At 41.7% G+C, this 144179-nt stretch overlaps 3 protein-coding genes and 1 long non-coding RNA gene across 7 annotated transcripts; 2 read left to right on the top strand and 2 right to left on the bottom strand.

Moving 5' to 3' along the window:
• Nucleotides 1-13063: 13063 nt before the first annotated feature.
• On the bottom strand, nucleotides 13064-13563 carry LOC121175410. The gene is made up of 3 exons (XR_005892705.1): nucleotides 13433-13563; nucleotides 13278-13353; nucleotides 13064-13196 (listed from the first exon to the last, which is right to left on the bottom strand). It is a non-coding gene; the product is annotated as an uncharacterized LOC121175410 (long non-coding RNA).
• Nucleotides 13564-37224: 23661 nt separating this feature from the next.
• rab3gap1 (RAB3 GTPase activating protein subunit 1) lies at nucleotides 37225-65022 on the top strand. Of its 3 annotated transcripts, none has more exons than XM_041067013.1 (25): nucleotides 37225-37311; nucleotides 37443-37498; nucleotides 39926-40004; nucleotides 40103-40235; nucleotides 40386-40464; nucleotides 41099-41218; nucleotides 41668-41833; nucleotides 42616-42715; nucleotides 43565-43646; nucleotides 43835-43903; nucleotides 44251-44324; nucleotides 45733-45819; nucleotides 46109-46281; nucleotides 47461-47568; nucleotides 47826-47998; nucleotides 48215-48269; nucleotides 49386-49733; nucleotides 54347-54484; nucleotides 54785-55012; nucleotides 55220-55316; nucleotides 57526-57629; nucleotides 58453-58568; nucleotides 59021-59123; nucleotides 60366-60389; nucleotides 63901-65022. In XM_041067013.1, the coding sequence occupies exons 1-25, from the start codon at nucleotides 37294-37296 to the stop codon at nucleotides 64132-64134; spliced, it is 2964 nt and encodes a 987-aa protein (XP_040922947.1). In that variant the 5' UTR covers nucleotides 37225-37293; the 3' UTR covers nucleotides 64135-65022. The 3 variants fall into 3 exon arrangements, with proteins under 3 accessions (XP_040922947.1, XP_040922946.1, XP_040922948.1); XM_041067012.1 differs by having other exon boundaries at nucleotides 45733-45825; XM_041067014.1 differs by lacking the exon at nucleotides 60366-60389 and having other exon boundaries at nucleotides 45733-45825.
• Nucleotides 65023-67339: 2317 nt separating this feature from the next.
• acbd4 (acyl-CoA binding domain containing 4) lies at nucleotides 67340-81707 on the bottom strand. Of its 2 annotated transcripts, XM_041029439.1 has the most exons (11): nucleotides 81531-81707; nucleotides 80392-80502; nucleotides 77884-78004; nucleotides 75238-75322; nucleotides 74754-74874; nucleotides 73560-73718; nucleotides 71147-71244; nucleotides 70804-70990; nucleotides 70472-70683; nucleotides 69635-69694; nucleotides 67340-68458 (listed from the first exon to the last, which is right to left on the bottom strand). In XM_041029439.1, the coding sequence occupies exons 2-11, from the start codon at nucleotides 80480-80482 to the stop codon at nucleotides 68330-68332; spliced, it is 1263 nt and encodes a 420-aa protein (XP_040885373.1). In that variant the 5' UTR covers nucleotides 80483-80502; nucleotides 81531-81707; the 3' UTR covers nucleotides 67340-68329. The 2 variants fall into 2 exon arrangements, with proteins under 2 accessions (XP_040885373.1, XP_040885374.1); XM_041029440.1 differs by lacking the exon at nucleotides 80392-80502.
• Nucleotides 81708-84217: 2510 nt separating this feature from the next.
• LOC121175547 (1-phosphatidylinositol 4,5-bisphosphate phosphodiesterase delta-3-A-like) lies at nucleotides 84218-122641 on the top strand. The gene is made up of 16 exons (XM_041029339.1): nucleotides 84218-84497; nucleotides 93513-93568; nucleotides 93676-93787; nucleotides 102775-103003; nucleotides 104111-104240; nucleotides 104439-104664; nucleotides 108596-108797; nucleotides 115460-115604; nucleotides 115862-116014; nucleotides 116803-116946; nucleotides 117130-117283; nucleotides 117440-117556; nucleotides 119396-119574; nucleotides 119919-120054; nucleotides 120705-120854; nucleotides 120968-122641. Exons 1-16 carry the CDS (start codon nucleotides 84422-84424, stop codon nucleotides 121126-121128), a joined length of 2370 nt encoding a protein of 789 aa, XP_040885273.1. The 5' UTR covers nucleotides 84218-84421; the 3' UTR covers nucleotides 121129-122641.
• Nucleotides 122642-144179: the final 21538 nt, after the last annotated feature.

Raw genomic sequence — 144179 nt, 5'->3', positions numbered from 1 at the left:
CGCTCTGGAAACCACTGACTGTCCTGCTCTGTATGAACCACATGGTGACGACCTGGATGGACTAACTGACTGTGTTTCTGAGTACATCAAATTCTGCACGGACAACTCCATCCCCACCAAGAAGGTGCGCTGTTACCCTAACAATAAACCATGGGTGACAAGTGACCTGAAGGCCCTTCTGAATGATAAGAAGAGGGCCTTCATGGCTGGGGACCGCACTGAGCTCAGGAGAGTCCAGAAGGAACTGAAACACAGTCTGAAGGAGAGTAAGGACACCTACAGGAGGAAGCTGAAGGAGAGACTGGAGAGGAACCAAACCAGGGACGTGTGGAGTGGAATGAGAGCGATCACTGGTTTCCAGAGGAAAGGAAGATGTGTAGCTGAAGGGAATGTGGACCGAGCTAATGAGTTAAACCAGTTTTTCAACAGGTTTGATTCTAGCTCCCCCTCCCCCAACTATGCCCCCACTTCTCCTCTGAGTGATCAGTGGACTTCTTCACACCTCCCAGGGCCCCTAACACCTCCGCCATCTTCCTCCCCCTCCCCTCTCCAAACAGACCCAACCATCTCCCCCTCCCCCCAGATAGGACTAACTATCTCATCCAGCCAGGTGAGGACACAGTTGGAGAGGCTCAACCAGGGAAAGGCTGCTGGACCTGACGGCATCAGCCCACGGGTGCTGAGGAATTGCTCCAGCCAGCTGTGTGGAGTACTGCAGCACCTGTTCAATCAGAGTCTTCACCTGCAGAGGATTCCATTGCTGTGGAAAACATCCTGCCTGGTCCCGGTGCCAAAGAAGAACCACCCTGTGGCACCGAATGACTACAGGCCTATTGCACTGACCTCTCATGTTATGAAGGTCATGGAGCGGCTGGTGCTGTCACACCTCAGACCCCTGGTGAGCCCATACCAAGACCCACTGCAGTTTGCATATCAGCCCAAGGTGGGAGTTGATGATGCAATAATATACCTGCTGCAGAGGGCTTACTCTTCCCTGGACAGACTGAACACCACAGTACGGGTCATGTTCTTTGACTTCTCTTCTGCATTCAACACCATCCAGCCGAGACTGTTGAGTGCCAAATTAGAGAAGATGCAGGTGGAGGCTCCCCTTGTCTCATGGATTGAGGACTACCTGACAGGTCGACCACAGTTTGTGAGGCTGCAGAGCTGCGTGTCTGACCTCCTGACGAGCAACACGGGGGCTCCTCAAGGAACTGTGCTGTCTCCCTTTCTATTCACCACCTACACGGCTGACTTCCAGTACTCTTCTGAGTTATGTCACCTCCAGAAGTACTCGGATGACACAGCCATAGTCGGGTGTGTGGAGAGAGGACGGGAGGATGAGTACAGGGGCCTTGTGGAGAGTTTTGTCAGGTGGTGTGGGGAGAATCACCTGCAGCTGAACGTGGCCAAGACAAAGGAGATGGTGGTGGACTTCAGTAGGAGTCAGTCCCCGCCCTCTCCTGTCTGTATTAGTGGGAAAGAGGTAGGAATAGTGACTTCCTATAAGTTCCTTGGTGTTCACCTGGACAACAAACTGGAGTGGTCCACAGGAAGACCATGAGTAGACTTTACTTCCTGAGGAGACTCAGGTCCTTCAGTGTTTGCAGCAGGATGCTCCACATGTTCTACCAGTCTGTAATGGTGAGCACCATCTTCTTTGCTGTGGTGTGCTGGGGTGCTGGCATTAAAGCAAATGATGCCAACAGACTGGATAAACTCATTAAAAAGGCGGGGTCTGTTGTTGGCTTTAAACTTGCCAACCTGGAGGAGGTGGCGAGGGACAGAATGCTGTCAAAGCTGAGGACAATCATGGACAGTCCCTCCCACCCACTCCATGAAACTGTGAACAATCTGGGAAGCAGCTTCAGCAACAGACTTCTGCTACCACGGTGCTCTAAGGAACGGTACAGGAAGTCATTCCTGCCATCAGCCATCAGACACTATAACACATCTGTGTCTGTGCTCACAAACCTGGACACAAACCTGGACTAATGCATCATCTAGGGTGCGCAGTTACATTAACTGTACACATTGGCATGAGCCCATGGGGCCCTGAAGACCTGTGCCCTCCAGCTGTGTGGAGTTTTTCATTATGTCTTCAACATGAGTCTCAGTCTTCAGAGGGTCCCAATGCTGTGGAAGATGTCATGCCTTGTCCCTGTACCAAAGCGACCTCAGGAATTACAGGCCTGTTGCACTGACGTCACACATCATGAAGACTCTGGAGAGACTCATCCTGGAGCAGCTCTGGCCTATGGTCCAACCACTATTGGACCCCCTTCAATTCACCACATGACGCTCAGTGAAAAGTAGAAACTGTTTCAATACATCACAGGCAGACTGACCACCTGTCTTAGACAATTTCATTTAAACTGCACTGCCTTCTTTTAGATGTTTGACTTTTACCAGAACAATGGAACCCACTATATACAGATTAAGAACTTAAAAACTGAAAATCAAAGCTTGATAAACCTCGAGAACAACTGTACTAAAGCGACGGCTTAGCTTCATTAACAACAAAAAGATTCAAGTTTTATTATTCAAGCTGTAAAACCACATAGAAGAGAACCCCCAACTCCCCTAACCCCCAACTCACTGCAGCAGCCAAACAGACACACCTGTGCAGAACTGATGCAGCTGTGATGGGGAATGGATGGTGAAGATATTCGATTCAATTCAATTCAATTTTATTTATATAGAGCCAGAGATACCTGCAGAAAGGTACAGAAAAAGAGAGACCAGAGAGAAACAAACACAGGACTATGGGACAGAGAGGACACAGAGTTAATGACATGTAATAAAGGCTAATAAATTTGAGAGTGGGTCTGAGGAGAGAAAGAGAGAGAAGAAGAAGTGCTCAGTAGATCATGGGTTGTCCCCCAGCAGCCTAGGCTTATAGCAGCATAACTAGGGGATGATTCAGTTGCCTGAGCCAGCCCTACTAAGGGCTATATCCTTAACTGTAACAGTGTCTATAGAGATAATTGTGACTAACTATAAGTTTAATAAATAACTAGGACTGTAACTACAACTAATTATAAGCTTTGTCAAACAAGAAGGTTTTAAGCTTAGTTTTAAAATTAGAAACTCAAAGCCAAACTGAGACCAAGCTTTTATATTGTTGTACTTCAGTAGATTTCTCTGTGGTTGTATTTTCAAAATCTTATTTCTGTCATCTGTGAGAAGAGCTGGAAACAGATTGTCCTGTAACGTTCTGCCAGTCTCTGGTCGTTCTAAATGCCATTCTTCTTTCACGATCGCCAAACTGTGTGACCCGTTTAATATGTCATTCAAATATCAACTTTATTCATCAGTTTAATTCACATCAATATTTATTATTCAAGCTGTAAAACCACATAGAAGAGAAAAAGGTAAAATGACAAGTCCCCTAACCCCCAACTCACTGCAGCAGCCAAACAGACACACCTGTGCAGAGCTGATGTAGCTGTGATGGGGAATGGATGTTGAAGATATAGTAGCTCCCAGACATCATGCATATGGCAGACACAAAGGAGGGGATGTTGTCCTGTACAATGTTTCCATCCACTCTCAGCAGGAACCATGAACTGCCTTGAAGAACAGCAGAATCAGTGTGTGTGCAGGTTTATGAAAGAGAAATGTAAATGGAAAGGAAAGCCCAATTTAAACGCAATTCTAGTCAGTTCCAGTCAAATGGACTGTCATGCCAAGTTCATCAATCAAAAACAGCCACTCTCCCAGGGTTACATTTTCTATTCTCTGGATTTGTATCAGTTTGCTGAGTCATCGTCCTCAGTTTTCCTTTCTTTTCCTCCTTGCTCTCTGGGGTCCCTCCAAGGGACAGGGATTTTAAATCCCAGTTAATGCACCCATAGGTGTCCTGGATTGCTGCTGTGAGTGGCCCAATCACGTCTCCCTCTATTATGTCTTGATGGGATTTTGATATGATATTTAGCCACCATCTTTTCGGCAACTTCAGTAGAGTCCCTTTTACTTACTATTTGCTCCATGTCAATCATCTCTGGAATTGTCATCAGTTTTCAAGATTGAAGAAGTAATTAGACTTTTAGCCAAGTAACAGTACATATACAGATAAGAGGAACCTCTACTTTGAGTATAGAATTGAGTCAGGATTTACACTTCTGTACTTAAAGGAAAGTCACTGTCATATCTTTCAAATTGTATTTTATCTTACTGAACAAGTGAAGCCAGTTTGGAAGTGCCTTAAAGTGCAATACCACTGTGGGCAGCCATTTCACAGTAGCATTTCATGGTACCTGGCGGTGAACCCCGCCTCTCGCCCAACATCTGCTATGGGATAGGCATAGAAATGAATGGATGGCAAACCTCTATCAGTGTATTCTTGTATGATTACAATAATGTGGTTGTTGCTATTGTTAAAATTCATACCAGATATGCACCATAAAAATCATAAACAAACTTATAGCAAGAGCAATAAATACTTTTCTCAACTCAATAAGATCATCAGGAAGGCCAGCCATGTTGTGGGGGAGGAACTGGACTCTCTGAACACAGTGTTGGAGAGGAGAATATTGTCCAAAGTTAGGACAATATTGGACTCTCCTTCACACCCTCTCCACCATGTGCTGATCAGTTACAGAAGCTCGTTCAGCAACAGACTTATTGTTCCACGCTGCACAACAGAGCGACACAGGAAATCATTCCTGCCTGTCGCAATCAAACTTTATAACTCTGGACTGTAAGGATCACGGACTCATGTATACTGTGTATACTTCATTTTTAAACTATCAACCACAAACCTCATGTACATATCTGCAAATATTAAAATATTAAGATGTCTTATTTTTTCTATTTTTTCTATTATTTGTATATATTGTTCTGTTTGATTTTGGAGTTATTGCAATATTTTTACTTGATTTTCATTATACTATACTTTTATTCTTATTTGGCTTTTTCACTTCACTTATTTATTCTAGAATTTTTTTTCTCTTACCACACACTATGTGCAATTTTTCCTTTTCATTTTCAACTGGGAGTTAAGTAACAGTAAGAATTTCCCTACGGGGATCAATAAAGTTATTCTGATTCTGATTCTGATTCTGAAAAGCTTTTTAAAATTACTTAAAAAAAATAAAGAAATACAGCTGTGGATTTGGAGATGCTTACACTGTTTAATGTGTAGCATGTAACTTCAGCTACTGTGACATTACAAGGTAGCTCCTCATATGTGTAATATTTGCTAAATGTGGACAAGAATGCATTTAGCTCCTAAGATTACTATTTTAACACTTAGCTATGATGTTTACCTCGATTATAGATGCTAACTTTGTTAACATTTTCTCACAGCACAGCTGAGAGTGTGGCGCTGTCAGGTTGCCAGTATAGGTGAGCATGTCTAGCATCATCAGGTTCTCAGTCAGCAGGGGCAGGCTGGGGTTGAAATTCAGCCTGGGAGCTTGGTTTGGAGAGGCCTTTTATCCGATCGCACGACGGTCGCAAGTGGAACTGTGATTTTAACATGAATACTTATTACTAATACTAATATAAAAACAATCTAATGATATACATATACAGTCAGTAGAGTGTACTACAGTAAGCTACATATGCTCACACATACTATGCATATTCAAACACTATGTTTATTTAAAAATTAATACTAGTGTGTGTGTGTACATCTTGTACTGCTGCTATATCTGCATGAAAAGAACATCAGTAATGACAAAAATTAGCAATAACTCATTGACATTGGAAAGTGTCTAATTCAGAAAGCCACTGACATAACTGCAAGAGTGGATAGGCTTATTGTTCTGTGTGACTGGAGTTGGAGCGTCAACATATGACATCTTAATATAATTCTATGCAAAGACCTATTGCCAACCCACTCCTGCACACTGCACCTGTCACTGTTTTTTGGTGGTTCCTGCTCCACTTTCCTCCTTCTCCTCCTCCTCCTCCTATATTTATGTACAAACAAAGCGGGAATACAGGATATATAGCCTATATATTCAGATATGATCTTTTTAACTTTGAATACATACTCCCCTGAAATATGTTTTCTTTTACATTAAAGAAATTTGTGTGTTTCTTTTGGTCAGCCACTATGGATTTTATTTTTAATTGATAAAGTAGATTAGTGATTTATGCATGTATGGTGTATCATTGCTAATAGGCTACCTTTAATGTTCTGTGTGTCCTAAACACATCAAGTCTGGGATGATAGGATCATGTAGGCAGTGCTTGCTAACCTGCTGTGGCCATGCTGATCAGTTCTGCCATGGAAAAGCTCTGTCAATTTAATTCAATTCAATTCAATTCAATTTTATTTATATAGCGCCTTCCACAATCAAAATTGTCTCAAAGCGCTTTACAGAGACCCAGAGCCTGACCCCAGAGCAAGCACTTAAGGCGACAGTGGCAAGGAAAACTCCCTTTTAACAGGAAGAAACCTTGAGCAGAACCTGGCTCAGATGGGGGACCCTCCTGCCGATGGCCGGGCTGGGTGAAAGGAGGAAAAGGAGAAAGATAGGACAGCTAGGAATGGAGGAGAGGGGGAGAAAGACATGCAGCATAATACAGACAATGTGGGTCAGTATTTACATTACAGTTAGTGAACAGTTATTGGATAATGTGTGCTCAGCAGATTAGAATTATGAAACAGAGCACGGAGGCAAAAAGCTGTCATGACTGGTAATTATTTACATTACAGTTTGCAAAGAATATTAATCAAATATTTATCTGTAGCAGAACGGAACATTAAACATGTTAGAAATAGATCATTGTGAACAATAAACAGCAGCAGGTGGGTGGAGCCAGGACCATAGGACATGCAGCTCTGGAGCCAGAGGTACCTGCAGAAAGGTACAGAGAAAGAGAGACCAGAGAGAAACAAACACAGGACTACGGGACAGAGAGGACACAGAGTTAATGACATGTAATAAAGGCTAATAAATTTGAGAGTGGGTCTGAGGAGAGAAAGAGAAAGAAGAAGAAGTGCGCAGTAAATCATGGGATGTCCCCCAGCAGCCTAGGCCTATAGCAGCATAACTAGGGGATGATTCAGTTGCCTGAGCCAGCCCTACTAAGGGCTATATCCTTAACTGTAACAGTGTCTATAGAGATAATTGTGACTAACTATAAGTTTAATAAATAACTAGGACTGTAACTACAACTAATTATAAGCTTTATCAAACAAGAAGGTTTTAAGCTTCGTTTTAAAATTAGAGAGGGTGTCTGCTTCCCGAACCCAAACTGGCAGTTGGTTCCATAGGAGAGGGGCCTGATAGCTAAAGGCTCGGCCTCCCATTCTACTTTTAGAGATTTTGGGAACCATAAGCAAACCTGCATTCTGGGAACAAAGCAATCTGTTAGGATGATATGGTACTATCAGCTCTTTGAGATATGAAGGAGCCTGGCCATTGAGGGCCTTATATGTAAGGAGAAGGATTTTAAAATCAATTCTGGATTTTACAGGAAGCCAATGAAGAGAAGTTAGTACAGGAGTAATATGATCTCTCTTGCTAATTCCAGTCAGTACTCTCAAAATTTTTCAGCTCCACCCATTTCTTTTTCTCGCAGCAAAACATCAGTGGGGTGTGGAGGAGACCATCTCGGGCTTCAAAACAACAACCCAGGCTGAGGGGGCCTGCAGTGGGTGAACGACTTGAACCAGCACTTCCAGTCGGTTTGACCAGCCACCCACTACTCCCCCCACGCAGCTGCCCCACACCTCGTCAACTGGACAATGCCCCACACCTGCAGCCCTTCACACCTCCAGCTCAACTGGACAATTCACACCTCACTATTTCCCCACCGCCCCATGGACTCAGTAACCCCCCCCAGCCCACCCCTGTCCTTCACACCTGCCCAGGTGAGGAGAGAGCTGAGGAGGATCAAAGCACAAAAGGCAGCTGGACCAGACGGCATCAGCTCCAGGCTTCTGAAATCCTGTGCAGAGGAACTGTGCCCTGGTAGGCGTTTTATACCATGCCCTGGTAGGCGTAATTGGATAAACACATTCACAGGTGTTACAGATATAGATTTATAAACATAAATGACTAATATGCAAATATGATTATTAGATTTAACAAAAAACATTTAAAATAACCTGCGTGCGGTAATCTAATCCCCAACCACCATAAATGTATTTACAATAAATATATACATAAGGAAATTTTCAGACTCCCCCTTTCTTGCCCTGCCACTTGGTCGCACCTGGAACATTATTAACCCGGTCCGTTGCCCAGGGGACTCTTTTCCGTGGCACACCCCGGGGCAAACACAAAACAGGCAAAAGGTGAGTGTTAACCATAACGTGAACAATCTGTTAGGCAGTTTAACTCTTTCCACTCTTCTTTACATAAATCCTAATATAAGTTTCACAACTTTGCCGGTCAATTTCCGTCAATTCTGGACAGTCCGCTGCCGACGGAGACTAACGGACCTCCTCTCATTTACAGACGGAGCCGAGTGACCACCACGGCATCCGACAGAGGCCGACTCCTCACATATAATAACTACATTATGCAACCAATATTGCCGTTACCCCTTGAAACTTGTATGTGCGAATGTTATGTGCTAAATATATAATAAAAGTGCCTTTCGCTGTTACTATACATTGTCCAGTTATTTATAAACAATATTAAATCCCACCATGTATAATATTTACAATAATATTTACAAAACCATGACCCGACAGTCAAAGGTAACAAAGTCCTTCATTACACTGCTGCACCGTGCTGACTCATCTGGAGAAGCCTGGCAGCGCTGTGAGGAATCTATTCTTTGATTTCTCCAGCGCATTCAACACCATTCAGCCAGTGCTTCTGAGGGACAAGCTGGTGCAGTCTGGAGTGGACTCACAACTGGCAGAGTGGGTCCTGGGCTACCTCACAAACAGGCCCCAGTTTGTGAGAGCTCGGGACTGTGTGCCTGACCCCCTGACCTGCAGTGTGGGTGTTCCTCAGGGCACGGTGCTTGCGCCCTTCCTCTTCACCCTCTACACTGCAGACTTCAGACACAACATGGACGGCTGTGTCCTGCTCAAGTTCTCTGACGACTCTGCTATCGTCGGCCTGATCAGCGATGACGATGATGCAGAGTACAGAGGAGTGACGCAGGACTTTGTGGACTGGTGTCGGCCAAACCACCTCCTCAACGCAGGGAAGACCAAGGAGATGGTGATGGATTTCCGCAGACACCCCTTCACTAGTGAACATCCAGGGAATGGACATTGAAAGCGTGGACTCTTACAAGTACCTGGGTGTTCACCTAAACCACAAACTGGACTGGACTAACAACACAGTCCTGGGCTGTCCTCTGTCAGACTCTATAATGAGCATTGTTAACAACAAACCTGATTACAATTCCATGCAACTATCAGTGTAATATCTATGTGCAATAACTCAATTATTAGTGTGCAATATTTATTGTGTATGAAAGTCACTCAACTCAACAACCTCCATCTCATATTTATTTATGTGTGTATGTATGTATGTATGTATGTATATTTTATCTTTTACATCAGCTATTTTCTTAGTTTAGTATCTTTATTAGTTATTCTACTGTTGGAATAGTGTTTATATAATCTTGTTCTGGCCATATTGGTCTTACTTACATTTTACTAACTAATAAAGTTAGTAAAATAATAAAAAGGACTAATAAAGGATTTTCTTATCTTCATTCTTTTTGCCATATTTCTGGTTTCTTTCTTAATTTACCCTGCTCGTCCTTCTTTTCTTTTGACAGTTTGATGACTGACTGAGCAGCTGAGCCAATCACATTTCAGTAGAAACAAGGATCAGCTCAAATTAGGAGGGGCCACTCGCATCCGCTCCTGATATGTAAAATATTAGTTTGACCCAGTCCAGCAGTGCGGAATCATCCCGGTCTAACGCTAAGTTCGACTCTGTGCCACCTGCGGCTGCGAGGACAGGCTGCTGCGGTACACTGATGCTGCATTTTATGGGGTAAAAAAAAATGTTCCAACCACCGGCCGGGAACAGAGCGGCCGTTCGGGAAACCTCCCGATGTGGCCATCCCACCCCTGTCAGTCAGACTCACAACCCCATTCCTACCCAGTTCCACCCTCTTTGGCAGACATGGTCACCTCTGGCTCCAAAAACCAAGATGGCAGCAGTCAAATTGCCATACTTCAGGCTTCAAAATGGCAGTTCATAAACCAATAGGTGATGTTACAATGGGTTTCCACTTCCATAGCCTCCATGAGACTAAGAGTTTAGTGAGCTAATGAGCCAATCAGGGTCAGAATTCTGGGTCCACTTCTACCCTAGTTAAAGGGAGTTTTTCCTTGCCACTGTCGCCTTAAGTGCTTGCTCTGGGGTCAGGCTCTGGGTCTCTGTAAAGCGCTTTGAGACATTTTTGATTGTGGAAGGCGCTATATAAATAAAATTGAATTGAAATTGAATTGAATTACTGGTTGCAATGGTCACTGAGCCCCCTGGACCAGAATGTAAATACACAGACTAAGTGCTCTGTATCCCCAGCAGACAACAGCATATGAGCCAAAGCTTGAAGATACTGATGTATTCTATACGTCTCTACTGTTTTGATTTAGGAGCTGTCACAATTTAACAACTCCCATCATCTCTGTTCTTGACAAGAGTGTCAGTGTTCGGTTTAACATGGCAGTCAATGGGAGCTTTGGTCAGGACTCTTTGTGCTTGGAGGGGATTTACTTCAGAAACATAAGTCATTTCACAATGAGGGTAACACTGGGTGAGAAAGGACAATTTTTTATAAATCAAAGTTTTCCTTGGCTCCAAAAATGGGTGAGTTTGATCATTTTCCTGACAGCTTCCAAATTTTTCCCCATGGTTACTCTGTGAAATCACCCAAATCACTACCAAACCTCACAATATCTCATTCACACAGCATGAACATAATTAACTGTGTAATAATAATAGTAAAACATGAAGTTCTCGAAAAACAAAAATGGAACAGTGCAAATATGATTGTTTTAATGAAGGGGTGAGGCAGGATTATTATTAATAATAATTTACTTATTGATCAAGATGGATCAGCAGACATGGGGAGAACATGCAGATGTATTCATCTTCTTTCCACTGTATAAAATGACTGAGGCTTATCCGTAAGCTCCAAACCCAGCCCAAGCTCTCTAAGAAGACGAGAAAGAACTCCTCAAAAACCTACACACAGAAGGAGTCCTGGAGGGCCCATTCTGGATCACTCCAGCCAGGGGTGGTGCCTAAGTGTCTCCAGGGTGGCTCGCGCTTCTGGGCTCTTGACCAGACAGCTCAGCATAAAACCCTGGCAGTCTGACAGAAAGTGGAATCATTTTTACACAAACACTGTACTCTGTGTGTGTGTGCTTGGCTGTGTGTTTTTATGACTTACCAAAGGAAAGATCATCACTGATGTTGGGGTCTCTATGGATGACCTCAGTTCTATCTCTGAAAGGGAGACATTTATGCAGCAGTGCAAACACTACTACACCGAGCTGCCAAACTGTAGTGGGTTCAGCCCTGTACCACCCACGCTGGAATAATTCAGGGGTAATGTACTGATAGGTGCCTATAATCCACACCAACACACAGAGACAAGAAGATGGTGAGGGACTGAGGTAGAGGAGAGATACAAAGATACTGCTTTGGCTTGAAGAACAGGACTATAAGAAAGAGAGTGTACCTAGTACAGTACTGTATCTTCCCTCTGACAGAAACGTGCCACAGCCAAAATCAATAAGCCGGACACGTGGAACATCAGAGCTGGTTTCGATGAGAATGTTGTCCAGCTTAATGTCCCTGTGGAATACACCTTTGGAGTGGACCTCAATGAGAGCATCCACCAGCTGTTTGGCAATGTTCTGAGGGAGAGGTAAAGAGCCATGTAGACTGTGAGACATGGTGGGTGTGGACACAGACAGAGGTTGTATATTGCATTTTGCACTAGGTCAGGAGGACCTCCCGGCTGACACAGGGTATTTCACACACTGAACACATATACCATCATCTACTTACCCTAGCCTCGTATTCCTGCAGGCAAGATCCTTTAGTGTTGATGTAATCTATCAGATCCAAGCAAGGGACTGGTCTCTCTAGGTCGTCTAGATCGTACCAGTCCAGCAAGGCCACAACTGCACTGGTCTCTCCTGGTGCTGGTTTGACTTTGAGCAGCAGTGCCACTTCCAGAGGGATCAGGCAATCCTTTCCATCAAGAGTCTTTAGACATGGAGTGACAAAGAGAAAAGAAATAATAAAACCTTTGTCTATACACATGCAGAAAAGTAAAGACATGCATATGTGGCGGGAGCGGAGGCTTAAGAAAAAAAAGGTATTGCGACAACGCGACCTGGGGAATTTCACCCCAGGAAATAACTAAGCTATACTGCGTGCTACAGGTTCTTTAATACCAATTGGGCCAGAGACAGTGTAAGGAGGGTTTAAAAGAAACTGACTTTATTTAACACAAGTAATTAACACAACTGAAATATCAAAAAGAAAACTACAAGTCAGACACTAAGGCGTAGCCACCGTAAAAACTAACACTTGGGCCTAGAGGTGCAAATAGGGCGAGGGCTTACCATGGCGGCAAAGAAAATCAAAAAAAAGGAAGGTCCATAAAATAGTCACCCGTGACACTGCACACCAACCAAAAAAAAAAAAAAAAAAAAAAAGAATCGTGAAGAACACCACCACCAGGGATCAACTGCCGCCTCAGGCCCTTGGCACCTGTTTAAAAGAAAGGAGAGTTAAAACAGGCCAAGTGCTCAGCACATAGCGCTGACTAAATAAAATTTAAAAAAAAAGAAACAATTTCAAATAAACCCAAAAAACAAAGAAAACAAAATACAACAAAATACGATATACAAAATACAACAAAACCAAGAGCTACAAACTAAATAACTCCAGGCAACTAATGTAAGAAAAGAAACAGAGAAATAATGGTTTAAAATATTGTGTAGGTCTCGGTGGAGTAGACGGCTCAGGACTCGCTGACGACCAGCACAGCGCCGAGCAGGACCGCACAATAAGAACGGCAGTGTGCAAAGAGCAGCAGTACAACACAAAACAGAACAGAGTAAAGCAGAACAGCAGTGCCTCCTAGGAGTGGCATAATAATAATAATAACAATAGTCGGGTTATTCCTTTAAGGAATAACCGAAACCATACATACCGCTCTCGCTTGGGCGTACGGCGCGATTACGCGAGGAATTAAAGGGCTTGGACCTCAAAGGCCACGGCTCGACCACGCTGCAGCACAAAATGTATATTACCAGCTGACCTGAAGCCAAGCCACATACACACAAAGGCAGACAGACAATGGCGACTTACCGAACAGGCACGCGAACGGACCCGGAAGCAATCCAGCGGCACAATCCGTCTCCCACAGTGCCAGCAACCAGGTGCGCTACGTACACAAACCCATATTAAAATACGCTCATTACGCATGCCAATCAGAGGAGAGATAGCGGTGCATCCTACCCTACCTGAATGCGTAGAAACAGGTGCCTCGACGGCTGCCACAAACAACAACTATTGCGTCCGATTGAACGAAGACACAGCCACGCCAAACAAAACGCTCTGCCACGCCAGGCCACAGCCACCACGGGGGATGAGCAGAACGGGAGGAGCAACCGAGGCATGGGCACACCTGCACATATGTAGGGGCGCAACGCGCCTCCCACGACTCCATGTGCCAACAGTTGGCATAGTGCCATGCAGTGGCAGGGAGGGAGAAGGTCCTTCGGCTACACATATGTTTGTACTCGGTATAAAAAAAATCAAGAAATGTTAAACATGGCAAGCATTCAAATGATGTCCAAACATGTTGTCATTAGGATGAAGAACAAATCATTTACCATTGCTGTGCCCATAACGTCAAACGATGTGTTTTATGGCCACCTACCGGACAGAAAAAGATTTCGTTAGTTTGTACTACTAAAAGAGTGGCTACATGAATCTGTGTGCATGTGTGCTTGTGTGTGTATGTGCACGTGTAAATGCCCATTCGTACCTGGAAAGGGGATGTTTAATAGAGAGATGAGCAGACGCGCTCTTTCCTCTGCTCACAACTATAGCAGTTTTTTTAATACAAGCTTTCGTACAACACAGCAGTACAAACAAATATGTCAACCATAAAACTCTGTGCTACATCGCGACTAGCGTAGCGGTTAGCATCGCAGTTAGCATCACGATTAGCATTTCTACAAACTTCCACTCAACAGCAAACACGACAGTTCACTCACAAAAACACTTTCACAACTAATACTACACATTAACAGAACACATTCATTCGTCAGTGAGTCCTTATTTACCATTCGTACCTGGAAAGGGGATGTTTAATAGAGAGATGAGCAGACGCGCTCTTTCCTCTGCTCACAACTATAGCAGTTTAAGAGAGGGACCGATGCGCCCGCTCACCAAGCTCTGCAGCTCTAGACTCCCCCTGCTGGAGACCCACGACTACTACTACTTACTTATATTTTAACCAAAGAAATAAAGAAAACATACTACTGTGCTTCAACATACTAGAACTGATATTAACCTAAAAATGTGAAACATGGACGAACAGAACTAACAACAAATCAGAATATGAACCTAAAACTGAACCTATTTTATCCTTCACACATGCGTGTCTTACAGGCAGATTGTCATCCCTGCGGTAGCCTGCACAGACTGACCCAAAGCCTCCTGCACCCAGCAGTTGCTCCTCCTTATATTTGGTCTCAAATGCACCTGGAGAAACCAAGTACAAACACAGACAATTTGATTATACCTGTTCACAGCTTCTACTGACTACACTGAGAAACTAACCTCGAATTGAATCTAACTTTGACCATCGAGACATTTGGGACACACTTCATTTTTCAACTATTTCAATCTCATCTAACCTCTGCTGTGACAGGGGGCAGTGTTTACTGATGAAGAGGTACCAGGTTTGTTACTGGAATCTGTGGTTGGGTGGCTGGTGCCCTCAGAGGAGGTGGTGGTCTTTCGGCTCCTCTTTCTGCTCCTCTTCCTGGGTTCTTCCTCTCTCTCCTCAGACTTCCTCTTTCTGCTCTTTCTCCCTTCAGCCTCAACAGGTGTGGAAGGAGGCATCCACACCGGCTGAAGCTGAGGGACTTGAAGGACCAGCAGAAGGACTTGGTGTCCCTCTGCTTCTCTTCCTTGGTACCTCTGTGTTCTCATCAAAGGTGGACTTTCTCTTGCTGTTCTTCCACCCCTCAGGTTCAACAGGTGTAGGACTTGGTGTCCCTCTGCTTCTCTTCCTTGGTACCTCTATGCTCTCATTAAAGATGGACTTCCTCTTGCTGCTCTTCCTCCCCTCAGGTTCAACAGGTGTAGATGCTGCTGCATCCACATCGACGGAAGCTGAGGGACTTGAAGGACCATCAGAAGGACTCGGTGTCCCTGTGCTTCTCTTCCTTGGTACCTCTTGTGATGTTCTTATTCTTATAAATAAAACATCGAGAAGTATTCTTTTTGTGCTAGCATCAGCCAGCAATGTTTACTTCAAGCATACACTCCAGAACACTTCTTCTGTGTAACCATATACCGTTTACCAGTGCTCTAATGTTCAATCGCCCCCTATGGGTAGCTCATTGATAGCACTTATAATTACATCCACCTTCCAAACAGGTAAGTATAACAATAACCACAACTTTTAAGTACTGCCACTTTGTAAATCTTAACAGTCTTGATTAACATTTTACATGTCATCTATAGTGCAACAAACTATGTTCCTTAACACTTAACTTTCTCTGCAACACAATATATATATAATACATTGAAAATAAAATGAATTTGAGCTCATAGTTTAAATGTCTGACCAAATCAAATGAAGCTCATCTACTCAAACGTTTACAGCTCTTCACAGCTGATACAGCTCAAACAGTCACTAACACATTATAGAACAGCAGTTTTAGCCCCAGTGAACAGTTCATTCTTGTTCTATGAGCCTCTCAGGAGGTTTCCTTGGTCTGGTAGACCTTCTCAGTGTCTCAGGTATTGGGGAAGGTGAAGGAGGCTTGCTGTGGTGCCCATCTGGTGTGACATCCTCTTGTTCAGATTCAGTCTCCTCAGCCTGATATTCAATGTCTTGAGTTTTTAAAAGACTCCTCCTGTTTCTTCTTAACACTTGTCCATTCTCTGTCTTGACAACAAATGACCTGGGTCCTACTTCACTGAGAACTGTCGCTTTCCTGTCCCAGGAATCAGGGCCCTCAATCCTCACAACATCCTTTTCCTGGATAGGTTCCAGATGCCTTGCTGTCTTGTCATAGTTCATTTTCTGTCTGTGTTTGAATTGAATTGAATTAAATGGCTCGGACCGGAGTCAAGGGATCAGGCCAAAAGAATTAGAGTCATACACAGCCACAACTCACATGTAGGGCTAAACATGATCTGGCAAAGACTAGAGGAGACTTATGGAACCCCAGAAGCAGTTGAACATTCACTTTTGAAGAGGAGTGAAGAATTCCCAAAAATCTCAAATAGAGGCAATGTGAAAGAGCTTGGCGATCTCTTACTTGAACTAGAATATGCAAAATCAGGAGGACACCTGCCTGGATTAGCGTATCTTGATACATCACAGGGAGTGAATCCTATTGTAGAAAAACTCCCATTCGGTCTCCAGGAAAAGTGGATTACACAAGGGTCAAAGTACAAAGAAGAAAACCATGTGTCCTTCCCACCTTTCACTTTCTTCTCACAGTTTGTTCGCTGTCAAGCCAAAGCCAGGAATGATCCTAGCTTCGTGATATCCCAAGCGAACTACATGGGTCCAGCCAAATCAGAAAGACCCACAAAATACAGCAACAAAGTACCAGTGTCTGTGAGAAAGACTGGAGTGTCTGAAATGATAGTAGCTGCTACAGGACCTGTTGAAAAAGGGGTTATTAATACAGACCAACAGTGTCCTCTGCACAACAAGCCTCATTCACTGAGAAAATGTCGTACCTTCCACAGTACGCCTATGGAAAAATGCTAAACTTATCTTAAAGAAAAGAACATCTGCTTCAGGTGCTGTGGCTCAACTAAACATAGAGCTAAAGACTGTGACAAGGAAATTGTCAAGAATGTGGCAGCAAAACTCACACATCAGCTCTACATCCTGGTGTAGCACCTTGGGCTTCAGAAGCTCCAGCAAAGCAAGGTGAGGAGGAAGAGCCACATGAGACTCCTTCTCAAACTTCTCCTGCAATAACATCAAAGTGCACAGAGGTTTGTGGGGGAAACGCCAATGCCAAATCCTGCTGCAAAATATGTTTGGTTAAAGTTTATCCTGTAGATCAGCCAGAAAAAGCTATTCAGATATATGCAGCGTTAGATGACCAGAGCAATCGTTCACTAGCACGCTCTGAATTCTTCAACCAGTTCAACATCTATGAAAATGTGTCTCCTTACACATTAAATACATGCTCTAGTGTCATGGAAACTTCAGAAAGGAGAGCAACAAACTTTGTTGTTGAATCTTACGATGGGAAGACTAAGCTCAAACTGCCAACTCTCATTGAGTGTGAAATGATTCCAGACGATAGAGCTGAAATTCCCACACCTGAAATAGCTCACTATTTCCCTCATCTGAAAGCAGTGGCGGATAAGACACCACCACTCAATGAAGATGCTCAAATTCTCATCCTGCTGGGTAGAGGCATTTTGCGAGTACAGAAAATAAGGCAACAGTATAACGGTGACCACGATGACCCCTATGCACAACGTCTTGACCCAAGGTGGGTCATTGTAGGTGACATTTGTCTGGACAGATCCCACAAACCATCCAGTGTCAGAGCGTACAAGACACACGCACTGCTGAATGGTTGAACATCCATGTTAAGTCCATGTTCTAACAAAATTCAAGTGAAAGAGACAATACAAAAAACACTCACCCACCAAGTATTATGGAGAGTAAGTAAGTAAGGAGACAGAGAGTCTTGGAGCTACAGTATTCGACAGGACTCCCAATGATGAAAGGACAGCTCTGTCAGTCAATGATCAAACCTTCCTATACATTATGGACAGAGAGGTTTTCATGAGTGATGAAAACAGCTGGGTAGTGTTGCTACCATTCTGCAAACCCTGCCGCCATCTTTCTAATAACAGGGAACTGGCCATGCGACGACTCCTATCCCTCCGACAAACACTCGACAGGCACCCAGGCATGAAGGAACATTTCTTGGAGTTCATGGAAAGTCTGTGAATGTTCTCATTCATCCAGGTCATAGTTCTCTCTTTGAAAATTGAATCGAAGGCAACTGGACTTATGTTTGTCTGGGAAGACGTTTCGCCTCTTATCCAAGGGGCTTTATCAGTTCATATGCATCGGTCTATCTAGATGCGAAACGTCTTCCCAGACAAACATAAGTCCAGTTGCCTTCGATTCAATTTTCAAAGAGAGTTCATGGAAAAGGTACTTGAGAATGATCAGGCAGAACCTGCACCAGAATTGGAGGAACATCAGGAGAGGTGGCACTACCCCTATTTGGAGTCTACCATCCCCAAAAACCAAAGCAAATTAGGGTGGTTTTTGACTCAAGCGCCAAACATGATGGTGTCTCTTTGAATGACGTTCTGCTCAGCGGGCCAGACTTGAACAATACCCTATTGGGTGTCCTAATGTGGTCGTCATTCCCGAAGACCATCATGATTATTTGCGCTTCCTTTGGTACAAGGATAACAAATTAAATAATGAGATCATGGAATACAGGATGAAGGTGCACATATTTGGCAACAGCCCCTCACACTCAGTTGCCATTTACGGTTTGAGAAGAGCTGCACAAGAACACCAGGATAAATACGGTACAGACAGCAAGGTGTTCATCATGAAAAACTTCTATGTGGATGACAGACTGATGTCAGTTCCTGCAGAAAAGGAAGCTACTGACCTTCTGGAAAGGAATCAAAAAATGCTTGCAGCATCCAACATAAGACTCCACAAGATTGCCTCCAAGAGCAGTAAAGTCATGAAAGCGTTTTCACCAGATGACCTTGCCAAAGAACTAAAAGATCTCAACCTTGAGGCAGACCCCCTTCCACTTCAACAGAGTCTTGGGCTGATATGGAATCTGGAGAATGACAGCTTCGGTTTCCAAGTATCCCATGAGGAGAAACCTTTCACAAAAAGGGGCATCCTATCAACAGTTCAGAGCCTCTATGATCCACTTGGCTTCGTGGCTCCCATCACAGTTCAGGGGAAAGTTCTGGTCAGCCTCCTTTTTTGTCTTATATGTTAGCTATCTGTCCAGCTTTACAAAGCTGACAATGTACTGCGAAGGCAGAATAACAAATGTAGGCTGTTTGAGTAGATTTGAAAACTCTGTCTTTTGAGACAGACATTCATTCATTCATCTTCTATACTGCTTGATCCGTCAGGGTCGGGGGGAGCTGGAGCCTATCCCAGCTGACTATGGTCGCAGGGCTGACACACAAAGACATACAACCACACACTCACACCTAGGGGCAACATGTACATCAACCTAATGTACATGTGCAAACCAGAGTACCCAGAGAACCCACGCAGACACAGGGAGAACATGCAAACTCCACCCAGATTGGTGTTCGAACCTGGAACCCTCTTGCTGTGAGGGTGCCGCCCTCTTTAGAGACACTGAGTGTACAAACCCATTTATGAGGAGGTTCGCACAGGGCCACACCTGCTGGTCACTTTTTGTAACTACTCTTATCATGCTTGTTGGTTCTATGCTTTTGACCTTTGTAATTCCTGAGAATAGTCTACATTGAATTATTCCCTGGGTGAAACCCCCTCCGAGTGCATTAAGAAAAGAACAGCAAACAAAAACTAAAACCTGACACATATTCAGTCAAAGCATATTCAACAAGATGGGTGGTATAGAATTTATCTTAAAATGTGATTGCAATGTCACCAAATAGCCTCTTAAGCTTACTAAATATCAGCAGGTTTTACTATTTTACCATCACAACTTCACACCTCATAATACACCATTAGCAAACAAGAGATATATACTTCACAAAAGAAAATCTGGATGGATAGGAATATTTGGTGTATCATGGACGTATTAGATGGACTGAAGGAATTGAAATCTCTTCTCAGTGCCATACGCTATACATTCCTTATCCTATCTCAGTCCCTCATCTCTTCTCCCTGTGGTGACAGGTTTTGAGCAGTGTGTTAGGAATTTGTTTATGTTTTACCTATCTATGCCTAATCTATCTGTGTGGTGTGTTCTCTATCTGTGTGGTCTATACTATGGGGATTTCTATTGGTATTTGCCTATCCAACACCAGTTGTTGTTTTGAGTGCCACTCTGTCTTATACTGCTGAACCACAGGGGTGTTATCTTTCAGTTTGTATATGTAACCTTAGAAAAAGGGAATAACTTGGAAAGTTTTTTTAAAAAACAATCATAAGAAACCCAGACACCATTATAAACAACCTATGACCGAAATGTGATTGGCATAAGAAACTTGTGACCCACATGGGACAAGATGGGACACCACTAGAAACCAGACCTGTAAAATACCTGATAAAAAATTTGATGAGAAATTGCTGACACAAGTAAAAACAAGTTGACCACGACCAGGGAAATAGAAAAGGACATGCCCAATCATTCCTAAACACGCCCAGACATGTCCCACAGAACAGGTGCAGCCCATCATATAAAACGTGGTGAAAATCTGGTAAAGTTCAGTTGTTCCCGCAGGACTGCCTTTGAACTCTGTATTGGAAGAATAAAGCATACTGGACTCAACCTCTCTGATCTCCTGTATTTCCTGTATTCATTTCAGAATTAGAATAAATTTTTTTTAATTAATCTTATTAATCCCCGTATGGAAATTCTTTTGTTATGTACACACTCCTAAATGAAAATGAAGAAGAAAATTGCACAGAGCAAGATTTAGATATACATAAAATCCAATATCAAACAGAAAATATAATAAAATAGAAAATAGAAAAACATAAAGACATCTTCTTATTTGCATTATATACATGAGGTATGTGGTTTAACTGTTTAAAAATGATATATACACAGTATACATGAGTCTTTTTTTTTTTTAGAGTTCTGAATTATATATCTTGATTGTGACAGGCAGGAATGATTTCCTGTGTTGCTCTATTGTGCAGCGTGGAACAATGAGTCTGTTGCTGAATGAGCTTCTGCGACTGATCAGCACATGGTGGAGAGGGTGTGAAGGAGAGTCCACTATTGTCCTAACTTTGGACAACATTCTTCTCTCCAACACTGTATTCAGTGAGTCCAGTTCCTCTTCCACAACATGACTGGCCCTCTTGATGATCTTATTGAGTCTGTTAGTGTCCTTTACCCTCAGACTGCTGCCCCAGCAGGCAACAGCATACAGGATGGCACTGGCCATGACAGACTCATAGAACATCCACAGCATCGTCCGGCAGATGTTAAAGGACCTTAGCCGCCTCAGAAAATAGAGACGGCTCTGGCCCTTTTTGTACACACTGTCCACGTTTTTGGACCAGTCCAGTTTGCAATCTAGGTACACCCCCAGGTACCTGTACTTCTCCACCATGTCCACATTGACCCCTTGAATGGCAACAGGGGTCACCGTAGCCTTGGTCCTCCTCAAGTCCACCACCAGTTCCTTTGTCTTTGTCACATTGAGCTGCAGTTTCTCCTGCTCCATGTGACAAAGTTGTCCACCACAGTCCTTTACTCACTCTCATCACCACCTGAAATACATCCTACTACTGCAGAGTCGTCAGAAAACTTCTGAAGGTGGCAGGTCTCTGTGCAGTATCTGAAATCAGTGGTGTAGAGAGTGAAGAGGAAGGGAGAGAGGACGGTCCCCTGTGGAGCCCCGGTGTTGCTGATCACTCTGTCTGACATACAGCACTGCAAGCGCACGTACTGTGGTCTGCCAATCAGGTAGTCCACAGTCCAGGACACCAGTGGGGCAGCCATCTGCATCGTTGTCAGCTTCTCACCCAGTAGAGTCGGCCTGATGGTGCCAAACACACTGGAGAAGTCAAAAAACATGACCCTCACAGTGCTCGCTGGTTTGTCCAGGTGGGTGTAGACTTGATTGAGCAGGTAGATGATGGCGTCGTCCACTCCAAGACGGGGCTGGTAGGCAAATTGAAGGGGGTCCAACAGTGGTTGGACCATAGGCCGGAGCTGCTCCAGGATGAGTCTCTCCGCGGTGTTGATGTGGCTCGTTCAGGCTGGATGAATGAACCCCGTCAAGGGCCAGTTGAAGCTGGGTTCAGGTCCGGCTGAGTCCCCACACCTTAATCTTATCTCTCTTAAGCTTTCGTCTTCTCAAAAAATTCTAAGTGTTCAAATCTTCTTCGGAGAAAAATGCACAGAGTCAATCAGGTGCCGGATATCAGAGAGGTTGAGTCTAGAAAAGCTTTATTCTACAAACACATAGTCTACAAGCATGAGAAGTCCTGCAGGAGCATCTGAATTTCCCCAAGTGTACATCAGCTTTTATACGGCAGGCTGCACCTGTTTTGAAGGACATGGCTGAGCGTATTTTGACGTTTGGGCATGTCCAATTCCATTTTCATTGATCGAGCTCAGCCAGTTTTTATTGGAGTCAGGAGTTATCACATCTACTTTTGTCTCTTCAAATACACTCCAGGGCGGATTTTTACAGGTGTCCTGAGGATGAGGCAGCAAGATGGCGCCCCCCGAGGCGAACGTGTTTGCTCGCGTCGCTCTCGAATGCCGTTTTTTTGTTGTTTTTAGCGTGCTTTTTTTACTTTCTGTACTGCACAGATGCCATGCAGGGTTTGCATACAACAGACAGGCATTACTTGACATTGCAAACTCGCACAGTTTCGAGTTTAGCGGATTTATACCACCAGATCTGCAACTCATTGTGCGACCCCATGACCACCACCACCACCACCACCACCACGAAGGCCCCGGCGCGCCGGCCTCTTGTGACCTAGCTGACCCGAGGAGAGTGCTACGGAGACGGCGCCGCAAGAGAGGCAAGAGGGGAGGGCTCCACGCTAGACTGAAAGCCCGAGCAACCCGACCACCGCTACCCAGCCTCCTGCTAGCTAACGTGCGGTCTCTGGAGAACAAACTGGACGAGCTAAGAGCCAGGACTACATCACAGCGGGAAATAAGAGAATGCTGCGCTCTGATTTTCACCGAAACCTGGCTTTCAGAGAACGTCCCAGATTCCGCTGTTCAGCTACAGACTCACTCCATTCACCGAGGAGACCGGACAGCAGCCTCCGGTAAGGCGAAAGGGGGGGGCGTGTGTGTGTTTATCAACAACACGTGGTGTGAAGATGTACGGACTGTTCACCGGCACTGTTCGCCTGATGTGGAGTTTTTGATGCTTAAGTGCCGTCCCTACTATCTACCAAGGGAGTTTACATCTGTGTTTTTGGCCGCGATCTACATCCCTCCGAGAGCCAACTCTGCAGCGGCACTCGGCAAGCTCCACGACGTCATCAGCGCACTAGAGACGGCTCACCCTGACGCTGTCTTTATTGCTGCGGGAGACTTTAATCAGTGCAATTTACGGACTGTATTTCCCAAATACCACCAGCATATAGACATTCCCACCCGTGACAAGAACACTTTGGATCATGTTTACACCAACATAAAGGGTGCATACAGGGCCGCACCCCGCCCCCACTTCGGACACTCGGACCACATCTCTTTGTTCCTGTACCCGGCCTACAGACAAAGACTCAAACAATCGAATCCAGTCACCAAACAGGTTCAGCTCTGGACACCTGAGACTGAGGGCACATTGCAGGACTGTTTTACTGCTACAGACTGGGATGTGTTCAAAGCTGCAGCCACTCTGGAGGACTCTTCTGTCAGTGTACAGGATTATGCTGACTATGTGACTGGGTACATTAGCACTTGTGTGGAGAACATCGTGCCCACCATCCAAGTCAGGAAGTTTCCTAACCAGAAGCCCTGGATAAACAGTCAGGTACGTCACATGCTGCGTGCTCGCTCCACTGCATTTACATCTGGCAATGAGGCTGAGTACAAAGCTGCAAAGTACGGACTGAGAAAGGCCATCACAGCTGCCAAGAGGCAGTACAGAGAGAAGCTGGATGGCTTCTATTCCACTGCCGACTCTGGGCGCATGTGGCAGGGCTTGCAGCACATCACGGACTACAGAAGCAGCACCAGTACCATCAGTGCCACAGACAGCCTGCCTGATGACCTCAATACATTCTACACCCGCTTTGAGACCTCCACCGCCCACACAGAGAGGAGGCCCACAGACTCTCAGACCACTACACCCCCCTCACCCCCACCAGTCGTCTCATCAGCCCAGGTACACAAAGCCCTGAGGAGGATCAACCCCCGCAAGGCGGCAGGACCAGACAACATTCCTGGACGAGCCCTCAGAGCATGTGCCAACGAGCTGACAGACGTTCTCACCTCCATATTCAATCTCTCCCTCAGCCAGAGAACTGTTCCCTCCTGCTTCAAGACCACTACCATTGTCCCCCTCCCCAAGAAGAGCCCCCCCACCTGCCTGAATGACTACAGGCCAGTAGCACTCACTCCAATCATTATGAAGTGCTTTGAGAGAGTGGTGCTGCCCCACATTCAGAGCAGCATCCCGGCCACACTGGACCCCCTGCAGTACGCCTACCGGTCCAACAGGTCCACCTCAGATGCTATCGCCGCAGCACTGCACATCTCCCTCTCACACCTGGAGAATAAGGACTCCTACATCAGGATGCTCTTTATTGACTACAGTTCCGCATTCAACACGGTCATTCCCCACAAGCTCACACACAAACTGTTCTCCCTTGGACTACACCCCTTCATCTGTGACTGGCTCCTGGACTTTCTGACTGGCAGGCCTCAGTCTGTCAGAATAGGGAAAAAGACTTCAGCCAGCATCATCACAAACATCGGCACACCACAGGGCTGTGTCCTCAGTCCCATCCTCTACACCCTGTTCACCCACGACTGTGTGGCCTCTCACAAGGACAACATCATCCTGAAGTTTGCGGACGACACCGCCGTGATAGGACGCATCACTGGCGGGAACGAGGCAGCCTACAGGAGGGAGGTGGCCACTCTGGTGACATGGTGTGAGGACAACAACCTCACCCTCAACACAGACAAGACCAAGGAGATGATAGTGGACATGAGGAAGGAGAGGAGCCCTCATCAGCCACTACTTATCCGGGGTCTGGAAGTGGAGAGGGTGAGCAGCTTTAAATACTTGGGGGTCCACCTCAGCCACGACCTCACCTGGACACTCAACACCACACAGCTGGTGAAGAAAGCTCAGCAGCGGCTGTACTTCCTGAGGAGGCTGAGGAAGTTTGGCATGTCACCAAAGATCCTCAGGAACTTCTACAGCTGCGTTGTTGAGTCCATCTTGACCAGCTGCATCACTGTGTGGTACGGCAGCTCCACTGCCATGGACCGCAAACGCCTGCAGAGAGTGGTGAAGACTGCGTCTAAGATCACCAGGACTCCCCTGCCCTCTCTGCAGAGCATCTACCAGCGCAGAGTCCACAGGAGAGCTGCCTCCATCATCAAGGACCCCACCCACCCACAACAAGGTCTGTTCACTCTCCTCCCTTCAGGCCGGAGGTACAGGAGTGTGAAGTGCAGGACCACCAGACTTAAAAACTCTTTCTTCCCGTCTGCCATCAGACTCCTCAACAGCTGACAGGAGTCTGTAACAACAGGCTGCAACTTTTGCACATACTGACTGTTATTATTTATTACTGTTCTGCACCTTAATAACTGCACACATACTGCACTGTTCACATAACAGTTCTTTTGCACAGTCTTCACTCTCAGCTGAATTTGCACAACAGCTGATTTGTATATATCAGTACAGTTTATATTTTGTGTAACTTTTTTTTCACTTATGCTCTTATTAATATTTTGTAAATACTATTATCTATTTTATTTACTTACAACGTTTTGTATGGCATTCTGGGTGAAGAGCAAAGTAAGAATTTCATTGTACAGGGAAACCTGTTTCCTTACTGTGCAAATGACAATAAACCCTTTGAATCTTGAATCTTGAATCTTGAATCTACTCCACACTGATGCCACCTGTTAACCCGGCTTTGACCCTAAGTCGTTATCTAATGGTGTCAGGGAGTTTCCTTGTTCATTTTTTAAAAATTGTCCAAGCCAATCTCATCTCAGTTTTACTCCTGCAACTTTTAATAATAGTTCCTTCAAGGTTCAGTAGTGCTAGACAAAGAGTGATACACAAACTGCAGGTGTCAGACCTGGCAGGGAGTGATACACAGACAGCTGGTGTCTGACCTGGTAAACATCCTGCGGAAATCCCCGTAAATCCCCATATTTCAGTGCACACACAGTGAAACAAAGTATAGATAGGTAAAGCATAGACAAGTTTGCAACAAACAACTTAAGACCCTGTCACCACAGTGTCTTCGGTACAGGAACAAGGCATGGCGTCTTCCACAGCATGGGGACCTTCTGAAGACTGAGACTCATGTTGAAGACGTAATGAAAAACTCCACATAGTTGGGGGGCACAGGTCTTCAGGACCCTTGGGCTCACGCCATCCGGGCCTGCCAACTTGCCTGCATGGAGTCTGTTCAGCTGTTTTCTCACCTGGTCAGCAGTGAAGCTCAGTGTGGAGGTGTCAGGTAGGGGAGGGGTGTATGTGCTTCTCTGTTGAGTGCAGTCAGGGGAGTCAGAGGAGGAGGTGAGAGTGAGGTCTTCATATGGAGATGAGGGAGAGCAAGAAGAGGAGGGGGGGGGGGGTTTCTTGGCTGGTAACCAGTGATGGTCCTCATGCCACTCCACATCTCTCTCATGTTGTTATGCTGAACCACCTCTTCTTGTCGTTCAGAATGGCTTTGATGTCCCTTGTTACCCACAGCTTGTTGTTGGGGTAACAACTGACTGTCCTGGCTGGGACAATGGTGTCCACACAGAAGTTTATGTATCCTGTGATGCACTCAGTGAGCCCATCAATATCGTGGGGCTCACAAAGTGCCTGCCAGTCTGTCACCCAGGGCTGGACTGGGACAAAAAAAACGGCCCTTACTCCTTAAATGAAAATAAAAACATGAAAATAAAAACAGCTTTATAGCCTGTGTTTAGCAAGTCAATATGCTACATATAAAAAAACAAGGAAAAAAAAGACCTTTACATACTACATACATAAAACAACCTTTAGATACTGAGGAAAACAGAGAAATGGATATTGTGGATATTGGTTGAGTGAAATTAAAGCATTACAAAGATTACTAACTGGCAAAACATGGGAAAGGCAGATAAATAGGCACATAAAAGTATTGTGCATTTAGTTGGTGAATCATGGTTTATGACACCTGAATATATATGTAAAAATAATCCCAAGAAGAAATTACATCCTAAAAGAATGACAGACATATAAACAATGAAATTGCCATTAAATGTTCATTAAAAAAAAAAAATCAGATTGATCTCTACTCACTTACCCAGAAACCAAATGCCTGTCAATCTCGTGAACAATGCTGAATGAGGATGAGGATCCTGAAATGGAACCTTAAAAATAGTAAGCAACAGAAAAGGATACAATGAGTGTTGATGAAAAAAATAACTACAAATGTGTTTATTTCAAACAAAACAATTAAATGAATTTTCATACTTTTGCTTACTATTGCTTACTTTGTGAAAACGAACAGTCAACAAAACCTGAGAGACAGAGGCTTCCTAAACGGAAGAAAGAGGAATCCATTAAAGGGAGATGTTTTTTGAGTCCCATGATAAATTTTATGTCATTTTGAACATTTCACTGAATAATATAATTGGTGTTAATATTAAAAATATCCTCTCACCTTAGTATAGTAGGAGCTTCTGTAGGAGTTGACTTTTCTCTGCAACTCTGTCAATGACGGTGTCTGTGTCCAAACCCAAAAACGGCGAATATCCAAAAACGCAGTTCATGCCTGTCCATCACCTAAAAGTCCCAGTATTATCCTAACATTACTACCTGCTTACCTGCTGTGTCTGTGCTACACTTCCCCGGTCACTCTGTCCCTCGGGTTCCCAGTCAACAGTCTCTGGCTGCTCCTCTCCCTGGAGGCTACAGCAGCCCCTCCAGAGAATATGTCTGTTATTTTAGCACATTTTGCAGCGTCTATAGCAAGATTATTTCATCTTTTAGCCCGCAACTTCTCCGCACCTCCTTTCTTCCGCTTCTCCATGTTTCCACACTCAACACTATGAAACTGGCGGGGATCAGTGCAGAGAAAGGGGTGAGGCCGCTCTCGTAAACTACTATATCCTGATTGGTTTAGTCCACTGTCTATACTGAAGATGGACCAATGGGCCACCCCCTCTAAATTGCATCGACATTAACATGGTTGAAGTCACCCGAGATAGCAATGAATGCACTCAGGTCCTGAGTCTGTAACCGGGCTATAGCAGAGTGAATGATATCACACGCACAGTTCGGGTTTGCAGAGGGGAAAACATAAACTGCCACCATGATCACATGAGAAAACTCTCTGGGCAGATAATATGGACAAAGTCCGATAGCACACAGTTCAACATCCGGGCCGCAGATGCGCTCCTTCACAGTGATGTGAGTGGGATTACACCACCAATTATTCACCAGAATGGCAAGCCCTCCCCCTTTGCGCTTACCGCACCTGACGCAGTCTCTGTCGGCACGGACCGTGTGGAAGCCCCTGATGGTAGTTGTAGATGCCAAAATAAGAGTGATTTATTTTATGTATTTCTTCTTGTTTTGTTAGGCTATATTCCATGTGCTTAAATGCAAATTGTGGATTTATGTTATAAGTTTCAAGGTGGTCTCCCGCCCCGTTTGTCTATGGGTGGAGCCAAAGTTATTCAGGTCAAGTGAGGCGCACAGGTGCGCCTAGTGAGTTAGTTCGAAGGCTGTGTGGTGCCTCGCCGAAAAAGTTTTTGACCGTGTAGTTTGACCGTTTAGTTTCGAAAGTGTAGTTTGATCAATTTTTGTTATCATAATGAGTTTTGAAATGGACATTGTATAAGAAGGAACAAAGATTAAACTGAAAGAATGAAGTCGACGCTGACTATGGGATTCTTTTAATCAGATATGTATATGGACGCGCGTCAAACAAGCCTGACTCACACAGCCTAAGTGGCTTCTTTTATTTTTATTTTTTTTTTGGAGAATATGATGCCGCTATAGTAGTGTTGTCACCAGGAACATCCTGGTGCAGCCATGTCTCCGTGAAGCACATCAAACTACACTCACGATACTCCCTCTGACTCTGGGCCAGCGCCATCAGCTCGTCCATCTTATTTGCGAGGGACCTCACGTTCCCCATGATGATAGAGGGGAGACACGGCTTAAAACTTCTCCTTTGTTGTTTCAGAGCCGACTTGAGGTCTATCAGCTGTTCCCTGGTGTAAACAATGCGGGTCGAGTGGAGTTGCCTGCTACCGTAACAGGCTGCACACATAGTGACGCATGCTCACTGATATATACTTTGATTATTTGATTGACTCTGTGTAATTTCTTTGAAGAAGAACTGAAAACTTAGAATCCTACAAGAAGACAAAAACCTAAGTGTACACGAGAGCAAGGTGTGGTGACTCGGCCGGACCTGGACTCTGCTTCAACTGGCCCTTGGCGGGGTCCACAGCAGGGTCCACAGCAGTGCCTGAGATATCCACATCATCCCCACACCTTTTATGAATGGAATTCACTTTTATGATCCACTTAGTCTTGTGGAAATCATATTTTTTAACATTCTTCACCAACTGTATCCAAACTGAGAACAAAGTTCCAAAACAAAAGAAATTCACTACAAAGTCATCAATGATTTTCACCCGTCCAGTAAATTTTGAAGATTAAGATTTGGCTTTGAGAGCAATTCTGTAATGTTTTCTGTATAGATAATACTGAAAAAACAAGAACATCTCTTTGTTTCACACTCTTCGTCTAGTTGTTCTGGAAACAATTCATGAAATGGTTAAGTAGCAGAACCATGGCAATGCCTGTGTGCATTGCATGTCCTGGGACAGGGACGGTGGCTGATGTCTCCGTTCCTGTGATTGGTCACTTTCAACACCCCACAGCAGGGCTGGACTGGGACAAAAAAACGGCCCTGGCATTTTTGGCTTAGACCGGCATCTCATAATTAGCGGTGCACAACGGACTAATTTATGTACGTGTTCCCCGAAACATATTTACTATTGTTACGTCTTGGCCTAGGGGAAGCCATGGCGCAACATTTAAAGGAAAAATCCCAGCTCCCAAAAACCACCAGCAAACTCGCAGTAACTACACATTCAATGGTTTATTTAAAATGCATCTTGCACACAAGGTCAGGAGCACGTTGGCTGACAGTCCACCTGGAAGTGGAGAGAGTTAGAGCCCCCAGTAAATGACAGCTTCAAATATTTGGAATAGATTTCAGAAATGTTATAACACTCTTCTCTCTCCTCAACATCTACCTCAACAGCCTGGCTTGACTAGACAGGAAATAGACAGATTATTACAATTTATTAAGTGATAAATAGAAAACCTAAAAAAACAAAAATAAAAATATTTGGAACTACCTGGAAAAACTGTGCAACTATCTCAACCACCAAAACATTTAGTATCTTTAGGTTACATTTTTATTTTACATTCATACATTATACATTCTGAAAAATCTTATACTAACTGCAGTGATACTGTAGAAAAAAAAACTCGCACGGAACAAAAACAAAACACAATTTAAGGCAACTGCTGCGACAGGAAATAACATTATTCACTGCTCACCATTCTCATGTAATTCTACACGATTCATGTAGGTCATCTGTTTTGGCCTCAAAACTGCAAATTTCGCCGAAAGGCTCTAACTCTCTCCACTTCCAGGTGGACTGTCAGCCAACGTGCTCCTGACCTTGTGTGCAAGATGCATTTTAAATAAACCATTGAATGTGTAGTTACTGCGAGTTTGCTGGTGGTTTTTGGGAGCTGGGATTTTTCCTTTAAATGTTGCGCCATGGCTTCCCCTAGGCCAAGACGTAACAATAGTTACGTTCACCTTCAACCTGGGCTGCAGAGGACGTGGAGGCTACAGCAGCCTCTCAAGAGAATATGTCTGTTATTTTAGCACATTTTGCAGCGCCAATAGCAAGATTTTTAAAAATCTTTTAGCCCGCAAGCTCTCCGCACCTCCTTTCGTCTGCTTCTCCATGTTTCCACGCTCAACACTATGAAAGTGGCGGGGATCAGAGCAGAGAAAGGGGTGGGGCCGCTCGCGTAAGCTACTATATCCTGATGTATCCTGTAGGTTTAGTCCACTGTCTGTATTGAAAATGGACCAATGGGCCACCCCTCTAAATTGTGGGCCGGTCTCTAAGTTCAAAACAAAACAAAACAACAGCATCGGCCCCTAGGACTGTCGGCCCACCGGGAAAATGCCGGTATGCCCGATTACCAGTCCAGGCCTGCCCCACAGTCTCCAGCCTGGAGAGAGTCCAGGCTTTTAGTAGTGCCACCTTAGTAGCTATGGCGAGTGGACATCCATTTAGTCAGAATGCATATCCACAATAACATGCTCACTAGTAAAAACTGTATTTGTGATAGCCCATGGCACAGTAAAGGTGTTGTTTGTATACAAAGTTCTTATTTTGTTAATTTTCAAATAAATAATTTTTTAACTACTTTGGAAGAAATTAAACATTGCATTATTACACATGTAGAAGTTGTGTTTATATATTATATGTCCAACCAAACTTGTTTGTGGATGTTACCACCCCAAGTTGGGGTGGACTCAATTTCTTCAGTATTTAAATTTTATATTGCCAGATATAGAAGCTTAAATATAGCTCCAAGGAAAGCCTTGGCCAAAGTAACAAACTGATTAGAAATCTAATCACAATATCAAATAAACTACCGCAAAAGAAGGCAGGGAGTAGTGGATAAGAATAAGAGCTGAGGCATAGAGCCTCAAGATATTTTATCAGTTAAATGTTCACATATGGGGAATGTGACAATGTTTCAGTGCATCTTTGTAATGAAATCATTACAAAAACAAAATAAAAGCAAACACAAAGTCTGAAATTTGGAGGAGATTTTGAAAATACTGAATTATATGTGTGAAATGAACTGAAGTATACTCAAACTGATCATGTCCTTTGTGAAGAGATAGATTTTGATTGTAATAATAATAATAACTATGGCTGTGCCAGACGTGCGCAAAATTACAGATTGTGCAACAAAAGACTGGAAATTACAGATGCAACAACCATATTCCTGCTGCCGATGCCACAGGTAACTAACAAATGAAACTGAGTAACAAGTAACAGTCAGCCAGATAAACATCCCTGATCCATATTACTGATCACACAGAAGTCCAGAAATTTGATGATTTATTTACTGCAAATCACGCTCTCACACACGCGCAGTAAAAGCCATGGAAACAGTGATGTGATATATTAAAGCTGCAAAACACTGAAACTGCTTACGTCAGGACGTGCAGGTGTACACAATCCAGGGCCTGTTCCTCTAAGTGGAGGACTTTCTTGCTCCGGCTGTGTTGTCAGTCCAAAGTTTCTAACCTTTGTGAACAATCATCTTTGTAGGAGATATTTTGCCAGTTTGTTTATTCATTTAGATTATTGTTGATTAAAATTTGTTTATTTTTTGGGTTATATTTTCGGTATCATTTAGAATGTTTAAATTTGTTATTGATTCATTTATTTTATTTAACATAGATTTGGGATTTATTGTTGCTAGGGGCACCTAGGTTATATAGGTAAGGAAGTAGGTCAGTGGCCCGAATGCACCTGGGTGGGCCTATGGTTTTTTTTTACCACAGTGGACAGCAAACATCAGTGTTGGGATTTCCACAGAATCCCAAATGACTCTCACTCACATGTGAAAGACTTGAGGTAGGAAGACTCATCACTTGAGACTGTGACAGACTCTGCCTCACTCATCTTAAAAGTTGCTTTCCACTGGACATTTTTAGTTGTGATGAAGACTGATGAGCGAAACCTTCAGCTCTGGCTGCTTCTGTGACCTTGTCGTTACCTTTGTCCTATAAACTGCAACATCCTCCCTGCACTCAGCAGAAATAGCCGACCCTTATCTCTCAGAGCACTCTGTCTGAAAAAACCTCATGACGAGTGAAGAGACTACTAATTCAAAGCATCCTGTTTCATGGATTATGAGGATTAAGGTAAATTTGGCAAAAACCTGACTAGTATTCTGTAGTTATTGGAAAATGCACTCAATGTCATTACCATACAGAAGTTTTATTTTCAATTCAATATAGCAGACAATTGATCACTAATTGATAAGGCACATTACACACATTTTCAATTACACTAACTGTAGTTAACTGCTCTGAACTCTGTCAAATCTTCAGTATATATAGTCTGTCTGTCTGTCTGTCTGCCTAAGACATAGTACACTTAAAATACTGAGAAGTTTTAAAAAGAATTAGGTGGCTAATATAGTCACACAGTCACTTTCAGTATGTAATATTTCACATGGTGATCTTAAAAGGCATATTGCACATGGTAGAGAAATATTTCACATGGTGAATGTAAAGACATATTGCACATGGTGATAACAGGTGTATATTTGTCGTTAGACTGTTCCTCTCCCATAGATCTAGCTGAATTGACTTCAATAGTTTCTAAATCTAAATCATCAACATGTCTTTTGGATCCTATCCCGACCAGACTTCTTAAAGATGTGTTGCCTTTGATTGGCACTCACATATTAGATCAGATAAATCTCTCGTTGGTTACAGGATATGTCCCACAGGCTTTTAAGGTTGCAGTTATCAAACCTTTACTTAAAAAGCCTTCTCTGGACTCTGACATTTTGGCAAACTATAGACCTATATCCAATCTCCCCTTTAATTCTAAAATTCTTGAAAAGGCTGTTGCAACTCAGTTGTGCGACCATCTACATAGGAACGGTTTGTTTGAAGTTTTTCAGGATTTAGAGTTCATCATAGCACAGAGACAGCACTGGTGAAAGTTACCAACGACCTTCTTATAGCATCAGATAATGGACTCGTCTCTATACTTGTCCTGCTAGATCTTCGTGCTGCATTTGACACCATTGATCATAATATCCTATTGGATAGATTGGAACATGTTATTGGGATTAAAGGAACAGCACTAGGCTGGTTTAAATCATATCTATCAGATAGATACCAGTTTGTTCATGTTAATGATGATCCCTCCATATATACCAGAGTAAGTCATGGAGTTCCACAGGGTTCTGTGCTTGGACCGATACTGTTCACCTTAAACATGCTTCCCCTAGGCAATATTATCAGGAAGCATGGAATAAATTTCCATTGCTATGCGGATGATACCCAGCTATATTTATCTATGAAACCAGACGAAACAGATCAGTTAACCATACTTCAGGCATGTCTTAAAGACATAAAGGCCTGGATGACCTGTAACTTTCTTCTTCTGAATTCAGACAAAACTGAGGTTATTTTGTTTGGTCCCAAACACCTCAGAAACAGTTTATCTAATCATATAGTTACTCTGGATGGCATTAATTTAGCCTCCAGTACGACTGTGAGGAACCTTGGAGTTATTTTTGATCAGGATCTGTCCTTTAACTCACATATAAAACAAGTCTCTAGGACCGCCTTCTTTCACCTGCGCAATATCAGTAAGATTAGGAACATTCTGTCGCAGAGTGATGCTGAAAAATTAGTCCATGCTTTTGTTAGTTCTAGGCTGGACTACTGTAATTCCCTATTATCAGGATGTCCAGTTCCTAACAGATTGCTTCGTTCCCAGAATGCAGGTTTGCTTATGGTTCCCAAAATCTCTAAAAGTAGAATGGGAGGCCGAGCCTTTAGCTATCAGGCCCCTCTCCTATGGAACCAACTGCCAGTTTGGGTTCGGGAAGCAGACACCCTCTCTAATTTTAAAACGAAGCTTAAAACCTTCTTGTTTGATAAAGCTTATAATTAGTTGTAGTTACAGTCCTAGTTATTAAACTTATAGTTAGTCACAATTATCTCTATAGACACTGTTACAGTTAAGGATATAGCCCTTAGTAGGGCTGGCTCAGGCAACTGAATCATCCCCTAGTTATGCTGCTATAGGCCTAGGCTGCTGGGGGACATCCCATGATTTACTGCGCACTTCTTCTTCTTTCTCTTTCTCTCCTCAGACCCACTCTCAAATTTATTAGCCTTTATTACATGTCATTAACTCTGTGTCCTCTCTGTCCCATAGTCCTGTGTTTGTTTCTCTCTGGTCTCTCTTTCTCTGTACCTTACTGCAGGTACCTCTGGCTCCGGAGCTGCATGTCCTATGGTCCTGGCTCCACCCACCTGCTGCTGTTTATTGTTTACAATGATCTATTTCTAACATGTTTAATGTTCCGTTCTGCTACAGATAAATATTTGATTAATATTCTTTGCAAACTGTAATGTAAATAATTACCAGTCATGACAGCTTTTTGCCTCCGTGCTCTGTTTCATAATTCTAATCTGCTGAGCACACATTATCCAATAACTGTTCACTAACTGTAATGTAAATACTGACCCACATTGTCTGTATTATGCTGCATGTCTTTCTCCCCCTCTCCTCCATTCCTAGCTGTCCTATCTTCCTCCTTTTCCTCCTTTCACCCAGCCCAGCCATCGGCAGGAGGGTCCCCCATCTGAGCCAGGTTCTGCTCAAGGTTTCTTCCTGTTAAAAGGGAGTTTTCCTTGCCACTGTCGCCTTAAGTGCTTGCTCTGGGGTCAGGCTCTGGGTCTCTGTAAAGCGCTTTGAGACAATTTTGATTGTGGAAGGCGCTATATAAATAAAATTGAATTGAATTGAATTGAATTGAATTATATTTCACAGTGGTATTGCAAATTATTTTAGACAGGGTTTATTGCACATGTTTTTCTTGTTTCTTATCCCTAAACTGTTCAAACTCCTCGTCCATCATTGGACATTCCTTTGGTCTGTTGGCACTCCTTTGTTTCTTTTTTTGACACCATCTTATTAGTTATTAGTTCCACGCTGCACAACAGAGCGACACAGGAAATCATTCCTGCCTGTCACAATCAAACTTTATAACTCTGGAGTGTAAGAATCACGGACTCATGTATACTGTGTATACCTCATTTTTAAACCATCAACCACAAACCTCATGTACATATCTGCAAATATTAAAATATTAAGATATTTTATTTTTTCTATTTTTTATATTATTTGTATATATTGTTCTGTTTGATTTTGGAGTTATTGCAATATTTTACTTGATTTTCATTATACTATACTTTTATTCTTATTTTATTTGTTTTTCACTTCACTTATTTATTCTAGAATTTTTTTTCTCTTACCACACACTATGTGCAATTTTCCTCTTCGTTTTCAACTGGGAGTTAAGTAACAGTAAGAATTTCCCTACGGGGATCAATAAAGTTATTCTGATTCTGATTCTGATTACTGTTTACCTCTTTGTCCCTCTGTCTCTCTGCCTCGTGTGATGCTGTGGGCTCTGCTGTAGCACATGGATCCTACACTGTAAAAAAAAGAGTTGTTTCACAGAATGTAGTCTTTTTTGCTTTTCCTACATTAAGTGTAAATGCTGTAAAAACATTTTTGTAATTTACTTTTTTCTTATTTAAATGTTCACCATAAAATAAAGGTTGTAATCTTAAAATTTATATAAATTATAGCTTTTTAAACAGGATTGTTCAATTGCTTAATTGTCTTGAATGTTCAATTAATTTACAGTGAATTCTCTGGATAAATTATTTGTTGAAGAGAAGTTAATGTCTGATGAGGTCAATCTGACTGAAATGTTTTACAATTTACAATCATGAGAAATATTTGTATGGATAATTTTTAGAATAAAAGACAGCACATCGTTTAGTTTCAATTTTCAATTATCAATTATCATCACAAAGTCTCTTCATGTTTTTCTGAGCGGCAGGGATGGATTAAGAGTAAAATATCCACACCGTCAGGAAATCCGTCCGGATTAAAGAATCTTTGTGCTATTAGTGAAGCTATAATATTTATTATGTAGTTATTTAATGAGACAAATTCTCCCTCAATTTATTTTAAAACCAATAAACGGAGTGAACACACACACGCACAAACTCATGTGTTCACTTAGTTTACTAAAACAAGAGTGAAAGCCTCAAACAGCTAAACAGTTCGACTATTTTATAAAATATCTGTTGCTCTTTATTATTTGTGACTTTATTGTAAACTCTTTATGTGGGTAAAGTATTGTCCGTGGTGGAATAATATGTAAAGACCGGCAGAGGAACGATGGTTTTAACAGGTTTTGAACAGTAGGGGGCATCGATACGCCACGCAGTGTCTAAACTACCGGAAACAGGAAAAAGAGAGAAGCTGCAGGACGTGGACGAAGAAGAGGAAGAAGAAGAAGAAGTAAAGCAGCAATAACAACAGGAGTTAGCATGGCTGCTGACAGTGACGTGAGTTTCTTTCATTTATGTGTTTTGCCAAATAATTCGGTGCAGGAGGGCAGCGTAGTTGTATTAGCTCTAATCTCATAACAGCAGAACTGAATTTATGTTGACCCTGAGCCTGTGTCTGTCTCCTGCAGCCCGAGTCAGAGGTGTTTGAGATCACCGATTTCACCACAGCGTCAGAGTGGGAAAGGTAGGCGAGCTTATCATCACTCTCTAGCCTACTACACACTATGTTCAAATTATTATTACGAATTAGCATTACGGCTGCCATCATGAGACACGCACATACACACAAAGTAAACTTATCTTGCCATTTATGGTAAATTTCTGGTCATTACAAACGTCACATTATTCACATTAAGTCGTCACTTTATTCTGTGTAATCACATAAAACCAGTTAAAACACGTTCGCTATTGTCAGAACAAATGACAGAGCTGTTATAACAAGAAACGTGTAGTGTTGCAGCTATTTTAGGTGGCTGAGGTCTGGCCCCGGGAGTAAGTGGGGTATAAAAAATTGTACTGTGATGTGGAGGAAAAAGTACAATATTTCCTTTTGTGGAGTAGAAGTATAAAGTACTATAAAAAAGGAAATACTCAAGTAAAGTACCTCAAAAGTGTGCAGTAGCAGTCTTAAGGTGATTGATATGGATAAACAGTGGGAATGATGGGATACTTAAATACACATTCAGTTAACAGCTTCCCTCTCATAGATAAATACCAATGCCCGGTATCCCCTGTCTGTCAGCGATGTAGACTTGCTTATCCCTCCAGAGCACACATTGTACTTCTCTGAGGCTATATAGGCTAATTTATGTTTCAGCATATGTAGCAAACTCGATGAAATATCGAGTACTTATTACCAACCCCTGCTTGGACTGGAAACACTGCTTGTATTGTTTTGTTTTCCACAGGTATGATTTTTACATAAAGATTTGAATCTGGACACAATCTTATTTGTAATATCTATAAGTAGTTCTGCATCATTCATCTAACTGCAGTCGCAGTGTCAGCCTGGCTCGACCATGACAACCTACTCTGGGAATTTCCCTTGAGGATGAATAAAGTATCTATCTATCTATCTATCTACTCTCTGCTCATTCTCTCCACACCCATAATAGAGAGATGACCAATCTGTCTGTGTTTAGATAGATAGATAACTTTATTAATCCCAGAGGGAAATTAGTTAGGCAGTGAATCGTTTGCGCTACATGGTCACATGACTGTCTGGCGTAGAGAGCAGTTAGAAATGGATGCATGTGACCACGCTGACACTGATGTGCAGCAACACAGCAAATATGTATCAGCACCTTAAATGGTACCAATATAAGTATGATGAATGAATGACAGTGAAAGCCAAGCCGAGTAAAGAGGTGAAAGAAAACCAGCCTGAGACAAAGAAAACAAAGCACTATTACAAATGTGTCTGAGTGTTATGCCATATGATAAGACCGCAAAGAGATGTAAAAGAGACACACTCTTTGAAAAGATACATTCTCTCAGAATCCTTTAAATTCTATTTGGCAAACTCCAAGCAGGCTGTCACGTGCCTTTTGCTCAAAGTGGCTTCTGTCTATCCACTGTATCTTCCTAGTGTTGGATGGCCAACACTAGGAGTCCTGCTGGTCCCAAACTTCTTCCATTTCACAATTATTGAAGACGCTGTGCTCCTGAGAGCACTCAGAGCTTTAGAAATGTTCCAGTCAAGTCCATTAGCCACAGTGGACTCCTCCTTCCTCCCTGATGTCTGTCTGGTTACCTAAATATGTCACCTATGAAAAACCTCTTTCTGCCTTGGTTGGTGTAAATGTGTTTGAGAAGTGATAGGTGAGGAGAGTACCTCAAAAACAGAGGATGAACATGTCACTAATTGAATCTGAAGATTCACCTATCATCAGTTACTGTAGCATTATAGCTGTCCACTGTACTGAAAATATTAAACATTCAGGTGTTTGAAGGGTGATGATGGTTGGCTGCAATATTTTGCATGAGATTTAGACAAAGATTGTTGTACTGTTGTGAGAAAATGAACCTCATATTTGAGACATTGAATTCAAATGTATAAGAACAATTAAAGTCAGATGATTCAGTGATGCTTTGGTACATTGGATTTTCATGAATTTGCGCCATATATATTTTTTTTTAAGTTAAAAAAAAAATGGCAAACCAAGTCTAAAATTTTATTCCAGATTCAACAGATAGTTAATCTACGGACAGTTTGTTTCTCATTTAGTAGAATGGGACATTGGTATGCCTCACATTTCTCAGTTATGTTCTAAAACGGTGTTGAATTGGAGTGAAACACGCTGGTACAGAGGATTCTTGCCCACAAGAGCATGAGGTGTCGGTTTACAGTGTAATAAAAATGACAGTGGCAAATCTTCACATTTGAGAAGCTAGAACCAGAGAATGTTTTTTTTTTGGCTTGATAAATGGCTTAAATGAGTAATTGATTATTTAAAATTCTGGTTCATTTTCTGACAGTCTGTTAAAGGGTTTCATGTCCATGTAGCTCCTGTCCAGTGTCCATCCTTAACAGAAGTCAGTTATCAGTATATGCCATGATAAGACACTGTAGATGTCCAACCAATCTCAGTCTCATTTTATCCTCTTAAAGGTTTGTGTCCAGAGTGGAGGAAGTGCTAAACGACTGGAAGCTGATTGGGAACTCTACTGGAAGGCTGTCCGTGGAGAAGGTATTCTGCTAAATTAAGCCTGAAGTATATAGCTGAATAACACCAGTGAGCTGTGAGCTGTGTGCTGCACTGTCATGATGTTACTTAATTGAACACAGGGTGAATACACCAGTGGCACCTGGAAGGAGAAATCTCAGGATATCAATTTTGCTGACTTTAAGTTCTTCTTAACTCACTACTCCCTGAAAGAAGAAAGTGACAAGGATGATGGGAAGGACAAGCTTGAGGAAGGTAATGGCCATGACTGAATGCACCATAATATTTAGATGTTTTAGCATTTGCATTGTAACTAAATGAATTTAGAGTGCACACAGAGAGCTGAATTCATCTCTCCAGCAATTAGTATTTGACACAATTCTTGTTTGCTTCTTCTCTGTCCAGATGCCTTCCCTTTGGCAATGAAGGACCTTTTGTGTATGAACAATGATTTCCCCCCACGAGCCCACTGCCTGGTCAGATGGTGAGTTCAGACCTTCATTACAGGTTTTATGTAAAGAGAAACCAGGTTACTCAGGCCCTGTTCAAACTTGGCATTAACATGCAGGTGATCCGTACAGGTGTGGGTGCGTCGAGACGCATTGAGGATGCATTTGAGATCCAATCACTCAGACTGTTTTCAGAGATGGTCTGGGCCGCATGTGGCCACATTCTTTTAGGAGTGTGAAAGAAATTGTGTCCTGGGTCACACGGAAAGACCGCCTACTCCACTGACACCCTCTCTAGCAGATATATACGTACTCATTTGTAAACAATAAAGGTTGTGCAACTCATGTAAACTGGCTTTGTCCATGAATTTGAGATTTATTATGAGTGCATCAAACAGCTTGGACAATTTATGTTGCCAGGAACATGTCAAGTAATAGACCTAGTCTATTTTCTTTTGATTGGGGAAGTGCACAGCTGTCTCCCGCTTAAAAACAACAAAGTAGTTGGTCTTTGCAAATGGAAATGATGATCAAGGGCCACTTATGGAGATGCATTTTAGTGGCAAGTGTGAACAGACGGACTTAGAGCTGTTCACTTGTGATGGGATCACCAGAGAAAAATATGATGCTGATGTGTGTGTTCTACTGTAATTGTGTCTGTGGTCACAGGTATGGTATTCGAGAGTTTGTGGTCATCAGCCCTGGAGCCAACTGCGAGGCCGTTATTAGTGAGTCCAAATGCAACCTGCTCCTCAGCTCCATCTCCATTTCTCTGGCCAGCAGTGGCTGGTGAGTCCCTTTCATTCAAGACAGTGGATAGTTTTCCCATATCACTCTTATTTCAGAAATATTACGACATAAACATCATGACGTTATGACAAAATCCAATATATTTAGAATTTTGTCAACCAGCTCTTAGGTTGGGAAGATTTAAATTCAACACAGTAGCTACAAAAATTATACTATTGAGCAGTCTTGGACTGCAGACTGGTCTGGTCCTTTGGCAGAAATCACATTGTCATGAATTTTAAGAGTTTAAATGTGATTTTTTGCATCATTTTCTAAGTCCAGAATCAACATGCACATTCTCTACGATTCACTTGGTGCCCTGTGTAGCTTCAGAGCAGTGACCTGATTGGGAGAACCTGCAGGTAGATAGGAGCAGTATCCAAGAGATAGAGCCAATATGCTGAAGTTTTTATTGTAATTCTTTTTTCTCTTTGTTTACCTGCATTCAGCCAGGTGCCCATGTTCGTTCAGATCCAGCAGAAGTGGAGACGGATCTATGCTGGAGAGTGCCAAGGGCCAGGTGTGCGCACTGACTTTGAGATGGTCCACCTCCGCAAGGTGCCAAGTCAGTACAACCACCTGTCCGGACTGCTCGACATCTTCAAGTCTAAGATAGTAAGTCCTATGGAGCAAGACACTAGAAAAAATGATTTAGCGGAACAAGTTGTCAACCTGTCTCTTCTCTTTAATGACTATCCTTTTTGAAAAGTCATTAAATTACATTTTAAAAAGTTTGTTTGTTTTAAAAAGTACATTTTCCCTTGTTTTTACTGGTGCCTTGTTGTAAGTAACGCATTGGCGGTAATGCACCTGAAAGCTGTTTGCCAACTGCCATTAAACAATAAAAGAAGAAAAACACGTTACTACCTGGCGTTGTGGGATTGGATGCTACTGTACAAACATGAGAAACAGGCAAAGCCAAACACTACTATAGCCGTCAAACATTTGTGGAACTCTTTAAAATTTTAAAGAGTAAAATACTAAAAAACAAAACAAAACAATAAAAATGAGGTGCAGTGCAATCTCTGCCAGGTAAAGCTGACACATCATGAGTCTACCACAGCTATGCAGCCTTGCAAATTTTGTGACAGATGTTGAAATGTCCATCCCTACTATCAAGGGTCTTAAAAATATCCAGGTTAAGCTGATCAATGTGGGCCAGAAGTGCAAAGTGGCAGGTCTTGGCAGGTCTCAATCTCTGATTGAGTCTGTTTGTCCATTGTAGTTTATCTCCTGGAACAATTTGGTCAAAAATTGAGAAACAGGCGCACAGAGTAATGTGTCCTCTTCAACAAAACCTTCTTTTGCCAAGCACAAATAGTACAGACAGCTGAATGCAGAGAGCATGCTGACCACACAACAGCTTATTTTTGTCTGTTTTTTTTTTCCCTCCTCAGGGTTGTTCTCTGTCCCCTCTACCTCCAGTCAACATTGCGATCCGTTTTACCTACATTCTCCAGGACTGGCAGCAGCATTCATGGCCACAGCAGCCTCCAGGTATGCACCTACAGAACAGAGGATGAGGTGCGCACATGCTATCAAAGAATCTCATTGATTGCATACTGTTCACAGTGAGGCTATCATGGTATCAAACTACTATACAAGTACAATAATACAATGTTGTGGCTAGAAATATAATAGTAGGTGTGGGCCTGACTAGGACCGTCACAGTGGGTGACTCGAAATATTTACCAGCTTGAACACAGGTGCAAAGTACAATCTTGCTTTTGGGGGCGCTATGGAGCCCTCTGGCCAGTTTGACCTGTGCCAATTTTGGTGAGTTTTCGAGCTTCCCAGGCTCCTCAAAAATCTATATCAGGACCCTCATAGTCTCTAAAAAAAGGTTCCTGGAGGGGACTGTTCCAGCCTTGGCACTATTTGGTGATCAGGCCCAAGTAATAATAATAATAATAACAATAACAATAATAATAATAATCCCTCGGATTACAATAGAGCCTTCACCACTTAGTGATCTAGCCCTAATAAGACAATAGGGTTCTGCCTCTTCAGGGCTTGAGCCCTAATTGTATTAAATGGACAGGATTTCCACAGACATTACATTTTATTGAGAGTGACCTGATGTGTACTGTATTATGGTGTACTGCTGTAACATACTGCTGGTAACAAGACCTCCACCATTGCAAGTCCTTTCATTTTCAGGCTGCACACAGCACAGTATTCCCTCCTTCATAAGCTGTTTGATTTGTGTCACAGTTCTTTCAGATGCTTCACGGCTGAAATACTCAATAGATTTACTGTGCAGTGCAGATTATTTTTTTCTTTGTGTGTTTTTATTTTATTTTTGTATTTTTATTTATTTCTTTATGTCTTCTTGCTTTTTGGCAGACTTTGACACAATCCTTGGAGGTGAGGTGGGAGGGGTGGAGTTCGGGAAGCTTCCTTTTGGAGCCTGTGAGGAGCCAATCAGGTAGATTTTTCCCAGCTGGGTTGTGGCATGTGGATAGATTTGGTTTCTTTATGCTTTTGTTTACCTTTTGATGTGTTCACATAATAAACAAATCACCAACCAAAAAAAAGCAGACCAACATACTGTTACACAAGAAATCTTTCTCTTTGCAAAACAAAATAATTTATTTTGTTTTTTGGCTGCTCTAGTGAACTTCATCTTGCAGCCACTTGGCCTCACCTGACAGAAGGCATAGTTGTGGATAATGAAGTCTACAGGTAATAGTGTCCTGGATTCTCTGTCTGGACTGTGTCAAACTCCCACTGCAACAACATGCTGTTTTCATGCTGTTCTTGGAGAATGTTTTTTTCTTTCTGTTCTACCAGTCAGAATGCCATGGTCTTTGGTGTGCTAGCTCTATTGGTTTGACAGTAAAAAAAAAATTAACAGTGAACAAAACAATGAATGTTGCTTTGAGCTTATTTTTAACTGAATAAAATGAATGCCATTTGTGATTTTAGTTGGACAGTTTTATCTTAGGTGCTTTATTAATCTTGACAGAAATGTGAACCAGAAACAGGTGATGTGATTTAACCAAATGTGCTGTGTTTGTGTGACCCGGCAGCGACCTCGACCCTCTCCAAGCTCCTCACTGGACGGTCCGAGTCAGGACGGCCGAAAACCCTCAGTGTTTACTGGGTAAGATGAATCCCTTGGTGCCCAGGAGGCATCTTCAAACTCCATTTCTGCACCTATGAAAAGTGAAAAAATAAGGCAATGAGATTTTTCACCTGTTTCCAATACAAATTATTTTCTTTCAAGAATTCTCTTAAACGCAAGTCTTCCTCTGTTGAAGCAACTGCAGCGATGTGCCACTCCCTGTCTCTGAGCAAGAGTAAGAGTAAAAGACTTTCCAAAAAGGTTGGAAAAAAATTGTAAAAGAAATTCACTAGTATTGGTAACTGGCTGGTATGTAAATAACTACAGTAATTTAATAAAAAAAATAAAGAATAATGATAATATAATTTTGTACTAAAATGACTGTAAATTTGAAGATCTAACTCTGAAGACTGCAGAAGCCTCATATTAGCTTTATTTTGAAAGCCCATAATGTCCTCTATAGGCAGGAGGAATGATGACAGCAAGCAAAACACTGTCAGATTGCCCCATTAAGCTTAGCAGTTAATACCTCTAAGTCACTTGGGTCTTTTCCAGAGCAACATCAGCCAGTTCTAAAATAGACTTTTTGATTTTTATTAGGGCTGGTGAAAAAAATCGATTATTGATTAATCGTGATTATATTATGGACGATTATGAGTCGATTATTACATTTCCAAAGATTGATTTTTTTTTTTTGGTAATACACAGCAGTGACTCTCCAGTTACTGGCTGTCATTCAGCATTTAACCGCAAGGTGGAGCTGTTGACTAACAGTCATAACAAAACACCCTGTAACTATGCTAGCGAGACGAGAGGCGTATGATATGGACGAAGAAAAAGCATTAACCGACATTCAGCTAATCCATCCAGCTCCATCTGGGCTAAAAGCGAGCATGTGGATGCATTTTGGTTTTCATGGCAGGAGTTCGAACCCCAGTCTGGGCTCTTCTGTGCGGAGTTTGCATGTTCTCCCTATGCATTCTCCCTGTGCCTGCTTGGATTTTCTCCGGGCACTCCGGCTTCCTCCCACAATCCCAAAAACAAACACATTAGAAACTTTATATTCCATTGGTAATCGAATTGAGACCTAAATAATCATAATTGAGTTGAATCAGGAATTTGGACTAATTAACCACCCCTAGTTTTTATGAAAACTGCCGCTGCAGGGTGGACTATAGCCTCAGTTCATGAGTTCTGAGACCTTTTCGTGTGGCGTTTGCCTGTTCTTCCCATGCCTGTGTGGATTTTCCATGCACAGGTTTCTCCCAGTCCAAAGACATGCAGGTTAACTGGTGACTCTAAATTTCCTGTAGGTGTGAATGTGAAGTTGTATGTCTTGTGCATCTGTGGTAGCATTGCTTTTTGCAAGACAAAATCAGTCATTTCCAGTTTAATCAGCATATAAGATCTCAGAAGGATTTTTAGCCATTCTCTTCTTCCCATGCAGGTGACTTGCTGACAGAGTTCTTTAAGCTCTGCTGTAGGAAGGAGTCTACTGAAGAGATTCTGGGAAGACGATTGGCTGAAGATGAGGGTAAAGGTCAGGTTATTGGCTGTACTGTTAAACACTGGAGCGGATGGCATAGTTTCTCACTGTAACGTCATGAAGTGCACCGTATTGTAAAACACGGAGACTGCTTTCTCTTTTACTGGTGTTTGTGAAGTGTTTGTATAGAACCTCCTGTTCCTCATCTCCTCAAATTTAATGCTGCTGTTCCCTCAGAGATCCAATATACAAATACAGAATTTATGCAGTATAAATATTAGATAGTAATTGCTTAATTGATTGCGATTGTAAATAATTGCTGTTTTTCCACCCTCAGAAAATAGTGACATCAGCTCCGCTTTATCCAAGCTGACCGAGCCAGCCGCAACGGTCCCCATCTCCAAACTGTCTGTCTCCAATATGATGCACAGCGCCCGGAAGCACATCCGACGCCACCGACGCATCGACGAGTCACCACTGAACACCGACATACTCAATTCTGTCCTTCTGGTAAGGGTTATTCGTGTTTTATATGGGTATTATTATGACATAATCACAACACTACAGAAACTACAGATGAATAAACATTCTTTGCTAACAGAAAAAAAAGGTGCCTGTAAAATAAGTGAGAAAACTAACTGAAATTCCAGAGTACAAGAAAGTACAGATTCAGTTTGACACTAGTGAATCTTATGTTTTCCTCTGTCGCTAAACAGTGAGGATATAAACAAGTACAGGTAAGTATATTTCAGCAAACTTCATGATAGACAGTTGGACATTTGGATTGGATTTGTGGCATTTGTAAATTGACTTTATTGGTAATAAATTGGTTTTTAGGTAGCAAAATGAAATAGCAGAGCCCCACTGAGCATAGGCAGCAGTCACCACTCTTGCTTGAGAGCAGGTCCTGCAAGCGGTGGAGATTTCTGCCTATAAAAGTAATGGGGAGAGCACTGAGACCTGCACTGATCACCACCCTATGTCAGATTCTGCCACTATGACAGCAGCAAGCCCTGCCTATGTGTATTAGAGCCCAACCTGTCCTGACCAAATCAGACCCCAGCCAATAGAATCAAGTCCCGTAGCCGTATCAGATCTCACCCTGTGAACAAATCAGACCACACTTGTGACAGCAGCAAGCCGGTCTGAGAGCAAGCAGTCACAACAGTACCTTTAACAATACAGCTCCAGAAGCTGATGAACCTGCAGAGAGCGACAGCAAAAGAGAAGAGAGACGAGAAAGTACAAAACTACGGGAAAGGGAAGAATCCGAGTTAGTAAAATGTATTAATGGGATATGAATGAGAACGGACGGAGAGCGTAACAAATTGAGGAGTAGAACTTGGTGCATCATGGGAAGGAGTGCGGCAGTCTATACTACTACTATAGTACCATAAATGGGATGGTTCAAGGCAAAGCCTGAGCCAGCCCTAACAACAAGATTTATCAAAAAGGAAAGTGCATGTGCTGACTTTGAAACCAATTTTCTCCTGGGACAATAAGGACAGACTCCTTTATGCCAAGTGTCAGTTAAACACAAAGGCTGGGTTCGGCCGGGTTAGACAAACATTTGATATGAATGATGGGTAAGAGATTTGGACATTGATGGGCTGGGTTACATGTAAATGTGTAATTGAATTGCACCTTTATATTTAGTGTTTATTTATTTTTCATATTTGTCTGTCTCAGTATCTCTTCCCAGACGCAGCTGTGGAGAAGTCATCAGAGAACAGCAAGAGTAAAACTGCACAGGCAAACTCCTGCGGGAAAGCTGACCAAGATAAAAGCTCTGACTATGTAAGTTTGCCTTTTTCCCACTGATGGTTTAAGCGAAATTTCAACCAAGTGATATCTGAGGTTTCAGTCAAGTCAGGGTTTCTAGAATCTAGGTTGTAACATGCACTTTCAAACAGAACTATTAGAAACTGCAAATGCAGGAAAATAGCATTTCACACAATACAACAATACAGTTGATTCCTGTTCTGAATGTAACTTTCCCGTACACTAATATGTTGTTATGCATTGCTCTCCCTGCTTTCTGTCTGCGTGTCCAGAACCTTTTCCTCCATTTAAAGTCGGCACCCAGCGACAGTCTGACCTACCGGCTGGCACTGTGTGTGTGTCTGGTGAACTACAACCACGGTGGGCTGCGGGCTGTCGCCCATCTCTGGCAGGAGTTTGTCCTAGAGTTGCGCTACCGCTGGGAAAACAACTACCTCATTTATGGGTGAGTGCAACACACACCTCTTGGGTTAAGGGAGGCATTGCACCTTATATTTGTTTGAACATTTTGAGATCTGCAACTAAAAGAACATATTCACAACCACCTTGTACCTTGTCCTACATTTTGGGGATTATTTTTGCAAGCCTGTGTACTAGTTAAAGCAGTTCAAGAATTGTTCAGTCACATTCACATCTTCACCTTCTGCTTTCTGATCTGCAGACTGGCCGGTGGAGCTCCTGATCTTCGTTGTTGTCTTTTGCATCAGAAGCTCCAGGTAGACATTTATGTCAAGTGCACACAGTATGTTTGAGCCATGAAGACAAATCAAATGATTTGAGAATTCACAGGACAAATGAATCAGCGGGTACGGCTCCTATTGATGGGGCGACATGAGGCCAGGAGAGAATACAAGCGTAGTTAAGACCAGAGTTTACTTTTTCAGCCACTGATTTTATGGAGTTGTTAACGATGTATTTTATGTATTCATAATGTCAGAGAAATGAAGCAGGCAGAGCCCAGTGGCAGCTCTAGACCAGGCGTCACCCTATGCAAGATTTCAAACTCCCATCAGTGGGTCCATGATATGCACAGTTACTTCAGAATATATCAGTTAGGGTTACATTTAATTAGTTGAAAAACAGGTTTCATATCAGGTTTGTCATGTCAGGGGATATTTACATTGCACAATCATGTTCAGTGTGGCCACTCACACACACTGAGGTTGTTAATTATCTCACTGTACAAACTTGAATCTGTGTGGAACAAAAGGTACCAAAGCACAGGAAGCCAATGAATCATTCGATCCAGTTGTGTAGAAGGAGTTTTAAGTTTTCATGACAACTGAAGTGATGAATAAATGAATGTCCTTCAAAGCATTTTACGGAAGTTGATGTAATTTAAGGTTAATAAGTTAATTTCATGGAAGTTAAATGAGAATCCCAATTTAACTCCCTTTTGTGGGTGGTATTTATTTACTTATTTATTTTTCTGAGACATTGTTTTACACTTTCAGACATTACAATTTGCGATCTCATAAATGTAACTGATGGAACAATGTATCAGTGGTGCAGAGACGAGGGTCTCTTCCATTCCCAAGACTTCAGTTACGAAATAAGTTTTAAGTTAAGTAAATTTTAATATCCATCCATAATATACGTGATGCAGTCTGTGGGAGAACTAAGTGCACTATTTATTCATAACATGAAACTTTTCAGCTTATGGCTGTTTTTATCAGTGGCACTGTTCCCGCTTGCGCTTTCAATAATGGTCGTGTCTTGTCTGAATGAAGCCCTATGAACATTGTCTGAATGACTACAAGCCTTCATTTTAACAGATGAAGACAACTATGTTCAGTATTCGATGACTGAAAAGTGCTTACCTTCTTGCTTAGATGCTGAACTGCTGCATCGAGAGGAAGAAGGCCAGAGACGACGCTCGCAAGGCCCTGGATGGAAGCAGAGAGAGGGAGCAGAGGGTGTCTGGTGGTGGCCAGAACAGCTGTCCCGCACCAGAGTCAACCACCTCGACAAGGGAGGTGTCTCCGGGGAAGTCCTGGGACTCTTGGAGTGATAGTGAGGACGAGTTCTTTGAGTGCCTGAGTGACCAGGGGGAGGTGGAAGCTCCACACACTGAGGGAGAAAAGGATGGCGGTAAAAGCAAAGCAGAGGGCAGGCTGCACCCCAATAACAACATGACTCTGCTCAACTCTGCAGAGCCTCTCTATGTTCCTGTCACACAGGTCAGGATCTTTCTGTGTCTGTCTCTGTCACACATATTCACATACGTTTGTGATCTCTCGTACAGTAGCACCAATTATTTCAGTATTGTACATTATATAATGGAGATGGTGATAAAGAAGTAAGAGGGCCTGTTTGTTTTAGGAATAGTTTTTCACTTTCTATCACTGGAGTAAAATTAACCTTAGTTATTGTCTCACCTTGTTCTGTAGTTTTTAATAGATAGATAGATCGATTCAATTCAATTCAATTCAATTCAATTTTATTTATATAGCGCCTTCCACAATCAAAATTGTCTCAAAGCGCTTTACAAAGACCCAGAGCCTGACCCCAGAGCAAGCACTTAAGGCGACAGTGGCAAGGAAAACTCCCTTTTAACAGGAAGAAACCTTGAGCAGAACCTGGCTCAGATGGGGGACCCTCCTGCCGATGGCCGGGCTGGGTGAAAGGAGGAAAAGGAGGAAGATAGGACAGCTAGGAATGGAGGAGAGGGGGAGAAAGACATGCAGCATAATACAGACAATGTGGGTCAGTATTTACATTACAGTTAGTGAACAGTTATTGGATAATGTGTGCTCAGCAGATTAGAATTATGAAACAGAGCACGGAGGCAAAAAGCTGCCATGACTGGTAATTATTTACATTACAGTTTGCAAAGAATATTAATCAAATATTTATCTGTAGCAGAACGGAACATTAAACATGTTAGAAATAGATCATTGTAAACAATAAACAGCAGCAGGTGGGTGGAGCCAGGACCATAGGACATGCAGCTCCGGAGCCAGAGGTACCTGCAGTAAGGTACAGAGAAAGAGAGACCAGAGAGAAACAAACACAGGACTACGGGACAGAGAGGACACAGAGTTAATGACATGTAATAAAGGCTAATAAATTTGAGAGTGGGTCTGAGGAGAGAAAGAAAAAGAAGAAGAAGTGCGCAGTAAATCATGGGATGTCCCCCAGCAGCCTAGGCCTATAGCAGCATAACTAGGGGATGATTCAGTTGCCTGAGCCAGCCCTACTAAGGGCTATATCCTTAACTGTAACAGTGTCTATAGAGATAATTGTGACTAACTATAAGTTTAATAAATAACTAGGACTGTAACTACAACTAATTATAAGCTTTATCAAACAAGAAGGTTTTAAGCTTCGTTTTAAAATTAGAGAGGGTGTCTGCTTCCCGAACCCAAACTGGCAGTTGGTTCCATAGGAGAGGGGCCTGATAGCTAAAGGCTCGGCCTCCCATTCTACTTTTAGAGATTTTGGGAACCATAAGCAAACCTGCATTCTGGGAACGAAGCAATCTGTTAGGATGATATGGTACTATCAGCTCTTTGAGATATGAAGGAGCCTGGCCATTGAGGGCCTTATATGTAAGGAGAAGGATTTTAAAATCAATTCTGGATTTTACAGGAAGCCAATGAAGAGAAGTTAGTACAGGAGTAATGTGATCTCTCTTGCTAATTCCAGTCAGTACTCTCGCTGCAGCATTTTGGATCAGCTGGATGCTTTTTAGATAGTTAACTGGACATCCTGATAATAGGGAATTACAGTAGTCCAGCCTAGAAGTAACAAAAGCATGGACTAATTTTTCAGCATCACTCTGCGACAGAATGTTCCTAATCTTACTGATATTGCGCAGGTGAAAGAAGGCGGTCCTAGAGACTTGTTTTATATGTGAGTTAAAGGACAGATCCTGATCAAAAATAACTCCAAGGTTCCTCACAGTCGTACTGGAGGCTAAATTAATGCCATCCAGAGTAACTATATGATTAGATAAACTGTTTCTGAGGTGTTTGGGACCAAACAAAATAACCTCAGTTTTGTCTGAATTCAGAAGAAGAAAGTTACAGGTCATCCAGGCCTTTATGTCTTTAAGACATGCCTGAAGTATGGTTAACTGATCTGTTTCGTCTGGTTTCATAGATAAATATAGCTGGGTATCATCCGCATAGCAATGGAAATTTATTCCATGCTTCCTGATAATATTGCCTAGGGGAAGCATGTATAAGGTGAACAGTATCGGTCCAAGCACAGAACCCTGTGGAACTCCATGACTTACTCTGGTATATATGGAGGGATCATCATTAACATGGACAAACTGGTATCTATCTGATAGATATGATTTAAACCAGCCTAGTGCTGTTCCTTTAATCCCAATAACATGTTCCAATCTATCCAATAGGATATTATGATCAATGGTGTCAAATGCAGCACTAAGATCTAGCAGGACAAGTATAGAGACGAGTCCATTATCTGATGCTATAAGAAGGTCGTTGGTAACTTTCACCAGTGCTGTCTCTGTGCTATGATGAACTCTAAATCCTGACTGGAAAACTTCAAACAAACCGTTCCTATGTAGATGGTCGCACAACTGAGTTGCAACAGCCTTTTCAAGAATTTTAGAATTAAAGGGGAGATTGGATATAGGTCTATAGTTTGCCAAAATGTCAGAGTCCAGAGAAGGCTTTTTAAGTAAAGGTTTGATAACTGCAACCTTAAAAGCCTGTGGGACATATCCTGTAACCAACGAGAGATTTATCTGATCTAATATGTGAGTGCCAATCAAAGGCAACACATCTTTAAGAAGTCTGGTCGGGATAGGATCCAAAAGACATGTTGATGATTTAGATTTAGAAACTATTGAAGTCAATTCAGCTAGATCTATGGGAGAGAAACAGTCTAACGACAAATCAGGACTGGCAGACATTTCTAAAGATGCTGTTCTAGACATACCTACATCATTAACAGTTGTAGGCAGGATGAGATGGATTCTGTCTCTAATGTCTACTATTTTGTTGCTAAAGAAGCTCATAAAGTCATTACTAGTGAGAGCTAGAGGGATGGATGGTACAACAGAGCTATGGCTCTTTGTCAGCCTGGCTACAGTGCTGAAAAGAAACCTAGGGTTGTTCTTGTTTTCCTCTATTAATGATGAGTAATAGGCAGTTCTTGCCTTACGAAGGGCTTTTTAATACGTTATAAAGCTGTCTTTCCAGGCTAGGCGGAATTCCTCTAAATTAGTGGATAACCATTTCCTTTCCAGCTTTCGTGATATCTGCTTTAAAGTACGTATTTGTGAATTGTACCATGGAGCTAGCTTCCTCTGATTACTGACCTTCTTTTTCAAAGGGGCAACAGAGTCAAGGGTTGAACGCAATGAAGCAGCAGTATTATCAACTAGATAGTCTATATCTGCTGGAGTAACGTTTAGGCCATTGCCCTCTGTAAAACTGGCACATGGCAGCGGAGATAATAAAGATGGAATAGCTTCCTTATATTTGACAACAGCATTATCAGACAGAAATCTACAGTAGTTAATTTTTTTCTCAGATGCTGTGCAGTTCATTATTGTAAATTCAAATGTTACTAAAGAATGATCAGATAAAACAGGGTTCTGAGGGAATACTGTCAAATATTCAGCTTCTATGCCATAGGTTAGTACAAGATCAAGGGTGTGATTAAAACAGTGAGTTGGTTTGTTAACATTTTGTAAAAAGCCAATTGAGTCTAGTACTGAATAGAAGGCAGTCTTAAGGCTGTCATTGTGGGTATCGACATGAATATTAAAGTCGCCCACTATAATTACTCTATCCGTACTAAGCACTAAATCAGATAAAAATTCAGTGAATTCAGACAAAAACTCTGAGTAAGCAGCAGGTGGACGATACACCACAGCAAATAGTACTGGTTTTTCTGTCTTCCAATTTGGATGTGAGAGGCTGAGGATAAGGCTTTCAAATGTACTATATTTCGGCTTAGGTCTAGGATTAATTAATAAACTTGAGTGGTAGATTGCTGCCACTCCCCCTCCTCGGCCTGTGCCTCGAGGAATGTGATAATTAATATGACTAGCAGGGGTTGACTCATTTAGACTGACATACTCTTCCTCCTGCAGCCAGGTTTCAGTCAGACAGAATAAATCAATCTGCTGATCCATTATCAAATCATTCACTAACAGAGATTTAGACAAGAGAGATCTAATGTTTAATAGCCCACATCTGATTGTGGTGTTTTTAGGTTCAGATGCTTTTGTAGTATAAATTTTTTTGAGGTTTTTATGAGTAACACCTCTTGCATTTTTTAGATATTCGATAGATAGATAACTTTCAATAAAATTCAATTCAGTGCTGAGTCAGTTGTTGGCTGGTGCCAACAACTGACTCAGCCTTTTTCATGAGTTTATTTAGTCTGTTTGCATCCTTTGCTCTAAAATTCCTGCTCCCCAACACACCATCGCAAAGAAGATGGCACTGGCCACTACCGACTGGTAGAACATGTGGAGCATTTTGTTGCTGGCTACTATCTACTGGCTTTCAGCAATCTCAGACAAATCAAGTGGGTATCTTCCAAAGTTGCAGTCTTTTTTGTTTTTTGTTTTTTAGACAAAATGTCCTCTTTGTATTAGGATCTCTCTGCTGTGGCTCGCCAACGAAGCATTGTCTGTGGAAGTGCAAAGAATTTTGCTTAATAAGTGTGTAATGCCGGAGGATTCCCACTTCATTTGTCTATCCCAGTTCTTCTGCAGCCAGTATGGACAAGAAGAAGAATTACACCAACCAGTACCTTTTCAGAGTTCATATGAACATGTCTGTATTGTGTGTTGGATTTTCAGGATCCTGCTCCCATGACGGAGGATCTCTTAGAGGAGCAGTCAGAAGTACTGGCCAAACTGGGCACATCAGCTGAAGGTACCCACCTCCGTGCCCGGATGCAGAGTGCCTGTTTGCTTTCTGACATGGAGTCCTTTAAGGTGAGGCCGGCAAACACATACTCGCCACACATACATTTTACTGTCTGCCTGAGTTTCCTGAGCACTCAAATTTTTTTTACAGTAGTATTTGCAAGGTTAGAGTTTCAATTCCCTGCTCCTCTTGTCCTCCTGTAGAAGTGGAGGGACAAGTGTCTGCGAAATGAATCAAAATGTGGGACCCTGTCTAAATACTATGGGACCAGTTGTTACAGATATCAAAATAAAGCGTGCATTAAAGTATTTCAGATGAATAAAACTGAATACAAACTAGAAGAAAACAATTTTCCTGTTCCTCCACAGGCAGCTAATCCAGGCTGTGTTCTGGAGGACTTTGTGCGCTGGTATTCACCAAGGGATTACGTAGAGGACGAGGTGGTCGACGAGAAGGGTAACAAGGTGGTGAAAGGCAAGCTCAGTGCAAGGATGATGATCCCAGGCAACATGTGGGTGGAGGCCTGGGAAACAGCCAGGGTTATACCGGCACGCCGCCAGAAAAGACTTTTTGACGACACGAAGGAGGCGGAGAAGGTAATTTTCTGTAGAGGTGGACAATACACCTGCAACTGACATCTCAAGTCACTGACTAAGTTTATCCACCCAGCTTACCCTGGATGTATCTTGTTCAAGTATCTTGCTGAGAGCCTGTGCAGACATGACATGTGGGAAAGCAGCTAGAAGTAAACAGAAGGTAGATGTGTGGAGGAAACTAAACCTGGGTTTTGACTGTCCTTTTAGGTTCTGCACTACTTGGCAGTGCAGAAACCTGCAGACCTGGCCCGCCATCTCCTGCCATGTATAGTACATGCTGCTATACTGAAGCTGAAGGAAGAAGGTGAGTCAGAAGTTAGAAATCATAGGAGAAAAAAAAGATGTTCCTTTCTATTTCAGATCGTCTCACAATCACCATGATTACGCAGTTTCGTCTGTCTGTGAACAGGAAGCTTTTAGAAGCTGTTTCAGCACAGCTTTTCATGGTGAAGATGCTTCAAAATGTCAGTGAATATAAACAGACATTCCCATGGCTCCTAAAATTCTAAAGACTTGAATGAATGCATGAATGCAATGAATTTGCATTTGTCAATGCAAATGACAAAGTTAAAACAATGTGACAGTGCCACCTGTGGCAATGAACCTACAGAGAATTATCACCAGAATTTGTTTCTCCCTCAGCGTTACGGAGCTTTATAGTGAGTTTCAGATCATTGTTTAGCTTTCCACTGTGTAACGTTACTGCTCTGTCACATGGCTCTAGGGACGACAGTGACAGTGTCTGCTGTTGTAGCCCATCTCCCTCAAGGTTGGACAGGGTGTGCACCCTGACTCACCAGTTAGTGAGATTTGTTATGTTGTTGAGAGATCTTTCTTTGAATAATTGTTGTTTAGAATACTAGTCTTCCTATTGTTTCATAAAACTACTGAGTTTGAGCAGCATTATAAACAACATTTAACTCAAACCATACTTAAATGAATTCACAGACTGAGATTTGTGAAGGTCTCCCATCAACACGAGAAATGTAAATGTCCACAGTTTGTGCTCTGAAATGGCTGAGATGAAATGACCAGTGTTTATTTTGAGCTTATTGATGGTTAATTAGTTTGCAGTGATGAGAATTTTAATAACTATGCAAATGATCAACTTAAGATGCAATTTAAAGTACATTTATTACAACAAAAATAAACATTTCAGTTGCCTTTTCAGTTGATATAGTGAACTTTTTACCAAACAGTTGCTTATGTCTATATTTAGCAGTTTTAGGAGTTATGTTTCTTGGCAGTTAGGAGCAGTTTAGGAGTTATGTTTCTTGGCAGTGGTTAAATCTAAGCCAAAAAATTCCCTCTCCCTTTCCATTTTTCTCTGTTTCTGGTCTCTACCAATTCCTGAGTGAAATATTTGGCTCCTCAGCTGCTAAACGCTCTGCTGTGTTCACCAGCTGGTATGAGTAGGTAGTGTATTTTGGATTTCTAGAGCTTTTCAACGGAAAACCTGCTGTGTCTGAAATTGATACTATGAGAGTGATGAGAATGAAGCACAACTGTTTAACAGTGTCAGACAGCTAAACGAGCTGAAACCGTTGAAACTACCATAAGTGAAGCATAGGGGGAGCTGCAGATTCAAGTGAAAATTCTCTATAGGTTCATTGCTACGAGCGAGCCCTCTTTCACATTGTCATGTTATTTGTTTTGATGCATTGTTATTATAAAAATGTTCATAAAAGCTTGTTTAAATTGTAAGAAGAACCCCAGTATACTTATGAGGTTAGGTTTTGTGTTAGACTAAAAAGTAAACTTAGGGTAAACTTAGGGCTACTGTAATGTTTATGAAAGTGTTTAGGAAATATTACACAGGTATGTCAGTAGTTAGTATATTAAAAAAAAAATCTACACGTGCGGCGTACAAATGCAGCCCCTGCATGTAAAAATTCAAAGATAACCTCAAGATGTTCCAAGTCCAATTTATTGCTCTGTCAAGAAGTAGAAGTATAATCCAAGTAATAATAAATAAAAGTAATCTAAAGCTATAATGTCCCGAAGTGTGCAAAAAAATGTATAGCTGCATATCACAAGTTCATTTTTATTATTAATTTAATTCCCAAAGTTGATCTCTAGTACATGAATTAAACATGGATTTAGAGAATTCTTCTTTCTTTGTAGCTTGAACATGGTGTACTAACAGTGTACTTAGACATAATTGTTTTTTGCTTTTGTTTGCTTTGGTTTTGTTCCGTTATGAATCAGTTGTTTGCCTCGTGACATGAGACAAAATTCAAAGAAATCTGCCAGTCTGATCCAGTGTAATTTAATAAAGGTGAAGGAAATGTGGAAAATGTATGACTTTAATTCGGGGAAAGGAATAGTGTATGTGGGGCAGCAGGACTGGGAATTATATAGTAATTAATTATCTTACGTAGTATAGTATATTTTGTTGAAACAATATTTTAGGGTAGGTTATAACACATGGGGGGCTCATTGTAGATTCTCCCAACTTTAATCACTCACCTGCTCTTCTCTCCTGTCTCCTCTTGACCAACTCTCTCTAACAGAGTCAGTAGAAGACATTCCATCTGTTAAAAAAAGCATCCAGCAGGCTACAGCTCAAGCCAGCAAGCTGCTGCACCCTCACAACCACGACTACAAGAAGTTAGAGGTCAGTGACAGGCTGGGCTGGAAATGAACTCCAGACCCCAGAAGACCAAGCTGCTTGCGACTATTACGATGAGACACCTGACAAGTCTCTCACCTTGTGTTCAGTCAATCTGCAACCAGTACTGTGTGCATAGTCAAAGCATAAGCCATGTGTTAGCTTTAATACTAAGAGTAGCACTTTTTTCTCTCAAAAGGACTTGCAATGGTTATTGTGATAATACAGTTCATCACCTGCTGAGCCAAAATTTTGCCCAATAACTAGTCCCCAAAGCAGGCAGAGAGCACTGGAAACAAAAGCAGAACTCATGACAGTGGCTACACGTTTACAGTAGTCACAGGTCATCAAGTTTCTGCAGTGGAAACAAGGCTCAAAAGAAAAGTAAATGGATTGCATTTATATTGCACTTTTCTAGCCTTATTGACCACTCAAAGTGCTTTACACTACAAGTCACATTCATACAGCACTTTACTAACACACACTCATCCCCTGATGATACATCGGGGTAAATTTGGATTTCAGTAAGGCAGGGCAAGGTATTGAAGGAGCGTGTGTGCCACTATCTGCCTGTGAAAATGAACAGATCAAAGCTGTCTAATCATAAAGATCATGAAGTCAAACAGTGTTCAAACACTATTCAATCATCACCATGAGAGCCCCTAGGAGAGGCTGGAGGAAGTGGGGCATTTTTTTGAGTGGTCCAAAAAAATAAAATAATCCTTACACATACGGATTTTTCTGGACTTGTTAATATGGTGGAGTTGAAGCACACGTCAGGTGAACTTGCTCCACTTCCTGTGTATGTGTGTCCTATCTCTGCCTGTAGGATTTCATTAACCAGTTGACGGCCATGGAAACAGTCGTCACCCGGGCTCGCTCGCTCAAGGCCAAGTTTGCCATTAGCGAGGGTGAGAAAGGAGAGGACGCAGGCGAACTAGAGAAGTAAGTGACAATAAAACAGTGATAGTTTTATTGAGCAGCACTACGTTAAAGGAACTAAGCACTGGTATGTAGTTTGGTAGAAAAGTCTGTTCATTTGTTTGAGGAAGGATGATCTGAGTCAACGAATTCTCCCTTTAAAAACACATACATCAACATTAGGTCTTAAGTGGAGGAGGAGGCAGAGCCTGGGTTGGTGGAGGGAACTGCATGGATCTGCATGAAAATGATTGTATGTTACTAGCCAGTTAAGCTGCACAGCTTTAAACGAAACACCCGATGCCAGTCAGCTAATGCAATAACTATAATTCTCTGTCTGTAAGCTGAATCAGTCCATTGAAAACAGGGTGCTGTTCTCACCACATAGCTGCCCCAGTGCCACTGGAGACTTTTAGTGCAGTCAGTAAAATGTCATCATATTAAAATGAATCATATCTGATGTTTGATGTCTCTAGGTTTGTGAGCTCCTTGCTGGAAGAACCAGAAGTTGTAGTGATCGGAGCTGGCCAGGGGCCGGCTGGCAGCATCATCCACAGGCTGTTTATCAACGCTCAGAGGGTAAATAGCCTCACTCTCTCTCTCCTGCTCCCTATGATACCGCTCACCAGGAGTAGTTATCTCATGATATAGTTGTAGTAGCTTAGTGGATCTTACCATGAGAAAAGACCAGGTGTTGTATTTGACTATATGTTTTTCAAATAGGCAAGTTTCCTTTTAAGCTTGGAAATATAAGCAAAATTTGACACTAGTGATACATATATGTTGCTTCAGCTGATCTCAGCTTCATGGCTGAGATCTTTCTGTCAGCCAGTGTTTTGGTGGCATCCCACCCCTGACACACCAGAAGGCCTCTTTTTTTGCGGAGCACCGTGCTGCTGCGTGCGTCTGGTTTCCTGCAGCCAACTTGAAGTACAAACCCATTTCCAATTTTTGTCACTGTCAGCTTGATTTTATAAAACTTCTAGAACAGCTTCATTCAAATTTAAGCCTGCACATTGTTTCCATTTTAGCATCTCAGCTTAGAGGAACTGATGTGTAGTTACAACCTTGTATTATGTTGCACATAGCCACTCTCCATTTTCACATGCCCCATGATGCTGTGGAGCCCTCTAAGCTTTACTGATGCTCAGCATCAGTGTCCAAGTTCAAGTTAAATGCATAAATATATATAGAATTAACAATAAGTATGAGATCCTGAAAACAGATTCTAACATTCTATTTATCCCGTTTTTGCTTTTCGCTTGTGGAAATGCTGACACAAACGAGTATGGAGCAAACTGACAAAAGTCTTAATTCAAGGTCCAGTGATTATCTTTTCTCTTTTTACTGAGGTTTCAAGCACATCTTGTGTGCTTCCTCAGCAGAATCCACTTTCAGATTACAGCTTCCAAGGTCAAGAATGAATTTGAATGAGCACAGTGTCACCATTTTATATGTTGACTTTAGAGCCAGAACCATTTGCATTTACGTTATTGATTGCTTGGAGAATTTGGGATGCTTTTGCTTTGGGAACAAAGTTGTCTATTTATTCTGATTATTGATTTCATTTCATTCTGATTCTTGGTAAATTTTTTATAGACTAAATATATTGGAGGCCAAACCCTCCTTTACAGTCATAACACAGAAAACAGAGGGGAAACAAGTCCTCCCTGAGTTGTGATATTGTGATAACAGCTGGCAGCTTATTGAACTGAGCTGCTCACTAGAATTACAGTATATGTGCTTTTTGTTTTTTTGTTGTACATTTCCTCCACTGTACTGTCTTTTTTGTTGTCTCTCCCCCCTGCTGCTCGTGTCAAGCTGGCTGACTTCACCAGTGACGAGGTAACCACAAGCAATGAGACATTTCCTCCCAGCTACCAGTTATACCCCGTCCCTGCACAGTTCCTCAGTGACATTCCAACAATGAACACACATAGATAAGAACACACAGATAGACTTGGATAAATGGGCTCCAGGAGTCTGTGTGCCCTACAAGGAACCATTTGTATTAATTTATTAAAGACTAATTCACTTCTTGTACTAATTTATGTCTCCTATTTTGGGTTAGTGACGCATCTCATGTGCACTCTTCATATTTACTTTGCTGTGATTGTGTGTTCCTGTCTCACAGTCAGTGTCAGTCTAATGTCTAATGTGATCTCTGCAGTCTATGGTCTGTTTTCAGTTTTAGTTAGTTACTTATTCCTGTTATTTATAATAGCTATAGTTACCTTCAGTAATCAATATTTTAACATGAACAATGGAGCAGATGACTGTGATTCAAAAGATGACGAGGCCCCAGAGAATTATCACAGACTTTGCTCCTCTGCTTAGCTTTGTGGAGCATTTTAGCCTCTTTTACCTTATTGTTTTGTCTTTAATCCCCTTTCATCAAGCTCATTTTCAGCAACAGCACGCAGCTGCTTTCAGTGAAGAAGCCTTGTGCTGAATTCTGCTGTAAGCAAAAGTTAGCAACTAGATGAAAAAGAAAGTGTGAAATCTAAAGAAAGAAATATTTTTAGTTAGGAGTTACTGGAGACAAACAGAGCTGAAAGAAGAGAGAAAGCAAACACGGCTCTAAATGAATGCTAATGTTGCTCTAATGTGTCTACTGGATGTGTAAAGACAATGAAAACATGTTTGCTGCAACAACTTCATGAGGTTAGAATATGGCAGGGCTGTGTTCCACAGCTTATTCTGTGCCACCCTAATGTTAAAACAAAGAAATCACTCTAAAGACATACCTGTTCGCAAGACAACATAGAAAATATACAAGCATTAAATAAGTTTTGTACTGGACTCAGAGTTTTGGACCATACTTTTTATAGCATATAAACATACATACAGTACTTGCTAAAGTACTGTCTATAAAGATATAGACAGTATAAAACACATAGTTACTCATACAACCAATCCTTTAATCCTCCATGAGTCTATCACCTCCAGTTCATTTGCAAACACACAACACATTCTCCTCCAAAGCAAGTGATTCCATAGGTCATTCTTAACCACACACAAATCTCTCTCTAACATATCTTAACAGAAGTGTCTGTGTTGTATCTTCATTTCCTCTCATATTTCTCTGATGCTTTGAAAGCAGAATATTTTTGGTGACATGGAGGTTTGCACTAAATATTGTACCTGTGGTCATCATTTTAGTCTTATTGCCCCTGTTTTGCATGTAGACAAGTTTGATTCCCCTGTAGCTCTAGCTTAGCTGCTCAGTGTCTTGGCACTCCTCATGAACACATCCATTCCACAATAAATATACATGATGCACATAGAACCAAATTGCTCAAAGTCATTACATGTTTTCCCTCCCTTCACTGTCCTATACAGTCCTCTTTCCTCTCTCTTTCCTCCTGTGGAGGAGCCTGGACAGGGGGAAGGGTTTGTTCCTTAGTTACAGTAGAATTCAGTGAGAGTTTGAAGTAGCCACTGAGTGTTTTACTTGCTCTAATCATTTTTTTTCTTTGTGTTTGTGCATGTAAACATCATATCCAGGTTACAGGAACTTGGTTAAAATCTGTGTTTTATTGCACATTGGGTTTTACTTTCATAGTTGTGACCTGTGAGCTGTGGTCATGAGAATCCACTGATGGCCAGAGCTATGAAGACTAAACTCATGTCGTAATAAACCACAGTTTCCTACTTGCTGCTCAAATGGTTCTGTAGCTGGGTTAATGTCATGCTACAGAATCCAGGTTTCTGATCACTGTCTGCAAAGTGGCATCTTTGTCTTGTACATGAAAGAAACAGCAGGTTGATAAGTTTAAGTTAAAGTTTATTACTTTTTCAGCTGTGACCCCCTGGGGAGCTTGGGTGGTTCGGTGACTTGCTCAGGGGCACCTCAGCTATGGTTGCAGAGGGTGTGGGGGGGGTGCGTCTCCTTCACCACCACCCATATCCACCACACTCTTTACTGCGTCACGGCTACTCCCCGAAACAACATATCAAGGATTCACACATCACATAAGTTGTTTTTCAAGCCTTCACAGGTCCTACATTTTTTGACTCAGTATTAAATGAACAATTGGAAAACCTACCTGAGTCTGATATGCATAAATTAATGTACAAAAGAGGGTTAGGGTTAGAAAAGAGACGCAATCCCATGTGACCCAAAGGCCTGTCAGACCTGATCTGAATAAACCTGAAGATGATTAGAGTCAGGGGCAGCACAGTGTGTCAGACTGTCACCTCACAACAGAAAGGTTCTAGGTCTGAACCTGCCAGTCGACTGTGGCTCTTGCATGTTCTCCCCATACCAGCGTGGGTCTTCTCTGTGTGCTCTAGTTCAACTCCCCCAGTCCAGAGTCATGCAGGTTAGGTAAAGTTGCAGCTCAAACCTGTAGTGAATGTGAGTATCACTAGTCGTCTGTCTTCTATGCATCTGCTACAATCCCCTCAGGTAGTAGACATATTGACTCTGGGCCAGAATAGACTGAAAACAGTTTGTCAAAGCCTGAGTCCTGAATCTAGTCCTTAAAACCAGCAGCCAAGGGGGGCCCATGAAAATCTCTATGTGACACCAGTAATGTGAAAGGTACTTGTTTGTGTAGAATTACTGGTGAAGGCTAAACTGCAGCACCGAGTTTTCTCCACAGCTGTTACGAGAAACCAGGTTGGAGTTGAAGACAAGCACACATCAGGCAGTAATGAGAAACCTGGATAAAGCTCTTATCGCGTATACAGAAGAATACTGTAAATACACACATGAATCAGTTGCCTGTGAACGCTGAATTCCAAATATGACCAAAAATAAGATGTCACAGTACAGCACATCTAGTGTGCATGTAAGTCCGCTTTTCTGCTTCCTGGAAGGATCACTTTAGGAAATCAACGTTATGTAAACCCTGTACCGTGGTGGAATGGACTAGTATAATTAAGCAGCATGGTGCACCAGTTAGACTCTTACACTATGGGGTTTCATTGTAATATTTTTTGTTTATTGATTTGAAGATATTTAAACATTTTTCACCAAGGCCCCAAAAAGAAGTCAAAGTTCACAAATGTTAAACGTCTGAAAACAGCTGTATAAAAACAAATTGGCAAAAAAAGATCTAAATGAATAATAATAAGAGGATGAAGAGGTTTATTTGCATCCTTTCCAAGAGTGAGCTGTTGGGATAGATAGAAAGCGAAGCAAGTTGCACACAAAACAATGTTGTTTCACAGACACAAAACATTTCACATATATACATTGGTAATCCCTAGTAGAACATATATCAATTGAAGTAAATGATCAGAAAATTGGTGCATAGCTGGTGCATCAGGCTGCAGTTTTTCAAACCACACAGAACCTCTTCATCATCTCTAGTCCACCTTTTTAACTTCCCTTTCTGTCCACCCTCAGGCCGCCCTCCTGTCGCCACTGGACGAAGACTCGCGGCACGACAGGAAGTCGACTGGTGGAAGCAACAAAGTGCCCGACTTCCCTTCTCCGGCAGGCCGGGAGATTCTCTTGCGTACTTGTGTACCTCGGCCGGCGCCTTACTCCAAAGCCCTGCCTCAGCGGCTCTTCTGTGTGTTGATGAGGGAGGAGTTCAGGCTGGCAGGGGCCTTCTCTTCAGACACTTCCTTCTTCTAGGATTAAATACCTGTACCCAGTGTTTCATCTGAAACCAAGTTCCATTTTGCTTATTACAATTTTACAGTGTGGAACGCCACCCTGTGTCAGATCAGACACAGGGTGGCATATTTAAAGGATTCGTTTGTCACTCAATTTGTGGACAGAAATGCTTGTTCAAAACTAGCAGGTGTTTTTATTCAGGCATGACAAACATGAGATGGCTACATATCTACAGCCAGGACACTAATTAGCTTTGCTATCATTTGGTCACTTCATTTAAAAAATAAATAAATAAAAATACGCTAAAAACTCAACACTCAGGTAACAGGCCAACTTATATCCTATGTAGTGCATGCTGCTTAAATGTCACTATATACAGCTGCAAATATCAAGCATTTTTATGTGGAGGGGTTTAAATGAAAGTAGATGAATGGGAAGCTTAAAACTGAGGTTAAAAGATGGAGGTGCTGAAATTTGGAGGGATGATCATGTTCTTAGCCTCACCCCCAGTCATGTCAGCCACATGGTTTCCTTCTTCTGGTGCCCTTGATAGAAACTTCATTGTAATCTCCCTTTGACTGACATCACAACACACACTTTTCATCCTTGTGTTAAGGTGAACAGTGTAAGTTCACTGATGATTCCTGAAACAAGAGAGCATGTTGCTCATGAAAGCTCGCTGATCATACACAAGTGCAATCATACATCTTGCTCTGAAGTACAGTTACATAATATTGCAGCAGATGTGCAGTGTGATCACATTCATTTCAGAAGGAAAACTGTTGCCATGTTAACCTGTGGCAAATGGTTTGCGTTAGACTGATGTAACAGGTGATGGGAGTCATCTGTGTACAGTACATGTTGGATGTTGGTCCAAATTGTAAAATAAACTGTTCTCCTGTCTCAGTCAGAGCTTCTGTCTTGGTATCTCTGCATTAGCAAACACTGTTGACACTTGAGTAGGTGAGAGGCCAGTGAAGGATTATGCTGGACTGCCCACTCCAGTTTGAGTCAGTCATGTCTGAAAGATCATTTCCTTTTGTTCTTTCTTTTTTTGTGTGAATTAATACAAGACTGAATAATAGGATGATCTTTTTTGTCACACTGCTCAGCCTCCAGCTCTCTAATGTGTTGCTAGACCGCAACGCATAAAATCCATCAGGGGCACTAAATGCGGAGCTGTCTCATTATTGCTGAGCTGAGCCAAATAATCTGCTTCACCACAAAGACCTACACTACACAAGTCTCCCACTCTGCATCACATCGATCCAGACCTCCAACTAAACTGGTATTCACTCTTCACCAGCACCAGTGTCTGTGGGGATGTTCCTGTGTGGCTTATTGTGATGATTGCTCCTCATGCATCTCTTCAACTTTTCCACTTGTGCATAATACATCAAATAATTGAACTCAATAATAACTGTCTCTCAATTAGTCTGTCCTGACTGAAATTGTCACTGGTAGACAAGTAAGGAAGCACTGACATGTGACTTGTTGGTTTGTGGTTTGGTGTTTGTGTTTATGTCCACACATCAGCAATGTTAAATGTGTGTAAAACCACTAAACTGAAATGCAGATGGTGGCTCTTCTTTTGTCTCTATGCATCTGAGATACTAAGTGAGACTTCACTCTATCTGTGCTGGTAAGCTGTCTTTGTTGTAACTGTTCAAACGAGCAGATCATCAACCAGTCAAGTCTACAACAATTCACAGAGTCACATCCCACCTGGGGTTTGTTCCAGAGAATAGGTTTAGATTGTTGTCTCAGAGTTAACAAAAACAGAAATTGAGATCTACATAAATAATGACTGCAGCACTCTGAACCTGTGTGAACACAGCTAACCCTGAGTGTTTCCCCTGCTCACGTGGAGCCTGAAGGAACGGGACATGGTTAACCTTGGTTAAGAGCAGTGCTCTGTTTTGCCTACTGACACCTGCTGGACCTTAAAAATCCCTACAGGCAACCTAGTTGACAGACTGAACTGACACTGATTTAATGACCTAGTATATACAATAATATAATTTAAGTAATTGTATTTTATATTGTATTATTTCATATCTTCATTTAAATTTAAAATATATTTGATATTTTTAGATACAGACAATAAATAATGTGAATATGTATCATAATGTGAAAATCTAAGTGAACGTGATTTTTTTTTTTTTTTTTTACAAATTTTTATTAAAAAAAACGTTTCCAACGTTTTGAAATTGAGACTCTTACGCTTTTTTGATACGTCTTCAGCTGTAGAAAACACCCGCGCTCACACGGCACAGATGAGGCTCCGATATGAGATCAAAATGGTCCCACACGGCGGAAACCTTTCTTTTGGCTCGAGGCTGCAACTCTTGATGGATTTGGCGATGAACCGCAAAAGATCAGAAATTCTTTTGGCAGATGCATCCCGTTGACATATGCGCTTCCTTTCCCTTATAAACAGAGTTTGGCGCGTCAGTGTCAGTTCGAAACAGTTCGTGTATCGGTCACGTGACTTTCTTAAAGCGATACGCGCACCGACACGGGGTTTTGATCTACGAGCTCGACGCATGCGCCGACGCATCGGTGTTGCTGGACCCATCACTACCAAACAGCAAAAACAGGATTCCAAGAGCATGAGGGAAGGAAAAGGATTCTCTGGTCTGATGAGACAAAAACTGAATCCTTTGAACAGAACTCCAAATACAATATCTGACTAACACCAGGCACTACTCACCTGGCTAATACCATCACTGTGGGGAAGTATGGTGGTGGCAGCATATTGCTATGGGGGTTCCTCAGAGCCACCTTTCAGCACAACAATGACCTGAAGCAAACAGCCAGGACAATGCTGGAGTGGCTTCAGGACAAGTCTCTGACTGTCCCTGAGTGAACCAGCCAGAGACCAGACTTAAACCCCAGAGAACATCTGTGGAGAGACCTAAAGATGGCAGTTCACAGGCATTAGTCACTGTCATTTTGAGTTATTCAGTGTAGTGAGTGATGGGGAAAAGGGATCACATTCTCTTAATAAAGTGTGCAAACAATGAAGGCGTCTGAATACTTAATGTAACCACCGTAGTTCTGTCCTGAGGCTCTCCATGTGATTTGTGTGTTGGTGGGGTGGTGGCAGGTTTACTGCTGTGAAACTAACAGGACTTCATGTTAAAATCCTCAATTGATGCCACAACTCTGAGACAGTACAGCCTTCTAGTAAACAGATTTTTCATATGAGATCATGCTTCAGCTTCATACATGAAATCAGTTCTTTATAATTGAACGTTTTCAATTACACTTGTCATCTCAGTGTATTTTACTAATTGTTTATCAGTTACAGCAGATAACAGAACAAACTGATTCTGTAAACAGACATACTGGATGCAGAAAGTGAGATACAGAAGCTACACACTTAAATGTCGATCAGATGTAATAATGTACAAGCAGTCAAAGAGATGGAGGCACCTGAGCAATGGAAACACATTATTTCAATGAAAGACTTGGATGTAGGCAAAAGGAGACACTGACAAACAACCTGAGCCCAGAACTCAAAGATTACAATGAAATGACAAGTATAGAGTCTCCTCAGCCAGTTCAGAGCAGCTCCTCAGCACTTTCAGTCTGCTCCTATGACATTTACTGTTCAGTGTAATATTGTGGTTAATAGACATTTCAGAGACAGTCACATTATTGCAACTACATGAAATCTGTAGATTGACTTCTTCCATTTTAAAGCAGATACTGATATTTTTCTGATAATATTCAGTATATTCCAAAGAAATTGAGTTTGTGTCAACAAACCAGAAGAAAGGGAATAAAGTGAATGCACATTAGGTACCAACTACTTGGAGAATAAAATAATATAATCCAAGCTGTTAATTCAGGCTCCCCATAATCAGTATAATCACTTCTCCAGGTGTGATGAAGACAATATCATGTTGAGTAGCTGACTGCTCCTGCCCAACACAAGCCAGCAGATGAATCCACTTGAGTAGTTTAAAGATTCATTTGCTGTAACGAGTGTGAAGATTTCAGGACTCTGCAGTGTACAATACAGCCAGATACATCTGTCTCCAAACAGACACTAAGACCACAATATTCCCTCCGTCCCCCTAGTGCACAGACTGAGGGTGGAGAGTGCCTTCTCATAAATTCATATTAGAATCAATCCTTAGGAATGTAACTTCTTGCACCGATGGATTACTTTGGCTGATTGGTTGGGAGTCTTCATTGGCTCATTTCACGAAGACATGCGACTTCTCCTTTGGGCTTTTCTCAACAGGTAGACCAGACCCTGAGCAACAAACGGCCACACCAGGAAGAGGAAGACGGTCTGACCTGACACGTCAAATGGCCACCACCTCTCCTCCTGAGGGAAAGATCAGTCAGCTCATTACTTAACACTGAAGAACCAGGGATGAACCACTTCGCTGCCAAATAACTGCATATCGCACACTTGTTTGAGTCAACATGAAGAATCTAGTATACCAGTGGGCCACAGTTCAGTCACTATAAATGACACCTCTCATACTACACTTAGTTATCTGATTGACTGCTAATATTAAAATATTGGTTAGTGCAGCTTTAACTACTACTTACACAGATGAGTAGGGAGGTCAGTTTTATTCCAAACTTAAAAAAACATTAGTGATGTAAATAGATCTCAAAACTGGTCATAAAGACCATTTTTAATTGTGGGACACTGTCAGACAACCTGTAAAAAATTCAGCAAATTAGTCGAGTAATCCTCAGCAAACACTGGCTAAGACAAGTAATCCTGACTCAATGTTTCACTTTCTAGCCATTTCCAGAACTTTTAAACACATCTCACAGCATTGGTGATGAGCTCATGGAAAGCTAAAATGAACAACGCCAAAAACTCAACAACAAAAAAAAAATATTGGAAGTAGACCTGAAGGATGGTATGAACAGGGTACAAGCCACCTGCACAATATGCACCCAGAGGTTTTACCCGTACATATACACACACACACACATATATATGTATGCAACAGCTTCCAAATGCAAATGCCACACCTGGAATCAGCTCCAGACCTTTTAACTGCTTAACTGATGACAGGTTAACGACGGAAGAGCCCATGCAGCGTTCTGAATCAATTGACCAATTACTTCTGGTCCCTTGAAAAAGAGGAGGCTACATATTAAAGAGTTGTAATTCCTAAACCGTTCCTCCCATTTGGATGTGAATACTCTCAAATTACAATTGAGAGTTTGCACTTTAAGCCTATATTGATTATATAACTGTATCATGAATATGTTTTTGTAAACAACTAAAATAACGAAACTTCTGTCACTGTCCAAATATTTCCTAACTCTGTGTGTGTGTGTGTGTGTGTGTGTGTGTATATATATATATATTTTTTTTTTTTTTTTTAAAAAGGGTATATAAGTTTTTTTAAGTGCGCAATGAACAGTGTGGGAGTTACTGGCCAGATCCCTAACTGGGGGGTTGGTTAGGGGTCCAATTCACCTTGTGCTTGGACCCCTAACTAGGAGACTTGAGTTGAGATGTAGCTTCTCTCACCTGTTGATGCGACGCTGTGGCTGCACACTGCAGACAGGTTCTCCACTCTGAACCCTGAGCCTGTCAAACAGAAAACAGCAATGAGCTCTGAGGGCAGCTTCAAGAGAAAGTCTGGTGATGTTCTAGATTTTTCTTCTTGTCAGCATATCCCACGTACAGACCCAAACCAGCACTGGATGCACCAGATGTGGATTAATCCACCACTGAAAACAGTCCCCAGTAAATGCACTGTTTCCTCCTGTTTGACTAATGTTTGCTAAAACCGTCAGTTGTTTTTTTAAAGATGTACGTCTATAGTAGGAGCCAATGAACTTGGAGCTGAGATCCACAGACAGGGCAGGGATGTCATAAATGTTGAGAGACGGACTAACAGTGCTGGTTTGGTTCTTTTACTGGGAGTTGTTGACAAGTAGAAACATACTGAATAATGTTCACCTACTTCTAACAGGCATTTTTGACATTTTCAATCTGCTGTTTCACCTCTGCACTCCTCTGCTCTGACATTCAGTAAAACAGTAAAAATAAAATGAATTTCAGCCTCAGTGTCCAATTAATGTATCTGCAGGAGGATGACAGGGTTGCCTATCAATTCATTTTCTGTTACGTAGGCTGTAGCTGCTCCAAGCTGAACTAGCTAACATTAACGTGAGATTGATTTTTGAGAGTGTGATTTGAGAGTGATTTTTTCTTCATTTTTATATTTGAAGCTTAACAACAAAATCCATTTATTCTGCTGCGCTGACCTTATTGAATTTCTGTGACGACATCAACATGAACATTAAATAACCGTTTATTATTCTTGGTGAAAATGAACAGTTTTGCTCAGCAAAGAATTACATGTGTGGCAGCGAGCCTCTCCACCACCTCCAGCCTGTCCATCACACTCCTCATGTCCTCTCTGAGCCTCCATAGGGCTACGATGATCTGCTGCTGTAGCTGAGTGTCATGGAGCCTTTCTTCCCCACCCTCTGAGCCGTCCCCTCCTCCTCGTCCAGCCCCGCTACCACCACCCGGGGTCCCCCATCTTGGACTGCCCTGAGGAACACCACCTATGGACCACAATATAGTCCTGATTTATGGGATGAGTGTCATATACAGCAGGAATAACAAATGTGTGAAGCAAAGCACTGCAGAAAGTTGCATTTTAAGTATTGGTGGTAGCAGCGTACGTTCTCTCCAGTTGTGGTAGGAACCATCCCGCCCACTGTCTTGCCTCCTGCTAATGGGACCCTGACCCTTCCCATCCTCAGCTCCCTCTCCACCTCTACCTGCTCCGGCCTGTCGAGTGTCCAGGTGGAGAGATGACTCCATAGACACATGCCCATTCTGAAAACCGTTGGACTTGACTACTGGAATCTGCAAACAGAAATCACAAAAAATGCATATACTGAAACTTTCCATTCACCCTTTTCATTCTTTGCTTTTAGTTTCATGTTCCAGGTTACTAGAATATTTACCCTACCGTGTCTGACATACTGCAAAAGAGTTCTCAAGGATGTGAGTGAGTCGTACCTTGATGTTACCAAGTTGCTCCACTGAATCCACTGAGTCACAGAAGATCTCACTCTCTGAGTCACTGGTCAACACCAAACCCTCAGACACTCCAGAGTCTGCAGCAACACAAGCATTTTGAATATGTGTGAAAAAAAGTTTTTTTTATGTTTATTCATACATGCATTAGATAGATTTTACAATGTGATCTGACTGGAGACAAATATGTAAAATAAATATTATTTGTGGATGATATTATTATTCTAGGAACTGTACATTTATGAAATAATGTTGTAGTTCACATGGCCTGTGTCAGAATAAATTATTGTGGCTTCAGGAATACTGCTGGTACGACGTACAAGATATGTTCAAATTTGAGTAGAGGAGCATCTGTTAATTGAGATTTGCGCCAAAATGAGATAAGTGGTTCGGACTTCAGAGTCGTCCTGCAGTCATCCTTAACAGCCCACTCCCACAGGTACTGTCTATGCATTATGTCAGAAATAATCTGACTCACCTCTTGTGAGTGGCATTCCTAAAGCATCATAGATACCACAGCTATCATTTAGTGTTCTATAATGGTCATCACATTTATCTTCTCTCTGTTCAATATATGTGGAAATATTGTAACTAAATCTCAGATATATGAGAGAAGTTGTAATGACTAAGTATGTAAATCCACACAGGAGAGACAGGCTGTATAACAAACTTTATCTTTTCTAAAAGTCAGCTGCTTGTAATCCCCCACCACATCATTTATGATACATAAATCTCACTTTGTTTCTACAGCAGCTTCAGATCCCTTCACTCTAATGTGTGGTAGATTTAACTGGACATGGATAAAACTGCCACTTTTGTGCATCAGTCTACTCTCAGTAATCCATAATGATAACTTGAAAACATGTTTTCAGAAATGTTAGCAAATACATGAAAAAAAACTAAAATCTCTCATTTATAAAGGTATTGAGAGCCTTAATTCAGTACTTTGTAGAAGCCTCTTTCACAGCAGTTACTGCTCTGAGTCTCTACAAGCTTTGCACGCCTGGATGTGGGCAGTTTATCTCATTCTTCCTGGCAGATCCTCTCAAGATCCATCAGGTTGGATGGGAAGCATCTGTGAACTGCCATCTTCAGGTCTTTCCACAGATGTTCTCTGGGGTTTTTCATCTGGGTTTTGGCTGAATCACTCAAGGACAGTCAGGGACTGTCACCCCAGTCTCAGGTCTCTTCTGTGGAGGAGGAGGTTTTCTTTAAGGACCTCTCTGTATTTGGCTGCATGCATTCTTCCCTTAGTTCTGACCAGTTTTACCTGTCCCTCGCTCTGAGAAGCACCCCATAGGATAATGCTGCCACCAACATGCTTCTCCATAGTGATGGTATTAGCCAGGTGATGAGCAGTTCCTGGGATTTGTAAAAAATACAGTGTTTGGAGTTCTGCTCAAAGGGTTTATAGAGGCCTAATGATGGAGTGCTGCTAAAATGGTCGTCCTTCCAGCAGGTTCTCCCATCTCTGCAGAGGACCTCTGAAGCTCTGTTACGGTGAGGTTCTCGGTCACCTTAATGACTGAGGCCCTTGTTGCCCAGTTACGCAGTTTGGCTGGACAGTCAACTCTTATTAACTATACTGATCTACTGAATACCTCACTACAGAGGTGTACAGAGAGTTCTTTGTCCTGCACCTGACCACAATTTGGAGTGCCACAGCAAAGGCTTTGAGTACGTTTGTAAATGAGAGACCTCAGTTTTTGATTTTGATACAACATAATTAAGAGTGTAAAAAGTGAAGGGACCTGAATACTTTCTGGAGCCACTGTAAGTGCACCTCTGTGAAACAGTGTACACCGAGCACTGTACTGTACTTTAGGGGAGCAAGTGTTGGCACCCTGCATTGCAAGTCACAAAATTATACCTGAAAAGGGGCCCCTTTTCAATGGTGACAGGGCAACATGCCTTTGATAAAGAAGTGGATAAACAGAGAATACATCTGAAACAAGCCAACACAACCTCAAGTGTATAATTCCCAACAAATTCCAACAGCACTGAATAAAGTGGAAAAGTTACTCTGCTATTGACCATATGTATCAAATAAAGTCTGTCCTGACTAAAACACTGTTTTTGTCAGACAACATCACAATTATAAAACTATGATGTTATCTGAGGCCCAGCAGCATGAAAATGGTAGGGAGGAAGGAACAGGAAGGATGGTTAATTTAGGAGCCATGCTTTATTCACTACTTCACAACTAGGTAAATGAGAACAACTGTATGGTGAATTAGGCTGAATTAAAACAGTGTTGATGACTGTTAAAAAAAACAACCTGGAAACACCTGTGTGGGTGCAAAGGAAAATGACACTGTAAAATTTAGACAGCTTAGAGTACACCTGGTCTCAGACCAGAAAAGAGGTGTGAAAAGGAGCTACACTCATTAAATACCATTTGGGATGGTGTTGGCAGTGAGGTCTATAACTTCAGCCAGGCTAAGCTCCTGATCTGGATCCTCTGGAAGAGAAGAATCTTCTTCAGGGTGATCCTGCTCCTCATCCTCACTCTTCATCTCTGCTGACCTGGCAGCTTGCTCAGTGCCTTTAAGACCTACAGTAACAGACAAACACTCTTCTCGTATCCTTGTATTTACATCTTGATATGTTAAACAACATAGCACATAGGACATAGCACTTTTTGTTTGAACCCACCAATTTTTCGAGTGAGCAAACATGTGGCAGATAGGTGCTTTTGTTGTTCCTCAGGTGTTGCCTTTTAGATTGACTGTTAAAACATTAAACAGCTCTGAATGTCTGCTATCTGAGTTATTGCACAACACAGGCCATAGCCAATACAACAATTTGTTGCAAGTTGACATTCTGAACTGTTGCTCATATTCATCTTTTAATGTTAAACCCGAACATCTTCAGTTTACCACAAAAGCAAAGGAACTGGCCTTGCCGCTCCAATAGCTTCTGGGTGGGGGGGCTAACAGCTGACACTGGCTAACAGTGTCAGCTCAGACTGCTCAAATTGCATTTTACTGTCTACCATCATAGTTTGTATGTATCACTATTTTTAAAGCTGCATTAAGTGAATGTTGACCACTTGTTGGAAGTGGTACAATCTGAAAAAAAATACCAATATGTCAGACACATTGTCACTCTGTAAAAGCTAACATAATTTTTCATGTGGAGTGGTTTTTGTCTTGTATTCCCTCTCTTTTAGCTCTGTTTTTAGTCTCTACCAACTTAACAATAATCTCTGTCTCTTTAGCTGCTGAGCAGGTAATGGACAGTGTCTTTCTATAGCTTTTCTCTGAAAACAGCTGCTGCGACTGGAAATTATGCTATGAGAGCGGTGAGGGTGCACTAGAACAGTAAACAGTAAAGTCAGGACAGATAAACAACAAGCTGAAGCTCACTATAAAGCTACATAAAGCTGAGCACAGCCGCAGATTCAACCAATAATTCACAGGTTCATCATTCGTTTTCACATTGTTTCATTTCATACACTGTTAGTTTAAAAAAAATCTGTGGTAATTACTGTAAGCGTCTAACAGAAAGCAAACAAACACATGCGCACCCACCAGCTGCAAGGTTAGTGCTGGTTAGAGGCCGAACCTCAGGGCTCGGGGTCACTGACCTTCTCTAAGTGCAAGCAGTGACCCTGGAGGCCGCGGCATATCATCAATCACCAGGTAGAGAGGCTCGAAATGGTGGAAGAGCGAGGCTGTCTTCTCATTCATGGGCATGGTGTCAATGACCTACAGATCAGTGCAAACCTTTATTGATCACTGCCAATTACAATCCATGTCCCTGTGTTCATTTGGCCAGGCTCCATGCTGTTGAGAGACGTTTGTCTTGTTTTGTTCAATACTCATATTCACAATGTTTATGTAAACTGATCATAAGAGAGCAAAGAAACCAACAGGAACCTGGCCTAAATAAATTGGCATGTATCTCTAAAAGGTGCCTAATAATCAAATGTGGGCTATTCGTTCATTTATATATTTGTATTATATTTATTTACCTTCCAGTGACTATTTTTTTTCTGCAGCCTGGAGATGTAGTCTTGCCAGAAATACTTGGAATACTGACCTGAAATATGAAATAAACCTGTGATGTACCTCATGAGCTACTTTCTTCATCTCATCCACATATGCTGCCATGGCACTCTCACTGCTCATCTCCCCCAGACTGCTCCAGGCATCCCTAACACATTGACAAGTACAACCAGTCAAGCAAAGGTCTGCCATTACACAGCAATAATAACATAATTAGACCACACTACTTCAGATGTCACTTGTTGAGGAAAATCAGCTTGCTGAACAGAGATTTCATTCAAACTGGCACTTTGCTGTTCTTCCAAGTCTATTCATGTTATTCATGATGTCATGATTTTAATTTGAGGGTGAAAACAAATAAATGTTCTTACCAAGATTAAATTACACAAAAACCCATGAAAGTAAAGGTAAAGACATTTATAACACAGCAAATAATAGTGCAGTGTATGTACCAAAATGTGTAGTTAATTCAGTACATCATTATTCATTAGAAAACCTTTAGGTTTGTCTCCAGTCACTCATGTTACTATTACAAATCAGGCTCTTCTACATCTAAACTTGAACTAAATGCAACCTGAAGCAGACTCTGTTAGGTCTTTCCAGAGGGTGAATAATAATAAACGAATGCACCTGGGGTCTGATCTGCAGTGTAGCAGTGAGCGTTTCCTCTCTTAAGATTAAGATCATTTAAAACACTGAGAGACACACTGCTGGCATATGCTTCCAAACTGGCACTGAGTCATTGTCAGCGTAAGTTCATGCCCTGGACATCCATCCCTGTATCACACACAGAGACGTTTGCCAGCAGTCTTTGCTGCAAACATTCAATAAAAGCTTTCTATGATGCTGGCATGGTGACCCGACAAAACATTGTGAGATTAGCTCAGACTGGACCATGGAAGCAAAGTTTAAAATCCATACAGAGAGAAAAATACACTACTCACAATAAGTTAGGGATATTGTGAGAGACTCAGTGGATGTCATACATATGGTGTTTGTTTCACTTCAGAGATTTTTGGGATAGGGAGGCAATTGTATTGGGGTGATAGACACACCTCATTTTGTGTTTTCCACGTAATGGTCTCACTCTGTACAGTGTGCCTTACATATTGGGGCCAATACCAAAAAATACTAAAAGACAACCCTTTTCAATGTGGCATCAATTTCAACATTCTGTGGGTATAAAAAGCTGGTATTGTCAGTAAGTCATTCCAAGTTCATCATTCAAACATCCATGAACACACGACGTCACTTAACGGATGAGCAGCGCCACCTGGCCATAGCACGTCTTCGGGTCGGCGGCAGGCAGTCAGATGTTGCTTGTGAACTTGGTGTGTCTCAAAGTGTCATCAGCAGACTTGCATCAAGACACAGAACTACGGGCAGAGTTCGTGACAGACCCAGGAGTGGAGCCCCATGAGTGACAGACTGCAACGATGACCAGTACCTAAGGACCTATGCACTCAGACATCGTTATGCAACTGCCACACAGCTGCAGGCCCGTTTACGAGATGTGAGAAGTACAAGGGTTTCCAGACAAACCATTCGCAACCGACTCCACTGCTTTGGCTAGAATGCCAGACGACCGTTGCAGGTGACTCCACTGACACCAAGACACCGCCATGAACGTTTGCAGTGGTCTTGTGCCCGCTGCAAGCATTCACCGCCGTGAATGTTTGCAGTGGGCACAAGACCATGTGACCTGGACAATGCAACAGTGGTCTACCGTCCTGTTCACTGATGAGTGTCGGGTCACCACAGAAATGATGGTCATCAGCGTTGCTGGAGAAGGCGAGGTGAGCAATACGCCAAGGTCAACATGGTCCCCAGGGTTTGCTTTGGTGGAGGAGGTGCAACAGTCTGGGCAGGCATCACCAGTCAGCACAAAACAGATTTGGTTATTGTAGATGGCTCAGTCACTGCACGTTCTTACCTCAGAGACATCATAGAACCCATCATCATCCCCCAACTCCGCCAGCACACCCCAAACTTTCTGTTCATGGATGATAATGCTCCACCACATCGTGCCAGAATTGTCACAGCTCGACTTCAGGAAGTCGGAGTGCCTCATATGGTATGGCCAGCAATGTCTCCTGACCTGAACCCCAAAGAGCACGTCTGGGACCAGCTGAAGCAGAGACTGGATGATCGTACCCCACCCCCACATGACCTGGCAGAACTGCATATAGCACTTGTGGAAGAGTGGAACGCATTGCCTCAGAACAACATCATGAGGCTAGTGAGGAGCATGAGACGTCACTGTCAAGCTGTCATTGCGGCAAATGGTGGAAACACCCGCTACTGACTGATTTTTGTTATTTAGGGCTATCCTTGTTATTGTCTAAATTTATGGGGTAATAAATATTAAACTAATGAAAATGGTGTTTCTTCTCATTCATTATTAGTAATATCAAAGAGAACTTTTACTTATTTCATTAAAATTCAGACCAAATAGGAAAAGCACTCATGTAAAAAACCATATCCCTAACTTATTGTGAGTAGTGTACACCAAATTCCATGCAAAAATCTAGCAAAATTGTACAGAGACGCCTTCTAGAAAATGTAATAAAAACCAATCACCACATTAAAGATTTGATTTCTGAATGAAGATATGACAGTTTTAACAGTGTGGCCTTCTGTCTGAATAGCTAGTGTGTCTGCTACTAAAAAGTAGCCCAGGCTGATATACAACCGCACACTCATACACACCATTTGTAGCGACCCACTGGATCCCAGAAGCCGGGTCGGGACAGTGTACAGGGTCCACACACTGCTTGCTTGTACAGACTGTAGAAACGCAGCATCACCTCATAGGACGGCCTGTAGGAGCCTGTAAGATAACAGACATTTAGTTTAACTGTTAAGTGACTGCTTGCTTAAATGGCATATTATGCATTACATAGTACATAGTTAAGGCCATACATTATGATGCTGAAACAGTTAGCTACATTAAATCATATGGTTTTTAAATGAAATTTGTTTCTACCCTCTCTCCTCTTAAATGAATATATACAATGGTGATCAAAATTAGAGAACAACCTACAGTTTTTAAATTTCAAGGTCACTGCTTAGTCCTGTTTGAAATTATCCAAACAGGAGTTTCATATTTCATGAGTTACATATATTCTGAAGCACAGTATAAAAACCTTTAATGAGATATTTGACAAAGAACACTGATCAAAATTAGAGAACACTTTCAGATACCTTCCAATTATTGGTGTTAATCTGGCACCTGGCGCTAATTTCCTTAATTATCTGACAAACCCTATTTTACTGACTTTGCAAGATGGTGAACAGTTCTAAAGTGACTGAAACTCTTTGGCATCAGGTTGTCCAGATGAAGGCCAAAGGGATGACCCTTTCAGCCACAACAAGAGAAGCTGGTCATTCCAAATCTGTGATTTCTAGAATATTGCACCTTTACAACATCACAAACTCATTCAAGTCCCCCAAGAAGGCTGGTCGTCCACAAAAGACAAATGCAAAAGAGAGACAGGATAATGCGGAGAATCTCAATGGTCAATCAGTTCAACACTGCAGCTGGAATTGCTTCAGCTCAGTTCAGCGCTGAACGGGGTAAGGATCTGTCTCGTCATACAGTATCTCAGCATTTAAAAAAATTTGGATTGAAAGCCCACTCTGCAGTGACCAAACCTCCCATTAGCAGAAAGAATCAAAAGGCTAGACTAACATTTACTGAGGAACATGTTGTGTGGACAGAGAAGAACTGGTCCAAAGTTCACTCTAGTGATGAAAGCAAGTTTAATTTATTTGGGTCCGATGGGAAACATTATGTTTGTCGTCAAACTGGGGAAAGACTGAACCCATAGTGTGTAAAGTAGTCAATGAAAGGTAGAGGAGGAAGCGTTGTGGGGGTTTTCTGCAGCAGGGGCTGGGCCTCTTATACAACTACATGGCAGAGTGAATGCAAATGTTTATCAGAACGTTCTTTGACAACATGCGGTTCCTTTCCTGCGTTCATCACCCAATCAGCCAGCAATTTTCATGCAGGACAATGCCCCCTGTCACACAGAAAAACAGGTAAAGCAGTTCCTTGAAGCTGAAAACATTGAAACAATGACACGGCCAGGCCAGAGTCCTGATCTAAATCCAACTGAAAACCTCTGAAAAATCCTTGGCAACAAAGTTATGGCTAAGAAACCCACTACAGTCACCAAACTGTGGAAGAGACTGGAAGAAGAGTGGACCAAAATGACATCAGAGAAGTGTGAGAGACTATTAATGTCCTGTGGCCACAGATGTGCTGAACTCATTCAAAGCAAGGGCCTGTACACTTCATACCAATTGCTGACTGTTGTAACCTTCAGAAATTTTAGTTGTAATCTTTCTCCATTCTACAGTCTTTGCTGCTCGATCATTGTGTTTTCTGCAAAATGAAGTTTTTTTTGTTGAACTGCCTAGGTTATTTTGTAAAACACTGTCCTAGTAGCATGGTATAGCCACAACAAAACTTCCTTCAGATTTTGAGCAATGAAGATTACATTATTTATGAAAAAGATCAAGGGTTAATAAATTGTGCTTTAACCCTTGTGTTGTTCTTGGGCTCATTTTGACCCCAAATGAAGTCGTCTGCTATCAAAATATGTTTTTTATTTATCAAAAAGTCTGAAAATAATGGGTGTTTTTTCCAAAACGAAGGGAAAAATTTGTGGTAATGGGTTGGCCCGAAGTAAGACTAAAGGTGCAACACAGAACTGACTGACAATTTTACTATATGCTTTAAATAACAGTCAAACCAGACGGGGTCATTTTTGGACCCAGAGGACAAAAAGGTGTATGGCAATCGAGAGGACATTACACACCCACACACACACACACACACACACAGTGGGGGAAATAATTATTTGATCCCCTGCTGAAGTTTACCCCCTTACAAATACATGAACAGTCCATAAGTTTTATGGTAGGTTTATCTAAACAGGGAGAGACAGAATCTCAACAAAAAAAATCCAGAAAAATAATTTTGGCCTTTTTGTTGATATTCTGTCTCTCTGCTACAGAGAGCAGCAGCTGTAGTTCCCTAAGGAAACACTGCTCCCTGGAACAGAGAGCGGTGTTTCCCATACATTGTGTTTAAGTGCTGAGTTACACAGTTCCATCCTACAGTTTCACGAACCTCTCCTACAGCCTAGGCAGCGACAAGCTTTCTGTCACATGATGTGTGCGATAATGTCATGGCTGTACAATGTTACGTACCATTTTTGGGGAGGTTATGGATAACATCCACAGCAGCCTGAAAGCGTTTCTGGTGATCAACCACAGGCTCCGCCATTGCTGGGACTGGCATGACACTTTGAATTGTTAAATCTACCACGATGAGTAAACAAAACAGACGCAGCAAGGAAAAAGTCAGCTAGGAAAATAGAACCTCACCAAGCTTCAACCCAAGCAGAACTTGGGGTGTTAATGTTTAAGCAAAAACTGACTTCTATAAATTGATAGACTTAAAAATATAAAACATAAAGGCCATTCATTGTTTTCGTATACACACCTCTAAAGTCAAGGTTTAGCAGAAGCAAATTTAGCAGCAGTTACTGTAGCTCCCTCTGGGTGTCACTGGACTTTTTGATGACACCCCCTTTTCTCAGACAGACACCAAGTTTTTGAGGAGGGCTAAGTACACTTGCATGTGATTTCGTATTGACTGTAAACACAGAGTTTATGTCTGATATTAAAATCAGTTTAAAGTTGTGAAACTCAACCGTGGGCTTGCATCAGTGCAGCAACACGATTGGTTTGATATCTGTCCCAGTTCAGCAGCTTTTGAGCTGATGATTAACTTATAAAGCAGATGATTAGCTTCTGATTGCACAGCACAGTGCTATATTGTTTCCATTTATTGCAGTAAATTACAACTGAACCATTTACATGATCACATATTGTAAATCTGTTAACTTAGGAAAAATCACATGTAGTGTAGGACTCTAACAATCATTATTGTGGATGGCGCTATATAAATAAAATTGAATTGAATTAAATTGAATTATCAGATCATCCAAGGCTTTGTTTTAGCTTTACATTGTTATGCCTTTATAACATATACAGAAAATGAATGAACAAGTTATGTGCTGTTTAGTGGCTGCTATGATTTCATTTCATCACCAGATGTCGCTGTGCTTTTTTTTTCATCAAAGCTTTAAAGCTTCGATTCTATGTCTAACACAGGAAGAAAAATCAGAAGCTTCAAGGCTTCGTTCGCCCATCCCTAATATTTATACCGAGAAACATCGTAGCGTTAAATTCAATGGGTTGATAAGCCAAAGACAAACAGAACTGCGAAGTACAGCATATGGGAGCTAGCTGAACTAGCTAACTAGCTTGGTAACTTGTCTTACCTCAGTAGCTGTGTGTCCCGCCATCTACCATAAACAGCACCGTGTAAACAATAGAGCAGCGGCAAAGTGCTCAGTGACACGGGTAGCTACTGTGGTTTCAACGACTTATAGGTTTACTCAGACGGTAAAGTTCTTCTGCAAATCAGCCCACGGATCTACCTGGACTGGGACTGACCTTATTCTTCTTCTGATTTTATTTTTGCGGTTGGCAAACATCTTTTTGGTGCAGTACCGCCACCTTCTGAGTTGGAGTGTGTTTCAGTATGGGTCTTACGACTATGCTAAATTCTTCTGTTCAGTCCGGTCTTTTCCAAAAATGAACCTAAAGCCGTATACCCCACATGCCCTGAGTTCAACTGTAGCAATTCCTGTATTTCAGGTTTGATGCTATCTTTTTCCGGTCTGTTTTTGAGAGCTTGTCTTTCCCTATTTCATATGTTCTGTTGTGCCCTGTGCATCATAATACTCACACATACCAGTTGCAAGTGTATCAATTATCATTTAGTGTTATTGATAAGACGTAGTGTGCCCATATCTCATCCTTGAGATGATGTCTTCTTTGTTTTTTTCCTTGTGTCTCTTATTTTTCCTACTTTATTTTGGAGACTGTAGTAATGCCTCTCTAGTTTCCCTGTTCCTCCTGCCACTTCTTTTCCATTTCCCATCTGACCCATCATTATATACAGCCATTTTTACTTCTAATTTTCTAGGTGCATATTTAGCATATTTGTCTGTCGGGTATGAGTTGCAATACAGAGGAATTTCACATTTATTACTGCTTTGTTATTTCTGAAGTTAGTTTGAGATATTTCCTGCCCAGTGTCCTGTCTTGCCTCTAACACTGGTTAACACACTACTAAAAACCAACCCTGTTGGAACTTTGGTTGGTTTGATGTTTTCTGTCTAAGTGAAAGCCAAAAGAATAGCCAGCAGCTCCCTTGTAAATACTGACAGATTGTTGCCAACTCTTTTGTTCGACGTTTCCTGTTCAGTCTAGAATGACAAATGTAGCCCCTACTCTATTACTGACTGTTTTTGAGGTATCAGTGTGTGTTTTAAGATAATCGGAATAATGTCCTTCTGTGTATCTGCTAACTTGGTTCTTATCTATACTTTCAACAGAGGATGGTTCAGTGGGGCTTAACATTATATCCCCTATCCCTGCCTCGCCTACTGCCCAACCAAAACTGAGTCATTTTTCTTTCTCTTAGCAAGGCTCTGACACCTTCTTGTGGTCCTTTAAAAGTAATTTTAAGCCTTATGTTAAACTGTAGAAAACTTCTTTAGATATTCCCTCCAGCATATGCGGAATGTAATGTATACAGAGGACTTCCGTGTCACGTCACATGACAACGTAGATATCCACGCCCACTGGTCCATGTGAAATAGATGCCACTAAATAAACGGAAATAAAAAACACTTTCACAAAATTAAATTAATTTACGTGAAATAAATAATAATGAAAGCCACCGTGGTGAAACCAGCGCCTTCTTTTAAATGATTTCTGAAAATCAATTTTTATCAAAGTTTAACTAGCTATGGTGTGCAAATGGTTTTACAATTTTTCCTATTTTTCCTTGCTATTTAATTCAAACTTGACTGTTCTCTTGAATTTTTCTTTGTGTTTCTATTATGTTTCTTTTTTTTTAGTGTTATATAACAAAAGTGTATTACATTGCAACAGTTATACATAAAAAAAACTATCCTATCTCAAAAACTGAAAAAAAAAATGAAATAAAGTTAAATGCTTTGCATGCACAAGCAGAATCATTATCTTTAAGTCTGTCTCCATTTCTCTTCTTGTTGTTGCTGCTTAAAATTTAATCTGCTTGTTCTCCCCAGTGCAATTTAGGAAATAGTTGAGATGACAGCACAGGAGCTGGGCCTATGTCAGATCAGCTGGAGCCATCAATTCATTATAGGCAGTACGTGTATTACAGCACAGGACACGGGACACATTAGGTCCATTTGTGTATAAATCATTATGCGGCACCATTGCCCTAATTACAACGCACACTTTTAGAGGACAAGCTATTTTCAGTTTTTCAGTCCGTCCATCACTTAGACTGTGATTTGGTTCAGGTTAATGAACCGAGACGGGGGAGACTGTTTCATATCGGACACACGAACTTCTCTCCTCGGTCTGTAATCCACTTAAGCTTCGTCTGTTGTTAACCTGCCAAACACTACACAAATCCCGGAAATGATGAGAATTCGCATTCAAAACAAAAGCGTAAAAATTAGTCAAATAAGATTTTAGCGTTTCATTTTTCACACAACCAGAATGAGATTATTTAAGGGCTGTGAAAATTAAGTAGAAACAGGGAAATATTACATCTAGTCTAATTTATTTACCCTATTTGATAAAATAGATGTTAGCCTATTTCAATTTATAAAATATTCCTCTGTACTTTTTAGCAGTTCAATACAGAGCAAAGATGAAGGGAAAAAGAAAGAAAATCAACGGTTTGCAAGCGTTCGAGCTTTTTCGAGTAGACATTGGGCCCGACCTATACCAGTACCTCATATGAAGTGACTTTCATCAACGAGGTTTATTTTGAAGTTCTCCTCAGGAACTCGCTGTCTGTTGCAGTCGTTGACGTGTGTGTGTGTGTGTGTGTGTGTGAGACTCATCTAGCCCTGCTTTTCAATCCAATCTCAGTGACATCAGCAGGGAGAAGGTTTGGCCTGACTCCCATTATCCTCTTCCAGGATAAAAGCATGAGGAGCAGCCTGCGGAGCGCGGCGGATTTGGACTGTCGCACGTTCTCCTCCAGCAGGAGCTCCATACAGTAGACTGCCGATCTCCTGCCAGAGAAACGGGACCAGGGACAGGGAAGGCAACGGAATAGAAGAAGACAGAGGGAAATCAAGCGCTGCGTCCTTGCATTATGTTGGGTAGAAAGAAAGCAGTGGGGAAGAACGGAGCCGGGACGTCCAAGGCCATCGATCCTCTGAGGAATCTTGGTGAGTGTTAGCCCCTATAATGTGAATGTATTCAATGGTCAAAGGTTCTCCGCTTCAGATAGTGTTACCGATGATCTCCCCTGGCCCCCTCCGATGATGAGGAAATATTTGAGGATCAGAAATATTTGAGAAGAATGATAGAATTTAGTCATAGCTAAAAGAAAGAAACCAGTAATTTACACGTGGACTGACTTAAAAAAGCCTTTATGCAGAAAAACACCCTGCAAGTTAACTGAAGCTACATTTAACTTCTTAGGCCTTGAATATACGATAAAATCCTAGACACTATGCTGGAATGAATGACGTGTTATGAATGACGTGTTATGATTAGGTATATAATAATAATGTACATCATGATGTATTCTACAAATGTGTACCCTACAAACCATACAACAGCTGTCAAAGTAAGGTAAAAGTAAATAAAAGGAAAGGTTGCAACTAATGACTACTGCCATTAGCACGGAGTATGTTGGTTAATCAGAATTCTTTTTTGCTCTATAAAATGTCTGAAAGCAGTAAAAATGTCCATCGCACTTTTCTCAGAGCCCCAGCTGACATCTTCACGTTGCTTGTTTTGTCTGACTAAATATCCAAAAATCTAAATATATTCAGTTTAAAATGATATAAATCAGAAAAGCGCAGCAAATCCTCTCACTGTTGCACCAGTCAATATCTTGCTGATTTGTTGTTTTATAAATGACTTAAACAAGATGTAACTTCATGAAAGTTATTCAGAATTCTGATTCTGATTCAGATTTCTGTAAACTGTTCAACAAACTGACTAATCTTTTGCATTAATGAGGATGGTGTATTTAAATGATGGACAACTGATCAAATTAGAGCTAATGCAAGTATTCTGTTCCGCTGTTTATTGTGTGTACCTTCATGGCCATGAGCTTGTAGAGCTTGCAGATCCTGCCTAATTTCATTGATTTACACACCCCCAACCATACAGGGGAAACTAACCAGCTGTAGTGGCTAACTAAAATGAAAAACCCACAGACTCATTATTGTCAGTGGTATCAATGGTTTAGAATCACTGATGCAGAGTTTGATTCATTCTGAAGCATGCTTGTCAGGTAGGAGAATAAAAACAGATATTTAGGCAAACAGGTTACCAGTAACCTGTTACCAGTAAGAAGGAGCTAGTAGACAGTGGGACACTTTAGTAATGGACGTGCTGTACCAACATTGCTGGCCTGTGTTTTCAGTGCTTTCCTCGTCATGACTGTTTTTTGGGGTTTGACCAGTAAAATTAGGTTGTACATTAGTACACTGTGCAGCCGGGACCTTGTCATCACTGTATGCTGCTGCTTTTCTCTTACAAACTATATGCAATTTGTACAGTATTTTACAAATCTACAGGATTTGTATAAATCCACTCTTACAGTAGCTTCAGTGTTTCACTTCATTTTCAACTTTTTATACTTTATTTATTTTTTTATTTTTATCCAAAATTGATAAAATTCACATTTTTGCACATAAATGTTCTCTTAATAACAAAAAAAATGACAAAGTGAAATGTTTTTAGAAATTTTTAGTTACAAAAAATCAAAAACAGAAATCTCTCATTTACTCTCATTTGCCACTTTTCTGTGGCACTCCAAATTGTGGGCTCACAATTTTGTTTGTTCTCTGTCTGCTTGCAGGACATTTCAGTTACTTTTGAAGGGATTAGACTGTTGTGGAAAGGCTGGCTACATGGCAAGGATGAGCTAATTTACTTTTTACACTGACTGGCAGCAGTGCTTATGTCCTCTTAGCTTTTATTTACTTATTGAGCTTTTAGATCTGGCTCCAACCCAAACTACAGAAAGAGCCCCCCCTTCTGTTCCTGGATTTCATTTCATTTCCTAGAATGTCTCTATTATCCACCAAGTCTGTGCTGTACAGACTCAGATGCCTGTGTTTGTTCTTCACTTCACCATGTTTTCATTTAGTCACAAGCCTACTTCTGTACTGTGACCCATGAATCTTTGTCTGTTTAACTTTGTTAGAAATATGAATGACAAGATCAGCTTGTTAGAGTATCAGTGTCTCTCTGCTTTGCAGTAGTACAGTATCCTGCTCCTGAACTTGTTCAGATCGAAAAGGATGTTTCAGTCTTCTTCAGCCAACGATATTCGTATTTCTGCAGTCGTTTTTCGCTGTGTTTGAATAGGTCTTCCTTACTCTTGAGGATAGCATTAAATAAGCTGTCATGTCCATCTGCCATGCTACCAGGGTTAGCTTGTTGCTTGATGTTACATGCATGTGAAGTTCAACTCTCACAGTGATTATGCAGAGAGTTGAAGATAATAACTTTTGTGTAGATTCATTAGCTACCTCGGTCTCAAGGGCTAATTTGGTCCATTCTGACTCTCTTCCTCAAAATGAAGAGGATCTCAGTTGTTGCCATTTTGACAGTGATGATGACATCATCCCTGCTGTGGCCCACGACACCGACTTCTAAAAAGAAGGGATCCCTATGCTCCACGACCACTGGACTAAGTGTGTAAATGTAGGAGTGGGACTATGTTGAAAAATAAATGTGCTAGGTTTCCTAAAACTGACTCCCTCTACCTTAGGCCTCAGACTTATTCAATTCAATTCAATTCAATTCAATTTTATTTATATAGCGCCTTCCACAATCAAAATTGTCTCAAAGCGCTTTACAGAGACCCAGAGCCTGACCCCAGAGCAAGCACTTAAGGCGACAGTGGCAAGGAAAACTCCCTTTTAACAGGAAGAAACCTTGAGCAGAACCTGGCTCAGATGGGGGACCATCCTGCCGATGGCCGGGCTGGGTGAAAGGAGGAAAAGGAGGAAGATAGGACAGCTAGGAATGGAGGAGAGGGGGAGAAAGACATGCAGCATAATACAGACAATGTGGGTCAGTATTTACATTACAGTTAGTGAACAGTTATTGGACTTATCAATCACCCCTTGTACAAAGACTGTCAAGGTAGAATGCTGTTCCTTCAAAGCCCTGTTTGGGATATTGGCAGGATCCCTCTGCTACACATTTGGGTCCTGGACAAGTACACTTCCATCAAACTCAAGCTCAAATGATCTGGGCAGGAAACATGATCAAAGATTGCACCATGCTGTTACAGAATGGTACTGTGAAAAATGTGGTTTGATGGGTAAATTTCAGAGGTGGGAGTTTATTTGCATACTTGTGCTTAACTAAACTTTTAAAGTACTGGCGTGGGATGCACCAGCTATTCATGAGTCTATCCCTAAGTTTCTGCATAGACTCCTTGCTCAGTCCTTAATAACTAGCTACATTCAAACTACTGATTTACAAAATCCAGCTGCCCCAATAAAACTTGAGTAATGCCTTACCTAGCAAAGACTTTAGTTGTGCAAGCTAGTTGCTAGGAGAAATCAGTAATTCGCTGTAGCATCATAGCTGAAACATAACTTCCAAAATGAGTTTTAGGAGTCGAAACAATATAGTAAATTTAACTACCTTTGTAACCGTAGGAATGTGTTTTTTTTTATTCAGACATGGAATGATATGTGTGTTAAAGTTAGTAGTGGTATTCATGCAGTTTAAACTTAAACAGAAACTTAAAACAAACTTTAAATGTAAACCAAAAATATGCCTGTTATGCTAACCTACCTGACCTATCTGATGGCAAGAATGCTTTGATCAAAACATTCTTGCCCAAAACATTTTGTAATTTGAGTTGTATGGTGTTAATTTTGTCGGGTCCGCTCAGATGTGTTTATTATATATGCCCTCTCTTATTATATATCCCCCCTACTCTTCCTAAAATCTGTAAAAAATGATCAGTTAAATATTACAGTAAAGGACAGTTCTCGCTCTAGTAAAGATATACATGCAGTATTTGTCATGTATTTGTCATCAAGTAGGTCTTTATTAAAAAAGAAACCTAAATATGATTTTAAGCAATGATAAGGCTATCATATTAATAACAGCAATTTACACAGGATCTCTATTTTTTGTTATTATTTTGTAAAGCATATGACAAATTTAATGCTAATGTATTTTCTAGATTGACATTAATTTTGAAACACCAAATCTAAGTCCGTGAGCTAATGTTAGCTTTCTCATTTTGTTTACTTAGCAACGCAAGAGTTACTAGGTGTTAATATTTAGTAACAGCTGCAATCCCTATGTAAAACAATTTGTGTGGTGGATCTAACTCACTTCAGGTCTTCTTGGATACATCAGAAATCATATGCACCTGGTTATTGTGTGCATTAGTGCAGCACAATGGCTTTTGTGTTTTGTATTTGTTTAGCCTTTATCTTAACTCTCTTGATTGACTGAAATATCAGCACATTCTAGACATGCAGTAGGCATTGCATCATTAATCATTAATCAAACCAGGTTTGATTGTTGAAGACTGTTCCGTGATGGTGGGTACCTGTTGTTTTGAGGTCAGTCATTTTAAAGAGGTCAGCCTGTTTCTAAGCCACACTCAGACAGTTTGTCCTCCCACACACATAAAACCACACACACAATTAATTCCTCCTACTGCTGCAAAATGTAGCTGTCCTCTCTTACAGTAGCTCACTGCTGTACATAGAAGAATGTGCGTGCGTGCGTGCGTTTCCAGTATCAAAACGCCTTTGTGAGTGTAGTGACCCAGCCCTTTCCAAACCACAGTGAGACTTCTGTTTCAGTTGCTGATTCCTGCTTACTCAGCTTAGGACTCAGCAGTGCTGGTGAAGGAGAGTTTAAAGGCAATGCCGCAGTACTTTACTCGCCTAGTTGGCTAGGTACTGTGAAATACTAGGATTAGTGAGCTAGCTTGGTTAGCATCCATCCATATTTCACATTAACTGTGATATTATTTGGGTTGCTAAATGTCTCCCCTTCTCTGGTCAGAACACGTATGAAAAATGCACTGTTTGGGTTGCGTTGCACACATTATGCTTAACTTAAAATTGCATATAACATGCAAATTGGAAACCATTAAGATAACAAACATTTCCTTACCAAAAATTGTCCTTGGAGAGCCTGTTAATACAGCTAACTGAAGAACACGCCCTTGTTATGATGAACAAAAAATTGATTGAAACAAGCTAAAGAACAGCATAACAGTCTGTGGAAAATGCCTACTACACAGACAAATATAGAGAAATAACAGTAATTATAATACAACTGAATCAAAACAATGGAGACGACTTGAGTTCATTGATGAAATGAACCCCCTGGCTTTTTCCAACCTGTCAATCACTCCAGACTAGGCATGTCAGTCAAACCAGCCACACCCTAAATGTACCTTTCTTTGAGGCCTAATATCTAATTAATTAGGGAATTTTCAGATGGTTACGAGTTTTGCAGTGCTGACCTTCAGGAAAATTAAAAGGTGTTTTTATATAACTGAATGAGAAGCAGTGCGAAGAACTCCTTCCTCATCATGTCAATTTTGCAACAAAGAACTAGCCAAAAACCAGCTGCATCAACAGTTGGTTGAAGGTGGAGGTTAAAAATAATTTAATATATATATAATAATAATAATATATATGTTTGTTGAAAATGTTGCCAGTAGTGTTAGTAGAGTGAATCAGATTTGAAAGGTATGACATCCACTTTTTCACAAACAGCTGCTTAAATCCTTATATTAGCATTTTGGGTTTTTTCATTGGGGCAGCCGTGGCTCAGCAAGTTAAGAGTGCGGTTTTGGACTTTGGACCGGCCTGAGATCAGAGGGTTGTGGGTCCGATCCCTTGACCAAGCACAAAGAAACAGAGAGGATGGTGGTGATGGAGACACGCCTCCCCTGCCTCTGCGACTATGGCTGTGGTGCCCCTGAGCAAGACACTGATCCACCCCAGCTCTCCTCCTAATGCATGTGCATGCTTGTGTGTGTGTTCCGTTCACTTGGTGTGGCTAAAATGCAGAGAGTTATTTCCCCAGGAGGGATCAATAAAGTAATTAAAATGAAAAAACATTTAACACAAGGAGCCATTTATTTATTTGCCATGTACTGTTTTAACAGCTGAGAAGCAGAACTCTTAGTCTGAGAGCACTTAGTGATCAGCTGTATTGAAATTTGGAAACTTTGCTGAAACATCAATCAATCAATCAATCAATCAATCAATCAATCAACCAGTCAACCAATCAAGAACTTTATTTGTCCCCTGGGGGGCAATTCAAGGCACGTGAACAGTTTTCACACAACACAATAATAGCATAAAATAAATAGGTAGCAAGGAATAAATAAATAAACAATAGAATCAAAACAGTGTTTTGAGTGTTAACAGTGTGGTGGGAGGGATTCACAGTTCGAGAGCAGTGGGGGGTGGGAGGGGGGTATGGATGGTAGGGAGTTGAGGAGCAGAACAGCTCTGGGAATGAAGGTTGTCCTTTTCTGAGTCCTGCATCTGGGGCAGCGGAGCCGGCGACCTGAGGGGAGCCATACGAATGCTGGGAACAAGGTGTGTGAGGGGTCCTGCAAGATCTTGTGTGCTGTCCTCAGTGTGTGCTGCTCACACACTGTGTTCAGTGATCTAAGTGGAAGACCAATGATCTTAGAGCAGACCTTGACTGTGCTCTGCAGACGGTTCCTGTTCTGAAGAGAGATGGAGTGCAACCAGCACTTTTTATTGTTCCCAGATATTTGTACTCCTCCACTATCTCTACTGGCTTCCCGTGGATTGTGCTGACAGATGTTGTAGCCTCTGCTTCCTAGAGAAGGTCACCACCATCTCCTTTGTCTTCTCCACATTCAGCTCCAGTGCAGAGTTGTCGCACCAGTCCACAAACTGCTGGAGTGCTGGGCCATGTGGTGAGAGCGGCCTGAGAGCAAGGACAGGAGAACTGTGTCATCAGCGTACTTAACCAGATGACACTCTGGGTGGGTGGACCTGCAGTCATCGGTGTATAGAATGAAAAGCAGAGGAGAGAGGACACAGCGTGTTATTGATCAGCACTCTCTGTGATCTGTTGGTCAGGAAGTTTATGACCCAACGCAGTGGTTCCCAAACTTTCTCTGCTGGGCCCCCTTTGGTACATAAGAAAATTTTCGCGCCCCCCCCCCCCCATCAAAAATTAAAAAAAAAGGGAAAACAGTGTCGCAAAAATACGGGCTTTGACAGGTCGTGTTTTATGTAGTTGACGGTGGCAGTGACGTCGGTCATAACCTCATTCAGCTCGGGACTCAGGTGTTTAGACGCCAGCGCTTCGCGGTGTATCATGCAGCGCGTCCACTGCACATTGGGGGAGACGCGCTTGCAGCCCTCCCCGTTTCCCAGCCATAGCCTGCACCCCGTCTGTGCAGATCCCCACACAGTCCTCCCATTCGAGATTGGCCTCTTTCAAGTAAGAATCTATGATTTTAAACAGTTCTTCTGTAATTCCTCCCTCATGTCATCCCCATCTATGAATCTCATATGTTATCAATAAACAGTCTTTGTTACTGTCAGTGGCTTCATCCATCTGCAGAGAAAAGCGGCTGTCACGCACCTTATCATTAAGCTGCTCCTCTATGTCCTTTGACATATAGATGCGCCTTTTCGTCTTTTCGCGCCCCGCGCCCCCCCTGCTATGGCACTGCGCCCCCCCTAGGGGGCGCGCCCCCCAGTTTGGGAACCACTGACCCAACGGATTAGTTGCTGTGGCAGGTGGAAACGGTGGTGTAGTTTCTCTGCAAGGATGTATTATTATATATATTATATAGTATTATTATCTTATTTAATCTTATTTTATTTTATTTTATTTTATTCTTTGTGTGGCTGCAGGGTGTTGAATGCAGAGGAGAAATCTGCAAAGAGCAGTCGAGCGCTGGTATCTGTTTGTTCCAGGTGTTTGTGAACGGTGTCCATTATGAAGATTTTAGCATCATACACCCCTCTGTCTCTGCGGTACGCAAACTGGAGAGGGTCCATCAGTAGTTTGGTTTCCTTGGTGATGTAGGTCTTTAAGACCCTCTCCATGGCTTTCATTACCAGGGAGGTGAGAGCCACTGGCCTAAAGTCTTTTAGAGCCTTGGTAGAGCTCTTCTTTGGAAGAGCACAGTGCCGTAAGACATGTCCACTGATATTGTCAGGACCAGGTGTTGTGGTTGTTTTGGTCCTCTTCAGAGCTCTTACCACCTCCTCTGTGCTGAAGGATAATTTCACTTCAGCATTAGTGAGGGAGGAGATAAAGGTTTCTGTTTTGGAGGTGTTGTCTTTTTCAAATCTGGAAAAGAAGGAGTTGAGGTCATTGGGGAGGGATGCTGGGCTGCTGCCTTCCATCTGGATGGTCTTGTGAATGGTGTGTGTATTGTTTACAGCAGCCATGTTCTTAATCCCCTGCAAAGCTGAGTGTAGATTTCCTTCAGTGAATTTTTCCCCACCTTGGTCTTATACGCTGTCTTGGCTTTTCTGATGGCAGCTTTCACCTCTCTGTTCACCTCCTTTTTTCAGATTCAGTGCCAGTGAAGAAGATTCTTTTCTAAGGATTAGGTTGTTTAAAAAATACTGGATTAAATGTCATGACTTTAGGGACAACCTACCTAACAGTATGGAGAGATGAACGGTCATCATTATATCATATATATATTGTTATATCAACTATGCGTGGAGAAATCACATTATCTCTTTTGGCTAAAATATACTCACATTCAGCTGAAAGGCAGATCTCACTTGCCATCTTTGTAAAAGGTGTCACACACCATGGCTTTTATAACGGGACAAAAGCACTTAGCTAATTGGGATTTCCTCTCCTCTGGAATCAAAAGTCCTCCCTGTCCCACCTTATCACCATACAGTGTCTTTCTCTCACTCCTCATCTGCTCTCTACTTTTTCCTCCTCCACAAACTCTATCCACACCAAAGTGGAGGTTCAGGACCAAAATATCAGAATTGCATAGCTCTCATATGGTCTAAATGGTGTGTACATACAACAACTTTTAATTCTGACTATGCTCTGCTCTTTTTCTTTCAATTCATCCCCTTTTTTCATCCCCTTTTTTCTCACCTCACACCTTGCTTTCCTTCAGTGCTGCTGAATGGGGATCAGATTGAATTCTTCTTGAATTCTTCAACCATTTTTGTCTATTTTCTTTTAAGGAGTTCAGGATGATGAAGATGTGAAGCAGATGTTACATGGCTCCAGTATGGTGAAGGTAACAATAATTCTAAATTGTTGTCATTTTCATTGTTAGTTGTTAGTTGTTAGTTGTGGCTAGTAAGAACAATAAAACATCAAAGCATTAATTCATCTTGTGTGAAGGTTCGGTCACCTCGCTGGCAGAAGCGACGAACTCTGAAACTGCTGGAAGATGGCGTCACTGTCTGGTGTCAGTCCCACAAAACCTCAAGTCGTGCCAAGGAGCAACAGTCCTGTAAGTGTTCATGCTCTTTTACAGCAGATTATCAACCATTTGACAACCATAGATTGTCATGAGGATGATAGTCAAATAATCTTTTTGCATCAGGCTGCAGAAGTCCAATAGGTAAACTTTAGCTAACTTGTTAGGTGTATAAAATTCACGTTCTGCCTTCCAAGTGCAAGCTACTTGGTAACTGAACCCAAGACAAATATTGAGTCATGACCCAAACCAAAGCTGCAATGGTTAGCCACTAAGTATTTTGATATTTGTTTTTCTTTGTGTAGTATGTATAATGCAGACACGATGTTATATATGTGGACACACAGAAAGAAGACTTAGGGTGACACAACAACACCCTTCTAGACAGGATTACACTGCATTTATTTGGAGTCTCAGTCTCATTTCTTTGTTGCTTGTAACCAAGTGGACACATTAAGACCTCTACCAAACATTGAAAACTGCAGAATTAGTTCCATAAACTTTGAAATCATCCTTCAAGCAGCCCCACCCAGAGGATAAGAACCATCTCTGCATGATAATTGGTAACAAGTGGGCCTGTCTTTTTCCATAGAAATGGTTCCAGATGAGCCCAGTGCTAACTGGGTGTGGAAGCTGAAACATGGATAAGCTGTTTCTATTTTGGTTAACTTTAAATGCTACTTACGGCTCTGCAAAGACACAGACTACTCCCCGTCTCCTCCGCTATCTGAGGGTCACACACAGTGCCTTGATTATAGAGCTCATCTATTTTCAGCCAAAGATGGCAGAAGATCCTGCTGTAGTTCAGTGAGATTACAGGACATTATATAGTGGTGGGAGTTGGCCATGGCGCTTGTGGTTTGGTGCCATACAGTTACCATATGACTCAATCGCTAGGTTAGCCTCCCAGCTACAGGACAAGGCCTTTAATTGCCACAAGATTAAATTTGCTTGTGATGTGGAACTGTGTGTGTGTGTGTGTGTGTTTTAGGACCTTTCCTCTAACTACTAATAACTGTGTGGGTGTGTCTTGCATCTTTCTCACTATATCAGAGAACTTCAGATTTTTAAATAAGAATCTTGTTTCTTTTCACACACTACCAAACTACACCTAAACCCTGATGTGCTTCTTCATGTCTTTTTCTTAGCTGAATACTCAGTATTCTATACTCTCCTCTGATCCAAGCTGATTTCACTGGACTTCACATGTGGATACAAGAAAGTAGAGATCACAGTATACCCATACTCTCAAAGTGTCTTCTTTAGGAACATTGTTTTAAATGTTCTGAGCAGACTTCCCCTTGTCAGGCACACATTGTGCACAGAGTTTTTCTGTCAGTCTATGACCTTACAGGACATCTGGAAAAAAACAAAAAAAAAACCCAAACTTTTGTGTTGTCTTTAGTGAAAACTCAGACAAATATAGAGAGAACACCAGGTGGTGTTTGTTTTGGCCAGTAGTGATGTTTAATTTGGTAATTATAGAGCATAGTGTGATTTTTAGTATAGAGCACAGCGTGATTTTCACACAGAAATTAGTGTCGGGGTGAGCAAAGATTACAAGGAACACAGAAACAGCACTGTTTGTGAGGGAAGCACTTTGTGAAACATTAATTGCATGTGTCTCACCTCGCTACTAGAATTGTTTGAGTCTACATTTGGTTGGAATTGCATTGTCACTGTCAATGTCACTGTCACCAGAGTTGTTAGTTACTAAGCCACTGTTGGCACTATTTCCATACACACAGTACCTTGCAGAAACACACTACAAGCTGGTATTACAGCATTCAGCAAGCTTGTTCTTGTCCTTGGTCAAGACATAAACTTTGATTTCTTATTGAGACATAGCAGAAGAAATGTGTATGGAAAGTGTGATCCAGCTTTAACATAGGAAATACAATTTATTGTAGAAATAGGGTCAGTATTTTTCCAGACGTTTCCTTGTAATCTGCTCAGAGGTGTGTGCTTATGTGTGTTAATACAAAGCTGTTTATTTGAGAGCTCATCTTAAATACACACTAGACAGAGGCTTAAAGAATAAAATGAAAATGAGTTGTTGTTGTGAGCTTGCTTGCTTCCTTGTTCCTACAATGTAGACTGTACATATGCACAGAGCAAAAGGGATATACAGCAGCTTCAGAAAGTATCCAGTTAGTATGTTATGCTGTCCTTAGTCTTTTATTATGTGAATACCACAGCTAGTGCTCACTATACATACAGTGGATTCAGTAAGTACTCAGACCCCTTCAATTTTTGCACTCTTTATTGTGTTGTACATTTGATTTTAAATGAATAAAATTGCTTGCATTTTTGCTCATCAGTCTACACTCAATAACCCATAATGACAAAGTGCGAACATGTTTTTAGAAGTCATCTAAAATCTCTCATTTACAAAGGTATTCAGAACCTTAATTCAGTACTTTGTGTAATTTCCATGGCCGCAGTTACAGTTCTGAGTCTTCTTGGTCTCTGCAAACTTTGCACATCTCAATTTTGCCAGTTTATCGCATTCTTCCTGACAGATCCTCTCAAGCATCGTCGTCTTCATGTTTTGATTTATGGGTTACTGAGTGTAGATTGATGGGTAAAATAGCTATTTTATTAATTTAAAATTAAAGTTGCAACACAATAGTGTGCAATAAGTGAAGGGGTCTATTTTCTGAAGCCACTGTTTTAACGAGGCTTTTATTGTAGTAATATTACTAAGGCTCAGAGAGCTTTTAATTGATAATTAGAGAATGAGAGATGGAAAGCAAATACACAATGAACAATGTAAAATCTGAGTTTCAGCCTTTAAGTGAAAGTCACAAATAGAAAGATCAAAAGTGATGCCTATGATTGTGTAATGCATTTGTGCGATCATGGAGATGTGCTGTAGCAGAGAGAGATGTGCAAGAGACTAAAGGTTTCACTTTCTGCTTGTCTTCTCCTCCAGTGATGTGAGGGCTGAATTGTGCTAGGAAAGAACTAGCTTGTATGTGTTGTCTGACCATGTTGGAAGGCAAAACTGTCTATTGTTGATCCAGAGTCAACAATAGACATACACTCCAGTTGCTTTTTGGAACAACTTACTGTAAAGAGGCTTGTGTCTGGGCAGAGCCTGTAGTTATCATCATGTATATTGGGAGCTTTAGTGCTGTTGCTATTTTTGTGAAGAGCAGACCGTTGTGTCCAGTGATTACAGTGAAATACTGTGGAGTATTGACTGTGGTTTGCTGTTTGTTTTGTTGGTGCTTAATGCATTACAATTTGTGAACTTCTGTGAGTGAGGCCAATGAGCTGGAAATATACCAGTTAAAAGACCAGTGTCAGGCCTGATGAACATTAGCTCGCCTTCCTTGTTACTGTGTGGTAAAAGCAGTTTATTGTGTCTCTGCTGTGATAAGGATCTTCTGTACATTGCTTTGCCTTCTCCTCTATCTGTGTCTCCTTTCTATGAACCCACAGCGACACACATTCACAAACACACTTGGTGCACAGATAGTGTAAGAGGTAAATGTTGACAGTTCAGTGACAGTTTAGCCACACCCCAGCTGGTTTAGGTTGTGTGGAATGCATTTCTTATGTTGTGAGTGCAGTATTTGCTGCATTCTCTTTATGTTCATTGTTAGAGTGAGGCTTTTGTTGTGAAAATCAGAGAGAGGGGAAGTTCCGAAAGTGAGAGAAAAAAAGAGACAGGAAGTGTATTCTGGGACGGAGTTGTTATGGTTTCGGGCGGACTAAAAAGTTATGGGAAAAAGTTCCAGTGTCTGCATATTCATTCATGAACCCGCACAACTCAACACCCACAACGTTTACACTGGTGGCAGCGGTGACGAGTTTTGGGGACTCTTCACAACTTTCAGGTCGGGAGCTGACTGCTAGCTACGTTAGCTGCCTCTAGCCGCTTAGCTTTACCTCACAGTATAGTCCGGCGAGTTCGCTTGTTGGCGCCATCTCCGTTTCTTGTTTTAGTAGTTTTACAGTGTTGTTAGTCTCCGCGTCTCGGTCGACTCATTCAGTCGTAGTGTGCTCGCCGCTACAATGTCCGACGAGGATTCACCGCATCCCAGTGGCCGTCGCCGCGACGTCAGACCGGCGCTGGTTTCACCCACCGGCTCGCAGGGAACGCCGAAGGGCATTCCGCTGCCTCCGCCATTCTGCAACGACGGACGTGAGTCTTTCCAACTATGGGCTCGGTGCTATGAGGTAAACCAGAATGCCCGCTACAAGGATAATGCGGACATGGACGAAATACTGGCGTTGGAGTTACCCACTAGATTGCCTCCAGAACTGTTTATAGTGTGGGATAAACGCTGAAACGCTCATATGCTGAAACTAAAAAACACCTGCAGGCTGGTTTTGGTTAGAAAGACGTCATTGCCTCCTTTCAGACATTTCCAAATGGTTGGGACAGACTACCAAACGAGGCCATGGAAGTCTACGCTGCCGATTTGTGCAGACTTGGGAAAGAAGCATTTCCGGATTTTGAACAAAATGCCACTGAGTACATGAAAATGAGATTCCTCGCTGGTTTGGATCAGGAGCTCTAAGTAAATTGTCATGAGAGAGGGGTGAAAACATTTAAGGAAGCTTTTGAAGTAGCCAGCCAAGCAGACCGCGCACGCCAAGCAGCATACTTAGTCATGCCAGGTTCCCTGCCTGCTGCCTCTATCAGTGATGTTAGCACATCAGTTAGTTATGTTGCTGACAATGATACTTCCCTGAGAAATGCTGTGCGAGACCTGACTGCTAGACCTAAACAGAAACCTGGGTGCACTTAAATTGAAAATGGAGGAACAAAGCAGAATACGCCACCATGAAATGCACGTGCCCTGATGCTCACACCGGTCTCCTTCACAGTATGAGAGTAGCCCAGGGAAGTATCCAGACAGCTGGGACTCACGTCCACCTCCACAACATTTTCACCACTCCTCACCAGAACCTAGCCACTGGCCTTCCCCCAGCCGCAGTCGGACCTATCCACAAAGCAATGACAGGTACCAGCAGTCCTATAGAAACAGCAAGTCCTCAGGTCCAGCAAGGAAAACAGGGAATCAGGATCAGGTTCCCTATAGTTACTCTGGCTATTATGATGACAGGAGAGGACCACACCGCTCCCCTGTGAGACACCCCTTTGGCTCACGTCACAGGAGTCCAAGCCCCTACCTCAAACATGTCTGATTCCAGGATTATCAAGATGATGGTCGTGGGTATAGTCACACTGATCGGGGCCGGCAGCACTGATCTGATAATGCCTATCTGAGCCCAGAAACACCTCATCAGGGAAACGGACACTATCTGTAGATGGGGGCACTCTCCAGCTGGTTCCTCAGGAGCTCCAAATGACTGTGATATGGGAGTGCCAGATGGCAATGATGCACCACTGTCTCCTAGTGGTGGCTCAGATAGCAAACCCTCATGAACAAGAACAGATGAACTGAACAGATTGTTGCTACAGTAAGCCAGCCACCTTTCACATCATATGTACATGGACTTGTTGAGGGACTTGAGACTCACATTATGTTAGATTCAGGTTCTCACATTTCCTTTGTCAGTGAAGCAAGTTTAGACAGTTTAGGCACCATTGAGCTGACTCTTAAGCTGAGTTCCCAAACCCTACATCACAACGTACAGGTAATCAGAAATGTTGACCAAAGCACTCTCTTAGGCTTAGACTTCCTTCAACCACATAAAGTTGTTTTGGATATGGTCTATGTAGTCTTTATGGTCAGAATCTGCCATTACTTAGGACGACCCAACTAGTACCTGAAAGCTGTACACCACGGATAATGGAGTGCACGACTCTTCCCCCACACTGTGAAATGAACTGTAAAGTCTCACTAACTCCCCCTACAGTCACTGCTGGAACCCTAGACAGCTACAACAGCTGTCTCGAACCACGGCAGCTGCACTTGGATGGTATTGCAGTGGCACGCACCATCATTGCCATGGAAAATCGTTTTACTGTGGCACACCTCATGAATCCAACTGACAGCCCCATCATCCTACAGCCAGGTATGGCCATTGGGCAGTTCACTCCTGTGTCAGATGATGATGTAGTATCAGATGCAGTCCCCATAAACAATGTATCTGCCTGTCCTATACCATCAACCAAATCTCACAACCTCTCTGAACACCCCATTTGACATTAAATGTGGGCATCTTTCGGACACGGAGAGGTCACAACTTAACGACTTGCTCCTGTGTTATCATGATGTGTTCAGTAAGAACCCCACAGACTTTGTTAGGACTGACCTTGTCAAACACAAAATCAACACCAGTGATTCACTGCCAGTCCGTAAACGTGCTTATCGCTCCTCACCACACATGCAAGAAGTGACTCAGGGACATGTGGATGACATGTTGAAAGCAGGACTTGTTGAGGTCAGTCACAGCCCCTGGGCTGCGCCAGTGGTAATGGTGCGGAAAAATGATGGCACATGGCGTTTTTGTGTTGACTATAGAGGCTTAAATGCCGTTACCACTAAGGACACACACCCTTTACCCAGAACTGATGACACTCTGGACGCACTGAGGGGTTCATCCATGTTCAGCACCATGGATCTGTCTTCAGGATACTGGCAGGTTCAGCTTGATGAACAAGATAAAGCCAAAACAGCCTTCACCACAGGCAGAGCCCTCTACCAGTTTCGAGTGATGGCCTCAAACCTGACCCCAAAAACATCCAGAAAGTTAGGGACTGGCCTACTCCTGAGAACCCCACTGAGGTCAGAGTATTTCTAGGCTTGTGCGCACATTACCGGCGTTTCATCCACCAGTACGCCAAACTGTCTGAACCTCTACATGCACTGACACAAAAAGGAAAACCTTTTGTCTGGGCTGAGGTGGAACAAAGTGCATTTGACTGTTTGCGTCATGCTCTGACTAACACACCTATTTTTGCTTACCCAGACTTCTCACGAGAGTTCTTGCTCTTTACTGATGCTTCCAACAAAGATATTGGATGTGTGTTGTCACAGATGAATGACAGAAACATGGAAAATGTCATTGCGTATAGTAGCCACATTCTGACCCAAACAGAGAGACACTGGTCCACTTATGATAGGGAGCTGTGGGCTGTTGTATGGTCCATACGCCATTTCCGACAGTACCTGACTGGTCACCATTTTCATGTCATCACTGACCACAAGCCCTTCCTCAGTCTGAGAAAAATGGCTCTGGACTTTTACCTGACTGGGCGAAGAGCAAGGTGGGCTCTTGAAATAGACCCCTATAACTGGACAGTTGAACACAGGCAGGGACGTAGACACGCCAATGCAGATTCTCTGTCCCGACGGCCAGCAACGGCTGTGGAAACTGCGCCTCTGACTAAAGACTGTCAGACTGTTCAAACTCAGACTGCGACACAGACACCATTCCCTAAGCAGACTTTCAGTCCTGCTTCTCCTGCATTAAAGGCAGTGGACTTGATTGTGTGGAGTCTGTTTTACCCTCAATGACTATTGAACATTCTTTTCTGAACAAGGACAGTTCCTACATCACACGAGCACAAAAGGAAGACCCTGTGTTGAAAACTGTCATTGAGTGGGTGCGGACAGACAGCAGGCCACCAGGCAAAAATCAAAAAGGCTTCCCCAGAGCACAGACATTTTTGGAGAGAGTTTCCAAAACTCACTGTTGTTGACTCTATCCTGTGTCGTAAGGTGAGACCCCCACCAGGTGACCCTGTTTTACAGGTTGTGATCCCTAGCAGCCTACAGAGAATGCTGAAAGGACATTGCAGCGTGCTCAGGCTAGATGTTACTGGCCATACGTGGCACATGACGTAACTGAATGGTGTCTGCAGTGCACTCCTGTGAGGCACGGAGGCCACAGACGCCACACCAGCAGGCCCCTATGCAGGACATAGCCACTTCAATGCCTTTTGAGAAAATCGCCATGGATCTGACAAAACTACCACTCACCTCTTAGGCTAATAGGTACATCCTTGTTGTAATTGATTATTTTACCAAAGACATTAACCTGTATGCGCTGCCAGATCAAAGAGCTACTACTTTGACAAAGTGTCTGGTTGAAGATTACATGACCTGTGATGCCCCTTCAAGGTTCTGCACTGGCTGGACTTTGGTGCAGGTGACACTGGAGTCAGCCATCAGGTTTTAGACCAGCTCAATCCACACTTCTACGACAGTGAGCACTGAGCGACCAACTGTTGTGGTTCAACATTCAGTGGACCTACGGACCAGTTCAGGACACCTTGTACGGCCTCCAGATCGTTACTCAACGTTTACAGTAGCATGGAAGCATGCCCCAGTTGCCCAACACCATCTTCCAGCCTGGGACACGTTAGGTCACATCTTCCCCATTGTCTCTCACTCTCAAATCTCATGGACGAGTCTACCATCTTGATCTTATGTGGGACGTCTTCACTCACATGATCTCACCCCCCCCCCCCCCCCAATACACACACCTATTCACACAAACATACATACCCATATATACACACACAACATATGTATTGCATGTCCGCTGGTTTGCCCTTTGCTTGTTGCGCTTATAGTTGCTTGTTGTTGTAGCTGTAGTTGAATAACAGATATTTGTTAATTAGGGCTAATACTGATTGTTAACTATTGTTACTATTGTTAATACATGAAGTGAACACCCATTTCAGACTGAATTAACAGTTTGGTTATTGATCCCTGACACAGAAGTGGTGCCCCACAATTATTAATTCACACTAATAATTTTAAGAATATTAATAATTGTCCTTTATAATTATTGATAATCTGAACTGACCCAAACCTGCTCCTACTAGTGCACCCCACTGTCTACTTTGTTTCTTTTATGCATAACTGTTCCACAACCATAACAGATGACTTAAAATATTTATTTTAACCCAAATAATGATCCTTTCCAAAACCTAACCATGTACTTTTTGCCTAAACCTAAACAAGTTTTGTGCCTAAATATTACCAAACCTTGACTGTGCCATAAACCAGAAGAGCTAATCCTGAATACTTGTTCTTTACTTGTCCTTGCTTCTTCTTCTAACTTTATGTTTCTTTACACATCCCCAGTCTCTGTCATGGAGGTGGAGTGCATTCGGGAGGGTTGCCAATCGGAGACTTTGCGGCAGTTGATTGGCTCAGTACCTGAGGGCCGGTGTTTGACTGTGGTCTTTAAAGGGCCCCGGAAGAGCCTTGATCTCCTCTGCCAGAGCCAGGAGGAGGCTCAACACTGGGCCCGCGGCATCCGAACGCTAAAAGAGAGAGTGGAAACCATGACCCAGAAGGAAAAACTTGACCAATATCCTAAATGTTGTCCATTTGAAATTAGCCTACTTTGCACCTAGTGCAATAGTGTCAAAAATAAACGCACAAGACAATGCTATATACATTTGGAAGAATTAACTCAAAAGAACCCAGACCCATCAAAGAAAAATTATGGGGGACATAAAACAGACCAAATGGACCACCTGGAACACATTTCTGAAACTGTCTTTGAAATAGCACTCCCTAGTGTCAAAGATCTGTAGTGTTACATATATCTTACATTGGGTGTTTAAAGGAAAATTATGGAAGGAAATGTGGTCAGAACAGGTTAAAGGACATGTTACTAAAGCATTACAATTGTTAAATGGATTGAAACATACCTTTTGTAACAAAAAACAAGCTTTTTAAAATTAGTTAATTCACTCACGGGCTAACCAGGCATACCACCATCTTGGATGGTGATCGATGCCATTGGTACACAGATTCACAAATGGTCGCATGACTGCACCAGGATGTTGGATAGATGCCAATTAGTGACTTTATGAGTTAAAATCATGGATAAAGCTGTAACGAACTTTCCAGAATATTCAAAGAGCTGGTGTGTCACCATGGGTTCTTATGGGTTAAAGAATCTTTGTGGCCCCCACAGGCTCCCTTGTAAGGATCTTTTAGGGTACCAAACCAACAGTGCAAGTAACCACTGAAAATCATGTTTTGGTACTTAGAAGAAGAAAAAACCTTTGTTCTTTGTTCAAGTATGTTTTGACACACACAGGAAATTTGACTCAGATCTGCATTTGACCCGTAAGAGTAATGAGTGCACATACACCTGGAGCAGTGGACACACACACCTGGGCAGCTGCACTGCAGTGCCTTGAGTTAGATACCTTGCTCAAGGGTACTGGGCTGTGGATGCTGAGGGATGTTGAGGAAAAGAGGAAAGTGCTGTTCATTCAGATCATTTACTCCTGTGTGTCCATGTTCCTGCCCATACTTTGAAAAACAAGATACTCAAAACAAAGTATCTATTGGAAGTATCATCAGAATTAAATATGAATTCTGCACTTCAATACTCCATACTTGTCAACGTCTAACATTATACATTTTGCCATCTTGCTGTTTTCTTGACTTTGCGTGTCACCTGGATTCATGCTTACCTGAGTCGGGCTGACCAGAACCATGATGATAAGATGAGCTATGAAGAAGTCCAGACACTGCTGCAGATGATCAATATTGATTTGAGTGACCAATATGCCCGAAGCCTCTTCCAGGTGGACAGATGCACACACACACATATTTAAAAATTTTATTCCCTTATACAGAGTTTGAACTAATACAGGGTTTAAAATTGTGTTACTAACCAACAGACCATCATTAACTTTGCATTGTTTTGTGTATGACAGTTGAAGCCACCTTGGAAATGAATGTTCAAGAGTGATTAGTTGTATCTCATTGTGTTTCTCTGGTAGAAATGTGACCAGTCAGCAGACGGCCGTCTGGACCACGGGGAGATTGAAATTTTCTGCAGGGAGTTGTTACGCAGACCAGAGCTTGATGCTGTGTTTATCCGCTACTCTGCAAATGGCTGCGTACTCTCCACTGTGGACCTGAGGGACTTCTTGAAGGACCAGGGGGAGGATGCTTCACTCATTCATGCCCAAAGCCTCATACTCACATATGAACTTAATGAGTGGGGTATGGTGCTAAGTAACAGTATATTGCAAAGTACCAACATTTATATGGTGTGTGTTTAACCAAACATCTCTGATAAAATCAGCAGGAGACATGCAATCTTAAACCTGTTCAAACCTGGAACCTTCTTGCTGTGAGGCGACAGTGCTAACCACTGCACCACTGTGCTTCCCCCAGAAGAGCTAATGCTGAATTGGCTGCCAGAAAGATTATTCCAAATGAAGGGTTAGGGTTAGCTAATTTCTTTCCATGCCTTCTGGAAGTGTTAAAAAGCAATTTTTTTGCTAATAATTCAAAGGCAGATAAATCTGTACCACAGTCTGGGAGGAGCACTGGTAAACACAAATTAAGGTTGAAAGTAAATAGGTAAAAAGCAAGTAATTAGGGGGTGCTATAGGGCTGGGGTGCAAATGCTCATTCACAATATCAAATTAAAAAATATTTACTAGTTTGAACATGACAGCACAGGAAGGTTTTGTGAACCCTAAAGACCTCAAAAATGTGTTCTGTGACAAAATAACAATGCCTAGTAATGCAAAAATATAAATGGCCCAGGTAATAATACTTATAATAATTAACTGAGGATGAGTGAAGGGAATACAGAGATGGTGGCAGGCATAGTTGGGAACAGGTGAAATACATGAAGGTGGGGCAGACAATCACATGGGCCCGAAAAAACAAAGGCAGGAAGTAACACTCTAATGGACAAACAAAGAAAACAATTTCAAAATAAAACAGGAAACAATAAATGAGACCTCCTCCCATTCTACTTTTGGAGACTCTACAAACTACAAGTAAGCCTGCATTCTGGGAGTGCAATGTTCTAGTGCAGTAATAGGGTACTTTTAGGTCTTTAAGGTACAGTGCATCCGGAAATTATTCACAGCGCCTCACTTTTTCCATATTTTGTTATGTTACAGCCTTATTCCAAAATGGATTAAATTCATTTTTTCCCCTCAAAAATCTACACACAACACCTCATAATTACAATGTAAAAACAGTTTTTTTGAAATGTTTGCAAATTTATTAAAAATTAAAAAGCAAGAAATCACATGTACATAAGTATTCACAGCCTTTGACATGAAGCTCAAAATTGAGCTTAGGTGCGTCCTGTTTCCGCTGATCATCCTTGAGATGTTTCTACAGCTTAACTGGAGTCCACCTGTGGTAAATTCAGTTGATTGGACATGATTTGGAATGGCACACAACTGTCTATAGAAGGTCCCACAGTTGACAGTGCATGTCAGCACAAACCTGTCATTGTCGGTAGACCTCTGACACAGGATTATCTTGAGGCACACATCTGGGGAAGGGTACAGAAAAATTTCTGCTGCTTTGAAGGTCTCAATGAGCACAGTGGCCTCCATCATCTGTAAATGGAAAAAGTTTGGAACCACCAGGACTCTTCCTAGAGCTGGCCATCCAACTAAACTGGGGGAGAAGGGCCTCAGTCAGGGAGGTGACCAAGAACCCGATGGTCACTCTGTCAGAGCTCCAGTGTTTCTCCGTGGAGAGAGGAGAACCTTCCAGAAGGACAACCATCTCTGCAGTAATCCACCAATTAGGCCTGTATGGTAGAGTGGCCAGACGGAAGCCACTCCTTAATAAAAGGCACATGGCAGTCTGCCTGAAGTTTGCCAAAAGGCACCTGAAGGACTCTCAGACCATGAGAAACAAAATTCTCTGGTCTGATGAGACAAAGATTAAACTCTTTGGCATGAATGCCAGGCGTCATGTTTGGAGGAAACCAGGCACCACTCATCACCTGGTCAATACCATCCCTACAGTGAAGCATGGCGGTGGCAGCAACATGCTGTGGGGATGTTTTTTCAGCGACAGGAACTGGGAGACTAGTCAGGATAGAGGGAAAGATGAATGCAGCAATGTACAGAGACACCCTGGATGAAAACCTGTTCCAGAGCGCTCTTGACCTCAGACTGGGGCTAGAGTTCATCTTTCAGCAGGACAATAACCCTAAGCATAAAGCCAAGATAACGAAGGAGTGGCTTCAGGCCAACTCTGTGAATGTCCTTGAGTGGCCCAGACTTGGCTGTGCACTGACGCTGCCCATCCAACCTGATTGAGAGGTTCTGCAAATCGTAATGGGCGAAACTGCCCAAAGATATGTGCGCCAAGGTTGTGGCATCATATTCAAGAAGACCTGAGGCTGTAATTGCTGCCAAAGGTGCATCAACAAAGTATTGAGCAAAGGCTGTGAGTACTTATGTACATGTGATATTGCTTTTTGATTTTTAATAAATTTGCAAACATTTCAAAGACACTTTTCACATTGTCATTATGGGGTGTTGTATGTAGAATTTTGAGGGGAAAAATGCATTTAATCCATTTTGGAATAAGGCTGTAACATAACTAAATGTGGAAAAAGTGAAGTGCTGTGAATACTTTCAGGATGCACTGTATGATGGTGCCTGACCATTGGGGGCTTTGAAGGTGAGGAGAAGGATTTGAAATTCTGTTCTGGATTTTTCAGGGAGAAATATCATCTCTTTTCCAGAGTCCTGTCAGTACTTGTGCTGCAGCATTTTGGATCTGGACTTTAGAGTCTGGAGACTTGTTGAGGTAGCCTTTTTGGTCACTATTGAACAGCTGATCAGAGGATCTGAAGATTTGGACATAGGGACTAAGCAGATCAGAGATGTAATCTGGCACCAGTCCATGCAATGCAAACAAAAGAATCTGAAAATATTATGTTTTAACCAAAGTCTCTAAAGGACCCAAAAGCAGGAGTCAGGCAAATTAGAGTTCAGCCAAGGGCAGTTTATTATAAGAGATGGTGAAGTCTTTGGCACTGGAGCAGGCAGGCTGGCAGTCCAGTACAGGATCAGCAGGACCAGGCAGGAATTCCAGTGTCCAGGAATAGGTGACCAGGAGCAGGCTGGGAGAATAAGCCACAAGGCAAGGTGACTCAGGTGCAGGTGAAACAAGGGCAGAGCATAAACAATATTAAGGGCTAGGAAAAACAACACTGAAATTCTAAAGAGAGTCGGCTGCAAATTACCAAAGAAGCGAACTGATGACAAAGAATGGAGTTCTTATACTGCTGGCCGAAAGTATGACTGCGCAGGCCTAGACACACACACACACAGACAAATGGGACAAACAAGAAACAACAGAGACGTTAGAGATGAGGGAAAGACTGCTCCTAACAGAAAATCAATTTTATATTTCACTTGTTACCATTTTGAGGGAGGTATGTACATAATATGGTGTCCTTTCTTGGTACCATTAAAAAGACTTGCTGCTCCTTTTTGAACTAACTGCTAGACTAACAGCCCCACATGAACGGCGATTCAGTAATCCAGACGCGAAGAGATAAAAGCATACAAGAAGGCTTCTAGATATCCAGATATAAGAGTGAAAAGGTTTTGGTGTCTAACGTTTTAGACACCAGGAAATTTTAAAGCAGATTAAAATATGACAGACACATCCAGAGCTCAAGGCTCAAGCAAATACTTAGCTTTAGAAGTCTGATTAAGAAACTGCTGCACCTAATTATTTTAACTAAACATCCCAGTGGTCCTCTGCAATCTTAAAATGCTGGAACTCAGATTTACATTTACAGATGCTATATCCAATTTTATTTTACTGACCAGAGGGTCAGAAGAGTTCTATTCCTTTATGAAAGTATGACTAAACCGCAAACGACAAGGTGCAACCTTCAAAAATATTACAAAACATTGTATCTCTTTTATTTAAAATATAAAAAAAATACTGCCATGGTCAAAATATTCTGCTTTTAATTAGTTTTTCTAACAGGATGAGTCTCTAACCCTTCATGCTCTGTTAAAAGACTGTATTCTAGAGCCAATATTGCTAAATAATCAATTGCATTGTACAAGCTGTAAAAACTGCACTATCACTACTACCAGCAGTCTTGTGTTCCAATTGTATCTGTACCTTTTGCCCAGTACAGCCCAGAAGAATCAGTTCATGACCCCCAATGGCTTCACCATGTACATGCTGTCTAAGGAGAACTGTGTCCTCAACCCGGAACATGCAAGAGTTTTCCAAGACATGAAACACCCACTGGCACACTACTTCATCTCCTCTTCCCATAACACGTACCTCACTAAGGACCAGCTGACTGGGGAGAGCAGCACAGAGCCATATATCCGGTAGGAATGACTTTGCTACCACACGTACTGTACATCTGCGTGAATGAATTGTATGAATTTACCTACTCCACTATGCGATGTTCACTATTCTAGGCTAGGTAAAGACAATTAACCAGTAGCTCTCCACCTCTGAGGATCATAGTAAAAGACCAGCTATATCTTAGCCATTAAGCAAAAGTCTCCTGCTCCTGTCTCTTTCAAATGTGGCTGAGAAATCCACAGATAGAAACACAGAGTATAGAGTAGGGAGCTGGCAGTTTTTATGTAAACAAGGGTGAACTGATGCATCAATAAGAAGTGAGTTAATTTTTTTATAGCCTTTTGTAGTTAGATAAACATTACTTGATCAAAATAGGATTCACCTTCAACTGAACCAAGTTTTAAGCAAGATGTCTGGATGAATCTTATTTTTTTTATTTACTTATTTGACAGGGACAAATACATGAGAACATTTCTTCATAAAAATATACAAAGCAGATACCATGCATACAGGTTTCCAGCTGGTTTGAGCATAAAAACACTACAGCCATGAGAGACATACAATAAAACCAACATGTACAATAAAATATAAGACTTAAATGAAGGTTGAGACCAGCCATATAATTACAGAGACAGAAAAAAAGTGCTTCAGTGTGTGTGTGTGTGTGTGTGAGAAAAACCGTGAGTGCTGTCTGTTGCTTGAGTTCAGAGTTCAGTTTTGTACCTTTCACTGAAAAGGATCTTTGACCTAATATCATTCTGCATTTTGCTGCCAAACAGTTTCCTCTCACCACACCTCTTGTTCTGATCCCACTACTTTGTTTATTTACCAGTTGACAGATGATTTCTGCTGCAAGGTTGTTCACACACTTGAAAATTAGTTTTATGAATGAAAAATTAATAAAACTGTCAAAACTTATTAAATTATATTTCTGGAGAATGAGGCAGTTCTGCCATTTGGTAGGTTTCTGGTCCATTATTGTCAATGCCTGTTTGTATAATGACCTTAAGGGTGTGATTGTTGTTTGTTTTGCCTGACCCCAAGAATACACTAAGATAAGTGGGAAAATATCATATCATATTGACAGTGTTAACATCAGTAAAAAAGCAGTCTGGCATGTGCAACAAATCGTACTTCATTAGTACTTTCTATAGCATTCCCCCTGAAATGCGGTCATTTGTACTGAGATTTCTAATATGAGTAAATTGATGCTCATCTAGGAATAACTTATATAATTCAATTAAGCATTCAAAGATGGCGGCGCACAGTGGTGCAGCAGCTTCTCAAGCTCCTGGGATTAAACCTTATTTTTCCAACTTTGGGGCCGCTTTTAGCACTAGTTTAGCGCTAAATTTGTGTGTAAGGTACAGCTCTGCCGAACTTATGGTCATCAGAGATAGTTCAGTTATTACACTCGCACCGAAGCTGAAATCCTCACTTGGAAGACAGGGGCTCCTGAGGACAACGGAGTGGCGCAGCAGAGTATGGGGAGCAGCTGGCAAGAGGAAGCTGAAGGCCAGCAGGCCGCCGATTCCAATTCACTTTCTGGCCAACGTTCGCTCCCTGGACAACAAAGTGGATCTGTTACGTCTGAGGATGCGCCTCAGACATGATAGAACTTATGACAGTGAAATGACACAACACCATTAGCTTGTTGCAGAACAGGCACCCGGAGGCGTTTTACATGGTTGCGGGAGACTGTAACCAAGTGAAACTGATGGACACCTTGCCCAGATTTTACCAGCACCAGCATACCATCCCCACACTTGGAGACAACATTCTGGACTGTGTATACACTAACATTCGGATGCATACAGAGCTCTTCCCCACCCCCCTCTTGGCCTCTCCGACCACATCTCCATCCTGCTTGCGCCAGCTTACCGCCCCCTGCTGAGACGGATCAGGCCAACAAAGAAGACTGTAACAGCCAGAAACCCTGGCTGAATGCTGAGGTCAGAGCTCTGCTGAAAGCTAGGGATGCTGCGTTCAGGGCAGGTGAGGCATCAGCGCTGAGAGTGGCGAGGAAAGAACTGACAGCAGGCATCTCGAAGGCCAAAGCCACATATGCTCAGAAAATTCAGGGTCACTTCACCTCCAACGACCCCTGGAACATGTGGAAGGGCATCAAGTGCATCACAAGCTACAACACCAGGGATGCACAATGCCCATTGGATCCCTCCCTAAGAGATGCACTCAACAGGTTCCACTCCTGCTTCGAGGATCCTGACTTTCCCCCCTTCTGCACCAAACTTACACCACCACCCGGTGACACACCGCTCAGTGTGACCACAGCTGATGTGAGGAGAATCCTTACAGGAATTAACCCCCCAAAGCTGTACGCTGTGACGCCATCTCATCAGTGGTCCACACAACCCTCACCCACCTGGAGAGCAGGAACTCGTACGTCCGTCTGCTCTTCCTGGAGTCCCACACAGGGGAACTGGGTCCTGGACTTTCTGACCAACAGTCCACAGACTGTCAGAAACCACAACACTATCTCCTCCTCCATCACCCTCAGCACTGGCTCGCCACAGGGCTGTGTACTAAGCCCCCTCCTGTTCACCCTGCTGACATATGACTGCTCGGCGAGACACCCCAGCTGTCATATAGTGCAGTTCGCGGACGATACAGCAGTAGTAGGACGCATCACTGACAACGATGAGTCAGAATACAGAGAGGAGGTGGAACATCGGGAGCAGTGGTGCAGAAACAACAACCTCTGCATCAGTGTGAAAACGACCAAGGAGATGGTGGTGGACTTCAGGAGAGACAGGCGCCCTCTAACCCCCCTGCAGAGGGAGGGCATCTGGAGCAGGATCACCAGGCTCAGGAACAACTTCTTCCCTGAAGCTGTAAGACTGTTGAACTCTAGCCCTGCCCTGTAGACCCCCCCCCCATCCCTTCCCCTCCTCACCGCCCACTAACTGACCTACACTACAATAGAATAGAATAGAATAGAATAGAATAGAATAGAATAGAATAGAATAGAATAGAATAGAAATACTTTATTCATCCCAAGTTGGGAAATTTCGCTATCGCAGCAGCAATACACAGGCACTCAGCCTCCAAATATAAACCTCTAATTGTAAAAATAAACAATATAGACATTATTTACAGAAATAGGAATTTAAAATAAGAGTACAAAAGGAAGTGTGCCATTTGAATAGAAATATAAAATCTAAGTACAAAAACAAAAATGTGCAGTTGAAGCTGAACCTTGTGTCAGATCTGTCATGTACAGCAGTGTTATCTGTGACACAGTGATGAGGTGTTAAACAGTCTTATGGCATGAGGCAGGAAAGATTTCCTGTAGCGGTCCTTTTGACAACGAAGCTGTCTGAGCCTTTTGGAAAAGGCGCTCCGTTGTCTGTCCAGTACAGGGTGGAGAGGGTGATCAGGGTTATCCATGATAGATAACAGTTTGTTCAGTGTCCTCCTCTCCACCACTGCTTCAAAAGTCTCCTGTCTGCAGCCAATGACAGAGCCAGCCTTCCTGATCAGTTTGTTCAGTCTGTTGGCGTCACTGGCTGCAATGCTGCCCCCCCCAGCAGACCACAGAGGAGAACAGAGTGCTGGCTACCACAGACTGGTAAAAGATCTCCAACATCTTACTGCACACATTGAAGGACCTCAGCTTCCTCAGGAAGTAGAGTCTGCTGCAGGCCTTCTTGTACACAGCTGTGCTGTTGGTCTTCCAGCTCAGTCTGTTGTCGATGGTCACTCCTAGGTACTTGTACTCCTCAACCACCTCCACATCCTTACCCAGGATGCAAAGGGGCTGTGAGGCTGTCCCCTTCCTCCTGAAGTCAATCACCAACTCTCTGGTCTTGTCCACATTAAGCAGCAGGTGATTTCCTCCAGCCCACTCCACAAATCTGTCCACCAGCCCCCTGTACTCCTCCTCCCGTCCCCCGCTTATACACCCCACAACTGCAGAGTCATCAGAAAATTTCGGCCTCAGGTGAGCCAACACCAACCTCTCCAGCACTTTCATCACATGGGATGTGAGGGCAACTGGACGGTAATCACTGAGGCCAGATGGAGATGACTTCTTGGGTACAGGAATCAGGCAGGAGGTCTTCCAGAGAAGCGGTACCCTCTCCAGGCTGAGGCTGGATTGCACTATCCACTAAGTGCACTATCCACTAAGTGCAATACTTGGCCATAATAGGGCAACATGTTCCTATAGGTGCAATATACGGACCACCTCTTTGCACTACTACTGCCTCCTACTTGCACATGCTAATCTCAGCTTCCTTATCTTATTTTTATTTTATTTTATTGTTTATGTTTAACAATCTTTATATATCTGCTCTAATGTTGAAATTTATTTTCTGCTCTGATGTTTATATTTACTGCCCTTATGTTTATATTTTGCTCTTGTTCACATCTTGCTCTTGTTGGCTAATCCTCTCCAAGGATTTCATGACATTGGAAGTTAAAATCGTTGACCTATAATCATATCAATGTCAAATAAGGACAACAATTTTTAGAAACTGTAATTAATAATAATTATACTTTTTTCCAGAGCTCTTGTATTAGTTTGAGCGAGCTGATGCTGGGCCAGTATGAGTTCCTCAGCAATTGTTCTAAAAAGCAAATTTGCCATCAGGACCCATTGTCCTATTAGTTTCATCATTTTAAAGAGCCTTGGTAACAGTATACAAATCTATCTAATGCATGACTTCTTGTCTAAAAATTCAACAACATTCATTCCAAACCCCACATAAAAAGATTAAGTTCATTTAGCTTTGCCTTTTCATTGTAGGCAAACATAGACTTCCTTTTGGGATCCAGATCAGTCATTTCTCTGATTGAATCCCACAGTTTTTTTGTGACCAATGTAAATAAGTTTTGTTCCACCTAGTCTTTGTTCTGTTTCCATTCTGCTTTCAGTAGCTGATTGAGGTACTTTTGTGCAGCCTTTAGTCCTGTGTTGTCTTCTGATCAGTAGGCTATTTTCTTCCTCTTAATACAATATTTAATTAGGGCCCGAGCACGGAGTGGTGCGAAGGCCCTATTGTAATTCTAATGTTTATTATTATATCAGGGCCTGAGCACCGAGTGGTGCGAAGGCCCTATTGTTTTTCTAATGTTTATTATTAGGGCCCAAGCACTGAGTGGTGTGAAGGCGCCGAAAATTGGTAGGTGCACGAAAATTGGTACACATGTTGATCATATTGAGACGCACCAAAAAGTCTCTTGACACCATGACCTCAACCCAACAGGAAGTCCGCCATAGTGGTCAGAAGTTGGCGATTTTGGTGAATTACACCATTGGTATGCAGACAAACTCATGCTAGAGCCTGATCGCCTTCATATTTGGTGGGCCTCACCTCAAGACCATGGTGATCAAAGGTTATAACAGGCTTTTCTCTAAGTTAAAGGGCGTGGCCTCTGTGGCTCGCCAAAGTTTGGTGGTGTTTTGTGAATTTGCCATGACATTTGAATGTCTCTCACTTCCACATACTTTATCCAAACATCTTCGAACTTTATGAGCATGATGAGGGCTCTGCCCTGAACGCCTCCATATGTCAAACTCCCGTCTTACTCGTGGCGCCCTCTGCTGGTAACAGGAAATAATCTGTTTTTACTATGACGTGTACTGAGGAGAAGAGCAGGAGAGAGGAGAGGACATAGGAGGACTCTGGTACTAGGCTGCGCCAGCTGCGGCTCATCGTCGCTGCTTGCAGCTTTAATTTCTTTTGTGATTTAAGATTTATTATTTGGTTGTCTTTTAACAGAAAGAAGTATATAGGTACTAATTGATTTTTGACTTTGACCATGTCAGAGTATACATTATGGGAAAAAAATGTCCCAGTCCGTGCAGAGAAAGTATTCTCTTAGTTCTTCTGTGTGGTCCTGAGTCTTAAAGCATGGCTGAAAGGTGGGGAACAGTGTGATTACATTATGATCAGAACTACTACCTTACATATCAATGAAAACCTGCCAGGGATCTCACAAGTCTGCTCCTCCTGCTGTGCTTCCTGGCCAGTCTGAATTGCTTCAGTAGTTACTTGGACACACTGAAACAGTTTTGGTGATGTTGACACTTTGCAGTTCCGCAGGCTGAGGAAATTAGTCCTACAATATATTAGCTGTCCAGTTTTGGTGGGCCTGTTTGTGAAGCATTACACAACCTGGCTAAACAGCGCCAGCCACATGAAAAACAACAACAAAATTCCCTTCTCCATTTCATTACACACGTATACATAATGCAGTCCAGACCCAATGTTCACACTCATAACACATAAATGTCACAGTATCAGAAATCATAAATTTGCCTGAAGGAGCATAACAGTCTGTATAGTATTATGACACCTTCAGTCCTTAGACCCTAAAATCAGGCTAGAAACAGGAAAAAATGAAAAAAAAAAAACAACCAAAAAAAAAAAAAAACCAAAAAAAAAAAAAACCCCCCAAAAAAAAAACCTCAGGAACAGCAACACACACACAAACACATATATATATATATTTTTTTTATTTATTTATTTGTAGTTGTTTTATTGTAAGATTAAATGTGTTTTGTTATGAATGTGAAACAGAGCACACCTTGGAACATAAGACATAGTTCAGAAAAAAATGCGGATATTAAAGTGAAATCAAATTTTTTAAAAAAGAAATTAGTTACAAGCTTTGAATCTTTTCTTTTAGAAATCCTTAATGATGATGTTTTTCTTAGGGCTCTGAGTCGTGGGTGTCGCTGTGTGGAGCTGGACTGTTGGGATGGAGATAAAGGAGAGCCAGTCATCTACCATGGACACACACTCACCTCCAAAATACCCTTTGTTGAAGTCATTGAGACTATCAATGAGTATGCTTTTAAAGTGAGTACACTATCAAAATCAGAATCATTTGACTTGTCAGATACCAAAAAGTACAGGTATAAAATATTTCAGTTTAGACACATTGACTGTGTAAATTGTTTAATAAATATGTGTGTACAAAGATGATATACTTATGAATCTATAAATTAAGAGCTATATTTACGTTGTTTGCTGGAAAGATGACTTCCTTCCTCTTCTCTGCTCAATGGAGAGAATCCTTTGTTCCCTGACTTTGTACATTTGTCTCTCCGTCCCAGGCATCTCCTTACCCTTTAATCCTGTCTTTGGAGAATCACTGCTCTGTGGAACAGCAGGCAGTAATGGCTCGACATCTGCGATCCATCCTGGGAGACAAGTTGCTTACCAAGCCCCTCAATGGTCTGGATTCTCACAACCTGCCTTCTCCGGAGGTAAAGAGACACAGTTTCATACCTGGATAAAAGTACAATTCCAATAAAATATATGTCCACTGAGACTAACAATGTCCTAGATCATGCTTGTGGGCCCTTGAACCACATGCATTTTTGTTACATGGAACTTACCTGGAAAGTTTTTGTGGTTACCTGGAGATTTAAAAACTGACATCATTGAAGGATTTGTCCAGAAAGATGTTTTCAGTGTGCTTGCTGCACGAAGTGGCTCTCAGTCAGATTCCTCAGCAAGGATTTCACTCTGACACACTTATCATGAAATTCTCACACGGGGTGGCAGGATTTTTATTTCTTTTATTTTATGTTCATGAAGCATTTGTAAACAGTTACTCTGTGGCCTCTGTCTCATTAAGATTATGTGTACAGCAGAGAGCAGACTGTTTGCGTTACATTGGAAATCTGGGACCATCTGCTCTTCTGTGTCCCACTTCTTTTACATTCGCACATAATCACAGCATGTGCATGAGGGCTGGTGCACACACACACACACACACACGTGTGTGTGGCTGACTTTCACTGTGGTTATACTGTTTTCTATGGAAACTCCACAAGCCAAGTGCAACAGCTGACTGCCTTGGACTGGTCGGGGATGATAGTTATTTTATTAATGTCTGAATGCATTTTTTGGAACCAGAGTACAGTAGTAGCAACATAGAATCTGAGTATGAATGTGTGTGAATGGGTGGATGGATGTAGTGTTAAGTGTTTTGGAGTGGCAGATTACAGTAGAATAAATGCAGTACATTAACCATATGTTTGTTGTGCAGGATCTCAAAGGGAAAATCCTTGTGAAGGGGAAGAAGGATCGTGTGGTGGAGGAGTGCTCGTCTAGCCTTTCAGACCTCAGCTCCTCAGATGAGGAGGCTGGCCGGACCGAAGGCAAACCTCCCCTGAGAAAAGAGGACAAAAAGGTTGGTGTCACACCACCAGCATACCTTTTATCTTGCAGCAGTGGCTTTCACATATTTTATATTTTTGGAGGGGTTGGGGTGATGGTATTGTGGAGTTCTGCCTTTGGATAAATTAACAGCTAGCAATTGTTTACCAGTTCAGCTGGTTGAGAATGTAATGGTTTTCTGTGTGTGTCATCCCAGCCAAGTGTGTCTAAGCTGAGTCCAGAGCTGTCAGAGCTGGTTGTGTACACCCGCAGTGTTCCTTTTAAAAGCTTTGAACAAGCTGCAAAAAACCCAGCGACTGAAATGTCCTCTTTCTCTGAAAGTGAAGCTCTCAGGTACATTAAGGACTCAGGTAAGATGTATGTCTAACTACACTTACATTTACTTGCATGGATACAGAAAGTTACCTATTTTGTCTATCTTGTTCAGGAAAATTTGTTTTTCTTCAGGACACTGTTGGACTAACTGGACTAACTGGACTTTCCTTATCCTTATCCTGCCTTTCCAGGGATGTATTTTGTGCGTCACAACAGTCACCAGCTCAGCAGGATCTACCCCTCAGGACAGCGCCTGCAGTCCTCCAACTACAACCCTCAGGAGATGTGGAATGGAGGCTGTCAGATTGGTGAGGGCCTGTTTTATGAGTTATTCAATTCTCAAGAGAAACAAACAGATCAATAAACAATTCCTTCTTAGTTCTGACCCTCCTCTCTTTGGTGTAACTGCACGCCACCCATACCTCACAAGTGAAGAGAGAGAGCGGGAGGAAGGAGCACATAACACAGAGCAGGTTCCACATAGTAATAACAACAAGGCTAATAATAATAAGAATACAATAATAAGAGTAGTAATAGGACTAATAATTAGGCTAACAATAATAATAGTAAAATTACTGATAATAAGCTTAATGACAGGACCAATTATAATAATTAACATATCCAGACTCCACAGGTCAGATGAACCTACGGAGAGTTACAGGAGAAGAGAGAGACGTGAAAAAATTAAACTACAGGAAAGGGTTAGTAACATGTATTAATGGGATATGAACGAGAACAGATGAAGAGGGAGAGGAAGAGACATGAGCTTGGTGCATCATGGGTCCCCCTGCAGTCTAGGCCAATAGCAGCATAACTAGGGGATGTTCCGAGGAAAGCTTGAGCCAGCCCTAACTATAAGCTCTGACAAAAAGCAAAGTTTTTATCCCACTTAAATGTGGATAGGGTGTCTTCCTCCCAGACCCTAGTAGATGGTTCCACAAAAAGAGGAGCCTGAGCCTGAGTGCAGTGTTCTAGGGAGTCGGTGGTAAAAGGATATGATGGTGCCTGACCATTTAGGGCTTTGCAGGTGAGGAGCAGGATTTCAAAATCTAATCAGGATTTTACAGGGAGCCAGCGCAGTGAGGCTAATACGGGAAAAATATCGGTCTCTTTTGAGCTCTTTTCCCAGTTCCTGTCAGTTTTTCTGCATCTTTCTGAGACAGGATGTGCATGGTGCACGTGTGCATTCTTGCAAAGTTATGTATGCGGAAAAAAAGGCAGTCTTAGAAGTTTGTTTTATGTGGGTGTTAAAGGACATATCAATCAAAGATAGCTCTGAGATTCCTTGGGACTGGAGGCCAGGGCAGTGCCATCTAGGCTAATTACATCATTAGTTAAAGTATTTCTGAGATGTCTGAATGTGTGATGTCTGAATTTAATATAAAATATTTATTGGTCATCCAGGTCTTTATGTCCTTAAGGCATGTTTGAAATGTAGCTAACTGACTGGCTTCATTGACACATACAGTTGGGTGTTGTCTGCAAAGCAATGGGAGTTTATGCAGTGTTTCCGCATAAGCTGAGTAGAATTGGTCCAAGCACAGAACCTTGTGGAATTCCATGTCTGATTTTTGCATACATGGAGGACTCATTGTTAATGTACACACAATGAAATCCATCTGATAAGTAGGACCAGCTTAGTGTGTTTACTTTCCTTTTTCCAATTAAATGTTCCAGTGTCTGTCATGGGATGTGATGGTCAATAGTATCATATGCAGCACTAAGATCTAACAAGACAAGTACAGAGACTAATCCCTTGTCCGATGCAGTTAGTAGTGATTTGTAACTTTCACCAGTCTCTGCTATGATGTACTCCTGACTAAAAATCTCAAATAAATTGTTGCTCTGTAAAAAGTCATGCAGCTGACTGGCGACTGCTTTCTCAAGAATTTTAGAGAGAATGGGAAGGTTATATATATTGATATAGGCACTATACACAAGCATACAAGCACTTGTGGTTGGGATTGGGTCCAAGAGATAGTCTGATGCTTTAGATAAAGAAATAACTGAAGGTACTTGATGAAGGTTGATGGGGGGAAAACCTGTTAAAATAATGTATACATCAGGTTTAACAGCTATATCTAATAAGTTAACGCTGCGGTAAACAAAAAAGCATTCTGTTAATAAATGTGTTGTGTTTTCTCCAGTTGCTTTGAACTTCCAAACACCTGGTGAGCAGATGGACCTAAACCAAGGAAGGTTCCTGCAAAATGGTCAGTGTGGATACGTCCTGAAACCTCCTTTTATGTGCCAGCTTGACACCACGTTCAACCCAGAGAATGTTGGTGGAGGTCCTGGCCACAAACCTGCACTGCTCACTGTTCGGGTAAGATGAAACAATGCTTGCACTAAATGACTAACAAGTCACGCATCAGGTTCTAGAAGTATTTTGCCCACTGTCAGTTTGCATTGAAAGACAGGGATTTTCTTTAACATTAAACTGCAAAAGAAAAAGAATTTTAAGCTTGACATTCTTGACATTTCTTGCTCAAATGCTTCTAGGAAATTGTGTTTGACTTCATCTTGAATCCAAACATGACCCAAGGAGTAAAACTACAACAGTATACTTAAACAGTGTCATCATATCAGAGTATCAGAACTTTTGCTAGTTAGGCTCCATTCTGTAATGATACTCTAATAAAAGTCAGATTTTCCTTGTATTTATTCCAGGTTATTTCAGCTCAACAGCTCCCCAAACCAGAATGGGACAAGCCCAGCTCCATTGTAGACCCTCAGGTGTGGGTAGAAATATATGGTGTTCCTATCGACAACAATAAGAAGAAAACTCATTATGTTGACAACAATGGTAAATATCATATTGACAAAAGGCCATTAAATGACTTTAGTAACAGCAGTAAGGGATTTTTTCATGGCATTGCACAGTGAATATTGCATTTTGAAATATATTAGAGATGACAGTGACATACTGTAGTGTACCCCTGCCCAGGGGTTCTGCATTTGTCAGGGGGTATGTGGAAAGATTAAGGAGTTTGACTGATTTTAAATAATATGAATAACTACTTAAAAATGCAGTATATCCACAAATTGAATCAGCTGTACTAACTGAGCGCTATTGCTTAAGAGAGTTTAGGTCCTTATGGTTTTACTAAATATTGGGGCTGCCATTGAGAATTATTTTTTAGTGGTAAACTAAGGTCCAAACACATTAACTATAAAGAACATTTAGAAATAGTTCATGTTTAACATTCAGTAATTCAGATTTGACAATGAACCCTTAAAGCCTTTTGACTGGATTGTCCTAAGCCCACCTAGTTTTATCCGTGGCTTCCCATATGAGCATTTGACAGGGCTGTGGGGATACATCAGACAAAAAAGGAAGGGAATCACATACTGCTTGAACATGATTCAAAGCAAAGTTCATGAAGTAAAATTGCACAAACTGGTATGAATAAGAAAAACTGGTATGAATATGAAAATGTTGTTTCTTTGTTTCAGGCTTTAACCCACGATGGGACTGTACATTTAACTTCACCATCCATGTACCTGACCTGGCTCTGGTTCGCTTCAAGGTGGAAGACCATGACTATACGTCAAGCAATGACTTCCTAGGGCAATACACCATTCCTTTCACCAGCCTCCGGACAGGTGTGCTTAGGAACAGAGGGGTTTTCCTGATAAGGGGGCTGTAATAAAGATTTGCTTAATACTGTGTTTGCTACACAGCATGAATAACCATTTGCTGTCCTGACCTCTCCAAGGTTATCGTCATGTCCGGCTGCTCAAGCTGGATGGCTCCAGCCTTTCACCTGCCTCTCTCTTCATCCATGTCACGGTCACCCCCTGTCAGAGCAGTCCCAACAAATCATCAGCAAGATCACCTGCCAGGCCACTGACCAAGTCTTCAGCCAAGGAACCCTAATCCCCTATATCCCCCTAGCAACATGAAGCATTGAAGCCACTATGGAATGGTCACATAACATAGCAAAAATAGAGATCAATCAGGGAGAGAAATAATGTCACAGATAAACCAAATGTCAGTTTTGAGTGATTGGTTGGTTTAACTGCACCCCCAGCAGTATTCTCTCAAACCAAATGTAATAATCACTGTGACTGGTAGATACTTGAAACCAGAACTTTTTTTAAATTCCTCATTTAATGGGGTTTAATTCTTAGAGCAGCTTAATGACCACCCATCCATCCTGTTATAAGAATCTATAACACCAAAAATTTGGTGCTAGATATTGTCTCTACATTTTTAACTTATTAGCTAATCCCAAAAGTGGTTAAGTCTGATGCTTTATGCAGGAAGGAGTTTTTTATAAACTACATATTTCTTATTTTTGTGTCTTATTTAATAGTCTAAAATGTTTGTTGGTATATGATTTGAAGATTACTTGAGAAGGTCTACATCCAAAGTGTAGATTTTATGTGCAACAGCCATCTTCTATGAAGTGTTGAAGGACAGATTCAGTTTTTAATGTCAATGTTAAAACAAACAATGATATGTAATATAATTTGAAGATTACTTGAGAAGGTTAGAAAGCCTACATCCTAAGTGTAGATTTTATTTGCAACAGCCATCTTCTATGAAGTGTTAAAGGACAGGGTCAGCTTTTTAAAGTCAATTTTAAAACAAACCTCAGATGTAATATGTCCATTGAAAGAGCTATTGGTAATTGACATTCATTTTTCATCTTCTGAAACCAACAATTCAACTTCAAAATTGTGCTAAAGTGAGAAAGTGGGCAGGACTATGACTTCTCTCCAGAGGTTTCCATCAACTACGCTGTATTACTTGTGTGTAACAACAGTCTGAAAGTATATGCTCATTATTATTATTAGAACTTTTACTATAATCATGTCTTGGCCCTCACTATAATGACAGGCTTCTCACCCCATCTCCAAATGTGGCCATATCGAACAGCTATAAACATTTCTAGCTTAAGTTTGGTTTAAGAACACTATACATATTTTCTATTTTTGAGCCTATCCCAGCTTTGAAATACCAGGCTTTCAGACTAAACACTGAAATGCACAAAAAAATGTGCAAGGGGTTGCATTGGTGGGAGCCTGTTGTTTCAGGTATCACTGAGATGATGAAATGCAATCCCGAAGGGCTAGTTTGACTTCACATGAGTGTGAATCCTTAAGCCATGCTTAATGCTGTGCAGTGGATTATAATACACTGCGTGATGATTTTACATCACTGGGAAGTTATCAGCCATTTTATGTTCTGCCTTGACTGGGAAGGTAAATTGTACCTTATGTTTAAGTAATATACCTGGAATGTGCACTGGGGACTAAGCCAAGGTAAACGTTTACTGCCTGACAATGCTGTGCCAATGGTGACTTCACTGAATTAAATGTGGGGCTGCAGTTTTTTTTAAATGTTTATCAAGGATCAAGGAACTTTGTCATACCAGGACATTTGCATGTTATGGTACGAAATTGGTACTCAGGTCCCAGTTTTAAGCCATAAACATTAGAGAAATATAAACATTAGAGAAATGATAAACATTAGAGAAATATAAACATTAGAGCAGGGCTAGAGTTCAGCAGTCTCACAGCTTCAGGGAAGAAGCTGTTCCTGAGCCTGGTGGTCCTGCTCCGGATGCTCCTCAGCTGCCTGCCTGAGGGGAGGGGTTGGAAGAGACTATGTGAGGGGTGGGTGGAGTCCTTCATGATGCGGAGGGCCCTTCCTCTGCCATGCCACACAGTGAATTTGTGACTACTGGGAAGTATTTCTCATCACAGCTCATCAAAGAAACACTGTTCAGGGATGTGGGGATTTCATACTAAGAATATAATAACTTAAGCTGCGACATTTAAAAGCATTTTAGCACCAAGAGAGAATTTTGTCCTGTATTTCTTAAGCCCTTTAAACAGTGAAGCAATATTTATAAGGTTTGCCTTTCAGCCAATATGAACAAGCAGCCAGCCATGCAAGCATTGTATTAAAACACCTCTGGTAACATATCTTTATTTCAAGGATCCCTTTTTAGCTTCTCCTGAAGCTTTCAACCATATTGTTGTTACACTGCCTTTACATGCACTGCAACAGCAACCAGGTTACGTGATTATTTTATGTGGTATTTGGGTAACCAGGTACAGTAACCAGATCTGGTTTACCTGCTGAGTATATGCCTCACACCATTTGCCAGGTTTCTCCCCTTTCATGACACAGCTTTCTGCCTTTTCCACATTTTGGTTTGCGTATGTCAGAGCCAACTGACAGGCAGAAATGAAGTGCGAACACAGACAAAGCTGTGGAATTAATCAAAAACTTGATATTTGCTAGAAAACTTGTGTTTTTATGTCTATATAGCTATAAAACCTTTTGCACTTTTTGGACAAATACCATGATAGACTAATTTGACAGACTAGTAAGAAGAAAAAGACAATAATAGGACTAGTAATAGGAGAAGAGAGGAGCTTGGTGCATCATGGGAAGTTCCCTGGCAGTCTCAGCCTACTCTTAAACATGGAGAGTGGAGAGTATCTGCCTCCCAGACCCAAACTGTCAGATGGTTCCACAGTAGGGGAGCCAAAGAGCTGAAGGATATGCCTTGAGAGCTCTGAGTTTAAAATATTTTCCACAGATGTGGTCAAACAGTCAATAATCAATATCTATGCTCATGTTTTAAGAAAATTCAAACCTGTCCTTTTAACACTGTAATAGAGATGTTCACATCCTAATGTAGCTCTCAGTACAAAATTGATGTCAGGTTCAAATTGGGCAGTGTCTCCAATACTACTCTATATATTAAAAGCATGTACAAAATGAAAGATATTTTCTTTTTAAAGATTTTAGAGCTCCATTATAAAGAATGGCTCTTGTTGCTGCCTGTCTGATACTTGTGCAAAGGAAGGATCCCATCACAATACTTTTGTAAGGTAGCCTAGTGTATTATGTTGAAAGGTAAACAGTTTCTGAAGACTTTTTTAAAGAAGTCATGTAGAGTTTTTATAATATAGAATTTGCTCATTCTATAGCAAGATGATGATGATATATAGAGCTGCTGCCTTTTTTTAGCATAATACTAGATAAGCTTCAAAGATAGATAGATAGAGATACTTTATTAATCCCCATGGGGAAATTCGTTAGCTGCAATGAGTTGTCTTTATTTTTTTCTGCTTTACCATTGTTGTGTGCCATCTTGTGTTTCTATTATGATGTTTTCTGTGCATGCAGAGTCAACCTAACTTATGATCCTTTGTGACTGTGATATGTATGATTATTGTCAGTGTTTGAAGATATTATACAACACATTTCTTTGTTAGACATATTTTGTTAAGTCATCCACTTTAGGTTGTCATGTCAAAGAAAAGGTTTTATCCAGTGTTGTTTTTATTGAGGAAGGACACCTTTAAGTTTTTGTATGATTTAGTTTTAGAACATCCATATTATGTTAGTTCACAGATGACAAGAAATACTATGAATATTTAATGGTAACTTTATCTCACAGAGAACCTTATGACTTTCAGATGGTTTTCAATCCAGGCTGGGTGCTGGGAAGATAAAGTGATAACCTATTTGAGATCAGTATTAATCTTCAGATATCCAAAAATATATATCAAACAGCTTCAGAATATATTTGGTATAATAAGGAACATTTTTGTGAAATGAATAATTATTTGAGAATACAATGTGCTGTAACAAAAAAAAGTATGATCAGGAAGATTGGGGTAAAGAGAACATTTTTAGAGCTATTGCCAATATTTAACAATATAAAGTACATCCCAACCCTTTTTATCATGATATGGCAGTTACTCACATGTATGAAGAACTGTAAGTGAAAGAACTACATATATGGTAAAGAGACCAGAGTTGTGTGTTTTGTTTTGTTTTTGGGTTTTTTTTTTTTGGTACTGTAGCAATGACAACAAAAACTGTAATAGTACAATTCAACATACTGACATTGTTGCCAGGCACAACAGTGTGGATGGTATTATTTTCCTCTTGTATGTGTGTGTGGTGAAAAGGGTCATGGAGGATGGGCAACACATAGTGGTACACACACTTGTGTAATTATTTACTTCATCTGTGTGCGAGTAGGGTAAGTCAGCCATGTAGAGATGTGGCTCCTCACATTTATATGTGAGGATGCATGTGTACATGCATCTGTGTGCATCCTGTGACTGTGTGACTCTAAACAATCAGGCTTCGTCTGGACTCCCCAACCAGGAACCAAGGAAACCAACTGTTAATCTAAATGTGGAGCACATTAATAGTCTAGTATGAATCCATGTTGATGTTTCAAATTTTGTGAAAAATTTTGAGTGCTGAGAAATAATGTAGTTATGACTTCGGAGTACTCGTGGGTCGGATGTTGATGGCTATAGTGGCTGGTGTGATCTCATTGCAAGATGGTCTCTAGATGTCATTTATTTACTGGAACTAAAATACTGTATTGTGCTTGTGCTTGTATTTGTATTTGTGCTGCAGCAGCTGTATAGTAATCAACCTGATATTATGTATTGAACCAGGTAATATGTACACGTTAACAGAGTAGAAATGTACTAAATCATGAACAATAGTATCTCAAACTCTAACCTGAACAAACAATAGAACCTCATAATGCCAGATGTTATGCGAGCAACCAAAGTCCAGTTTGTGGCCATAGGTCTGCTGTGGAATAAGTGCAGCTGAAACTTTTTTTTAACTGGGAAAAAAGGAGCATTACATTTTCTTTAATGATCATCATCATATATTAGATACAGATACAAAAATAAATAAAGATTTAAGAAAATCTTATTTTACAGTGTTTTCTTTCATTTGCTAAGGTGGTGTTTACACAGACCCCCACTGACTGAAGTGAGCAAAATTGGGTTTTATGGACCAGTGAAATGCTCTCAATATGCTGCTATATGTTACTGAAGTAGCTTCACACCTTGACTGTAACAATTCTCAGTCATACAGGTGATGATATTTCTAAATGCTATACTAATGCAACTGGTCTCAAGGAAGCAAGAAAGTAGCCTAAGTATAGCATTTAGAAATCTTTTACAATATGATGAACCACTCTGGTTCCCATCTGGATGGGAAAGTGAAAGGGATGCAATTAAAATCATCATTCTGGAAATAGTCCATTATCTTAAGTTGCCAATGGTACTGGTGGAGGTCTCTCAGAATCTCCTCCCTGTCAGAGCTGTTGGGTTAGGGAATGAAAGTTGCACCCCTGAAACCTAGGACAGGTCCATGACCCTGTCTCGTCCCTGCATGGCTGCCATCAGAGGGTGAGAGGTAACACTCCCATTGTCCCAGGTCTGAGGATCATGCATGGCTTGGGCCTGGGGACACAGTTTCTCTCCCCAGTTACCTGGTTGGGCCTAGAGAGAGTTATAAAATTAGGTAGGTGCACCATTTGGCAAACTTCCACTCAGCCATCTTGGGTGTCCCGTGGTTGTGGTCTGGCTGCATGTGGAAACTGCAGTGATGAAGTGTAGTTAAGTTTGGCAAGTTACCAAGAATGTGATTGTTGTCTCTCAGGCTCACCTGTTATAATGACTCAAATTTCTTCTTTCTGGGCCTCCTTTGACTCAGTGAAGTGGTCAGGAATGGGTTAATGCTTTTGTATCAATGTTAGGGTTCACACACACACACACACACACACACACACACACAGAATGTCAGTACAAAATATAGTGCTTATAGCAATATAGTATTTCCCGACCTCATAGATCTGTAGCTACTGTCACGACGCATCGTGCATTTGACTAGGACCCAAATGCACGACCCCTCAGACGTAGTCAAAAACACTAATTATTTATTCAAACAAAGTATCAACAGAAAATCACTCACGAAGGAGGAAGGCAAACCAACTGGACAAAGTAACAAATAAAAGAACACTCATAAAGGGGAAAAAGGCACTAAAACAAAAGTAACCAAAACGAGAACACAAAATCACTCTTAAGAGGAAAAAGACTTAGCAATGAACAAAACCTAACGAGAAACAAAGTAACAAATTAATACAAAACCTGACCTGGGAAACGATGGCTTGGGAAAACAAGATCTGGACAAGAAACGAGACTAGAGACAAAGGCATACGACGTGACGTGGGATGGCTTAACTCGCATGCAATTGGTCTGTAAGGTCCGCTAAACAGATACCATAAACACTAGAAAAGCTGCGCTGGTAAAAATATTAGCGCCCCGTCATAACTTAGAATCTCTCAATAATTTATTCATGGTAGGTCTGGGTCCGCACAGGACAGTGTCTGGGTCCGGACCCGGTCTGCGGTCCGCCTGTTAGTGACCACTGCTTTAGAATAACAATCCCTTATAAGACATTTATACGCTATTAGTAGAAATTAGTAGATAGTTAACTAATCATGAACTAAACATTTATATACATTTGTAAATTATTAATAAAACACAAGACATTTATAAGCGATTAGAAGATATTGAACTAATGAATAAACCATTTATATACATTTGTAAATGATTATAAAACCATTTATAACTAAAGTTGTACAACATTTATATATGATACGATGATTTATATATGAGACATTATTAAAAATGCTTTGTCAGCATTGTTTATATATGATTTATTCATCATCAACTAATTTTTAATATGATCAACCTTATGAGTAAATTATTGGTGAAATAGTGTAATGTGTTAAAAAAAAAAACGGTACCACCATTTGTTATTCATGTCTTTGTCACAACGTTTCACCTGAATATGCCACATACTGCAGATCACACAAACACACTGTAAAACTCTGCAAAATGCTTCTTCTACTTGAAAAAAAGTGTTTCCGTGCTGGAAAAAGTCTTATTTTGACGCCGGTAGCACATTTGATGCACACCTTTCATTTCAGCTCTAATGTTAGAATTTTACCGTTCCAGCCCATATGAGCGACTTTTTCACGTCTGACCCGAAAATGCCACCTACTGCAGATCACACAAACACACTGGAAAACTCTGCAAAATGCTTCTTCTAGTTGAAAAAATTGTTTCCATGCTGGAAAAAGTCTAATTTTGACGCCAGCAACACGTTTAATGCACTCCGTTCATTTCAGCTCTGACTGACTGGAACTTATACTTTTAAGCGTTGCCTGACCATTAGCGTCTATATCACAAAGTTTGCCCTTCAAAATCCACCTACTGCAGATCTCACAAACATACTGGAAAACTCTGCAAAATACTTCTTCTAGTTGACAACACTGTTTCTATGCTGGAAAAAGTCTTATTTTGACGCCCGCAACATATTTTATACACACCTTTCATTTCAGATCTAGCGTTAGAATTTTACCGTTCTAGCCCGTTCCAGATCTTCTTTTTCCCAGCGTCTGCCCTGAAAATTTCACATACGGGGGATCACACAAACATACTGGAAAACTGCAAAATACTTCTTCTAGTTGACAATGGTGTTTCCATGCTGGAAAAAAGTCTAATTTTGACGCCAGCAACACATTTAATGCACTCCGTTCATTTCAGCTCTGACTGTCTGGAACTTACACTTTTAAGCGTTGCTTGACCATAAGCGTCTATATCACAGTCTGCCCTTTAAAATCCACCTACTGCAGATCTCACAAACATACTGGAAAACTCTGCAAAATACTTCTTCTAGTTGACAACACTTTTTCCATGCTGGAAAAAAGTCTTATTTTGACGCCAGCAACACATTTAATGCACTCCGTTAATTTCAGCTCTACCTGGCTGGAACTTACCGTTTTAAGCGTTTCCAGTCAATATGATGGCTTTTTCACAAAGTCTGCCCTTCAAAATCCACCTACTGCAGATCTCACAAACATACTGGAAAACTCTGCAAAATACTTCTTCTAGTTGACAACACTGTTTCCGTGCTGGAAAAAGTCTTATTTTAACGCCAGCAACATATTTTATACACACCTTTCATTTCAGCTCTAGTGTTAGAATTTTACCGTTCCAGATCTTCTTTTTCCCAGCGTCTGCCCTGAAAATTTCACATACTGGGGATCACACAAACATACTGGAAAATTCTGCAAAATGCTTCTTCTAATTGAAAATACTGTTTCCATGCTGAAAAACTCTAATTTTGACACCAGCAGCAACAGGACTGGACTGGGACAAAAAAACGGCCCTGGTTAGACCGGCCCCTCATAATTAGCGGTGCACAACAGACTAATTTATGTATGTGTTCCCCAAAGCAATGTATTTTACTATTGTTACGTCTTGGCCCAGAGGAAACCATGTCGCAACATTTAAAGGAAAAATCCCAGCTCCCAAAAACCACCAGCAAACTCGCAGTAACTACACATTCAATGGTTTATTTAAAATGCTTCTTGCGCACAAGGTCAGGTGCATGTTGGCTGACAGTCCACCTGGAAGTGGAGAGAGGAGAGCCCCCAGTAAATGACAGCTTCAGATATTTGGAATAGATTTCAGAAATATTATAACACTCTCTCTTCTCTCTCCTCAACTGCTACCTCAACAGCCTGGCTTGACTAGACAGGAAGAGAGGGACAGATTATTACAATTTATTAAGTGATAAATAGAAAACCTAAAAGAAACAAATTAAAAATAAATTTAAAATACATTTGGAGCAGTGGTGCAGAAACAACAACCTCTGCATCAATGTGAAAAAGACCAAGGAGATGGTGGTGGATTTCAGAAGAGACAGGCGCCCTCTCCCCCCCCTGCACATCGGAGGAGCAGCTGTGGAGGTGGTCTCCAGCTTCAGGTACCTGGGTGTACACATCACCGAGGACCTCACCTGGAACACCAACACATCTCATCTGGTTAGAAAGGCCCACCAGCGCCTCTACCTCCTCAGGAAGCTGCGGCGAGCTGGACTTGGAGGCTCAGTCCTGAGGAGCTTCTACCACTGTGTGGTGGAGAGTGTCCTCTGCACCTGCATCACTGTGTGGCATGGCAGCTGCACTGCTGCCGAGAGGAAGGCTCTGCAGAGGGTGGTAAAGGCTGCACAGAGGACTGTGGGGAACAGCCTGCCCACCACCTCAGACCTCTACACAGCACGATGCAGAGGGAGGGCCCTCCGCATCATGAAGGACTCCACCCATCCCGCACACAGTCTCTTCCAACCCCTCCCCTCAGGCAGGCGGCTGAGGAGCATCCGGAGCAGGACCACCAGGCTCAGGAACAGCTTCTTCCCTGAAGCTGTAAGACTGCTGAACTCTAGCCCTGCCCTGTAGACCCCCCCCCTTCCCCCCCTCACCACACACTGACAGTCCTGCACTACAACACTTTATCTGTTCCCTAGGTGCAATACATGGCTACCTCTGCACTACCACTACCTCCCACTTGCACATGAGTGTTTATGCACGTGCTAACTTCGGCTTCCTTACCTTATCTTATCTTATTTTTACTCTATTTAATTGCTAATTGTTTAATTTCACAATGTTTATATATTTCTACTCTAATGTTTATTTTAATTTCTCTAATGTTATATTTATTTTTCTACTCTAATGTTTATACTATTGCCCTTATGTTTATACTTCATTTTGTTCACGGCTCTGAATGGCTTAAACTGGGACCTGAGTACTAATTTCGTACCATAACATGTAAATGTCCTGGTATGACAATAAAGTTCCTTGATCCTTGATCCTTGATCCTTGAACTACCTGGAAAAACTGTGCAACTATCTAAACCATCAAAACATGTAGTATCTTTAGGTTACATTTTTATTTTTTGATAAGAATCTCAAAAATCTTATACTAACTGCATTGATACTGTAAAAAAAAAAAAACTCACACGGAACGAAAACAAAACACAATTTAAGGCAACTGCTGCGACAGGAAATAAGAACATTATTCATTGCTCTCCATTCTCATGTAATTCTACACGATTCACGTAGGTCACCTGTTTTGGCTTCAGAGCGGCGAATTTCGCCGAAAGGTGAGCGAGTTTCATGCCTGTCCATCACCTAAAAGTCCCGGTATTATCATAACATACTACCTGCTTACCCGCTGCGCCTGTGCTACACTTCCCTGGTCACTCTGTCCCTCGGGTTCCCTGTCAACAGCCTCTGGCTGCTCCTCTCCCTGGAGGCTACAGCAGCCCCTCCAGAGAATATGTCTTTTATTTTAGTACATTTTGCAGCTTCTATAGCGAGATTATTTTTAATCTTTTAGCCCGCAACCTCTCCGCACCTCCTTTCTTCCGCTTCTCCATGTTTCCACGCTCAACACTAAACTGGCGGGGATCAGTGCAGAGAAAGGGGTGGGGCCGCTCTTGTAAGCTACTATATCCTGATTGGTTTAGTCCACTGTCTATACTGAAGATATATTGCCACACCCTCAAAACCCGGTCTCTAAGTCTAAAAAACAAAAAAACAAACAGTATCAGCCCGAGGACTGTCGGCCAAACGGGAAAATGCCCGGTATGCCAGATTACCAGTCCAGGCCTGAGCAGCAAATTTCACACTCACCTTTCGTTGCAGCTCTAACGATCCCGTTCTAGCGTTTTCTACCCATGTGAACATCATTTTCACCAAGCCTTCCTTGAAAATACCACATTGCAGTTAAAGGAAACACAGAGGAAAACTCACTTTCGTTGTCGGCTATGGCTACCGCTACATCTGGACAAAAAAAGCGAGGCTAGTGAAAAAAAAAGAAAAGCAGCGCTCATACTTCGCTATGAGTGGTTGGTCACGTTCAAAGGAAGAGCGACCTTAGCTGCCCGGAGAAAAAAACAAAAGTAGCCGGTACACCTGGACTAAAAAAGCGAGGTTAGTGAAAAAAAAAAAACAGCACTGCTCATACTTCGCCATGATTGGTTGGTCACGTTCAAAGGATGCGTGAAGCCCAGATTTAAAAAAAAAAAACTTCTCATGCATCTGTGCGAACGCATAGAGCTGCAATTAATAGAATGTGCATTATAGACGATAATACGATCTCTCTCCTCTGGCAGATCCTCAACATTTTTAATCCTTCACGATCTAATACACTGTAACAAATTTCTGTAATTTCCCGAAGAACCCGATCCATCAAGTCAATAAAGTGTAAGTAACACGTTATTAGCCTACAAAATTCAAATGTTATTCAAACGATAACTTCATACAATATAATTTGTCTGTATATCAGACTGGTTTTGCACGTTTAATTTAAAGAATATGCGTGTTGCCAACAGACAGAAGCAGGCAATAGAGCAGTGAAGAGGAAGCTGCAAAACCAGCATTTTGGTAAGTATAATGATTCTTTATTTTTGATAGTGACGGTATTTCACGTTATTTTATTTATCTTAGTCGCGTTTTATACGGAATATACGGGTTGTGGGACGCAGACTGCACTGTTTTTGCAAAGGTTAGCTAGCGAAAAACTGGTTAAGTTAAGCTAACGCTAGCTGCCTGCATTAGCCCTGTCACCTTCAGGACAGAGCGATTGCCAGCACATTATCTAAAACCCTCCAGGTTAGAAAACTGTTGGAGCGACAGCCCATTGTTTATAGTTGTCAAGTTACACGTTATGGCATTATGTTACACGTTAGTATGACATTGCAGAGGTACTAAGTCAGGGCGGTTTTCCTCTGTTTTGCAAGCTCAACATGGCAGTTTATGCTGCAGTTACAGTAGCACACACGCTTTAAACACTGTGTGAGCTTGAGCTCGGGTAATATTTAACATTGACTCGTTAGCTCAGCAGTCACCCTCTGAGTTTTTATTGGGTTTAATTTGAACTGGAAGAGGGTTGTTGCTAAGAATCTGATATAGCCCTGCTCTTAAGTCCAAAATTGTGTCTGTGTCTGTTAAAAAGTAAGGTTTTGCTGTCAAACATCAGTCATCTGCATGTGAAAGCGAGAGAGAAAAGATAGAAATTGAATTGAGTACAAATTTAACTAAAGATGTCATAACTTGAATTGTGATTAAGAATTAAATTGTTAACGTCTGAAACTGAAGTTATATATAATTAATGTGCCAATATCAGCTATTCTTATTGCATGGAAGTCCAATCAAGCAATCAGTCATCTCTTACAGCTCCACCAAGTGAATCAGTCTGGAGTGGGACCTTGGAGGAATCCATCTGGGCAGAGATAGTTATATCTGATATTGGGTAAGATTATGTTATAGAAAAAAGGCACAATTAACATTGGCTAAGCAGTTAAATTGTTCAACCTCATCAGTAACTAGCCTAATTAAGCATGCATATTTTGCTGTTGAACTGTCCCCTTGCTACAGGTGCAGAGGAAAACCCTGGGCGGTGAGCGTTACTGCAGAAGGCACAGTAATCATCACCACACATATGTGAAGACAATTTTCAGGTAAAAATTTGTCTGTTACATTTATATTGCTGAAAATGTTTTCTTGTGTGAGATTTTAAAATTTAACATAGTTGAGATTCAGTACAACATCTGTGCTAATATAGCACCACAGGGAACTCATGTAAGTTAAGTCTTAGGTAGTGTATTTTTTAGTCTGTTGCAAAACTAGAGATTAATATGAATTAGTTTAATCTATGGATATGTTTATGTTGAAGGGCGACAGGAAAAGCAACAGAAAGAATATCTAAAAATGCCAAAAGAACAATAATAAAGCAAATGTTTATTTATGTTTAGGTGATGTTCTCATGCCAATGAGCTGGATGCGTAGCATTGTGGGACAAGTGGTTGTGGGTCCACACCAGAAAATTGTGGCTGGAATGGCAGTGTTTTTCTCATGCTATTGCGTCTTCAATCTGGTGTACCAAGAGGAGGCCTCGTGCAGTGCCAGTGTGTTTGTGTGATCTGCAGTATGGCATTTTCAGGGCAAGCTTTGTGAAAAAGACGTTCATATGGCCTGAAACCGCTATAACTGTAATGCGAAGTCGGTTAAAGCTGAAATGAAAGGTGTGCATGAAATTTGCTGCTGGCGTTAAAATATTTTTTTTTGAGTATGGAAGCACTATTTTCAATTAGAAGACGCATGTTCTAGAGTAGTGATGTAGGATATGACGATATATGATCTTGAAAGATTAGAAAGTGTTGACGATCTACCAGACAGAGAGATCCTATTAAAGAATATAGGGCACATTTTATTAATTGCAGCTCCATGCGTGCGAACATGTGCATGAGAAGTTGTTTTGTTTCCTTGGCAAACTTCGTGCTTCCTTTGAACGTGACCAACAGATCATGGCGAAGTAGGAACAATGCTGTTTTTTTTCTTTACTGACCTAGCTTTTTTAGTCAAGCTGTAGCGGATAGCCATGGCCGACAACGAAAGTGAGTTTTCCACTGTGTTTCCCTCATCGGCAATTTGGTATTTTCGGGGATGGCTTTGTGAAAAAGACAGCTGAAAATATTATAACTGGACCGTTAGAGCTGAAATGAAAGGTGAGTGTGAAACTACCAGCTGGCGTTAAAATTAGACTTTTTCCAGCATGGAAACACTGTTGTCAACTAGAAGAAGTATTTTGCAGAGTTTTACAGTATGTTTGTGTGATCCCAAGTATGTGAAATTTTCAAGCAGACGCTGGGAAAAACACAATCTGAAACGGGCTGGAACAGTAAAATTCTAACGCTAGAGCTGAAATGAAAGGTATGTATGAAATTTGTTGCTGGCGTCAAAATAAGACTTTTTCCAGCATGGAAACAGTGTCGTCAACTAGAAGAAGTATTTTGCAGATTTTTCAAGTGTGTTTCTATTATGTGTAGTATTTGGCATTTTAACAGTAGACGCTGTGATATCGTCGCTCATCTTGTCTGGAAACGCTTATAACTGTAATGTTTGAGCTGAAATGAACGCTGTGCATAAAATATGTTGCTGGCGTCAAAATTAGACTTTTTCCAACATGGAAACACTACATTAGAAGAAGCATTTTGCAGAGTTTTCCCGTGTGTTTCTGTCATCTGCAGTATCTGGCATTATCAGGGCAGACTTTGTGAAAAACAGTCTCATATTGGCAGGAACGGTCAAATTTTACCGTTACAGCTGAAATGACAGGGGTGCATCAAATGTGCTGCCGGCGTCAAAATAAGACTTTTTCCAGCATGGAAACACTATTTTACATTAGAAGAAGCATTTTGCAGAGTTTTCCCGTGTGTTTCTGTCATCTGCAGTACCTGGCACCTTCAGGGCAAACGCTGGGAAAAAAGCATCTGTGTCCCAGACGCACAGAATGGCTGGAAACGCTTAAAACGGTAAGTTTCAGTCAGTTAGTGCTGAAATGAACGGTGTGTTTAAAATATGTTGCTGGCGTCAAAATAAGACTTTTTCCAGCATGGAAACACTATTTTACATTAGAAGAAGCATTTTGCAGAGTTTTCCAGTATGTTTCTGTGATTTGCACTGTGTGGCATTTTCAAAATAAGACTTTTTCCAGCATGGAAACACTGTTTTACATTAGAAGAAGCATTTTGCAGAGTTTTCCCGTGTGTTTCTGTCATCTGCAGTACCTGGCACTTTCAGGGCAAACGCTGGGAAAAGAGCATCTGGAACTGGCTGGAACGGTCAAATTCTAACGCTAGAGCTGAAAGGAACGGTGTGTCTAAAATATGTTGCTGGCGTCAAAATAAGACTTTTTCCAGCATGGAAACACTATTTTACATTAGAAGAAGCATTTTGCAGAGTTTTCCAGTATGTTTCTGTGATTTGCAGGATATGGCATTTTCAGTGCACACGCTGTGTCCCAGACGCACAGAATGGCTGGAAACGCTTAAAACGGTAAGTTTCAGTCAGTTAGTGCTGAAATGAACGGTGTGTTTAAAATATGTTGCTGGCGTCAAAATAAGACTTTTTCCAGCATGGAAACACTATTTTACATTAGAAGAAGCATTTTGCTGAGTTTTCCAGTATGTTTCTGTGATTTGCACTGTGTGGCATTTTCAGGGCACACGCTGGGAAAAGAGCATCTGGAACTGGCTGGAACGGTCAAATTCTAACGCTAGAGCTGAAAGGAACGGTGTGTCTAAAATATGTTGCTGGCGTCAAAATAAGACTTTTTCTGTCATTTTTTCTGTGTTTCTGTCATCTGCAGTACCTGGCACTTTCAGGGCAAACGTTGCGAAAAACACTCTCAAATTGGCATGAACGGTCAAATTTTACCGTTTGAGCTGAAATGACAGCTTTGCATCAAATGTGCTGCCGGCGTCAAAATAAGACTTTTTCCAGCATGGAAACAGTGTTGTCAACTAGAAGAAGTTTTTTGCTGAGTTTTCAAGTATGTTTCTGTGATTTGCACTGTGTGGCATTTTCAGGGCACACGCTGTGTCCCAGAAGCACAGAATGGCTGGAAACGCTTAAAACGGCAAGTTTCAGTCAGTTAGTGCTGAAAGGAACGGTGTGTCTAAAATATGTTGCTGGCGTCAAAATAAGACTTTTTCTGTCATTTTTTCTGTGTTTCTGTCATCTGCAGTACCTGGCACTTTCAGGGCAAACGTTGTGAAAAACACTCTCAAATTGGCATGAACGGTCAAATGTTACCGTTTGAGCTGAAATGAACGGTGTGTCTAAAATATGTTGCTGGCGTCAAAATAAGACTTTTTCCAGCATGGAAACACTATTTTACATTAGAAGAAGCATTTTGCAGAGTTTTCCCGTGTGTTTCTGTCATCTGCAGTACCTGGCACTTTCAGGGCAAACGTTGTGAAAAACACTCTCAAATTGGCATGAACGGTCAAATTTTACCGTTTGAGCTGAAATGACAGCTTTGCATCAAATGTGCTGCCGGCGTCAAAATAAGACTTTTTCCAGCATGGAAACACTATTTTACATTAGAAGAAGCATTTTGCAGAGTTTTCCCGTGTGTTTCTGTCATCTGCAGTACCTGGCACTTTCAGGGCAAACGTTTTGAAAAACACTCTCAAATTGGCATGAACGGTCAAATTTTACCGTTTGAGCTGAAATGACAGCTTTGCATCAAATATGTTGCCGGCGTCAAAATAAGACTTTTTCCAGCATGGAAACACTAGTTTACATTAGAAGAAGCATTTTGCAGAGTTTTTCCGTGTGTTTCTGTCATCTGCACTTTCAGGGCAAACGTTGTGAAAAACAGTCTCAAATTGGCATGAACGGTCAAATTTTACCGTTTGAGCTGAAATGAACGGTGTGTCTAAAATATGTTGCCGGCGTCAAAATAAGACTTTTTCCAGCATGGAAACACTATTTTACATTAGAAGAAGTATTTTGCAGAGATTTCCCGTGTGTTTCTGTCATCTGCACTTTCAGGGCAAACGTTGTGAAAAACAGTCTCAAATTGGCATGAACGGTCAAATTTTACCGTTTGAGCTGAAATGAACGATGTGTCTAAAATATGTTGCCGGCGTCAAAATAAGACTTTTTCCAGCATGGAAACACTATTTTACATTAGAAGAAGCATTTTGCAGAGTTTTCAAGTATGTTTCTGTGATTTGCACTGCGTGGCATTTTCGGGGCACACGCTGTGTCCCAGAAGCACAGAATGGCTGGAAACGCTTAAAACGGCAAGTTTCAGTCAGTTAGTGCTGAAATGAACGGTGTGTCTAAAATATGTTGCTGGCGTCAAAATAAGACTTTTTCCAGCATGGAAACACTATTTTACATTAGAAGAAGCATTTTGCAGAGTTTTCCCGTGTGTTTCTGTCATCTGCACTTTCAGGGCAAACGTTGTGAAAAACACTCTCAAATTGGCATGAACGGTCAAATTTTACCGTTTGAGCTGAAATGAACGATGTGTCTAAAATATGTTGCCGGCGTCAAAATAAGACTTTTTCCAGCATGGAAACACTATTTTACATTAGAAGAAGCATTTTGCAGAGTTTTCAAGTATGTTTCTGTGATTTGCACTGCGTGGCATTTTCGGGGCACACGCTGTGTCCCAGAAGCACAGAATGGCTGGAAACGCTTAAAACGGCAAGTTTCAGTCAGTTAGTGCTGAAATGAACGGTGTGTCTAAAATATGTTGCTGGCGTCAAAATAAGACTTTTTCCAGCATGGAAACACTATTTTACATTAGAAGAAGCATTTTGCAGAGTTTTCCCGTGTGTTTCTGTCATCTGCAGTACCTGGCACTTTCAGGGCAAACGTTGTGAAAAACACTCTCATATGGCCAGGAACGGTCAAATTTTACCGTTTGAGCTGAAATGACAGCTTTGCATCAAATATGTTGCCGGCGTCAAAATAAGACTTTTTCCAGCATGGAAACACTATTTTACATTAGAAGAAGCATTTTGCAGAGTTTTCCCGTGTGTTTCTGTCATCTGCACTTTCAGGGCAAACGTTGTGAAAAACACTCTCATATGGCCAGGAACGGTCAAATTTTACCGTTTGAGCTGAAATGACAGCTTTGCATCAAATATGTTGCCGGCGTCAAAATAAGACTTTTTCCAGCATGGAAACACTATTTTACATTAGAAGAAGCATTTTGCAGAGTTTTCCCGTGTGTTTCTGTCATCTGCACTTTCAGGGCAAACGTTGTGAAAAACACTCTCAAATTGGCATGAACGGTCAAATTTTACCGTTTGAGCTGAAATGACAGCTTTGCATCAAATATGTTGCCGGCGTCAAAATAAGACTTTTTCCAGCATGGAAACACTATTTTACATTAGAAGAAGCATTTTGCAGAGTTTTCCCGTGTGTTTCTGTCATCTGCAGTACCTGGCACTTTCAGGGCAAACGTTGTGAAAAACAGTCTCAAATTGGCATGAACGGTCAAATTTTACCGTTTGAGCTGAAATGAACGATGTGTCTAAAATATGTTGCCGGCGTCAAAATAAGACTTTTTCCAGCATGGAAACACTATTTTACATTAGAAGAAGCATTTTGCAGAGTTTTCAAGTATGTTTCTGTGATTTGCACTGCGTGGCATTTTCGGGGCACACGCTGTGTCCCAGAAGCACAAAATGGCTGGAAACGCTTAAAACGGCAAGTTTCAGTCAGTTAGTGCTGAAATGAACGGTGTGTCTAAAATATGTTGCTGGCGTCAAAATAAGACTTTTTCCAGCATGGAAACACTATTTTACATTAGAAGAAGCATTTTGCAGAGTTTTCCCGTGTGTTTCTGTCATCTGCAGTACCTGGCACTTTCAGGGCAAACGTTGTGAAAAACACTCTCATATGGCCAGGAACGGTCAAATTTTACCGTTTGAGCTGAAATGACAGCTTTGCATCAAATATGTTGCCGGCGTCAAAATAAGACTTTTTCCAGCATGGAAACACTATTTTACATTAGAAGAAGCATTTTGCAGAGTTTTCCCGTGTGTTTCTGTCATCTGCACTTTCAGGGCAAACGTTGTGAAAAACACTCTCATATGGCCAGGAACGGTCAAATTTTACCGTTTGAGCTGAAATGACAGCTTTGCATCAAATATGTTGCCGGCGTCAAAATAAGACTTTTTCCAGCATGGAAACACTATTTTACATTAGAAGAAGCATTTTGCAGAGTTTTCCCGTGTGTTTCTGTCATCTGCACTTTCAGGGCAAACGTTGTGAAAAACACTCTCAAATTGGCATGAACGGTCAAATTTTACCGTTTGAGCTGAAATGACAGCTTTGCATCAAATATGTTGCCGGCGTCAAAATAAGACTTTTTCCAGCATGGAAACACTATTTTACATTAGAAGAAGCATTTTGCAGAGTTTTCCCGTGTGTTTCTGTCATCTGCAGTACCTGGCACTTTCAGGGCAAACGTTGTGAAAAACAGTCTCAAATGGCATGAACGGTCAAATTTTACCGTTTGAGCTGAAATGAACGATGTGTCTAAAATATGTTGCCGGCGTCAAATAAGACTTTTTCCAGCATGGAAACACTATTTTACATTAGAAGAAGCATTTTGCAGAGTTTTCAAGTATGTTTCTGTGATTTGCACTGCGTGGCATTTTCGGGGCACACGCTGTGTCCCAGAAGCACAAAATGGCTGGAAACGCTTAAAACGGCAAGTTTCAGTCAGTTAGTGCTGAAATGAACGGTGTGTCTAAAATATGTTGCTGGCGTCAAAATAAGACTTTTTCCAGCATGGAAACACTATTTTACATTAGAAGAAGCATTTTGCAGAGTTTTCCCGTGTGGTTTCTGTCATCTGCACTTTCAGGGCAAACGTTGTGAAAAACACTCTCATATGGCCAGGAACGGTCAAATTTTACCGTTTGAGCTGAAATGACAGCTTTGCATCAAATATGTTGCCGGCGTCAAAATAAGACTTTTTCCAGCATGGAAACACTATTTTACATTAGAAGAAGCATTTTGCAGAGTTTTTTCCGGTGTGTTTCTGTCATCTGCAGTACCTGGCACTTTCAGGGCAAACGTTGTGAAAAACAGTCTCAAATTGGCATGAACGGTCAAATTTTACCGTTTGAGCTGAAATGAACGGTGTGTCTAAAATATGTTTCCGGCGTCAAAATAAGACTTTTTCCAGCATGGAAACACTATTTTACATCAGAAGAAGCATTTTGCTGAGTTTTCCCGTGTGTTTCTGTCATCTGCAGTACCTGGCACTTTCAGGGCAAACGTTGTGAAAAACAGTCTCATATGGCCAGGAACGGTCAAATTTTACCGTTTGAGCTGAAATGACAGCTTTGCATCAAATATGTTGCCGGCGTCAAAATAAGACATTTTCCAGCATGGAAACACTATTTTACATTAGAAGAAGCATTTTGCAGAGTTTTCCCGTGTGTTTCTGTCATCTGCACTTTCAGGGCAAACGTTGTGAAAAACACTCTCAAATTGGCATGAACGGTCAAATTTTACCGTTTGAGCTGAAATGACAGCTTTGCATCAAATATGTTGCCGGCGTCAAAATAAGACTTTTTCCAGCATGGAAACACTATTTTACATTAGAAGAAGCATTTTGCAGAGTTTTCCCGTGTGTTTCTGTCATCTGCACTTTCCAGGGCAAACGTTGTGAAAAACAGTCTCATATGGCCAGGAACGGTCAAATTTTACCGTTTGAGCTGAAATGAACGGTGTGTCTAAAATATGTTGCCGGCGTCAAAATAAGACTTTTTCCAGCATGGAAACACTATTTTACATTAGAAGAAGCATTTTGCTGAGTTTTCCCGTGTGTTTCTGTCATCTGCCACTTTCAGGGGCAAACGTTGTGAAAAACACTCTCAAATTGGCATGAACGGTCAAATTTTACCGTTTGAGCTGAAATGAACGATGTGTCTAAAATATGTTGCCGGCGTCAAAATAAGACTTTTTCCAGCATGGAAACACTATTTTACATTAGAAGAAGCATTTTGCAGAGTTTTCAAGTATGTTTCTGTGATTTGCACTGCGTGGCATTTTCGGGGCACACGCTGTGTCCCAGAAGCACAGAATGGCTGGAAACGCTTAAAACGGCAAGTTTCAGTCAGTTAGTGCTGAAATGAACGGTGTGTCTAAAATATGTTGCTGGCGTCAAATAAGACTTTTTCCAGCATGGAAACACTATTTTACATTAGAAGAAGCATTTTGCAGAGTTTTCCCGTGTGTTTCTGTCATCTGCAGTACCTGGCACTTTCAGGGCAAACGTTGTGAAAAACAGTCTCAAATTGGCATGAACGGTCAAATTTTACCGTTTGAGCTGAAATGAACGGTGTGTCTAAAATATGTTGCCGGCGTCAAAATAAGACTTTTTCCAGCATGGAAACACTATTTTACATTAGAAGAAGCATTTTGCAGAGTTTTCAAGTATGTTTCTGTGATTTGCACTGCGTGGCATTTTCGGGGCACACGCTGTGTCCCAGAAGAACAGAATGGCTGGAAACGCTTAAAACGGCAAGTTTCAGTCAGTTAGTGCTGAAATGGACGGTGTGTCTAAAATATGTTGCTGGCGTCAAAATAAGACTTTTTCCAGCATGGAAACACTATTTTACATTAGAAGAAGCATTTTGCAGAGTTTTCCCCGTGTGTTTCTGTCATCTGCAGTACCTGGCACTTTCAGGGCAAACGTTGTGAAAAAACACTCTCATATGGCCAGGAACGGTCAAATTTTACCGTTTGAGCTGAAATGACAGCTTTGCATCAAATATGTTGCCGGCGTCAAAATAAGACTTTTTCCAGCATGGAAACACTATTTTACATTAGAAGAAGCATTTTGCAGAGTTTTCCCGTGTGTTTCTGTCATCTGCACTTTCAGGGCAAACGTTGTGAAAAACACTCTCATATGGCCAGGAACGGTCAAATTTTACCGTTTGAGCTGAAATGACAGCTTTGCATCAAATATGTTGCCGGCGTCAAAATAAGACTTTTTCCAGCATGGAAACACTATTTTACATTAGAAGAAGCATTTTGCAGAGTTTTCCCGTGTGTTTCTGTCATCTGCACTTTCAGGGCAAACGTTGTGAAAAACACTCTCATATGGCCAGGAACGGTCAAATTTTACCGTTTGAGCTGAAATGACAGCTTTGCATCAAATATGTTGCCGGCGTCAAAATAAGACTTTTTCCAGCATGGAAACACTATTTTACATTAGAAGAAGCATTTTGCAGAGTTTTCCCGTGTGTTTCTGTCATCTGCACTTTCAGGGCAAACGTTGTGAAAAACACTCTCAAATTGGCATGAACGGTCAAATTTTACCGTTTGAGCTGAAATGACAGCTTTGCATCAAATATGTTGCCGGCGTCAAAATAAGACTTTTTCCAGCATGGAAACACTATTTTACATTAGAAGAAGCATTTTGCAGAGTTTTCCCGTGTGTTTCTGTCATCTGCAGTACCTGGCACTTTCAGGGCAAACGTTGTGAAAAACAGTCTCAAAATTGGCATGAACGGTCAAATTTTACCGTTTGAGCTGAAATGAACGATGTGTCTAAAATATGTTGCCGGCGTCAAAATAAGACTTTTTCCAGCATGGAAACACTATTTTACATTAGAAGAAGCATTTTGCAGAGTTTTCAAGTATGTTTCTGTGATTTGCACTGCGTGGCATTTTCGGGGCACACGCTGTGTCCCAGAAGCACAAAATGGCTGGAAACGCTTAAAACGGCAAGTTTCAGTCAGTTAGTGCTGAAATGAACGGTGTGTCTAAAATATGTTGCTGGCGTCAAAATAAGACTTTTTCCAGCATGGAAACACTATTTTACATTAGAAGAAGCATTTTGCAGAGTTTTCCCCGTGTGTTTCTGTCATCTGCAGTACCTGGCACTTTCAGGGCAAACGTTGTGAAAAACACTCTCATATGGCCAGGAACGGTCAAATTTTACCGTTTGAGCTGAAATGACAGCTTTGCATCAAATATGTTGCCGGCGTCAAAATAAGACTTTTTCCAGCATGGAAACACTATTTTACATTAGAAGAAGCATTTTGCAGAGTTTTCCCGTGTGTTTCTGTCATCTGCACTTTCAGGGCAAACGTTGTGAAAAACACTCTCATATGGCCAGGAACCGGTCAAATTTTACCGTTTGAGCTGAAATGACAGCTTTGCATCAAATATGTTGCCGGCGTCAAAATAAGACTTTTTCCAGCATGGAAACACTATTTTACATTAGAAGAAGCATTTTGCAGAGTTTTCCCCGTGTGTTTCTGTCATCTGCACTTTCAGGGCAAACGTTGTGAAAAACACTCTCAAATTGGCATGAACGGTCAAATTTTACCGTTTGAGCTGAAATGACAGCTTTGCATCAAATATGTTGCCGGCGTCAAAATAAGACTTTTTCCAGCATGGAAACACTATTTTACATTAGAAGAAGCATTTTGCAGAGTTTTCCCCGTGTGTTTCTGTCATCTGCAGTACCTGGCACTTTCAGGGCAAACGTTGTGAAAACACTCTCATATGGCCAGGAACGGTCAAATTTTACCGTTTGAGCTGAAATGACAGCTTTGCATCAAATATGTTGCCGGCGTCAAAATAAGACTTTTTCCAGCATGGAAACACTATTTTACATTAGAAGAAGCATTTTGCAGAGTTTTCAAGTATGTTTCTGTGATTTGCACTGCGTGGCATTTTCGGGGCACACGCTGTGTCCCAGAAGCACAAAATGGCTGGAAACGCTTAAAACGGCAAGTTTCAGTCAGTTAGTGCTGAAATGAACGGTGTGTCTAAAATATGTTGCTGGCGTCAAAATAAGACTTTTTCCAGCATGGAAACACTATTTTACATTAGAAGAAGCATTTTGCAGAGTTTTCCCCGTGTGTTTCTGTCATCTGCAGTACCTGGCA

Source organism: Toxotes jaculatrix, chromosome 21 (assembly GCF_017976425.1).
Source record: "Toxotes jaculatrix isolate fToxJac2 chromosome 21, fToxJac2.pri, whole genome shotgun sequence".
Lineage (NCBI taxonomy): Eukaryota > Metazoa > Chordata > Actinopteri > Toxotidae > Toxotes > Toxotes jaculatrix.
The sequence above is the reverse complement of the archived record's forward strand: the minus strand, read 5'-3'. Positions and strand labels throughout refer to the sequence as shown.

Excerpts from the sequence above, each read along its gene's own strand:
- rab3gap1 (XM_041067012.1), top strand. Across the intron at positions 40,236-40,385 it reads GAAGGACAAGCTTGAGGAAG|ATGCCTTCCCTTTGGCAATG; the intron begins GTAATGGCCATG and ends TTCTCTGTCCAG. Across the intron at positions 43,647-43,834 it reads GCCTGTGAGGAGCCAATCAG|TGAACTTCATCTTGCAGCCA; the intron begins GTAGATTTTTCC and ends TGGCTGCTCTAG.
- acbd4 (XM_041029439.1), bottom strand. The coding sequence starts at position 80,482 with ATGCCAGTCCCAGCAATGGCGGAGCCTGTGGTTGATCACCAGAAACGC. Across the intron at positions 75,323-77,883 it reads CCAGTGGGTCGCTACAAATG|GGATGCCTGGAGCAGTCTGG; the intron begins GTGTGTATGAGT and ends TCAATGTGTTAG. Across the intron at positions 71,245-73,559 it reads TGCCAACACCATCCCAAATG|ACTCTGGAGTGTCTGAGGGT; the intron begins GTATTTAATGAG and ends GTGTTGCTGCAG.
- LOC121175547 (XM_041029339.1), top strand. The coding sequence starts at position 84,422 with ATGTTGGGTAGAAAGAAAGCAGTGGGGAAGAACGGAGCCGGGACGTCC. Across the intron at positions 117,557-119,395 it reads GAATGGAGGCTGTCAGATTG|TTGCTTTGAACTTCCAAACA; the intron begins GTGAGGGCCTGT and ends TGTTTTCTCCAG. Across the intron at positions 120,855-120,967 it reads TTTCACCAGCCTCCGGACAG|GTTATCGTCATGTCCGGCTG; the intron begins GTGTGCTTAGGA and ends GACCTCTCCAAG.